The sequence below is a fragment of the Herpailurus yagouaroundi genome, unplaced genomic scaffold, assembly GCF_014898765.1.
Source record: "Herpailurus yagouaroundi ecotype Mexico unplaced genomic scaffold, PumYag 203, whole genome shotgun sequence".
In the NCBI taxonomy this organism is placed as follows: Eukaryota; Metazoa; Chordata; class Mammalia; order Carnivora; family Felidae; genus Herpailurus; species Herpailurus yagouaroundi.
Window position 1 is genome coordinate 17,492,748 of NW_024412434.1, and position 144,179 is coordinate 17,636,926.

At 41.4% G+C, this 144,179-nt stretch overlaps 2 protein-coding genes across 7 annotated transcripts in view; both read right to left on the bottom strand.

Moving 5' to 3' along the window:
- Positions 1 to 23,370: 23,370 nt before the first annotated feature.
- On the bottom strand, positions 23,371 to 109,765 carry SLC39A12 (solute carrier family 39 member 12). 6 transcript variants are annotated; one of them, XR_005783408.1, is made up of 14 exons: positions 109,219 to 109,765; positions 107,743 to 108,089; positions 99,523 to 99,804; positions 95,217 to 95,424; positions 83,145 to 83,317; positions 77,485 to 77,656; positions 72,107 to 72,279; positions 69,055 to 69,207; positions 67,059 to 67,169; positions 63,197 to 63,263; positions 58,994 to 59,152; positions 56,765 to 56,952; positions 50,749 to 50,906; positions 23,889 to 23,960 (listed from the first exon to the last, which is right to left on the bottom strand). XR_005783408.1 is itself a non-coding variant. In XM_040451291.1 (13 exons), the coding sequence occupies exons 2-13, from the start codon at positions 108,001 to 108,003 to the stop codon at positions 23,832 to 23,834; spliced, it is 2,013 nt and encodes a 670-aa protein (XP_040307225.1). In that variant the 5' UTR covers positions 108,004 to 108,089; positions 109,219 to 109,764; the 3' UTR covers positions 23,371 to 23,831. The 6 variants fall into 6 exon arrangements, 5 of the variants coding, with proteins under 5 accessions (XP_040307225.1, XP_040307224.1, XP_040307223.1 ...); XM_040451291.1 differs by lacking the exon at positions 50,749 to 50,906 and having other exon boundaries at positions 23,371 to 23,960; positions 58,994 to 59,089; positions 109,219 to 109,764; XM_040451290.1 differs by lacking the exon at positions 50,749 to 50,906 and having other exon boundaries at positions 23,371 to 23,960; positions 67,059 to 67,166; positions 109,219 to 109,763.
- Positions 109,766 to 137,579: 27,814 nt separating this feature from the next.
- Positions 137,580 to 144,179, bottom strand: part of MRC1 (mannose receptor C-type 1) — a 100,321-nt gene continuing 93,721 nt past the window's right edge. Inside the window, 4 exon segments of the mRNA XM_040451294.1 lie at positions 137,580 to 138,550; positions 139,696 to 139,737; positions 140,917 to 141,081; positions 141,767 to 141,880. Coding sequence (XP_040307228.1) covers positions 138,300 to 138,550; positions 139,696 to 139,737; positions 140,917 to 141,081; positions 141,767 to 141,880 — 572 coding nt within the window. The 3' untranslated portion in view covers positions 137,580 to 138,299.

The following is a 144,179-nucleotide window of genomic DNA, read 5'->3' on the forward strand; positions in this document are numbered from 1 at the left end:
GGGTTTTAAGGGGAAAAATCCAGATCTGGTTCTAAGTAGTGTTTCCATGCAAGAATTCTTTCTTGTCCTTTCTCAAAAAATTTGTATGTGTTTCTATATCCTGGGGAAGATCAGCTGAGAAATTGGGGAAAGGAGAAAATATAATTCTCCAGCAAAAATGAAAGCTTAGCCATCAACATAGAAGGGGAATATTTATGATCTAACCAGCCAGTCTTACTTGTAGCTGTTGCTATACGTGTGTGCTTCTGACTTTACCTGCTGCTAAGAGTGAGTCATTCTGGTCCATAAAATAAATATTAGTAGGTTTATACACATCGTATGCTTTATTTAAGTCCTATAGATGATGTTATAAGAAACAACAACTTTAGAAGCAAATAAATCCTTAAATTGGCAATGTCTACACATGAATTTTATAGTTATGTTCACCTTTTTGGGAGATCCAAATATTACATTATTTGAATACTAGCCAGTGCGGTTTTCTGGCATTTTCCAACATTTGAACATTTGCTGTGGTTTAAAGATACTACTCAACCTAATATTTCTTACTCATCAAACACGAAATTTTAGATACCCATACTAGTGAGTAAAGTGCATAAAGAATGCTGGAAGTATTTTAAGCATAACTTATAGTTTGGGGAAATTCCTGAGAAATCAGATAAATTATTGTATCTCATTCCTGAACCCCCACATTAGTATCTATTAGGAATTTGGATGCCCCAGTTCAAATTCCCACTCTATCACTTTACTAGTGACACAATCTTGGGAAAATTATTATTTTAAGCTTCAGTGTTTTCATCAATCAAAAGGAGATAATAAATAATACCACATAGGTTTGCTGCAAGGATTAAATAAGATTATATATGGGAGGTGCCAGAGACATAATAAGTCTTCAAAAAAGTTCAAAAACAACACGGGGTAGATTTTTGTAAGGTTGGATTTGGCTATGGATACTGAGATGGACAAAAACAACAACAACAAACAAGCAGCTAAAGGTAATGTTGAGGGGCATCTGGGTGGCTCAGTCAGTTAAGTGTCTGACCCTTGGTATTGGCTCAGATCATGATCTTGCGGTGGTGAGAATGAGCCCCGTGTCAGGCTTGGTGCAGAGCTTGCCTAAGATTCTCTCTCTCTCTCTCTCTCTCTCTCTCTCTCTCTCTCTGCCTCTCCCCTGCTCCTTCTCTCTGTCTGTCTGTCTCTCTCCCTCTCTCAAAAAAAAAAAATAGAACTAAAAAAGATTTTAAAGGTGAAGTCGATTCATTGGACATCAGCAAAATTAAAAACTTGCGTGCATCCAAGCATATTATCAAGAAAGTGAGAAGACAACCAACAGAATGGGACAAAATGTTTCCAAAATATGTATCTGGTATATACCTGATCATATTTCCAGAATATATGAAGAGATCCTAAGTCACAACAACAAAGACACAAACTTGACTTCAAAAAGGCAAAGGACTTGAGTAGATACTTCTATGGTGAAGATACCCAAATAACCCATAAGTACACGAAAGGGTGCTGAGCGCCCTTTGTCATTAGGGAAATACAAAGGAAGAGCACAATGAGATACCATTTGGCACCCTCTAAGATGGTAATAAGAATAATAATAACAATAATAATGGAAAATAGTAAGTGTTGGGGAGGATGTGAAGAAATTGAAACCCTCACATTGCTGGTGGGAATGTAAAAGGATACAATTGCTGTGGACAACAGTTTGGTGGCTCTTCAAACAAACGGTAAACACAGAATTGCCAAATAATCCAGCAATTCCGCTCCTACGGGTATACCCGAAACAAGTGAAAGTAGGGACTTGAGCAGACACTTGTGTGATAATATTCATTGCAGCATTATGGACAATTGGTAACAAGTGGAAGCAATCCAAGTGTCCACCAGGGGGTGAGTGGATAAACACAGAACAGTATATGCATACAACAGAATATTATTCAGTCATTAAAAGAAATAGATGAAGGGGATGAACAAGATACAAGAGATTAAGAGTACACTTATCTTTTTAAAAAATATTTAGTTATTTAAATTGTTTTTTAATGTTTGAGAGAGAGACAGGAAGAAAGAAAGAGAGAGAGAGAGAGGGAGAGAATGAGCAGGGTAGGGGCAGAGAGAGAAGGAGACATAGAATCTGAAGCAAGTTCCAGGCTCTGAGCCTTACATGGGGCTTGAACCCATGAATCACAAGGTCATGACCTGAGCCGGAGTCAGATGCCCAACAAACTGAATCACCCAGGGGCTCAAATGTTTATTTATTTTTTGAGAGATGGAGAGAGGGGCAGAGAGAGAGAGAGAGAGAGAGAGAGAGGATCCCAAGCAGGCTCTGCACTGACAGTGCAGAGCCCAATGTGGAGCTCAAACTCACCAATTGTGAGATCATGACCTGAGCCAAAGTCAGAGGCTTAATTGACTGAGCCACCCAGGTGCCTGAGAATACACTTAACTTGATGAACACTGAGTAATGTATAGAATCAGTGAATCCCTAAAACTAATAATACACCGTGTGTTAATTATATTTAAATTAAAAAAAGATACTGAAGTTCTGACACCTGCTACAACATGGATGAATCTTAAAAACATTATGCTGAATGAAATAAGCCAGACATAAAATGACAAATGCTGCATAATTACATGAAATACCTAGAATAGGCCAATTCAAAGGGACGTAAAGTAGACTGGGGTCTACCCAGGCTGTCGCGGGCATGGGGAGTTACTGCTTGATGGCCACAGAGTGGCTGGTGGGGCGGTGGACCAAGTGGGACATGTAAGTGAGGACAGTAGCACATCCTGGGAATGCCATTACGCCTCCGCATTGTACCTCTAAAAATGGTTAAAATGCTAACTTTCTATGAAATTTGTTTTACCCCCCCCCACCCCATTCCCATTCTAATGGGGCTTCCTCATGAGATTGTGCTTGAGGAAAGGTTTCAGTGGCTGGGAGACTGAGAAGCCACTTTCCCACTGGGTGCTGTCTCTGGGGTACTAAAGTGTCCCTTGTCTTCTTAAAGTTTTTTAAGTAGGCTCCACACCCAGCACGGAGCCCAATGTGGGGCTCAAACCCAAGACCCTGAGATCAAGACCTGAGCTGAGATCAAGAGTCAGATGCTCAACTGACCGAGCCACTCAAGCACCCCCTGAGTGTCCCCCATCTTAACAGACATTTTATTCCTTTGCCAGATAGTCTCCTTCATTGTCTGATTTTTCTCATAACTAAAGACCTGTAAAAAGAGAGATGCCTGGATGGCTCGGTTGGTTAAGCGTCCAACTTCAGCTCAGAGCATGATGTCGCGGTTTGTGAGTTTGAGTCCCGCGTCGGGCTCTGTGCTGACAGCTCAGGGCCTGGAGCCTGCTTTGGATTCTTTGTCTCCCTCTCCCTCTGCCCCTCCCCTGCTCACGCTCGCTCTCGCTCTTTCTCTCTCGAAAACAAATAAACATTAAAAAAAAAATTAAACACTGTGTGAGGCAAGAACATGACTCTCAGTCTGACCTGAAGTATGGCAGTTAAGCTCGGTGAAATAAGAAGATGCCAGAAGGTAGAGAGGCTACGACTCTCTTAGTCTCTCCATGTTCACAAATTACTCAGGACACCCTGGTGAGGGGCAGGAGTGGTAGGGAGTGGGGTGGTTTTGAGGTGGGCCTCACCAGGCAAAGACCACAAGCCCCAAACGCAGAGCCAAGCGAGGTGACGTGTGGCCCCCCCGAAAGTTGACTGTCCTATTGGCCTTTCCTGACACCGGACCCACTGCACCAAGAGACCCTGAGCCAGCATATCTGTCACCATAAAACACTACCACGAGGCAAGGCCTACTGCAGAGTTAACCTTATCTGAGAGGCATTATGCGATCAAGGAAGATTTGGCAAGCCTCACGCGCTCTGCTCCGCAGAAAAGGCTGAAGTGCTGATTTTCGCTTCTCCAGCTCATTTCCACTCAGCTAAATGAAGGAACAGCAAACACAGCGTCAGTGCGATGACTGGAAGGACACAAACCAGACACAGGCTTGCTAAGTTAAGTACATTCAAAGAAGAAATATTTATATTTTACATTTTAAATAGTCCCCGAGGGAAGCGCGGTATGGTTTTCATCTCGCTTGTGTTTAAGAACTTATCGTCCTTAAAAAAAGCAAAGCAGGCCCCGCGAGCTACGGATTGAAACGACAGTGATTTTCTTATCGTACAGATCAAAATAACAGGCTTGGAATCCAAAGGAGGCTTTCTGTGGAAATGCATGAAATATGGGCTACGCAGAAGAAAAGGTAAAAATGATTGTATTAACAATAAGCGAACGTTCCGACCGTCACCCCACTGGCTGCCCGGACACAGGCCCCTAGGAGGTAATGTGTCCCAAACTTCTCCTGTATAATTATGTAACACAAATGCACATTTTTAGGAGTGCGTCTTCTGAGATTTGGGGCAAAGAATATAGAGATTTGTGCAAAAGGGGACTTAGGAACATTCTAGAAAAACTCCGGGAAGAGGGCATGTAGATTTCTGATCTGGGTTGCCCTGCGAGATACAGTGTGGATGGAAAAGGTGTGGTCTCTTGAGGGAATGGAGACTTTTCAAGGTCCCTATGTGAGCGGAAAGAGCAAAGGCAACTCAACCAGTTTACGGAAGGTAACCCTCAGTTCGGTCATGGGGTACAAACGTCTCCTCTGTGGGAAATGATAGTACCACTTGCTGTGACACTTCAGTGTGACGAATGAAGGAATTAGCTTGCTAGGCTTTGGGTCCCAGCTTCACCTCTTACTAGCCACGTGACTTGGGCGGAGTCACAGTCTCTGTGAGTCAACATCTCTATCTGATAAATGAGGAAAATAATAGTATTTATCTTCTTAACTTTAATAAACTCTTACAGCACTTGCTCTACGCCAGTTCCTGGGCTAACTGCTTACTTGTATTTACTCCTTGATTCTCATAATGAATTTTAGGTAGTAAAGGTGGTTGTAAGGATTACATGAGATAATACAAGCAATTAGTTATAAAACAGTGCCCAAGATACAGAAAGTGCTTGGCGAATGTCGCTGATGTTAATATCATTATTGCTTTTGAATGAACTCAGTTTAGTCTGCAGCCATTTTCTTATATCTGGGCTGATAAAAAATATTATTAACAAAAGCAACCATATAATGGCAGCTATCATACATGGACCGCTTATTATATTCTAGGGACGATGTTATGTTTCTTCCATATACCATATCAACCTTGCAAGGCAGAAAGTGTTACATCTGCCTCACATGGGAACTAAGGTTCGAAGTGGTTAAGGAATTTGTTCAAGTTACCACCGCAAACAAGTGTCAGAGGCAGGCCTTGGAGCCCATGCTCTTTCAATATGCCAGGCTATGGAAGCCAGAATAAACAAATTTCATTATTACTGAACGGACAACGTGAAGAAGTAAATTCATTTGAAATGTTGAATGATACCCATATGTGGCTATATATGTTCTCTAAACAACAGTGGACTCATGTAAGAATAACTTCCTCCAAGTAGTAGATCCCCTCCCACCCCCCCCACCACAGCGCCCGGTACACATGGGTGCATCACAAATGAAGGTGGTCGTCCCAGGGCCGGCAGGGGTATGGGGGTCAGCTGTTCCCTTTATGTGATATGATGTAGATGTAGAATGATTCCCCCAAACCTCTCACGCTTTCAGTTATAGAGTTACATAAATAGTATCGTTAGTCCTTCTGCAAGGAAAGCTCTGGCTGAAGAAAGAGACAACGAAGGTCCCAGAAAGAAGACCATACCAGAACATACGTTCAAAATAGACAGGCAGCGTGGATGACAGACGATGAGTCAGGAGAGCCGGGCTCTGGGCTCAGCCCTGCAACTCACCAAGTACAGCACCCTGGGCCAGGGTCAGGGTGATGCCCCAATCTCCATTTCCTGGATTCCCAAATCTTCTGATGAGCCAACCGTAGAGTGAGACTTGGGGGTGATGTTGAAATTCAGACACACTGGTCTAATTCTGAGATGCAGTGACCCAGCCATCAACCTGATCAGAGCCTCAAACCCCAGCCCATCTGACTTGGGATTCTTTAATGCTAATTGGAAAGAAAACGTCTGGAATTAGGATTGAGGCTGTGGCACCCCTTCCAACATTGTGTCTGGACCGCTTTCCCTCGTTCTTCCAGCTCCTTTCCCCCCAAAGCCAAGTCAGTTTCTCCAAACCTCTTTCTGTAGCTCTCTTTCCCTTGCTGCCAACACTTTTGTTTCCCCCAAACATACTTCTGATCACACCACATTATACTAGCCTCCTGGTATTTTAAGTTCTACCTTGGTAAAATAACAGATTGAGCTGGAAGCTATCAAAGTTTCCTTGCAGGCCAAGCATTCTCCGATTCCGTACGTGGAGTTGTATATAATCACATTACATGTCTATTTCAGGGAGCTCTGTTTAACTTTTAAGGCTTTGACATCAGATCAACAATAGCCCTGATGTAGGATGTAATTAGACAATCAGACAAATACTATTAAATGAGCTCAAATGTGAGTGTGTCTCCTCTTTAAATAAATCGTCCAGAATGAAATAATCTACTGTTTGCATAGATATTTACTGTTTGCAGACACTCTCAACTGCACTCTCTCATGTGCTTCTTACGTGAACCCTGAAAGATAGGTGTGAACCCCTCACCATACTAAACCGTGATCTTGTCACATGTCTCACCTATCTTTTTCCGTGTTAGTCACGAAGGAAACTCTGAACAGGGGCACACCAACAGTTGAGTTCTGCAGCTAGATGCAGCCTGGGTGGTTGGCAAAAGAATCTCTCAGTGGCTCACTAGCATTACCTTTCCTGAAAACCAAGGTGTCTTTGTCTGTTTGGGCTGCTAAAATAAAAGACTTGCAACTGGGTAGCCCATCAATACCAGAATTTTATTTCTCACAGTTCTGGAAGCTCGGAAATCCTAGATCAAGTTATGAGAGGATTTAGTGTCTGGTGAAGGCCCGCTTCCCGGTCAACAGATAGTTGTCTTCTTACTCTGTACTGCCATGGTGGAGGTGAGGTGAGCTCTCTGGGGTCCTTTTTTAAGGACACTAATTCCATTCCTGAGGACTCCACCCTCATGACCTAATCACCTCCCAAAGGCCACACCTACAAATACCATCCTTGGGGGTTAGAATTTCAACATATGAATTTGGGGGGGGCAGGGGGGACACATTAGTCTATAGCACAAGGCTAACCATTTTATCCATCTAGTGACACTATAAGAATAATAACGAAAAGACTTTCTAAGTAATTTACAAAAACCCAAGGCTAATACTTGTACAACTACAGGTAAGTACTTGGAATATCTTACTTGTGATCCCGTCCAAAAGATTAGGCTGGGGTTTCATTAGACTGGTCTCTTCTACTCAACAGGTTTCCGATATGAAGGGTGATTTATAAATTTTATGCCAGGAGAGAAATTTAAGAGGTGATCCTAATCTCTTGATAATCGAAGCTTCCTCAAAGTCTTGCATTAAAACAATACTGAACACAGAATTATATACCATAAAAAACACACACACAAGAAAAACTCATACGAAGTAATTCTTTGGAGCCTAAAGATTTGCAGATCTACACCAAGGATGAACAGTGGTCACCATAAATAGCTGTTTAAAACAAAGTGAAGCCGTATTTCTAGACACACCTCGGCTAACTTAGGAATCTATAAGGTAACCAGATAATCAGCTCGTGAGAAGCAAATGGAGATGGTTCCTTCCTTTCACTGCCATTTAGGCAAATTAGATCTGTTTCTTATTTGTGAAGACAAAGCAATATGGCATCTCTGTGAGGTTTTCTGTTGTTTTTCAAATAGACTTTGAAAACATTAAAAAAAGAAACAACTTTGAAACATTGGTTGAATTTTCAATTCAGTTGCCAAATCACTTTAATTGATTTATGTGCTTATTCACCAAATAGTTACTAAATGCCTTCTAAGAGCCAAGATCACGGCTCTGTAGATATAAAGATGATCAAAGTGTAGTATCTGTTCTCAAGAAGATCGCTGTCCGGTGGGAAGGAGCACTGTCTAAACAGTGATATATAATATGAGTCATGGGTACCATGATAGAGATTCAATGGAAGGAGAAAAGATGGTGATAGGATCCCACTGGATTTGGGGAGACTTAGGAGGAAGAACAAGGGAAGAACTTCTCAAGGAAGTCATGCCCAAGGCTTGCCAGATAGAGGGAACCACCTTGCAAACACATGGAGGTGAGACACAGCAATAGTACAAGGAAAATACACAAGCAGTCTGATTTGGTTGGAATGTAAAACACAAACAAAGAGGGAATGAAAATGCGATGGGAGAAGTCAAAACAGAACAAATCACACATTTATTAAGTTATTCTGTGTTAAGTAACTTGGACGTTTTCCTGAAGGCAATAGGGAGAAACAAAATATTTCAAATAGGGGAATGACGTCCTCTGATTTGATTTTTAGACGGTTCATTTTAACAAATTTTTAAATGCTAGGTTCTAAGTATAAACATGAGTGAGAGAGAGCGTTTTACCCTGGAAGAACTAAAAGTCTGGCAGAAAACACAGACAAGGAAAGTGTCGACTTCAAAATTTTTGCTGAGGGCTATGACAGTAACTGGATATTTGAAAAGACAGCACGCAGGTAGAGTTGGCAAAGCTAAAAGAGCTCCAGAAATAGATGGGAAAGTGCTTCTCTTCCTTGAGTTGTATGTAGTATGAAGTTTGAGTCTTTGCAACACAAATAGGTTGTCGGCCTCCATTCCCTCCAACAAAATGCCTCTGAACGGCTGTCAGCTCCCAGTCTTGGGTGGGAGGCGCTTAGAGGTCATCTAGCTCCATATCTCCTAATAACAGCCTTGCCCAACTGGGGAATCACCTCATTCCAAAGCAGCTTGTTCCATTGCTGGAGGTAGATGTGTCAAAAAGGGGATTCCTGCAGAGCACATCACTTCTAGTGACGCCTTTTGACTCTTGTCATTCTTGTCTGAGGCAATGTGTGTGATGGGAAAGACCCAAGGCCATGGAATCACAATGGCTCTGCATTTAGGTGCTGTGTCCTCGTTAAGCTACTTGAACTTTCTGCCTCAAGTCCCTCATCTCCAAAATGGTCTCATACGGGACTTAAATGACAAGAGAAGCATTACAGGAAAGGCGGTAAGTGCCTTGTATAAAGAAATTCAATTAAGTCATAGCTATCACCATTATTATTAAAGCATAATTCTCGATATGTCCTCTTTCCTCACTTCATTTTTTTTTTTAAAGAAAGCAAAACTTCCTTCCATGAATGCTCTCCAAATGTTGGTCTCAGTGCTGTACTTGTTACCTGGGTTCATCACACATAATACTATCATAGAATACTATGTCTCTTGGGCACAAAAAAGATTTAGGCAATTTCGGACATCTATTCCCACCTATTCTTGTATTGTGACTGTTGATCCGGGTGACTTAGCATCCAAAAGAGCATCTATATTTTCCAGGTTGGCCTGATAGCCTGGTATTTCCCTCTGCATTTTTTAAAAGGGAAATGCATTTAAAATTCCAAATGAGACCAGTTTTTTAATGCATAATAAACGCATTATGTGACCTTGTACATCTAACATTTTGCAATTGTTTGCTATATTCCCCAAATCGCAAGATAAAGAAACAGCTTCTGGGGCGCCTGGGTGGCGTAGTCGGTTAAGCGTCCGACTTCAGCCAGGTCACAATCTCGCGGTCAGTGGGTTCAAGCCCCGCGTCAGGCTCTGGGCTGATGGCTCAGAGCCTGGAGCCTGTTTCCGATTCTGTGTCTCCCTCTCTCTCTGCCCCTCCCCCGTTCATGCTCTGTCTCTCTCTGTCCCCAAAATAAATGTTGAAAAAAAAAAAAAAGAAACAGCTTCTGGTTCAAGATGGCGATGTAGAAGGATCTGGAACTTATCTCTTCCCATATATAAATCTATAGATACATAAGGAGTAATTTCCTCTGGGGGGGCCCCCCACATGAGCTGAGGTGATATGCGCTTCCATATCAGGTGAAAGAGAAAAAACCCACATCGAGGTGGGATGGAGAGGGTGAGACACAATTTGACCATAAAACCTCACCCCCAGCGTGACAACCCACAATCGAGAGGGAACTCAAAATCCTGAGCTTTTTCCTGAAGAATAAAGCATTTGAAGCCCACATCCCGCATCCCAACTTTAAGACCTCTACCTGAGAGGTGAGCCCCCCAAAACATCTATTTTTGAAAGTCAACACGGTTTGCCCCCCCCCCTTGACCCACCAGGCTACAGTGAGCTAAGAAACAGTTCTTAAATCGCTTACACAGAGCCTCCTCATCCATGCCAGGGCCCAGCGCAGAGTGCTGGATGAAAAGTGCCCAGACTTTTCGTGAAAGAGACCTCTTTGCTTTTTTACAAAAGCACCAGCCTGAGAGACAGGCATCCAATTTAATACACAGCTAGGGGCCTAGTGAAATGCTCTTCAAAGACAGAGGCTGGCAATCACCACCTTAGTATTCTCCCCGTCTCACTCTAGCACCAGTGTCTCCCAGAAAGGAGCTTCTATATTTATCTGGTGCCCTGATTTTTGCAGCTGCTGCCCAGGGCAAACCCCTAGATTGCCTGGCTCTGGTGCCCAGTGAGTCTTATGCTGGTAGGTCCCACAGGACGGTCGCAAACAGAGAAAGACTTCTTAACCAGCTCCAATGCACAGAGCACGGCAGAGAGGTGACAGACTGAGGCAACCGGTCTTGCTGTATAAGTTGTCTTGAATTAGGTTGTCTTTAGAGCTGTGGTCAGAGGGGCAGCCATCTAACTTAACACACATACACACATATAAGGGTTGACAGGAATCTTCTTCAGAGACCTTGGAGGCTGGGTGCCATCTTTGTGTTCTCCCTCTGCTGCGTTCCGGAACACTGGGATATCCCAGAGAGAAGCTTGTGTACAAATCTGGAACTCCAGTTTTTACATCTGGCAGCCCAGCTTTTGTGTCTGCCACCTAGAGGACATAACCTTCAATAGCCTAACTGTGATCGGGGCGCCTGGGTGGCACAGTTGGTTAAGCGTCCAACTTTGGCTCAGGTCACGATCTCCCAGTCTGTGAGTTCGAGCCCCGCATTGGGCTCTGTGCTGACAGCGCAGAGCCTGGAGCCTGCTTCGGATTCTGTCTCCCTCTGTCTCTGCCCTTCCCCTGCTCACACTCTGTCTCTCTCTCTCTCTCTCTCTCTCTCTCTCAAAAATAAATAAACATTAAAAACATTTCTTTAAAAGTAGCCTAACTGTGATGGCCAGTGTGGCTTGTGTTCAAGGTTCAATGGGATGGTGACAAAAAAAAAAAAAGTTCTCATATCGGGGCTCAGTGCTGAGGGAGCAGAAACACCTGCCTTCCGCTCTTCCTTTGAAAGACGTAAACTCGCACATTTAAAAAGTTACTACCTGAGGATCTAGCTTCTAATCAGCCTGAATCTAGGTGTTGATTGACATCCTTCCCTTTGGGACAGTGACAGACGTCGGCACACCCTCAACTGCTAGAAGTCGCTGAAGTGCAAAGAAGGCTCCTTGGACAATCACAAAAGGTTGAGAGACAACCAAGAGCTACAGCAGGACTGAACAACCTATTTCATCTCCTGCACAAGCCCACTCCTTCAAGACTGGGAGAGAGGACTGTTTCATCGAATGCATGGAAACCAACATGGCAAGTCAAGGAAAAATGAAGAAATAGAGGAATATGTTCCAAATGAAAGAATGAAATAAAACCTCAGAAAAAGGCCTTAAGGCAACAGAGATAAGTGATCTACCTGAAAAAGGGTGCAAAATCACGGCCATAAATATGCTCGCTGAGCTCAGGAGAAGAGTAGATGAACAAACTGAGAATTGCAACAAAGGTATAAAAAAATGTACCTGTAAGAAAGTACCAAATAGAAGTCACAGAGCTGAAGAATATAGTATTTGAACTGAAAGATACACTAAAGTTTCAACAGCACATTAGATGAAACAGAAGAAAGGATCAGTGAACTCAAGATACAGGACAACGGAACTAACCCAATCAAAGAATCAAAAAGAAAAAAGAATGAACACAGCTTAACAGACTTATAGGACACCATCAAACAAACCAACACACTAACGTCTGCATTATAGGGGTTCAAGAAGGAGAAGGATAAAATGGACGATTTATTTGAAGAGATAATGGCTGAAAATTTCCCTAAAGTGGGGAGGGACACATAAATACAGATTCAGGAATTTCAGAGAAACCAAAAGAAACCCATGCGAAGACACATTATAATTAAAGTGTCAAATTCAAAGACAAGGAGAAAATCTTCAAAGCAGCAAGGGAAAAATAAGTTTTTGTGTACAAGGGAATCCCTACCATATTATCAGCAGATTTTTCCAGCAGAAATTTTGTAAGTCAGAAGGGAGTGACATGATATATTCAAAGTGCTGAAAGAAAAAAAATTGACAAGAATATTCTATCCGGCAAAATATTTACTCAGAATTGAAGGACAGATAAAGAGTTGTAGACAAATAAAAACTAAAGAAACTTGTCACCACCTGACAGGCCTTATAAAATCTGTTCAAGGGACTTCTTTAAGCTGAAACAAAATGGTGCTAAGTAGTGAAAGGAAAACATGTGAAAGTATAAATTTCTCTGTTAAAGGTAAATATATAGTAAAATTAGAATAATCTAATGTAAAGGTGATGGATTAATCATTTGTAAAGGCATATGAAGGTCAAAGACAAACGTAGTAAAAATGACTAAAACTGCAATAATTTGTTAATGGATGCATGAGATAAAAAGAGGTAAGTTGTGATATCAAAAATAAAATGTGGGGGAGGGGTATCTGAGTGGCTCATCAGTTAAGCGCCAGCTTCGGCTCAGGTCATGATCTCGTGGTTCATGTATTTGAGCCCCTCTTCAGGCTCTGTGCTGACAGCTCAGAGCCTGGAGCCTGTTTCAGATTCTGTGTCTTCCTCTCTCTCCCTCTCTCTTTGCTCCTCCTCCACTCATGCTTGCTCTCTCTCTCTGTCTCTCAAAAATACAATAAATATTTAAAAAATTAAAAAAAAAACAAAAATGTGGGGAGGGGATGTAAAAATGTAGAGGTTTAGATACATACACACTTAAGTTATTAGCAACATAAAATATATTGTTATAAATGTAAGGGTTTCTTTTTTTAATGTAAGCCTCATAGTAATAGAAAGTAAAAACCTATAGTAGATACAAAAAAGAAAAAGAATAAGGAATCCAAGACCCCTACAGAAAATCATCAGGTCTCAAAGAAAGCAAGAGAAGAAAGAAAAAAAGGAATTACAAAACAGCCAGAAAAGAATTAAGAAAATGGAAATAAGTACATACTTACAATATTTATTTATTTATTCATTCATTCATTCATTCATTCATTCAGAGAGTGGGAAGGCCAGACAGACAAGGAGAGAGACAGAGAGAGAATCCCAATGCACAGCGGAACTCATGAACTGTGAGATCGTGACCTAAGGTGAAACCAAGAGTTGGATGCTTAACTGACTGAGCTACTCAGACACCCCAAAAATTATTTTAAATGTAAATGGACTAAATGCTCCAATCAAATGACAGAGGATGGCTGAATGAGCAAAAACAAGAACTCCCATTTATGTTGCCAACAAGAGACTCACTTCAGAAGGAAGGACACACACAGACTGAAAGTGAAGTAATGGAAAAAAGAGATTTTGTGCAGATGGAAACCAAAAGAAAACTGGGATAGCTATACTTAGAACAGATAAAACAGACTTTAAGGACTGTGACAAGAGACAAAGAAGGTCATTTTATAATGAAAAAGGGGTCAGTCCAACAAGAGGACGTAACATTATAAATATTTAGGCACACAACATAGCAGCTCGTAATTATATAAAGTATCAGTAGACCTGAATAGGGAAATATATAGTAACACAATATACAAAGATTGGTGCATTTTTATACACTATAACAAACTATCAGAAAGATAAACTAAGAAAATAATCCATTTACAATTGCATTAAAAAGAATAAAATACTTGGGAATAAATGTAACTAAGGGAGTGAAAGTCCTGTACGCTGAAAACTATAAGACACTGAGGAAAGAAATTGAAGACACAAATAAGTTGAAAGATATTCCATGTTCATGGATTGAAAGAATTAATATTATTAAAATGTCCATGTTACTCAAAGCAATCTACAGGTTTAGTGATTTCCCCATGAAAATTCCCAATGGCACTTTTCACAGAAATAGAGCAAATAATCCTAAAATTTTTATGAAACCACAAAGACCCCAAATAGCCAAAGCCATTATGAGGAAGAGGAACGAAGCTGGAGGCATCATGCTCTTTGATTTCAAACTGTATTATAAAGCTAGAGTAATCAAAACAGTATAGTGCTGGCAGACCTAAACATGAGACAGCAACCATCAAAATCCTAGAGGAGAACACAGGCAACAACCTCTCTTGACCTTGGCCGTAGCAACTTCTTACTAGACACGTCTCAAGAGGCAAGGGAATCAAAAGCAAAAGTGAACTATTGGTATTTCATCAAGATAAAAAGCTTCGGTACAGTGAAAGAAACAATCAACAAAACTAAAATGCAACTTATGAAATGGGAGAAGATATTTGCAAACAACATATCAGATAAAGGGCTAGTATCCAAAATCCATAGGGAACGTATCACACTCAATGCCCAAAAAACAAATAATCCAGTGAAGAAATGGGCAGAAGATATGAACAGGCATTTCTCCAAAGAAGACATATAACTGCCTAATGGACATATGAAAAAATGCTCAACATCACTCATCAGGGAAATAAAAATCAAAACCACACTGAGATATTGTGACACCGCACACCTGTCAGAATGGCTAAAAATAACAACTCAGGAAACAACAGATATTGGAGAGGATGTAGAGACAGGAGAACCCTCTTACATAACTGTTGGTCAAAATGCAAACTGGTGCAGTTACTCTGGAAAACAGTATGGAGGTTCCTCAAAAAGTGAAAAATAGAACTACCCTCTGATCCAGCAATTGCACCACTAGGTTAATTATCCAAAGGATACAAAAATGCTGATTCAAAAGGGCACATGCACCCCAAAGTCTATAGCAGCACTATCAACAATAGCCGAATTATGAAAAGAGCCCAAATAGTCATCAACTGATGAATGGATAAGAAAGATGTGATGTATGTATGTACATGTACACACACACACACACACACACACACACACACACACTGGAATATTACTCAGCCATCAAAAAGAATGAAATCTTTCCATTTGCTACGATGTGGATGGAACTAGAGTGTATTATTTTAAGCAAAATAAATCAGTCAGAGAAAGACAAATACCATATGATTTAACTCATATGTGGAATTTAAGAAACAAAACAGGGGCGCCTGGGTGACTCAGTCGGTTGAGTGTCCGACTTCGCTCAGGTCATGATCTTGCAGTCTGTGAGTTCGAGCCCTGCATCAGGCTCTGTGCTGACAGCTCAGAGCCTGGAGCCTGCTTCAGATTCTGTATCTCCCTCTCTCTCTGCCCCTTCCCCGCTCATGCTCTGTCTCTCTCTCTCAGTCAAAACTAAATAAAACATTAAAAAATTAAAAAAAAAAAAAGAAAACAGATGAACATAGGGGAAGGGAAGGAAAAATAAAATAAGACAAAAACAGAGGGAGGCAAACCCAATAGACTCTTTTCTTTAAAAAATTTTTAAGCTTTATTTATTTTTAACAGAGAGACCGAGTATCAGTGGAGGAGGGGTAGAGAGAGAGAGGGAGACAAAGAATCTGAAGCAGGCTCCAGGCTCTGAGCTGTCAGCACAGAGCCCGATGCGGGGCTCGAACCCACAAACCGTGAAATCATGACCTGAGCTGCAGTCGGTTGCTCAACCGACTGAGCCACCCAGGTGCCCCCACAAGAGACTCTTAAATACAGAGAACAAACTGAAGACTGCCGAAGAGGAAGTGGTGGGGGGGCAGAATGGACTAAATGGGTGATGGGCATTAAGGAGGGCACTTGCGGGGATGGGCACTGGGTGTTATATGTAAGTGATCAATCACTAAATTCTACTCCTGAAATCATTACACTATACGTTAACTAACTTGGATTTAGCTAAAATCTTAGAAGAAAAAGAAGCAGTATAGTCCTGGCATAAAAACAGATACATAGATCAGAAGAACAAAACAGAAGGCCAGAAATACACCCATACATGTATGATTAACTTATGACACAGAAGACAAGAATACACAATGGGGAAAAGAGTCTCTTCAATCAATAACGTTGAGAAGAGTGGATGGCTACATGTAGAAGAATGAAACCAGACCACTGTCTTAATACCATACACAAAAATCAACTTCAAATGGATTAACGACTTGAACTTAAGACCCGAAATCATCAAACCCTTAGAAGAAAACATAGGTGGTAAGCTCCTTGACACCAGTCGTGGTGATACCTTTTAGATTGGACACCCAAAGCACAGGTAAAAATGGCAAAAATGAACAAGCAGGACTATATGAAACTAGAAGCTCTCCACGGCGAAGGAAACCATCGGCAAAACGAAAAAGGAGCCTACCAAATGGGAGAAGACACTTGCAAATTAGATATCTGATTTAACACCCCAAATATATTGAGAATTCATACAACTCAATGGCAAAACAAACGAACAAACAAAACCCCCAAAAAGTTCAATTAAATAGTGGGCAGAAGACCTGAATAGACATTGTTCCAAGTAAGACATCCAAATGGCCAACACGCATCTGAAAAGGCACTCAGGATCATTCACAGTCAAGGAAATACAAATCGAAACTACAACGACCTATCATTTGCGTCACAATGGTGGGTATCAGAAAGACCAAAAAATAACAAGTGTTGGTGAGGATGCGGAGAAAAAAGAAACCTCGGGCACTGTTGGTGGGAATGCAAATTGGTGCAGTCACTACGGAAGAGTATGGAGGGTTAAAAAATTAAACGTAGAACTATTATAATGCAGCAATGCCACTAAACACTAACTCAAAAAGATATCTCCACCCCGATTTTTGTTGTAGCATTATTTATAATAGCCAAGATCTGGAAACTAAGTGTCCATCAGTGGATGAAAGGATAAAGAAAATCTGAGACTTGTACTTTTACATATATATGGTAATATATATACTTCACCACCATTATATATATGTGTGTGTGTGTGTGTGTGTGTGTGTGTGTGTGTGAGAGATGGAATATTATACAGCCATAAATAGGAGGAAATCCTGCCATTTGTGACAACATGGATGGATCTTAAGGACATTAAGCTAAGGGAAATAAGTCAGACGGAAAAACGTAAATACTGTATGATCTCACGGATAACTGGAATCTTGAAAAAAAAAAAAAACCCAAACCAAACACATAGACCCAGAGAACAGATTGGTGGTAGCCAGAAGCAGGGGATGGGGGTGGGAGAAATGCAGGAAGGTAGTCAAAAGATACAAACTTCTGGTTATAAAATAAATAAGTCATGGGACGTAAAGCACAGCGTGGTGACAATAGTCAACAATACTGTGTTGTGTAGGGGTGCCTGGGTGGCTCAGTTAACTGTCCAACTTTGGCCGACTCAGATCATGATCTCACAGTTTGTGAGTTCGAGCCCCACGTTGGGTTCTGGGCTGACAGCTCAGAGCCTGGAGCCTGCTTCGGATTCTGTGTCTCTCTCTCTCTCTCTCTCTCTCTCTCTCTCAAAAATAAATAAAAACATTAAAAAAATTTTAAATACGTGTTGGGTATTTGAAAGTTTTTGAGAATAGATCTTAAAAGTTCTCATCACAAGAACAGAAATGTGTTACTCTGTGTGGTGACACATGTTAACTAGATTTACTGTGGTAAACATTTCACAATACAAACATCGAGACATGATGTTGCATATCTGAAATATAATGTTGTTATATTCCGTTATATACCAATTAAAAAAAAAACTTGCTTAGACTCCAAATCCTCATGAATTTCAACATGACTTGGGTAGTAAAAGCAACCTCAAAGGACTGAGATCTTGATTGGACAGGACCAGGGGTGAATGGAGATATTTGTTAAGATGGCTGGACTAGTCAGAGATCTAAATTAAGTCCTACGTCAACACCTTCACAGGGATGAGAATTCAGGTGATCATTCAGACTCTCCAAACTTCAGTTTCCTCTCTACAGATGCCGTGTGATACAGGGATTAAGATCACAGATTCTGAAGCCAGCCTGCCTTGGCTCTGTAACGTTGGGCAAGTTTAACTGGCCTCTCTGGGCCTCAGTTTCTTCATCTGTAAAAGGGCGCGTGAAAATAGTATTAGGCCTACATTCTCAGGCTCCTTAAGAGAATTAAATGACTCTCATAAAGCACTTGTCATTGCATCTGGCACACCGTAAATGCTATAAAAAATGTTCGCTATTACGACACTACGCCAAGAGCAGAGTTAAGTGTCTGACTGGGCTTCCAGCACCAGCCTTATGCGATGCTGGAGGCTGAGTCTACGGCGCCCTGCATAACTTGTTATTTAAGGGAATTACTGAGACCATGAGACAACCTAACCCAGAAAACACAAGTCCTAGGTACTTGCCAAAATTTGGAGGGAATGGGAATCGGTGGGAGCCCAGGTGGGTTATGGCTGGACGAAGCATCCCTCTCTGTAGGCAGGGGAAGGGCAAGATCTTTTTTTAGAAATTTTTTAAAGTTTAGTTATTTGTTTTGCGAGAGACAGAGATAGTACAAGTGGGGGCGGGACAGCGAGAGAGGGAGGGAGAGAGAAGTGCGGAGCTCAAACTCACAAAACCTTGAGATCATGACCTGAACCTAAACCGAGAGTCAGATGCTCAACTGACTGAGCCAAACCAGCCTCCCTGAGGAAGACCTTTTTGATGTTATGCAGTATGACTAGGGAGGTGGAGGGAGTTAGTTATATAATGAAAGGAAAGCTTCTGAGAAACAAAAGTCTTTGCGAAAAGGGTTAAGGGGTGTGTGCATCGGGGGTGGGGTGTCACGGGGGTTAAGGGGTGTGTAAATCGGGGGTGGGGTGTCACGGAATGTGCAGGGGGAAGGTCCACGCGACAAATATCTGCCACTGAGATTTGGACATGGAGGCAGGGGCAGGGCGGGGTGGCTACAGTCAGTTGAGCAAACACATTTCATAGGTAGGCCCTTCAAAGAAGCAATGGCTGTGGGGTAAGATCACTCTGGGTTTGGGAAAGCCTCGTTAGCTTCTCAAACTCCCTACAATTTCCGTTGGGTTTTGAGAGTTGCCTCCGTAAGTAAAAGTGTGAGCATGTGGGGCTCATCGCGCCACAGCGAGGGGAGCTACGGCACTAGGGGGAGGCGCAGCGCCTGGGTGAGGTAGAGTGCCACCATCCATGGTGACGTCGGGGTCCAGCGCGGGCTGTGTGTGCTGCCAGCCAGAGGGCATCTGGCTGTTTAGACAGGCCAGGCCTCCAGCAGGCAGAGGCTCCGCTTACCCTGATGGGGCTGGACTCTTTTCAGACCTGGTTTCATTCCCTCAGCAGGTGCATGGTAACAGGGGCAATTGGTGGAACTACTTTTTGTCTCCCCAAGTTGAAATCAAGTTGTGACAACAGCCATGGCTTCAGGTTTCTCTCCGTCAGGCTCCATCATTGAACCTCCACAGCCTTAGAAGTGTGAGTGGAGCAGAACGTAATAGGTTTTCATTTATTATGAGAGAGAAAGAGAAAGGGGGAGGGGCGGCGGGGCTCACACTGAGGGCAATCATGATGGTTGAAGGCTTCCCAGGGAGATGGGCAGAGTAGGGTCCACCAGAGGGGACCCCCATCTCTCCGGCTCCGGAAGTGAGTAAAGGTGAAAGGCAGCTTTGAAGGACCGGCGGGGGCTGGCTTGGAGGTGTCACAAGAGGATTACAGAAAAGGCCTTGCTCTCCATTCTCCACCAAGACAAAACATTTCCTTGACCCAAAGCACAGCCCTGGGAGGTAAACCACAGAACCGACGACCAAGGGGGTACCGATGATAAATTCCTCTTTATGGATCCATTTCCATTCTGCAGGCACTGAGCTAAGGGCCTCATGAGCAGTAAGAGTCTTCTAAGGACCTCACCACAACCCTAGGAGTTAGGTTCCCTTTTTAGCCTTATTTTACATGAGAAGAAATAGCTGTTTAACAAGTTGCAAGACTATTAAGTGGCAGCATTGGTCTCTGAACCAAGATTCCAGTTTCAAAAAAGCCTGATTTTTTTAATGATCACACAAAACCCCCCACCTGATTAATCCCGTGTACCCTAGCGATTAGCAGCCAAATGGTAGGACCCTTCCCCTCAGCTCTGAAGGAGAAAGGAAGTGTAAAAATGCAGCGTCCTGACGGGTGCGTCTTTCAGCAAGAGGCACAGTCTCACCTCCAAAGTCTGGGTTCTGGGCAGAGTTGTACTGGCCACAACGCATGAGCACACACGCAGAACCCTCTCGCCCTGAAGCACGCAGTGCTGGAACCATCTCCCCAGGCCCAGCACTTGGCATCACAGCGACATGGTGACGTCTTCCATAAAGATGGCTGTTCACATAAGATTTCTGTGTGATTTGCTCTTTTAGGTTTCTCTTGGACCATTTCTAGCTCAGTGACGACAAAAGAAATCAATCACCAAGTAGAAATACAGCGGAATCCTAAATTTAGGCCTAGTAAACAGAAAGACTCTACGGTTATTGAGAAATCCGGCCTCAGGAAAAACGCCATTTACCCCGAATTTCAGGAACACGTGAATTTAGGTAACTTCACGGGATGACGATGTGCAGCCATCCCAAATTGAGACTCTGCCCATATTTAGAAGGCGAAGAGTTGTCCTAATATTTTTATCATTACCCCTCAGTTTTGAGGAAAACAGAATTGCTGGCAATCCTAAGATTGCTTGTGGCTGGAAGTCCCTCGCAGGCTACAGGTTTGCTCAGTAGATTAGCAAGGAGCCAGCTCAGGGAGCAGAAGGAAGGAGTGCTGAGCCCAGAAAGGTGCCCCTCAGAAGTCATTACCCCCGTATCCTTAGGGTGACATCCTACAGATGACCTCTGATGGCCAGGACTCTGTTTACCATCAGGGCACTAGGTACAGGCTTGCAAAACGTTCACCGAGAACGTCCTTCCAATCACTCCAGCCCCTCTGCACCGTACCCACAAACTCGTCCTAGAGGTCAAATTCAATTCACTCTCCCTGGAACGTTACGCTGTGAGTCGCTCACCCGCCAAATTGTAATTTAGCTAGCCCCAAACGGCGCTAGACTTGAACTTGAAATAATTTACCCAGCAGAACTTTCCCAATTAAATTGGCACAAACTCAGGCTCCATGTCAAAATGAGAACTTGGGTCATAGAGACCAAAACGCAAATGGCGCCAGGTGCTTCTAGCACGCAACCTCCACACCGTGTTGACCACAAAGGTGGTTTTGTTCCGCTACAAACAAGTGTCTTTTTTTTAACAAAAGAAGGGCAAAGCTCTAGGTGTCGCGGCTGCTTACCTTTAAGGCGACTATGAGTACAAGCGCAGGTCTCTGGACTCCTCATCCAGTAACTCCTGTAACTGATCCTCTGCTCCGAGACCAGGAGGCAAAGGGAAAGGAGTTTCAACCTAGAATGCTGGCCTAGTGTGAGGTTTACAGAGTGGTTAATCAACTTAACGGGAATCACACGGTCCTTGGGCAGCCGGGCTGTGTGCCTGCTCTTTCTCGAAGCCAGCTGTGGCTGACTTCTACTGAGCCGGCAGAGCTCCAGGAGTGCCTCAACAAGCAGCATCACGATCACCTGGAAGCCGCTCAAAATCAAAGTCTCAAACCCTACCCAGACTCACAGAATCAGAAACTCTCGGGATGGGGAGGAACAGTCTGTGTTTTAAGAAGTCCCCTGGTTGATCCTGATGAGGCTTTTTGGGGTGACAGTGGGGTTCACGGGGTCCAGAGCCGACGGCCAAAAAAGAATTCTTGAAGTTGTCTTTGGTGCAAAAAGGTGATTTTATTAAAGCACGGGGACTAGGACAGGAAGAGCTGCCCCAGGACCATGAAGAGAGGCTGGTTATATACTATGGAGTGGGGAGACGGGGGAAGTCCAGGGGAAGTTTCCAGCGAGATTTTCATATGCTAAGGAAGACTCAAGGGATACTGGAGGCCTAGCTATTGTCAAGCTAGGGTTGTTTTTCCCTTTAGCAAAGCATTAGCATTAAGACACAGGGAGTTCCTGGAGGAACACCAAGTATTTGTCAATGGGCTGCAGGTTAGAAGGCAATTTAGTTCTATCTGCCATTTCCTTCTGCCTTTGTTCCCCACATCACTATGGAGGGGTGATGGAGGCTTAGATCCTGCAGGACAATGATCTCTATCAGTTAACCATTTGTTTTTTCCCCCTTTCCTTTGTTCTTGGGCAGCCAGGAGTGCCCAAGGAATATCACACATCCCACCTGCTTGGGGGGGTGGGGTGGATGTTTGCGGCCTATCAGCTTGCCTTATGTTCCCTCCTCACTCTTACTGGATGCCACCATTTGTGAACTGCTGTACTTTGTCATGAGGCCCCCTGAAATCAAGCTCTAGAGACAACTGAAGAAGAAACCCGCCTCACTTTGAAGTCAAATAAAGGTGGTAGAAAAAGATCCGAGTTTGGGTGGGACAAGGCAGAATATCTATTTACCGGTAAGAAAGGCAGGAGAGACGGATTGGATTGGTTGCTACGAGTCTTTTTGGCAGTCAAATGGGCCTTTTCCCTTGTCAAGATACATCATTAAAAAAATAAGAAAAATATTAGGCCTCTATTTTCCAAGGAAAATAACTAAAGCTGGGGTTATTTTCTATTTTAATAAATTGGCTAGGTTGTCAGTAACGTTGTTTGCACATTTCATGAACTTACCTACTGGAATCATGTTTAGATTTCCTCCCAAAAATATAAACTATATCACACTGTCAGTAATATTATATCCATAAGCACACTCTGTTAAAACCGTGACAGTTTAGGGGCGCCTGGGTGGCTCAGTCAGTTGAGCGTCCGACTTCGGCTCCGGTCATGATCTCAGGGTTTGTGGGTTCGAGCCCCGCGTCGGGCTCTGTGCTGACAGCTCGGAGCCTGGAGCCTGCTTCGGATTCTGTGTCTGCTTCTCTCTCTGCCCCTCCCCTGCTCATGCTCTGTTTCTCAAAAATAAATAAATGTAAAAAAACAAAAACTGTGACAGTTTATGCATTGATCTACGGCCTGACTTAAGCTTTTGTTATTTAAAACATTTTTTTGAATTTCCCTTTTTGTTTCCAGCTCTCCTTACCTAAAACAGGTTTCATTTAGTGATTAGATAGAATGTTCATGTATTATCCTCTAGGCTTCCTGAGTTTGCTGATGTAACATCACTTATGAGCCAGTGGGCAAGGCTTCTAGAACTATACGATATTGGTTTTGCAAGAGTTGGTTCAGAATCTGACACTCAGAAACAGAAGGTAATACAAATCACCACATTAACACTAGGCTTTATTACATTTGTCTGTCATTTAGTTTCCTTGGGGTTTGTCATCTTATAAGCAGAAAAATATTATTGACATCACAGAAGCTGCAGCCAATTTATCCCAACAGGCCTCTGTCCACTTCAAATACTACAAACAAACGTTCTTTATTAGCAAAACAATATTGTTTGAAAGTTTCCCAGAATTAATTTAGAATTTCCTAATTACTAAAAAAGATACGAGTTCCATCATGGTGCTGGGGACTAAAACCAGAATTGCCATTGAGGGCAACGTGATCTTTGTATCCTAAAACAAAAGTGCCTTATAAAATTAATAACTTAATGACCTAAAAGACACATACTTCGTCTAAGATAACAATAATTAATTTACAATCACTGTATAGAGTACGACAAAAGAAACAAAAGGAGGCCATATAAATTCGTTTTTTGAAGAAGTGTGAGACTCTTAACTTATATTTTAATATTTTGTTCATATATAGCCAACAGTAAGAGAGAAAGCCAACCTAGGGTCAATCCAAAGTTCTGCAGGAGAAACATCAACCAGGGTCGCCGTGTTTGAACATGAGTCATTTCAGGAAGCTAAAAAAAGAATAAAAAACCAGAATAAGATCCAGATATATTCACTGCTGGGAAAAGTTTGGTGGGAAAACATGAGACTGTTATTCAGAACCTAATAACCTTTCAAATTCCCAAAGCAGTTACAAAATGCTTAATACCTACTCCCAACCAAAATTTGAAAATGTAAGATAAATTAAGTCATTTGATTGCGGTTAGAAGAATCCTAGTGTTGCCAGAAGTCTTAAAATGACAGAGTTATCAACTGAAACCAAGTGCAATCCTTCTTATTTTTGTTTACTGTGAAGTAGATAATAGATGAAAAGTATTACTTTTGACTGTTCTGTTAGGTTTATGGAGCCATTAAACTTACTGGTTGTTACAAAGCACATATTTGTTTCCTTTCAAAGAGATCTTCAAGGTCTTTCTGACCTTCAGAACAATAAAGGAATCACGCCCTAAAGCTACACTTTACTCTCCTAGAGGCAAGTGACAAGGGTTTTGTTTGTGAAATGGCTTTAACACCATTGAGAGCAAAATGTTCCTGTGAGCATCTAGGAACAGCACCTCAAGGTAGTATTTTTTCTTTCTTTTTTTTTTTTTCACTTGGCCTTTATTATTTTTTTTAATATGAAACTTATTGTCGAATTGGTTTCCATACAACACCCAGTGCTCATCCCAACAGGTGCCCTCCTCAGTGCCCCTCACCCCCCCTCCCCTCCCTCCCACCCCCCATCAACCCTCAGTTTGTTCTCAGTTTTGAAGGGTCTCTTCTGGTTTCTTTTTTTTTTTAAATTGAAGTACAGTCGACACACAACGTTACATTAGTTTTGAGTGTACCACCTAATGACTTACCACCTCTACACCGTATGCTATGCTGGCCACAAGTGAAGCTGTCATCTGTCACCTTACAACACTCTTACACCGTGGACTATATTCCCTGTGCCGTATCAGTCCTCCCTGTGATGTGTTTTTGTCTCACATTCTTTCAAATCCCTCACCCCGGAAAGGTGAGTGGAGATCTCTCGTATGAAATAGTCCTTTCTATTAGAAAACAGGGTTAGGTCAGCCTGGAGGGGAGACTTAACTCACCCATGCCATTGTTGACATTTTGGGTTGGATAATTCTTTGTTACAGGGGTTGTAGGACACTTAGCAGCATCCCTGACTTCTGCCTGACATATGTCAGCTGTACCTCTGACCCCAGGTGGGACAACCAACAATGTCTCCAGATGTTGTCAAATTTCCCTGAGGAGTAAAAATCACATCTGGTTGAAAACTGGGTTATTTACAGCAAGAAAAAGAGAAAACATATAAAATGTGCAAGGGTTTTAGATTTACGGCAAGAGAAAACAGGTTGATATACTTTTTTTTTTTTTTTTTTTTACCTTGACATATTTTTTTTCAGGCCTGTACAAGAGCATCTGGAATGTTCTATTTGGGTATGCTTGAGATGGATATTTCTCCCTTTTAAAATTAGATAAATGGACAGAATGAAGATTAGGATTATTGTGTCCTGCTATCTTACACCCTAACATGGAGCAGTGGACTAGAAGGCAAAGTAGGATCCAGAAATGCTGTCCTGGGTGGATGACCTTAAAGAAATCATGTGTCCTATTGGTTTATCTCTGCCATGGTTAAACATCAGGTTAATGATACTACTTGAGAGTAATACTATTTGGTTCATTATCTATTATAAACTCAAAATGAAATTTGAAAATCCATAGAATATTCCCAAAGAGCCAACAATTTATGGTAATCTGGAGGGATTAACAAGATACATGCATCAGAGTCACCCCATACATCTGATTCTCAATAGTTTGTAAGCAATTTCCAAGAGGTGACTCCAAGGCCAGACAACATGGGCCACCAGTTCCCTTCCGTCTCAATAATTTATGTATCAGACCATCTTGGTGACACAATTAATTATGCCATCTCTGGTAACATAAAGGCTGAAGCTCTGACCAGCCTTATTTCCAAATACACTAAGGTATTGAGATATTGTGTAGTTCCCTCTCCTCCCTGTTTCTCAAGCAAGGTAATTAATGTTCATTTACAAGATGTGGATGAATTTACAGCTCATCTTATGTCCACTGTGTCCAGCACTACCTGATTGTTCATCTCTGATGAAGTAGAAGTAATTTCTAAAAAGATTTTCTTGGTAAATGCTCATAAAATGTGAATGATTTGCTGAACAATCATGCTCTTTTCAATGACTTGTTGAGAAAACTACTTCAGGCAAGACAGAAAGCACGGTGACGAAAACGGTTCCGGTTCAATAGATAGAACTTGAGATTTATTTTCAAACCACCAGTGTCTTAACCTACAATTGAGAAAGCTCATTTTCTAATTTTCATCTTTGCCTCAAACTTCTAGTCAGGATCTTTCGTTGGAAAGAAGTAGGTCTTGATTAGGTAGATTTAATAGCCAAAAACTTGTAGATACAAAAACACAGAAATTAAATGAGGGTCCTGGGACTTCCCGCAACATCTCAATCAGTTTCTGTCATGACTCAATCCAAAGAAATGCCACAATTTTTAAAAACAATTGTTTGATCTATTGTTTTCCTCACTAGCCTGTTTGTAGACCTGCTGTTTGCTTGTAGTGTGTGACACACGATAGAATTGAATAAATGTGTTTATAAGAGCTTCCAGACTCTGTCAGTGGCCCCATTCCCAGGAAGAAAACCAAGAATCCTTTATTCTGAGTATGCACATGGCATTGTCCACAAGAAAACATCATGAGGATTTTACAGCTCCAGGAGCCACCGTTCACATGAACTCAGTGTCTTCTGGGGAGTTTTGCAACTTAAGATGACATTTTGAAAATCCATAGAATGTTCCCAAAGAATATTCCCCTGTGCGTTCAGAAAGGGGAGTGGGCATGTTATCTCTAACCGATTCATGGGAAGCCAAAGCAAGCTTCCCACCATCCCGACCTTGGTGGACATTTGTAAGGCATGTATATTGATCTCCAAGGGGCCTGGAACACATAGCCCCAAGAGAGTACACGGGGCAAACACGAACAAGACGGAGGGCCAAGGATGGAGTTGTTGGAGTGTACAATCCTTTGTCTACTACAGTAATGAGATGAGCGGGCTTCTTGTCCTAGTTCTGACATCACATTCATGTGACTTTGAGTAAGTCATTATCCTCCTTGAGCCATGGTTTCCTCAGAACCAAAAGGAGTTAATAATTTAGCTCTTGCAGGATTATGAGGAGTAAATGGGGTGCAGGATATAAGAAAGGGCATGATAAAATGGATGTAAATGAAAGTAAGTGCTGCGTGAGACCTGTAGCCAGAGCATCCTGAAAGACTTCAAGGGAACGATGAGCTGCTAGAAGGCACGCCCAAATGGATGGCAAGATATCATAGAGTCGGGGCGCCTGGATGGCTCAGTCAGTTAAGTGTCTGACTTCGGCTCAGGTCATGATCTCACGGTTCACGAGTTCCAGCCCTACGTCAAGATCTGTGTTGACAACTCAGAGCCTGGGGCCTACTTCAGAATTTGTGTCTCCCTCTCTCTGCCCTTCTCTTGCTCTAGCTCTGTCTGTCTGTCTGTCTGTCTCTCTCTCTCAAAAATAAACATTAAAAAAAAAAAAGACTAACCTTATAAGCCTATAGAAATGGACAAACAATGAAAATCGACATTTAAAAACAGTTTAAGGAGGTTCTCATCTTGATATGGATCATCTTGATTTGGATGGTCTATCTGAACTTTGCACGTTCACATGTGAGTGGATTTTGGTAAGAAAATTGAGCTAAGCTTGCTTTTGAGAAAATACTTGGCTCTTTTTTGGATGATTATGGATGAATATATAAATCGTAATATCTCTTGGATATGCACCAAAATACCAGAGAGTCTCACAAAAAGTCTTTCCAAAAGACACAAATGTAAAATGCCAAATCCCAACCATGTCTGATTACAACATCTCACTTTCTTTGAACTTACCCATATTTTTGTTATCATTTCAGTCAGTAAATTTTGAAGGGACATAAAGATATATATGCATTCATTTTTAAGAGTATATATTTTGTTTTTTCTTTTTAAAAAATTCCTGACATGAGTTTTAGTGCTGCCCATTTTCCCCTGGATTCCAAGAGAGAAAAGTCCCTTTTTCCTCTAGGGCAATTAGATTCCCTTATTGAATAATTTTACAGATCCTGATTATATCCTGAGACTAGAGGGGGTGAAATGATGGATAGAGTATGTTAACGATGAAGTAAAAGGTCAGGAAAAAAGAGAAATGTTAGCAAAACGCTTTTGCCCGGAGATAGAGCTAAGAGATATGTTTTTTAGATTGCTGCCAGAAATTTGGAAATCTTGAAGTAGAAAGCAACTTTCTTTTTTACCTCCATGTTTAGCAAATTCCCCAACTCAAATCAGTGGATGCCAAAATATGACAGCCAAGGATTTGTAATGTTCTGGCAAAAAAGAAAAAGAAAATCTTTACCTAAAAGCCTTTTAACATATTTTTTTTTTTTTTTTCAAATTTGAATCAGACACTGGAGACCAATTCCCTAGATGGACCAAGTCTACATGGTGACTGACCTATCTGTAGATAATGGTCCCTATATTTCTATTAACTAACTGAGATGTAGGTATGGTGACCAAACCTCTGATTAGAATTTCTGGACATTTAGAAAGTGATATGAAGCACATGATTGATACTTGAGTCAGTCTCCATAACTGTATTCATAGTCTTAACTTGTTAAAGGGAATGCTCACAGAGAATGTTAGAACACATGAGGAAAGAAAGTGGATAAATTCTAATGGCATGTGCCTTGTAATAATTATATACTAGGGAGGACTCATTGCAAAGGAGGATGATCTATAAAACATTCTCTAGAACTAAGATTTTTTGTCTCTCCTTACACATCTAAGCTGCAGAATCTTGCTGTGCAAAGCCTTCTCTGTCTACTTCTATCTGTATTTTGAAACTGGTTTCTTGTGGGTATTAAAGCTCTATTGCTACATATTTCAACATTTACTTTCAGTATAGATCATAAATGTGTGTACTGAAAAAGAAAGTACAGCATCCAATGCTTCTACAAAACACCGAAAAATCAAAGTCCTTTCATTATTAAAAATTCATAATTTAAATATAAATATTCAACATTCACTTATTTAAAAAAAAATTTTTTTAATGTTTATTCATTTTTGAGAGAGAAAGAGGCAGAGCATGAGCGGGGAAGGGGCAGAGAGAGGGAGACATAGAATCCAAAGCAGGCTCCATCCAGGCTCTGAGCTGTCAGCACAGAGCCCAACGGGGGGCTCAAACTCACAAACCATGAGATCATGATCTGAGGCGAAGTCAGGCATTTAACCAACTGAGCCATTCAGGTGCCCCTCACTTATTTTTTAAAAAGTTTATTTATTTATTTATTTATTTATTTATTTATTTATTTATTTATTTTGAGAGTGAGACTGAGAGTGTGAGAAGGAGAAGGGCAGAGAGAGAGGGAGAAGGAATCCCAAGCAGGCTCTGCAGTGTCACCACAGAGCCCGACATGGGGCTTGAACCCACAAACCATGAGATCATGACCTGAGCTGAAATCAAAAGTCAGATGCTTACCTGACTGAGCCACCCAGGCGCCCCTCAACATTCACTTAATTGAAGATATTTGGTGATGTTTTTTATGAAGGTAAAATTGTAATTTAAATGTTTTTCCTTTCTCAGGAATACGTAGTTTTTGACATTATTAACTTTCAAGAGAAATAATTTGCTTCTCCATTCATGAGGCTCTCTTGATAACTGACTTACACCATCTTCTTTTCAGAAAGACCCTAAAACCCATTCATCATGCACATGGAGTTAGGTATGCATTTGCATTTGCTAAAAGGAGCTGTTCTCGTTCCTAAGAAATATGATGAGAGAGAAAACCTCAGAAATGTATTTTGTAGGCTGTCCTAATAATACTTACTCTCACTAGGGGCACACATTCCATAGGTTGTTCTAATTGTCACATTTTTATTATTTTTATTTTTTTAAGTTTATTTATTTTGACACAGAGAGACAGCAAGTGAGTGTGAATGGGGGAGGGGCAGAGCGAGAGGGAGAGAGAGAGAATCCCAAGCAGGCTCCACGCTGTCTGCACAGAACCCAACATGGGGCTGGATCCCAGGAACTGTGAGATCATGACCTGAGTTGAAATCAAGAGTCAGACACTTAACCAACTGAGCCACCCAGGAGCCCTCATCACATTTTTAAAGAACTTAATGGTGTCTTTGCAGAAGACCCACATCTGAGAACAAGATGGAAGTTTGTTAGTGAAAGTCATGATTTGGCTTTTTTTTTTTTTTTTTTTTTGGTAAAAAAAATGAACAAACTGAAAATCAACAACTCTTCTCAGATATGACAGAGAAGTGAGGTCCAATGACTGACCCAAACGTTGGAAAGAAAGTCAAGTGAATATACAGAATCACAACTTACCTGAGCAGAAACCTACAGGAAGAAACTTTTGTGGGACCCAATAAGCCAAGGTAGGGAAAAAGAAACACACAAACCTGTAATTGACAAATTATTACAGGCTTAGTGTAGACAAGCCTAAGAATTAAAAAATTTAGGGGGACCCTAAGTCTCAGAGGGTCCCCCACACTTTTGTTGATTTTACTGCCAGGAGCTCTACCAAATTCTCACAGTGAATATTGGGGGGGGGGGAGTCCCCCTGTGCTTTTATCAGGAGGAAGATAAAGAAGCCATTTTGAAATCCTTTAGAGATTCTGATCTTAACAAGGATTTCCCTTATGAGAAACTATTTTATCAAAGTCTAACCTGCTGGAGTTTTATCAGAGCTTATCCCACCTAGGGAAGGGAAGTCCTCAAATTTACCCCACTCTAGCCATTTTCTTCCACCTAAAGGGGGAGGAGGCAAGAAGTTCACAGTCTGGAAGCACAGGCTTCCCACAAGACCAAGGCCTAATCAAAGAACTATGGAAGTCTCCCCTTCTCTCCATGCCTTACCACGATATTACTACAGGACTCTTGACCACACAATTCCTTTTACCCAATACAACAGGTCGTGCTTTCAACCGAAATAACATGAATTACTAGAAGGCAAAAAACACAGTTTAAAGAGACTGAACAACCTTCGGAACCAGAGACAGATACAGCAGGAAAGTTGGCATAATCAGGCCAGGAATTAAAAAAACAAACAAACTGTGACTCATACGGTAAGGGCTTTAATGGGAAAAGTAGACGACGGAAATGATAAAAGATAGATAATATAAGCAGAGAGATTCTTCTAAAAAAGAATCAAAAAGAAAAGTTAGAGATGAAAAACACTGCAAGAGAAAAGAACAATGATGGGCTCATTAGTGTACGGGACATAGCTGAGGAAAAACTCTGAGTTTGAAGCTATGACAATAGAAACTTCCAAAATTGAAAAGCAGAGAGAAAAAAGACCCCCAAAACCCAAAACATAATATTGAAACCATGAGAGAAAACGTGTAATATAGGTGTATTGGTAATATCAGAAAAAAAAAAAAGAGACAGAGAGAAAATGAAGCAATATTAGAAGCAATAATGGCTGTGAATTTCCCCCCAAAAAATATCAGGTACCAAATCCCAGCTCCAAAGAAGCTCAGAGAATAGCAAGCGGAGATGTGCCAACAAAACAAAACAAAACCAACCAACCAACATCAAGCAAACAAAAACAAAACACCCTTCACGTAGGCATATCATTTTCAGACTTTAGAAAAACAAAGGTAAGAAAAAAAACCTTAAAAGATGGCAGAGTAAAAAACAAAAACAAAAACAAACAACCAACCCAAACCAAAACCAAAACCCAAACAAAAAATTTATATACAGAGGAGCAAGGACAGAATTATATCTGAATTCTCCTCTGAAACTATGGAAGAAAAAAAAAAGAATGAGAGAAAATGTTTAAAGTGTTGAGAGAGAACATCACCAAGTTAGAATTCTGCACCTCCAAACTTTTCCAAGAGTGAAAGGAGGGAGCGCCTGGGTGGCTCAGTCAGTTAAATATCCAACTCCTCATCTCGGCTCAGGTCATGATTATACAATTCGTGAGTTTTAGCCCCGCGTTGGGCCCTGTGCTGACAGTACGGAGCCTGCTTGGAATTTTCTCTCCCTCTCTCTCTACCCCCACCCCCCTCATGCTCTCTCTCTCTCTCTCAAAATAAATAAACTTAGAAAACAAAAAGAGAGAAAGGAAAATAAGACTTTATCAGACAAACAAAACTTGAGTAAATTTGCTGCCAGTAAAAAATGTTAATTGAAGTTCTTTGGAGATGGGAAAATGATAAAGGTCAGAAACAGGGATCTACACAAGAAAGGAAGAGTATCAGAAAGTGAATAAGTGAAAGAAAAATGAAAACTTTTAGGTTTTAAAGTTCTAATTGATCCAACAGATAATGGTTTCTTCAAAATGATAATAGCAACAATGTATTCCATTCCGTATGCTTGTGTGTGCCTAGGTATGTATGCTTATGTAATATTGAAATAATTGACAGAAATGATGCAACGGATGGGGAGGATGGATTAGGAATATTTTCTTATTACAAGGTACTTTTATTATCCATGGAGCAGTGTTATTTGAAAGAGGAGTTGGATAACTTGTAAATGTATACTGAAAACTCTAGAGTAACCACTTAAAATACTCAAAAAAGAAGTATAATTCATGTGCTAACAAATGAGTCAAGTGGAATTATATAAAATGCTCAATTAAAATCACAAGACAGAAAAGGTGTGGAAGGCAAAAAAAGGTAGCCATAAAGAACAAAAGGCAACAATTAGAAAACAGTAATAAATATAGTAGATTTTAATCCAACTATATCAATATCACTCTAAATGTCAATAGACTAAATACACCAAAAAAAAAAAAAAAGAGGGATTTTCAGAATGGATCAAAACATGAGACCCAACTATATGCTTTCTACAAGAAGTCCATTTTAAATATAAAGGCACATATCAATTAGAAGTAAAGACATGGATGAAGATATATCATGCTAACACTGAGTAAAAGAAAGCAAGACTACCTATGTTAATTTCAAACAGAGCAGACTTCAGAGCAAGAAATGCTATCAAGGATAAAGATGGGCATTAAATAAAAACAAAAGACTCAATACTCCAAAAAGACATAACCATTCCTAATATGTGTGTACCTAACAACAGGGAGTTAAAAAATGTGAGGGGCGTCTGGGTGGCTTGGTCGGTTGAGCATCCGACTCCAGCCCAGGTCATGATCTCACAGCTCATGAGTTCGAGCCCCACATCAGGCTCTGTGCTGACAGCTCAGAGCCTGGAGCCTGCTTCGGATTCTGGGTCTCCCTCTCTCTCTGCCCCTCAACCCACTTGCATTCTGTCTCTGTCTCTCTCAAAAATAAATAAACATTAAAAAAAAGATGTGAGACAAAAATTGATAGAACAGCAAAGAGAAAGAGACTGATCCACTATTATTGTTGGAGACTTTAACATGCTTCTATCAGAAATGGACAGATGCAGCAAAAGTTGATTCTATGAAAACATCAATAAAATCTATAAGCCTCTACCCGGTTAAGAGAAACAGAAGACATAAATTACTGATATCAGAAATGAAAGGGGTATCACTACAAATACCAAGGACAATAAAAGCATAATAAATGGATGTTATGAACAACTCTATACCCACAAATTCGATAATCTAGATGAAACACAAAAATTCTTTTAACAGACAACTGCTAAAACTCATACAAGAAAAAATATACAATCCGAATAGGCCTATATCTATTTTTAATATTGAATCAAAAATCAATAACCTTCCAAAACAAAAGTACCATGCCCAGATGAGTTCACCAGTGAATTCAACCAAACGTTTAAGGAAGAAATTATACCGATTCTCTACAATCTTTTCCAGAAGACAGGGGCAGAGGGAATACTTCCTAACTCATTCTAAAAGGCCAGCAATATCTTAATACCAAAACTAAAGACTATAGAGCAATTGCAAGAAAACTATAGAGCAATATCTCTTATGAACAGATATGAAAACTTCTCAACAAAATATTAGCAAATTGAATCCAACAATATGTAAGAGAACTACACACCACAACCACATGGGATTTATCTAAATACATAAGACTGGTCCAACATTCAACAATTAATACAGTCTATATGACAACATCGACAGTCAAAAGAAGATATTAATAGATGCACAAAAAGCACTGGAAAAATTCCACACTCGTTTATGATAAAAATTCCCAGCAAACTAGGATTATAAAGAAACTTCCTCAAATTCATCATGAACATCTGTAATTAAAAAACAAAACAAAACCCTACAGGTAACATCATGCTTGGTGAGAAACTCGACTTATTGCTAAGATCAGGCACAAGGCAAGGATGTCCCATCCCACTGATGCTTTTTCAACATCAAGTTGAAAGTCTTACTGAATTCAATAAGAGGAGAAAAGGAATTTAAAGGAATATAGAAAAAGATCATTTATGTATAAAATCCAAAAGAATCATCAAAAAGACTCCTAGAACCAATAAGTGCTTATAGCAAAGTTGCAAGATACAGTAATAGACAGTAATATACAAAAGTTGACTAATTTTTTACATATGAGGAATGAACAACTGGAATTTGAATTAAAAACACATTAGCATTTATGTTAGCATCAAAAAATGAAATACTTAGGGATAAATCTAAAAATTATGTACACAATCAGTGTGAGAAAAAGTGTAAAGTTCCAAAAAAGATATCAAGGAAAAAATAAAGAAGCATAGAGACAGTCCATGCCCATGGATAGGAAAAATCAATATTGTCGAGATGTCAGTTCTTCTATAGATTCAACACAGTCCCATCCAAAATCTCAATAAGTTCTCTCATGGCTGTTGACAAACTGATTCCAGGATTTATATGAAGAGGCCAGAGACCGAGAAAGGCCACCATATAATTGAAGGAGAAGAACGAAGTTGGAGAGCTGACACTGTCAGTCTTCAAGACTTAATATAAAATTGCAGTAATCACAACAGTATGGAACTGGTGAAAGGACAGAAAGACAGATTAAAGGAACAGAACAAAGAAGCCAGAAATAGACCTATATAAATATAGCCAACCGGTCTTTGACAAAGGAGCAAAAGTAATAAAATGGAACAAAGACAGTCTTTTAAAAAAAAAAACCTGCAATGAATCTATACACAGACCTTACATCCTCCACGAAAATTAAGTCAAAATGAATCATAGCTCTAAATGGAAAACACAAAAGTGTGAAACTCCTAGAAGATAACAGAGGAGAAAACCTACATGATCTTGGGTACAGTGATGCCTTTTTTAGATAGAATACCAGAGACATGATTCATGAAAGAAATCATTGATAAGCTGAATTTCGTTGAAATTAAATTTTCTTCTTTGCAAAAGACATATCAAGAAAATGAAAAGACAGGCCAGAGATTTGGAAAATTTTTTGGCAGAAGACACATCTGATAAGAGACTGCCATCCAAAACACACAAAGAACTCTTGAAATGCATAAATAGGAAACAACCCAGTTTCAAATAATGGTTAAAAGACCTGGACAGACACCTCCCCCAAAGAAGGTACACAGATGGCAAGCAAGCATATTCAGAGGTGTTTAACATCATATTTCACTCGGAAATGTCAAACGAAAACAGCAACGAGATATCCCTACACAACTATGACCATGGCCAAAATCCAAACATCGATGACACTGAATTCTGACAAGGACCTTGAGCAAGAGGGACTCTCATTTAACGCTGGTGGGAATGCAAAATGGTATAATCACTTTGGAAGACATTTGGAAATCTTTCCTGGAACTAGACATACTCTTATCATATGATCCGGGGATTACATTCCTTGATATTTCCCCAAATATATAGAAAATTTATGTTCACTCAAAACCCTGCACATGGATATTTACAGCAGCTTTGTTTGTAACTGCCCAAACCTGGAAATGACCAAGATGTTCTGCAGTGGGCAAAAGGATAAATGCACTGTGGTATATCCAGATATGACATAGTGCCAAAAAGAAATGAGCTATCGAGCCACGAAAAGACTGGGAGAGACCTTAAAACCGTATCCCTAAGGGAAAGAGGCCAGTTTCAAAAGGTACATACTGAATGATTCCAAATACACTGCATTTTGGAAAAGGCAAAACTACAGAGATTAAAAAATATTCATGGTTTCTAGGGGCTAATGGAAAGGGAAGAGGCAGGACACAGAGGATTTTTAGGGCAGGGGAACTATTCTACACATTACAAGGGTGGGTATGTGTCATTTGTCAAGACCCATAGAGCATACAACACCACATATGCAATAAATGTGAACTCTGGACTTTGGGTGATAATAATGTGTCAACAGAGTTTCTTAATTATAACAAATGTACCTCTGTGGTGCAGGATGTTGAGAGTGGGGAAAAGCATGCACGTGGAAGACAGATGTTATTTGGAAATTCTCTGGACTTTCTACTCAGTTTTGTCATGAACCTCAAACTGCTCTCAAAAATAAAGTTTTTTAACTAAAAAAAAAAAAATCCATTTCCCAGTTACACTAACCTTATTTCAACTGCTTGATAAGACAGCCACACATAAAAAAAAAAAAAAAAAGTCACTAGATAAATTAAAGAAACACTTTGCGGGAAGTATAGGCCCACTGGGAGAAGAATTATGGTTATGGATCATTCTGTATTTCTTCTGCCCACACATTCCTATTGCTCTAAAAATAGGAGAAAAAAGGAGAAGAAGGAAAGGCTAAAGTATATTTTAAGTTACTGGACTGTTTAGTGGCTTAGGTCAAACTAGAGAGTGCCACTTCAAAGTCTTCGGTTTATACTCAGAAGGACCTTTTTTTTCCCTAGTATTTTCCACAATCTTATACCTGTATAACATCTGCATATTATCAAATGCATGAAAAAAATGGACTTTAGAATATTCACTCATCTGGGTATTTACAACAAAGTTAATAAAGCATTCAGTTAATTTTTTCTTTTGATCTTGTGAAGGGTCATTTGATAATTACTCATTGATAACATGTTATCTAGAAAATGATTAAAAAGAGACGTTGGTCACTTTGGAGAATTTTTTAAATTAAATAGATAGGTAAGTAGATTGTTTACTATGGTTCTTTTTTTTTTTTTTAATATGAAATGTATTGGCAAATTGGTTTCCATACAACACCCAGTGCTCATCCCAACAGGTGTCCTCCTCAATGCCCATCACCCACCCTCCCCTCCCTCCCACCCCCATCAACCCTCAGTTTATTTTCAGTTTTTAAGAGTCTCTTATGCTTTGGTTCTCTCCCTCTCCAACTTTATTTTTCCTTTCCCTCCCCCACAGTCTTCTGTTAAGTTTCTCAGGATCCACATAAGAGTGAAAACATATGGCATCTGTCTTTCTCTGCCTGACTTATTTCACTTAGCATAACACTCTCCAGTTCCATCCATGTGGCTACAACAGGCCAGATTTCATTCTTTCTCATTGCCAAGTAGTATTCCATTGTATGTATAAGCCACAACTTCTTTATCCATTTATCAATTGATGGACATTTAGGCTCTTTCCATAATTTGGCCATTGTTGAAAGTGCTGCTGTAAACATTGGGGTACAAGTGCCCCTATGCATCAGTACTCCTGTATCCCTTGGGTAAATTCCTAGCAGTGCTATTGCTAGGTCAGAGGGTAGATCTATTTTTAATTTTTTGAGGAACCTCCACACTGTTTCCCAGAGCAGCTGCACCAGTCTGCATTCCCACCAACAGTACAAGAGGGTTCCCATTTCTCCATATCCTCGCCAGCATCTATAGTCTCCTGATTTGTTCATTTTAGCCACTCTGACTGGCGTGAGGTGGTATCTGAGTGTGGTTTTGATTTGTGTTTCCCTGATGAGGAGCGACGTTGAGCATCTTTTCATGTGTCTGTTGGCCATCCGGATGTCTTCTTTAGAGAAGTGTCTATTCATGTCTTCTGCCCATTTCTTCACTGGATTATGTGTTTTTTTGGGTATGGAGTTTGGTGAGTTCTTTAAAGATTTTTGGATACTAGCCCTTTGTCTTATATGTCATTTGCAAATATCTTTTCCCATTCTGTCGGTTGCCTTTTAGTTTTGTTGATCGTTTCCTTTGGAGTGCAGAAGCTTTTTACCTTGATGAGGTCCCAATAGTTCATTTTTGCTTTTAATTCCCTTGCCTTTGGAGATGTATCAAGTAAGAAATTGCTGCAGCTGAGGTCAGAGAGGTTTTTTCCTGCTTTTTCCTCTAGGGTTTTGATGGTTTCCTGTCTCACATTCAGATCTTTCATCCATTTTGAGTTTATTTTTGTGAATGGTGTAAGAAAGTGGTCTAGTTTCATTCTTCTGCATGTTGCTGTCCAGTTCTCCCAGCACCATTTGTTAAAGAGACTGTCTTTTTTCCATTGGATATTCTTTCCTGCTTTGTCAAAGATTAGTTGGCCATACTTTTGTGGGTCCAAGTCTGGAGTCTCTATTCTATTCCATTGGTCTATGTGTCTGTTTTTGTGCCAATACCATGCTGTCTTGATGATTACAGTTTTGTAGGCTAAAGTCTGGGATTGTGATGCCTCCTGCTTTGGTCTTCTTCCTCAAAATTACTTTGGCTATTTGGGGTCTTTTGTGGTTTCATACAAATTTTAGGATTGCTTGTTCTAACTTTGAAAGGAAGGCTCATGAAATATTGATTGGGATTGCATTGAGTGTGTAGATAGCTTTGGGTAGTATTGACATTTTGACAATATTTATTCTTCCAACCCATAAACATGGAATGTTTTTCCATTTCTTTATATCTTCTTCAATTTCCTTAATAAGCTTTCTATAGTTTTCAGCATACAGATCTTTTACATCTTTGGTTAGGTTTATTCCTAGGTATTTTATGATTCTTGGTGCAATTGTGAATGGGATGTTTCTTTATTTTAGTCTTTCTGTTGCTTCATTATTAGTGTATAAGAATGCAACTGATTTCTGTACATTGATTTTGTATCCTGCGACTTTGCTGAATTCATGTATCATTTCTACCAGAGTATTGGTGGAGTCTATTGGGTTTTTCTTGTATAGTATCGTGTCATCTGCCAAAAGTGAAAGCTTGACTTCATCTTTGCCAATTTTGATGCCTTTGATTTCCTTTTGTTGTCTGATTGCTAGAACTTCCAACACTATGTTAAACAACAGCGGTGAGAGTGGACATCCCTGTCGTGTTCCTGATCTCAGGGGGAAAGCTCTCAGTTTCTCCCCATTGAGGGTGATATTAGCTGAGGGCTTTTCATAAATGGCTTTTGTGACGTTTAAGTATGTTCCTTCTATCCCAACTTTCTCGAGGGTTTTTATTAAGAAAGGATGTTGAATTTTGTCAAATGCTTTTTCTGCATCAATTGACAGGATCATATGGTTCTTATCTTTTCTTTTATTAATCTGATGTATCACATTAATTGATTTGTGAATGTTGAACCAGCCCTGCATCCCAGGAATGAATCCCACTTGATCATGGTGAATAATTCTTTTTATATGCTGTTGAGTTGGATTTGCTAGTATCTTGTTGAAAATTTTTGCATCCATATTCATCAGGGATATTAGCCTATAGTTCTCTTTTTTTGCTGGATCTCTGTCTGGTTTGGAAATCAAAGTAATGCTGGCTTCATAGAATAAGTCTGGAAGTTTTCCTTCCCTTTCTATTTTTTGGAACATCTTAAGAAGGATAGGTGTTATCTCTGCTTTAAATGCTTGGTAGAATTCCCCAGGGAAGCCATCTGATGCTGGACTCTTATTTGTTGGGAGATTTTTGATAACTGGTTCAATTTCTTCGCTGGTTATGGGTCTGTTCAAATTTTCTATTTCTTCCTGTTTGAGTTTTGGAAGTGTGTGGGTGCTTAGGAATTTGTCCATTTCTTCCAGGTTGTCCAGTTTGTTGGCATATAATTTTTCATAGTACTCCCTGATAAGTGCTTGTATCTCTGAGGGATTGGTTGTAATAATTAAATATTCATTCATTATTTTATCTATTTGGGTCATCTCCCTTTTCTTTTTGAGAAGCCTGGCTAGAGGTTTATCAGTTTTGTTTATTTTTTCAAAAAGCCAATTCTTGGTTTCATTGATCTGCTCTACTGTTTTTTTAGATTCTATGTTGTTTATTTCTGCTCTGATCTTTATTATTTCTCTTCTTCTGCTGGGTTTGGGGTGCCTTTGCTGTTCTGCTTCTATTTCCTTTGGGTGTGCTGTTAGATTTTGTAGTTGGGATTTTTCTTGTTTCTTGAGATAGGCATGGATTGCAATGTATTTTCCTCTGAGGACTGCCTTCACTGCATCCCAAAGTGTTTGAATTGTTGTATTTTCATCTTCATTTGTTTCCATATATTTTTAAATTTCTTCTCTAATTGCCTGGCTGACCCATTCATTCTTTAGTAGTGTGTTCTTTAATCTCCATGCTTTTGGAGATCTTCCAGACTTTTTCCTGTGGTTGATTTCAAGTTTCATAGCATTGTGGTCTGAAAGTGTGCATGGTATGATCTCAATTCTTTTATACTTATGAAGGGCTGTTTTGTGACCCAGTATGTGATCTATCTTGGAGAATGTTCCATGTGCACTCGAGAAGAAAGTATATTCTGTTGCTTTGGGATGCAGAGTTCTAAATATATCTGTCAAGTCCATCTGATTTAATGTATCATTCAGGGCCCTTGTTTCTTTATTGATCCTGTATCTAGATGATCTATCCATTGTTGTAGGTGGGGTGTTAAAGTACCCTGCAATTACCACATTCTTATCAATAAGGTTGCTTATGTTTATGCTTATTAATTGTTTCATATATTTGGGGCTCCTGTATTCAGTGCATAGACATTTATGTTGTTAGCTCTTCCTGATGGAAAGACCCTGTAATTGTTATATAATGCCCTTCTTCATCTCTTGTTATAGCCTTTAATTTAAAGTCTAGTTGGTCTGATATAAGTATGGCTACTCCAACTTTCTTTTGACTTCCAGTAGCATGATAGATAGTTCTCCATCCCCTCACTTTCAATCTGAAGGTGTCCTCAGGTCTAAAATGCATCTCTTGTAGACAGCAAATAGATGGGTATTTTTTTTTCTACCCATTCTGATACCCTATGTCTTTTGGTTGGAGCATTTAGTCGATTTACATTCAGTGCTATTATTGAGAGATATGGGTTTAGAGTCATTGTGATGTCTGTAGGTTTCATGCTTGTAGTGATGTCTCTGGTACTTTGTGGTCCTTGCAACATTTTACTCACAGAGTCCCCCTTAGGATCTCTTGTAGGGCTGGTTTAGTGGTGATGAATTCCTTCAGTTTTTATTTGCTTGGGAAAACCTTTATCTCTCCTTCTGTTCTGAATGACAGGCTTGCAGGATAAGGATTCTTGGCTGCATATTTTTTTCTGTTCATCACATTGAAGATTTCCTGCCATTCCTTTCTGGCCTGCCAAGTTTCAGTGGATAGGTCTGCTACTACCCTTACATGTCTACCTTTGTATGTTAGGGCCCATTTATCCCTAGCTGCTTTCAGATTTCTCTCTTTATCCTTGTATTCTGCCAGTTTCACTATGATACGTCTTGCAAAAGATCGATTCAAGTTACGTCTGAAAGGAGTTCTCTATGCCTCTTGGATTTCAATGCCTGTTTCCTTCCCCAGATCAGGGAAGTTCTCAGCTATGATTTGTTCAAGTACACCTTCAGCCCCTTTCTCTCTCTCTTCTTCTGGAATTCCTACGATACCAATAATGTTCTGTTTGATTGCATCACTTAGTTCTCTAATTCTCCCCTCATACTCCTGGAATTTTTTATCTCTCTTTTTCTCAGCTTCCTCTTTTTCCATAATTTTATCTTCTAATTCACGTATTTTCTCCTCTGCCTCTTCAATCTGTGCTATGGCTGCCTCCATTTTATTTTGCACCTCATTAATAGCATTTTTTAATCATCATGACTAATTTTTAGTTCCTTGATCTCTGTAGCAGTAGATTCTCTGCTGTCCTCTATGCTTTTTTCAAGCCCAGCCATTAATTTTATGATTATTATTCTAAATTCTTGTTCAATTATATTGCTTAAATTGGTTTTGATCAATTCATTAGCTGTCGCTACTCCCTGGAGTTTCTTTGAGGAGAATTCTTCTGTTTTGTCATTTTGGGTAGTGCTTGTGGTAACTTCAAACTGCAGGGCACTTCCTCTGTGCTATCCAGAGAAACTTGTGTTGGTGGGCAGGGTTGCAGTCAGACCCGATATCTGCCCCCAGATATCGCTGGGCCCACAGTCAGACTGGTGTGTACCCTATCTTCTCCTCTCCCAGGGTCAGGACTCACTGTGGAGTGGTATGGCCCCTGTCTGGGCTGCTTGCACACTGCCAGGCTTGTGGTGCTGCGTCGATGGGATCTGGCCAAGGGCGTATTAGATGGGGTCAATCCGCAAGGTGCACAGGGTCAGGAGGGGCAGGCTTAGGTAGCTTTTTCGCTCTGAAGCACCAGGAGGGAGGCAGACCCGTCAGAGGGATGCATCCACAGAAGCACAGCGTTGGGCGTTTGCACGGTGCAAGCAAGTTTGGTGACGGGAACTGGTTCCCTTTGGAATTTTGGCTGGGGGGTGGGAGAGGGAGATGGCGCTTGCCAGTGCCTTTGTTCCCCTGCCGAGCTCTGTCCTTCCAGGGCTCAATGACTCTCCCTTCTGGCGTCCTCTCGCCCTCCCCGCTCTCCGAGAGCAGAGATGTTGACTTTTAAAATTCCAGATGTTAAGTCCTGCTGGCTGTCAGAACTCACGCAGTCTGGCCCCTCCGCTTTTGCAAGCCAGACCTCGGGGGGCTCTGCCTTGCCGGGCAGGCTGCCCCTCCACCACCCCGGCTCCCTCCCACTAATCTGTGGAGTGCACACTGCCTCTCCGCCCTTCCTACCCTCTTCCGTGGGCCTCTTGTCTACACTTGGCTCCAGAGAGTCCATTCTGCTAGTCTTCCAGTGGTTTTCTGGGTTATTTAGGCCAATGTGGGTGGAACCTAAGCGATCAGTAGGACAAGATGAGCCCAGTGTCCTCCTACGCCGCCATCTTCCCCTGTACCCTCAGTTTACTATGGTTCTTAATGACACCCGAAAGTTCGGCCAGTGTTTGTAAAACCTAACACTCAGTCTATATGATCCTTTATCCATGAGCTGTCTCCAAGAAAATTTTCTGAAGAAGTCATCCATGAGATCACAACTTGCTGAAAAATTGATAAATTAGAAACACTGTTGGTCTTTATAAACCCAATACATAGGTGGACTAAGTTTTGTCTTTCTTCTCTCATCTGTTGAGTGAACAATATACTTGTTTTAGTAAGTATTCAACCACGGAAACAATCACATGACCTTTTTGGTTTTCTTCTGGACTGGTGACAATATGAAGCCACACATAGGCTGGGTCTTCACAGCAGTGATTTTTTCACGCATTCAATTAACTTTAGATGAACTGAATTGTAAACAACCTATGTTAGTCTTAATATGTAAACAAGACTGTATCTTGCACTCACTGTCACAGACTACATAAATCTACCAGGGAAGTTGGTCTAGTAAATGAAAGATCACACAAGGATCAAATTTGTCATACATTGTTCATTAAGAATTTAAGAAAACATCATCCCTTCTAACTTTAAGGAAATACAGAGATTTCTTTTATTTACTTGTTCTCATGAATGCATGTTTATCTATTCGTATAACTTAAAATTAAAGAAGAAGAGGAAAAAAGTGGATAAAATTGAGTCAGATTTCTGTTTTGAGTGAGTTAAAAAAACAAAAGAAGAGAAATGACCTCATGTGATTAATGATGGAATCCTTTTGACTTGTAAATGTCTTTAACCTAAACAATTGTATTCACTAAAGCATTACATTTTTAAGAAATACTGCTTACAAAACATGTCCTGATAAATAAAAATTTGTTACCCAGTACCAATATCTTTTTTACTTTTGAGATGTTAAAACATATTTAAAATTTAGCAATTGTATGATACAAAATCAACATAAAAATCTGCTGTGTTTCTGTACCCAAATAATGAACACTCTGAAAAGGAAGGATATTAAGAAAACAATTCCAGGAGCGCCTGGGTAGCTCAGTCAGTTACGTTTCTGACTTCAGCTCAGGTCATGATCTCATGGTCCTTGGGTTCAAGCCCTGCGTCGGGCTCCGTGCTGACAGCTCAGAGCCTGGAGCCTACTTTGGATTCTATGTCTCCCTCTCTCTGCCCCTCTCCTGCTTGGGTTCTGTCTCTCATGCTCTCAAAAATACGTAAACATAAAAAAAACTTTTTTAAATAAAACAATTCCACCTGCAATATATCATCAAAAATAATAAAATACTTCGGAATAAACTTCACCAAGAAGACACAAATAAAGGGAAAGATGTCCTATGTTCATGGATTGGAAGACTTAATATTGCTTGGATATCAATACCAGGTAAAGTGATCTACAGATTTAATTCAATTCCTGTCAAAATCTTTATGATTTTTTTATAGAAATAGAAAAATCAATCTTAAAACTCACATAAAATCTCAAGAGACCCTGAATAGTCAAAACAATCCTGAAAAAGAACAAAGTTGGAGGTCTCACACTTTCTGATTTCAAAATTAACTACAAAGCTACAATAATCAAGAGTCTTGTCCTGGCATAAAGACACACTATAGACCAATGGAATACAATAGAGAAACCAGAAATAAATTCTTGCATACATAGGCAATTTTGACAAGAGTGCCAAATCTATTCTTTCAGAACAGTCCTTTCAACATAAGGTATTGGGAAAATTGTGTATCCACATGCAAAAGAATGAAGTTGGACTCTAACCTTATACCCTATACCAAATGAACTCCAAACGGATAAAAGACCTAAATGTAAGACTTAAAACTGTAAAACATTTAGGAGAAAACATAGTGAGAGATCTTCATGACAGTGGATTTGGCAATGATTTCTTGGGTATGTCTTTAAAAGCTCAGAAAAGAAAACAATAGATTAAATTTGTGTTTACCAACATGTAAAACTTTTATGCATCAAAGGACATTAAAACAGAGTGAAAAGGCAATCCACGGAATGGGAGGAAACATCTGTAAGTCATTTATCTGATAAGGGATTGATATACAGAATATATGAAGAACTCCTACAACTCACACTCACACAAAAATCTAAACAGAGTGATCCAAGGACTTTAATATGCATCTCTCCAAAGAAAATATACCAATGTTCAATAAGCACATGAAAAGATGGTGAAGAACATCACTGAACATTCAGGAAATACAAACAAAAACAACAATGAGATACCACTTCACATCCATTAGGATTGTTATTTTCAAAATGACAGGCTATAACAAGTGTTGGTGATGATGCAGAGAAAGAGGGTGGGTAAAATGATGCAGCCACTATGGAAAATAAGTAATTGAAAATAGATACTCTATGATTCCACAACTCTATTTTGGGATATATACATAAAAGAACTGAAAGCAGGGACTTCAAGATATATTTGTATACCCATGTTCACAGCAGCATTATTCACAATAGCCAAAAGGTGAAAGCCACTCAATGTCTACTGATGGATAACTGAATAAGCAAAGTGTTGTACAGACACAAATAGAATGTTATCCAGCATTAAAAAGGAAGGAAATTCTGACACATGCTGACACGGATCAACCTCGAGGACCTTATGCTAAGTAAAATCAAACAGTCACAAAAAGACAAATACTATGTGATTCCACTTATATAAGGTACCTAGGGTAGTCAAATTCAGAGAGACAGAAGGTAAAAAGGTGATTGCCAGAAACTAGGGGTCAGGACAGTGGGGAGTTAGTGCTTCATGAGTATGGACCTTCAGTTTGGGAAGATGAGAAAAGTTCTATAAATGGATAGTGGTGATGGACGCACAAGAATGTGAATATACTTAATGTCATTAAGCTCTACAACTCAAATGGTTAAAAGAGTAAATTTCTTGTTTTGTATCTTTTACCATAATAAACACCACACATGCACAAACACACACACACATACTCCAAGCTCTGTTTTGATTAACTCTAGCTTATTATAATAACACAATAAGCAGCATTTAATTACATCCAAGAACGTAGGTGATAGGAAGAGGGTCATTCACTGCCTGGTAAGGATTCATTATCATCACTTTGCAGTGAGAAACATGTATTATGTTTAGATCTCAAAGTCCTGGAGCATAGATGTTATGGATTGAATGTTTTCTTTCCCTCAAAATTTGTATGTTGAAACCCTATGCCCCAGTGTGATGGTATTAGGAACTGGCACCTTAGATGAGGTCATGGGAACAAAGCCATTTGGGATGAGTGCCCTTATTAGAGTCCTTTTTTTAGAGTCTGAAGTGTGGCTTACTTTGAATTTCTTTGTGATTGTCAGCTATAACATGATGGAGGGAAGTCTAAGTTTCTTTTCCTTAAAGCAACCTGGCTGTTTCCTGGCTATAATTGGTTGGGGAAGATTGCCTATCCACAGAATGAGGTTTTCTCAACTACAAAATCTCAGGAGGGCTTGCTGGAGTTCTCCTTCTACAATGTTCTGGAGAATGAAAATTTTCTCTGGAGTATTTGCAGAAAAATCTCGTATCAATTCGTGCCTTTAACAGTCTCCTAAGACTTGATTCGGTAAAAGTTGGTGTGTGGTTTCAACCTAATCTATCCTTCTGTCTATTATATGTTTTCTCTTTTGTTTTTTTGAATTCATTTTCTTAGTCATTTCTTTGACAGCAATATAAAGGAGGAGGCTAGAAGTATGTTTTATTTTCTGGGCAGAAGACATGAACAGAGATTTTTCTAAAGAAGACATCAAGATGGCCAAGAGACACAGGAAAAGATCCTCAACATCACTGTCATCAGGGAAATGCAAATCAAAACCACAGTGAGGTGTCACCTCACACCTGTCAGAATGGCCAAAATCAAAAACGCAAGAAACAACAAGTGTTGGTGATGGGAAGAAAAAGGAACCTTCATGCACTGTTGGTGGGAATGCAAACTGGTACAGTCACTATGGAAAACAGTATGGAAGTTCCTCAAAAAACTAAAAATAGAATTACCATATGATCCAGTATCCCACTACTGGGTATTTATCCAAAGAACACCCCCGTGTTTATTGCAGCACTATAAACAATAGCCAAATTATGGAAGCAACTCATCGATTGATAGATGAATGGGTAAAGAAGAGGTGGAATATCACTCAGCCACAAAAAATAATGAAATCTTGCCATTTGCAATAACATGGATGGATCCTAGAGAGTATATGCTGATAGAAATAAATCAGAGACCAATACCACAGGATTTTACTTACATGTGGCATTTAAGAAACAAAACAAATGAACACAAAAAAGAGACAACCAAAAAAGCAGACTCTTAAACAGAGAGAGCGAATGATGGTTACCCGGGGGGAGGTGGGTGAGGGGATGGGGGAAATAGGTGGTGGGGATTAAGTGCACTTGTTGTGATGAATACTGGGTGATGTATGGAATTGCTGAATCACCATATTGTACACCTGAAACTAATATAACACTGTATGCTAATTGTACTGGAATTTTAAAAAAATTCCAGGGGGTAAAAGCAATGGCCAGAATATTGTCTTGAAATAAAATTCACAAGTTCTATAGGACAAAAAGCCTATAGCTCCATATTTGATTACGAACAGTAACATCCTCAACACAGATTACTGTGTTGACTCAACGATACCTTAAAATTGGGAGATTTGTTCCCACTGACACAAATCTGCTTTGAATGTAGGTCTTTTTAAATTCGTAGCTCTGTTCACAAACAGAGCTTCACAACAACTTAATACATTAGTTGTAATTTTCCTCTGCAAGCAAGAAAGTAAGGACCACAGTCCTCCATGTATCTGGGATCACCAAAGTGAAGGTACCAGAGAGGAGGTCTGTCTGAAGGTTATTATTATTATTTTTAATTCAGCATTAGATATTTTACTTAAATATTTCAATACAGGTATTATAGGCTTCTAATTTCCCAACCTAATCTTCCCAAGGGAATTTATGAAGCAGTTTGCATTGGAAAGCAAATGAAAATTTCCTCTTGAAAATTGAGCTGTAGAGCAAAGACCTCATCGTTGTCACACATGATTCAGAGAGACAAAGATGTTACCTGCTTCTAACTTGTCTCTAACAATTCACTTCTTCATTTAGTCCTTAGGGGGATGATTCAGTTAGACAAATTCTTAATTATATAGCCCAGGAAAGAGAGTCATTAGCCATCTTTAGTATTTTCCTAAGAAATGGATTACTTTGGAAGATGTGGGTGTGCACAGGTGCATGGTTTGAGAGACTAGCTAGAAGGAAAAAAAAATACAAGGAGCAGAAAAAGGCCAACATTTCTGGTAGTCACATTTTAAAAATTGCAGAGCTCAGCATTTATCAAAATTGGGTTTATTAATCATTTTCTCGGTAGAAAACACCTAAGTGCAGAGTTTGACTGATGTATAAAGGAAGAGAATAAAAGTCTTTCAAAATTGTTGGCAAGAATGATTCATACTTCTTGTTTTGGGGAAGAAATAATTGTGAATGTTAAATTATATTAATTTTGCTGCCTGACGTGGTTTTTAAATGCTTGTCATTTTTCTCCCCCCCAGAGAAAGAGTATTTTAAATGTCAGTTGCATTCACTGATTTCAAGTGCAATATTTGTTGAAAGCTAGTATGTATATCAACGTTATTTTATATGTCTTTCAAACAAAATATCCCCTTTCTATGGATGCATTTTGTTTAAAGGGCATGACACGTAGGTATTCTCAACCTTCAAAGAAACGATAGCTTAATAGTTTTCTTGGAGGGAGCAAGGACTCTTTTATCAGAACCAACTTGGTGATTATCGATTACTGACTGAAGTGCATTGGGCATAACTAGATTTCTCTGAGAAAGCAAGACCCCATCAAAATCAATAAATTGGAGGATAAAGAATAATGAAGAGGAAATAGGATCGGTATCCTAAAAGTGTAGGTTCGTTTTGGTTTAATTTTGTAGTCATGTGATTAAGGAAAGATGAGAAGCCTCGCTAGAAAGGTGGCCGTTTTGTCAGTCAACTTATGTTCTTTTCACCCTTTGTGAAAACTATTATGAAGCTGTTAAATCTACTGAGCTAAAATAAATGTAGAGAAGCCAATGGATGCTCATCGTCTGATGATCTACAATCCTGTTTATTGACTGGGTTTAATACGTAGATTTTATTTTTGTGTGTTTGGGTACATATTATATATATGTATATATATGTGTGTGTGTATGTGTGTGTGTGTGTGTATAGTTAAAAAAATTTTTTTTTAATGTTTATTTTTTTGAGAGAGAGAGAAACAGAGTGTGAGCAGGGGAAGGGCAGAGAGAGAGGGAGACACAGAATCTGAAGCAGGCTCCAGGCTCTGAACTGTCAGCACAGAGCCCAATGCAGGGCCCGAACTCGTGATTTGTGAGATCATGATCTGAGTTGAAGTCGGATGCCTAACCGACTGAGCCACCCAGGTGCCGCACATGTATGTATGTATGCATATGTGTGTGTGTGTGTGTGTGTGTATACACATACATACATACATATACACATATATATACATATGTATATCATATACATATGTATATATCATATACATATGTATGTATGTATGTATATATATATACACATGTATTTAAAGGTTATTTATTTATTTTGAGACAGACAGAGACAGTGTGAATGGGGGAGGGGCGGAGAGAGGGAGAGAGCGAATCCTAAGCAGGCTCTGTGCTCCCAAAACAGGGGCCCAATATGGGGTTCAAACCCATGAAACCATGAGGTCACGACCTGAATGCAAACCAAGTGTCCCATGCTTAATGGATTGAGCCACCCTGGCACCTCTTGGTATATTTTAAAAGCAGAGGATCTTGGGATAGCTGACTGGCTCAGTCGGTAGAGCACGCGACTCTTAATTTGGGGATGGTGAGTTTGATGAGGCCCACACTGGGCATGGAGCCTATTTAAAAATTTTTTCTTTTTCTTTTTTTTTTTTTCAACATTTATTTATTTTTGGGACAGAGAGAGACAGAGCATGAACGGGGGAGGGGCAGAGAGAGAGGGAGACACAGAATCGGAAACAGGCTCCAGGCTCCGAGCCATCAGCCTAGAGCCTGACGCGGGGCTCGAACTCACGGCCTGCAAGATCGTGACCTGGCTGAAGTCGGACGCTTAACCGACTGCACCACCCAGGCGCCCCTAAAAATTTTTCTTTTTTAAAGTAGAGGATCTTAAGTTCAAAGGAGTCTTTGCCCTACCTTTCACATCTGGAAATTTGAAAATGTTCCAGGCAAAATCTGGCAGCCATATTGCTTCAAGGAGACATTCACAGAAGTGGGTAGATTCGCAAAGTGCTCTAAGTGACTGCTCTTCAGTCTTGGTGTTTCCTCCCCCATGGTTATATAAGTGAAATCAAGATTGAAGGAACATGAGTAATAATCTTGAACAGGAAGAGAAATTTGAAAAGAGCAACCCCTCAGGGCGCCTGGGTGCCTCAGTCAGTCAAGCATCTGACTCTTGAATTCGGCTCCGGTCATGATCCCAGGGCCGTGGGATGGAGCCCCATCAGGCTCTGTGCTGAGTGTGTAGCCTGCTTAAGATACTCTCTCTCTCTCTCAAGAAAAATAAAGAGAAAGAAAAAAGAAAAGACAAGAAAAAAAAAAGAGCAGCTGCTCAAACAAACAAGCAAAAAGTGCAGAGGGGAGGGAAAGAGATCCAGAGAACTGTGTAGTTAGGGAGATTTGTAGCCGAGAGGGCTAGAGATAAGGTCTACACTCGACTGGTTGGTCTTGATGCGCACGGAGGGGGCACCTGGGTTTGATTTCATTTTGTTTGGGCATGAACTGGTGAATTCAGGGCTCCCTTCTCTACTACCTACCTCTAGGAGCTACAGCTTGGATGCTATGAACGTATCGGTTCCTGGGCAGTTGTCCAGTTCTGCCAGTTCCAGGGACATCTCTCGTGACATCTGTGGTGATAGCCCCTTGGGGTTTCCATGGGCTTGTTGTTATGGAAACAGTTTTGCAGGATCTAAAACTTTAGGGAAAAAAAATGCTTCAAGGTCTGAAACCGGTTTCATATCCAGAATAAACCTTTCCTTGCCATGGTGCCTTATGTTCTCTAAAATGGGTTAATTTATGATTTAAATAATAAGTCCTATTTATTAAAAGAAAGTCTCTCTTATCCAAACGACTAAAAAAAAAAAAAAAAAAGAATACTTCTGGGCTTGTCTTTTCCTTCTGTTTGAGAAAATCTGTAAACTTTAGAGAAGGTGAATATGAGAAATCCTCTAGACCTTTTAGTTCTGAGTATTTTCTTAGAAGGAACTCTCAGGTCCCAAGCAGAACAAGAGAGTCCTACGTTGCTGCCTCTGTTCTCAAGAACATCTCAACCAAGGTTAGTGGCACAGGGATATATTAGTTTTCTCTGGCTGCTGTTAACAAATTACCACTAATCCAGTGATTTAAAATGATACAAGTTTATTATCTTACAGTTGTATGGGTCAGAAATCTGGCACAGGTCTCATGGGGCTAAAATCAAGGTGTTGGTTCCTTCTGGAGGCTCCAGGGGAGAATCTGTTACCTTGTCTTTTCCAACTTCCAGAGGCAACTGGTATTCCTTGTTCCTTGGCTCCTGGCCCCCCTCCTCCAACTCCACACCCGGCAGCTCCAAATCTTTCTGACCCTCCTTCCGCCATCACCGCTCTCTCTGACTATAGCTGGGGAAGGTTTCCTACTTTTAAGGACTCATGTGATTAAAATGTGACCACCCAGATCATCCAGGATAATCTCCCTGTCTCAAAGTCCTAAACCTTAATCACATCTGCAAAGTCTCTTTTGACATGTAAGATAACATATTCACAGGTACCCTAGAATAGGACAAGTATATCTTAGGGAGGAGGGCATTATATGTATAGAGGACAAATCTCATACAATCTTTGTAGCAACCATGGAAGTACCAAAAAAAACCCCAAAAAAACAAAACAAAAAACAAAACAAACAACAACAACAACACAAATCAGTCGATCTGGTTATAAATACAATTTGGATAAAGTGAATAAATAAGATAAATGGACACTAACCTATTAATCCCAGGGATTGCTGACTACATCAGACATTTCTGTTATGTGACACTTCAAATACTCTGTCAAGACCCCACCACTTACTTTCTATAGCCAGGAGCAGACAAAAGGATGAAAGGAAATATCCTGTGCAAACAGTAAGCAGAAAAGCAGATGTGACTTTATTAACATCGGACAAAGGAGGCTGCAAGACAAAGTTTTATCAGAGGTAAAGAGAGGGAACTTTCAGCCTGATAAAAATATCAATTCCATCAGGAAGACAGGACAAACCTAAATACACATGCATGTGATAACAGAGCTTCAAATGCATAAAGCCAAACTGACAAAACCAAGAAAGAAATAGGCAAACCCACATACCTAAGTCTATATTTTTAATGCCACTCCCTCATAATTAACACAAGTAGAGAAAAACAAATCAGTATGGAATTTGAAAACATGAATAAAACCATCAACCAGCCTGACTTAACCGACATTCACAGAACTCTAATACCCAACAGCTGCCGTACTTGTGTACTTTCCAAATGCATGTGAGGGCATTTACCAGGATAGACCACTGAGCCATGCAACAAACCTCAAAATATTTCAAAGAACTAAAATAATATAGAGTATATCTGACAATGAAGGATTAAGTTAAAATCAGTAACCAAAAGCTACTTTTACAAGTTACAGATACTGAGAAACCAGGCACCATACTTCTATATAACATGTGCCAAATAAGAAAAAAGTTATGTGAGAAATTGAAAGACATTTCAAGGTGTTCAGTATTGAAAACACCACATATGAAAATATATGGGATCCAGCAAAGCAGTGCTTAGAGGAAAATGCTTAGCTTTAAATGCTTAGATCTTCTAATCTAAGAGAAGAAAAGATTTAAAATCAACGATACATCATCCCATCTCACAAAGGAAGAAAATAAACAGAAAATTAATGCAAAGTGAATAGAAGGAAGGAAATCTTAGAGATAGCAGAGAGAAAATCAGGAGGCAATGGCAGACCATCACTGCTGGCTCTTCCATTGGTAGAATTTGTACTAGCGTTATGGCTACACAATGGAGGAACCCAGGCACATAGCCAGAAACTAGGAGTTTCCTGAAGCATCTCTTGATGCTTCCACGCCTGATGACGATGGTGAACAGGCAACCACAGGAAGCATGACCCAACTAGGATAAAGTAGATCCGTCAGTGAAGATCTGGGCTGCCCTACCAGGAAAGAAATCTGGATCAGCCCAAGCGCTGCCTGAAGGTGAGGAGAATCAAGGTTGGGTGCTAGAAGACAGAGAGGGTTGAATATCAAATAATTGCCACAAGACCAATGGGCGGGTGTCTGGGTGGTTCAGCCGGTTTAGCAACAAACTCTTGATTTTGGCTCAGGTCATGATCTCATGGTTCATGAGATTGAGCCCCACGTGGGGCTGTGTGCTGACAGCGCAGAGCCTACCTGGGAGTCTCTCTTTCCCTCTCTCTCCCTGCCTCCCAACCCGCACCCCCCCCCCTGCCCCATCAACTTTCTCTAAAAAAAAAAAAAAAAAAAAAAAAAAAAAAAAAAAAGACCAATAGGGTTTGAAGCTTATTCCACTCTCTTGTATTAAGTCTCTATGGAGTTTTTGGCTGGCCTCCAACCCTGAAGGGACTTCTCATATTCTCTCATCTCTGGTGCTCAGCCACTGCTGCAGAGACCATTTCCAAGGAGGTGTTAGCAAGTTTTGCAGAGAAGCTTTGCTTTAGTCCACACTACATTTCTCTTTCTCCTGCCCTGGGCTTCTCTAGTGTTTTGGCCTGAGACCATCGTGGGAACTTCCCAAGTGCTCAAGCATGCATAGCCTGAAAGGGGTGTGTGTTGGGGGGGGGGGGATATTTGTGGGTCTACCTTTGAACAATGGGGACAGGAGTCCCCACAGAAGGTCCGCGGTGGTGGGTCCCCATAGTGGTGGTCACGTTAACAAAAACACATCAGTCTATTGACTTTTTGTCATTTTCTGCTTCACTCCACCTGCCCTTCATTCCTCTCCTGGGTTCACCTCCTAGGAGGTGAACTGCCATCACACACGCATGCATCTTCAGTCTCTGCTTGGGGCAAACTCAGCCTAGCACACTGATCTTTCTAAAGGAGCATGAATTTCCTCTGGCCGCCCAGGCCCGCATTCATTCTTAAATTTCTTCAGAAACCATTCAATGCCACCAAGATTTAGTGTGCTTGGATGAGGCAATCCCACTTTGGAGAATTTAGGCTGGCAGATTTCCCTAGTGAAGAATTTCTGCTTTGCTGACTTCATTGCTAATGGCCCCATTTTTGCCCCTAGTTCCTTTTCTTCTGGGATTTGAAAGAACACGCCCAATTTCTTTGAAACAAACAAGCAAGGCAAAAATGTAGCTAATCTTTCCACATTAGCCCAACTGAGAAGGTGCCTGGTAAATTTCCAGCGTTTAGTAAATAACCAGTGTATGGAAGGATTCCTGCCCCCTTCCCCCCCACCGCCCTTACCCTTTACTTACTGTCGTTTTTTTTCTTTCCTGTTTTACACAGTCTTGAAAACTTGTTTTCTTCCCTTTAAATGACAAAAGACTATTTTCTCTGGCACAGCCCCAGCTCACAGAAACAGTTAAAGTTGCTGCTATGTGAAAGAGTCCTATTTGTTTAGAAGTTACTCAAAAGGCCGTGAGAGCAGGCGACCTGGATTATAGCAAGTCGCCCCAGGAAACTCCAGAGTATTTTCTTTGCTGTCTTTTTGCCAGGATGCTGGTTTTCCCTTGGCCGATAGTAATTTGCAACAAGGTCAAGATTCATTCTAGTTGGAATCTCATAGGATATCTGCCACATTCTTACAATCGCCTAACCTTGCAAGACCAGGAAGAGAAACCCTAAGGGGAAATGATGTACCCAGCTTAGGGTTCTACGGGACAAATGGCTCTTGATAATGTTCTCAGGTCCATTTTGGGAGATCAGACTCACGAACAAAGAGAAAGCATTAACTAGATAGATAGATTAACTAGATACGTATCCATCAGAGTTGAAGAGAGGTACAGACTTGAAAAAAAAAAAAAAAAGCAAACCGGAATAACTAAATAATACAGCAACTGCCCCCAATTCAGTCATAAAGGGAAAGGAAGTTAGAAGCAGAAAACTGACCATCAGGAGATCCAAGAGTGAATTTCAGGACTGATATACAGGCATTTTACACAAAAAGTAGCTCACAACATTCAATGATGAGTGACAGTGTGCTTTTGAAGTCATCACTCAAGGCTAGCAACCCAGACTTCTTGAACTGGAAGGATCATGAGATTCTGTCATACTGACCACGGCTTGAGGATTGGGGTTCGGAAGAGGTGGGTTGAACTTGCCCCACAAGTCTGTCTTCAACATCAAGATTAGGAAATTCCCTGAGTATCGTAAATTACATGTAAGAACGTTTCTAAACACGGAAGTACCCTTTGGTATTGACCTCATCTCTCTGAATCTCGTAAGAATTAAGAAAAACAACCAAAAAGTCAAACGTATTTAGACTGGGGTTTAAAATGGCTGTGTTCACTTGAAGAGTCCCCTTATCGAATTCTTCAAGATTGTTCGTTTCACTTTTCTGCTCCAGGATACAGGCCATCACATAATTTTACTTCCATTTGGATTGGCTTTGTATTGGTTTTCACTCTTAAGTATTTCTTTTACTCATGTATGTCATTTTTATTTGCATTATTCCAACACATAAGAAAGGATAGGTTCATTTTTTTGTTTTGTTTTGTTTTGTTTTGTTTTTAAGTAGGCTTCATACTCGTTGCAAAGCCCAACGCAGGGCCTGAACTCACAACCCTGAGATCAAGACCTGAGCTGAGATCAAGAGTTGGATGCTCAACTGACTGAGCCACCCAGGTGCCCCAAGAAGGGATAGTATTATCCACCTTAATACATTTAAGTCATAAAAAGTCCAGTAGAGGGTGACCTTAAAAAGTCTGGTTTATTTTGCAGTTTCCAGAAGCAAAACAGGGTGAAATTTCCAGCTGTAATTCCTTTATCAGATTTTTGAGGATGAAAAGTGATGCGTGAGTCACCGTTAGCATTAGCAAGGCCCTCTCGAAGAAATGTATGTTGCAATGTTAGAGACTTAAACTATAACCTTTCTCATTTCACCAGTCTGATAGCCCTTCAGCAATCAAAACTTAAATCATTATTTTTAAAAATTACCATTGGTTGGGCACCTGGGTGGTTCAGGTGGTTGAGCACCTACTCTTGATTTCAGTTCAGGTCATGATCTCAGGGTCATGGGATTGAGCCTCAAGTTGGACTTCAGGCTGGGCATGGAACCTGCTTAAGATTCTCTCCCTCTGTCTCCCCTCTCCCTCACTCATGCGCGCGCTCTCTCTCTCTCTCTCTAAAAAACAAAACAACCCAAACTATACTTGGTTAATTAAACCAAACAGCTCATTAATTAATGACAAATTCGGACGAACTGTTTTCCAATGTATAAACAAAATAGCCGGCTGTTTCACAGAACTTTCCATTTATCAGCTAGAAGGACAGGCCTCATACAGAGATGCAAAGCTAGAGCAGGATGAACTGATGATCACTTTTTGGCAATTTTAAAGGTTTCGTTCATTCCACTTAAATTCACTACAAGGATGTCAATATTTTCTGTATCTCAAATTATGTTTCCTCTGCCTACAATTTACTTTCTTGGATTACACAGACTATTTCCTTAGCCTTTTATATTTTTAAACATATCCTTCTTCCCCTCTCCCCATCTATCCTTCCATTTTATGGCTTTGTCTCTGTTTTACATTTTCAGAGTTTAGACAAACAAAACAGAAAAGCCACAATTCTTACCATTTCCACCAAGGATAAATATAAGAACATCCCCGCAGTAACTGTTAAGATCCAGTTCTGCACACACGGATCAGCTGATACGGAGAGACCAACGTATAGTCCTATGAAGGCAGTTAGCGCGCTTATAAAATTCATAAGGATGGCAATCTTAATGGGAAGTCCAGAGCTTAAGAGCACAGCAAAGTCTCCTGAAATTTAAGGGCACAAGAAAATATAATCATTATTTAACTGAGGATGCCTCTGGTAGAGGAATGTGCTATTAGGTTGTTCCAAATTGCAGCAACTGGGACCGATTTTACAAGTAAAGTTGACTGACCAGTTTAACAAAGCCCTTGCCTATAGTTCTCTGGGATTCGTAGCCTTCTCATTACACTATTAGGAAGTTACATTTCCAGAGCTGTCTTCCTTTTCTGTTCCTGAAGATCGCATATACCAAGAGAACTGTGACATATTTATTCTTCAGTTCCCAATGCCCTGTGACATTTTCAACTTAGATAAATGCAGAATAAAGCACTTGCTGTTCCAGGGTTTTTAAACCGTTTTGCCTGGAAACTTGCCAGGCTAAATCACGTTATGTCGGCTTTTCTTATTTGCTTATGTAAGAACTGCTATGGAGAGAAAACTGCTTAATAGGAGATTTAAAAATCATTGCCAAAGTTGGTTAGGAAAACAAATTTTTCCTTTAGAAAATGTTTTACTGCCTTGATGACTATAGAAACAGGACCTTATTCTCTCCACACCTTTCCTCTCAACGAAGAATCACCTTTAAAAAAAAACTTTTTTTAACGTTTATTTATTATTGAGAGACACAGAGCATGAGCAGGGGAGGGGTCGAGAGATGGAGAGACACAGAATCTGAAACAGGCTCCAGGCTCTGAGCTGTCAGCCCAGAGCCCGACGCGGGGCTCGAACCCACAGACTGTGAGATCATGACCTGAGCCGAAGTCGGACGCTTAACTGACTGAGCCACCCAGGCGCCCCAGAAGAATCACCTTTGAATCTGAGAGCCTCTAGTTCTTAGTCTGAGAGATAGGGAAGAGGCTGAAAATTCAATGAACAGTCTGGGGACTCAGTTTCTTAGTTCCACGGCATAACTGGTCCTATGAACGGGTCTTAAACCGTCGTTGCTGGCCTGCCCCAGACTGTCTGACTCCTCTGTGGTTTTATTATAATAGTGAGTGGGGCGCCTGGGGGGCTCAGTCGGTTAAGCATCTGACTTCAGCTCAGGTCATGATCTCCCGGGTTCACAGGCTCGAGCCCCCTGTTGCCTCTGTGCTGACAACTCAGAACCTCGAGCCTGCTTCAGATTCTGCGTCTCCCTCTCTCTCTGCCCCTCCCTCACTCGCACCCTGTCTCTCTCTCAAAAATAAACCACCACTAAAAAAAGAGCAGTGAAAAGCAGGACCATGCTATATGGCACCCAGACCAGGGACATTTTAGTGGATTCAGGAAGGGCCTTGGATAAACTGCTCTAAGAAGGACCGGTGACAGAATTATGGGCAGTGGACACTGAACACCAGAGGTCCCGGTGGCCCAAGGGGACAATGTAGACCCGGAAATGGGGGCAGCGAGACAGGCAAGAGCCCCCTCGCTAGGGCACATGTGTGCCGGGGTCAGCCTCTGCTCTTTCTGGGCCTGTCTCCGAAACCTCTATTCTGTCTCTTCTCGCTTCCTGGGAGGCAGAATTTGAATTACGGGGCTATTAAGATTATCCAGAAAAAGAGCCTCATGTGCCTCTGCCACCATACGCCTGTCATTTCAATTTTATGCTTGGCCTTAGACATTTTATATAAATCAAGTTGATGAAACCACGGTTTGGCCTTAATTTAAATGTTATTTTATCTCATTGGCCTGTTTGCTGACATAATGGGTAAAGTTCCCCTCGTAATGTTTTTCCCACATTTAATACGCAGATTTCAAAGCCTTTGCCAAGGCCTTTAACGGCGAGGTTTCTCTGAGTGACTTTCTCCCATATAGAACTCTCCAGAATCCAAAAAGAGTGACTTATGACCCTGGGAAACATCATAAAGAGTCTAGCTGAATTTTCTCCCAAGGTACAGCATTTTTTTTTTTTCGAGTTGTGCTATTCTTACCGTTTAAATAGATTGTGAACAGAAAGTATTCATCTTTCAATGGTGCGCTGGAAAAAGACACCTCGAGGCCATAGCTAGAAATAACACTACGGCGTTCTCAACAAGCAGGAAACAGTGCCCCTACTATGTGACTTACCCATTTCATGTGGAATTTCATGACACAAGATGGCGAGTGTTGTGGTGGCTCCCGACTCAGATGATGATGAGAAGGCAGCTCCTATCACGAGGCCATCTGCAAAATTATGCAGGCTGTCCCCAACCAGTATCATGATTGCTAACAAGCTAATGGTTTTGCCTAAAGGACCAAACAAAGGTGTGAGAAAGCATTCACAGGGCACTAGATATTTCATGGAACCCTTCACACACGACCACCTTTCCCTTCCATCCTGTCGTTCTTAGTACGTGTGCTGTCGAAGCGAGCACAACTCTTGACATTCTTAGACTGCCTCAAATTAAGCGGCCCCACTTTCTTTCCGCGTTCCAAATAAGTCAGGACTGGAGATGCCAATCTGGTAAGGGACACATTTGGCTGCGTGGCCATTGTTTTTCTAACAGATCTGACTAGTCATGAGATAAATTAGGCCCTGGCATTCACTATTCTCTCACCTTGTTCAGCTAACCCCAAAGAAAAATAAAAATAAAAATGTTGCTATAACCTTCCCAAATCCCACCAATGACCTTTCCATGTGCGTCTTCTGCAAAGCACTTTAAAATAATTTAAGACCCTCCTTGCAGAATGTCATTAAAATGGAGGCTGTTTTCCAAAACTATCTCCTCTGGGTCAGACTGTTCCTGGCGCCTATCTGCTGGAGCACACTTTTGCCATATTCTGCTCCTTGCTCCCCTTTCTGGTTGGCGCTCACGACCGTCCCAAGTTCTCTGGTTCACTTTCCAGCTCTGTGACCATGACAGAACCACTATCGACTCGGCTGGCCCCCAAATTAGCTTTGGAACAATTAGCTAATGTTCTTGTCTTTCTGGAAAGTAACTTTCAGTACTCGACCAGCTGGACATTGAACAAAATAAAGAGAAGCTGCTTTCATGGGATTGTGTTACATAATACACATTATCTGATTAGTAGAGAGTCAATGAAATAATTAATGAAATATTTTGGATCATAATTGGGTTCAAGTTTCTAATGGACAGAATTCTTTTTTTCAAAAACCTAAAATTGCATATTAGTACAGTCCTGTCATGAAATGGAACAGCTAATAAATTCAAAAAATACTGGGGGAATAATACTTATTCTGACGGTAAGCCATGTAGGCATACCTTTTGAGAAGAAGGGCCATTCAAATCAATTTCCATGGTCTAAAATTTCACTAATTACTCAGTGGCTCTCCACTGCATGCCTGGAGTAAGAAGTAGGTGTTGCTGCCGTTAGAACCAAACACGATATTCTAACAATTGTACCCTCAGTAAACAGAAAGAGGTTATCTCCTGGTTTCTGTTATGTGGTCTTAGACTACGGGGGCACCGTAGTATACTATGGTTTTCTATTTTGGTTGGGGAATACAGCTTGGCTCACTCATTCCACATCCCACACCGTAAGATAAGTAACTTCAGTCAAGTAATCGGCAGATGTAGTCCAGACTATTGGGCAGGAAACGGACTGTGGACTGCTGTGCAAAGATGTCTCGCGCATTTCACTTGCAAAAATCCTGCTTTATCTATGGCTATCACTGTTAGACTAACTTGTATCCTTCTTGTGGTTGACTAATTCATTCTATTCTCTGTTAAAAATGAGGAGATTTCAGGCAACTGTCATGAAAACAGAATAAATGTCAAATTATTGAATTCAGGGAGTTCTTATTGGCATGGCCTAGAAGCTCTCAACATTTAATAATCCTACCAGGTTGTGTTGCTGTTCCTGCCAATTTTCAGAAATAAAGCTCTTCTTTGTGAAAATAAAATAATTCAAAGCAATACATTTGGCAACATCACAGCATGCAAATAAATTGTGATTTCCAAGTGCTTATATGTAGCTTTGATATGAGTGGCATATACTCAAATGGAAATTTTTTTACTCAGTTTATAACTCTGCTAAGAAACAGTGTGGCCTATTTTTGTTGTCTATTATTTTATTTTCTCTGATTATGGGTTTCTAAATGTCAGATCATGGACATGTAATAAACCACAAGGCAAACAGACGTATTTGCATGTAAGCCCCAAGGAACACAATGGTACACATTGTTTAAGGCAACTTAAATATTATTCAGAGGGAGATAAGACAAGCCTTCACTGGTAATCTAATGTACTTATTACAGAATTATCAATAATATTTTATCTTGGCTTATGTAGCTGGCAGTCCTATTCATTTCTACATTTCTAACTTATCAGAGGTTTTCCGTGGTGAGACGTGGGCCGGACCTTGTATCATGTTGCTTTTTGTTTATTTAAATCAGACTGTGGGTAGGATTTTCACATCCTGTCTTTTGAAACACAAGCTGAGTCCCACCAATGAGGTAATGTGAAACAAGTAATCAAATATTTGAAGCTAATTCAATATGTCCCTGGCAAAAGGGCAGTGGAGTAATCAAATTTGGATTTGTTCACTGTTCATTCTGAAAGCCAAGCCTGATATCTGAAGTGAAAAGAAAGATATGAGGCCTCCAAAATACTCGAATCGGACCATCATTACTCCTTCATCTAGCATATGTCACCCCACTCCTAAGTTGCCTGGGCGTTTCCTTCTTTCCTCTTCCTTTCCTTCCAAAACAATAAATGAGGGGCACCTCGGTTAAGCACCCGACTTTGGCTTGGGTCACGATCTCACAGTTCGTGACTTGGAGCCCCCCGTCTGGCTCCGTGCTGACAGTTCGGAGCCTGGAGCCTGCAGCCTGCTTCCGATTCTGTGTCTCCCTCTGTCTCTGCCTCTGCTTGTGCTCTCTCTCCCTCTCAAAAATAAACATAAGAAAATTTTAAAAAATAATAAATGAAGAAATGTCTATTGCATCCCTACTAGTTGCCTGGCATTCTAAAATCTCTCCTGGAACTAAAGATTTAGAAGGAAAAAGATTAGTAGCAATGTTCTGAAAGCAGAATTGGCCAGACCACATGATTACGTATTTTGAATCAAATAAATAAATTACCGAGGTTAATATATGTAACACGTTTAAAATAGTGATCGTCGCAATTGTGTTTGTTGTTTTAGTATTTATATCCCCAACCACATTGCAAACCAGGGATAAAGACCAGTCTTATTTTATTCTCCAGTGTGTGCACAGTGCCTGAAACATGGTACATGTTCAAACATTTCTTGAATGAATGAAAGAGCCTGAGAAAAGACATTGAGGCATGCATGCATGAATGGCCATATAGAAACCGTCGGCCCGTGGGCATTCCTTAGTTCCTCAGTACCGAAGCTTCCTAGTTATGTAATCCTGGGCAGGAACTTACCCTCTCTAACAATTGGTTTCTCCATTTGTTTAACTAGGCTAATAATTGTTCTTACTTCATTAAGTTGTATGAGTATTAAATAAAATAATCCATGATCCATTGAGCACTATGCCTGGCATATAATGTTAGCTATTTTTATTAGTAACTAATCTATTAGGGTAGAATGGGAGTAACTAATCATGACTGTGTAATATAAAAATATTGAGAAGTCTGTGCCACAAACGGGTAATATCAGTGAGAAAAGTGGGGCAAAGATTTGGAAACAACTGGCAAAAGCCAGAAGAGACCAAAAAAATTTGGAAAAGTATTCAGAAACATAAATAAAAAGGAAGAAAGCTGTATACAAAATGGGTACATTAAATTCAGAAATAAAGAAACCACAGAAAAAAACCAGTTGGTTACAAATGTTATGAACAAGCCGTCTCAATGACAACATCACACATGAGACAGACATTTGCGCTCAGTTTCAGTAGACTGTGATAGAAATTTCCAGGCTTCATAGAGAAGTGAAAGGCTCAATTATCATGTAAGCATGGATTTTTTTAATTGACATTTAATTGACACACAACACTACATTAATTTCAGTGCACAACATTGTGATTCCACAAGTCTATACCTTATTAGTACTATGCTCATGATTTTAAAGGAGCCTTGATATAACTACATATGAATCTACACTAACTGAAATTCTCAGAAGATCAGTTTCAAACCATCATCTGAAACCATCGCTTTTAAAGTATAAAGTTGACGTTAATGTGCAGTGTGCGTGAAAGACGGATAGGAATGAGTATTAAACATATTCTTGTAGAGGCTGTAATAATGCAAAACAAACCCAATGAGAAACCTACGTGATTTCGGCACATCGTTCCCAAACAGACATAACCCTTCTTCTACAACACTTTCTTCATTTTAAGTTTAGCTCTTTAACATTGGTACTCACATTTTCTGTTGGAGGCTGTCATACTGCCTACAGGAATTTCAGCTGCCTGTGAATCTTCTGGGCCTTTCTATTTTAAATGAAAAAATAAGTGATGAAAGATTAGCCATGACCACCATTTCATTGTAGAATTGAAATATCTGGACAGTTATGCTAGTTTTTAAACATTTTAATACTCCAGAGTAGAGCAGAACTTTTAAATTTCACAGGCAAGCATAGAACGTAAAGCAGGAGGTCTGTGAACAAACTTCTGGCACTGTGTGCCTTGGGGCGAAGATAGCACTTTATGTAGATCAGAATCTTCCATACAGAGCTAGAGGCTGTTGGGACAGTCTGTAATCCAGGCTCTTAAATTATGTAAACCTTCATGAAATCCAAAAGCCGTAGAAAGAGTTCTTGATTCTTGACGTAATTTGACAATTGTCCTGTGTGGTGGACTGTGGATGTAGGATTCATTTCCTGATGTCTAAGGACATCGTGTATTGTGGCTAGAGAACAAAGCCATGCAGACCCAACGCCTCACATTACTTGTGATGGAATATTCTGTTTTGGGGGCTTTGCCAGCAAGTAAAAGAATCAGAAAGCAAGTCAACAGGGGTGCCTGGGTGGCTCAGTCGGTTAAGTGTCCGACTTCAGCTCAGGTCATTATCTCATGGTCCGTGGGGTCAAGCCCTGCAGCAGGCTCTGTGCTCAGACCCGGGAGCCTGCTTCAGGTTCTGTGTCTCCCTCTCTCTGTCCTTCCCCCACTTGCACTCTGTTTCTCCCTCTCTTAAAAATAAATAAACGTTAAAAAAAGAAAGCAAATCAACAGACTTTACAAAAGACAAATACAATAAATTAAACTGTTTCTATCCTTTCATATGACAGGTCAGATTCTGAAATTGACTTCTGTGAGTTAATATGATGTGATTTCATTTCAGAGACTGACTCATGGATCAATTTCAGGAAACGTCATCTCCCGTCCCTGTGCCTCAGATTCTCATTCTGTTATGTGAAAAGACTTTTCACAGGTAGTCCTTGCTTTTCTTAAGTTCACGTCACGCCATGTCGCTTTTAGCAAAAACCTACATTAGTACCTGTTTTCACTAACTGAAAGAAATCCAAAGAGGATTTTTGCTTTTTATGAAAAAAAGCCAAAAGCACAAAATAGCACTCAGCATTCGTTTTGCAGCAAGCCTAAAGTGGTGCCATGTGCCCCAACACTGAGTGGCTCCCATAAGCTAGTTCCCAGCATTTCAGCATCAAGCCATCAGAGCTTGGCTCTGTATCTGGGAGCACCTGGGGGGTTTTTTGTTTTGTTTTGTTTTGTTTTTTTGTTTTTAAAGCAGGGTCCACACCCAGTGTGGAGCGCAACACAGGGTTTGAACTCACAACCCTGAGATCAAGACCTGAGCTGAGATCAAGAGTGGGATACTTAACCAGTGGAACCACCCAGGTGCCCCTGTGCTTTATTTTGATTTATTTCGTGCAACTCTTAGCAAAATGTGCCCACAAGGTATCAAAATGTCCTAAGAGAGGTTATTTTGGGGGATTGGGAATACTCACAAATTTTTCCACGTAAATGAATGGTAATTGCTTCTTCACTTTATACCATTTTGGCTTACAAAAGGTTTCATAGACATGCTCTATGTTTGGATAGTGAGGGAAAACTATCCTATTGAACATGTCCTTTTAAAAACTTTTAAAAGCATATTTACCGGGGCGCCTGGCTGGCTCAGTTGGAAAAGCTTGTGACCGTTGATCTCAAGGTTATATGTTCAAGCCCCACGTTGATTGTAGAAATTACTTAAATAAATAAATAGACTTAAAAAAACTAAAAGCATATTCACATCATTCTATCACCCAAAGTTGTGAAAATTTTGAGCCATATTTCATGTGAAGCCTAAGCATCTTTTTTAAAAATGTAAAACAGAGAAAGTAAACGCATATCTCACATAGTGGAACAGTAGCCACTACTCAAAAGATATGATGGGCAATTTTTGGATAAGGGGCTGAGAAGTAAGGTAGGACCTGAAGGATATAGGATAAAAGTGAACAAGAAAACAATGTGATTTTTTTTTACACTATATCAAAGGCCTGGTTACCATAGAAAGGTTCTATAGATCTAGTAAAAGGCAGAAGTGCAAACATTTATGCTAAGGTTTTCCCTCCAAAACCATATACTGTGTAAAGGGATTTAGAGGCAAGCATCCAAGACTCCTTGACGGGTGAGAATTATGAGTTTCCCTCCTTCCTGAAAAACCAGGAACTTGAACCAAACAATCCTAAAAGTTCATATTATTTCTATCACTTAAAGTTGATCTTGCAGCTAAAACAACCAGAGGAATAGTGAGTATAGTATTAGTGAGCCGGCATATTCAAATAGTTCAAAACTCACAAGGTTAGTTAGCATCGGACATTTACTTATATGGGTCTTGGGATTCTGAACCCTTCATTGAAACGGAATAAAATCGGCATTAAATTGATTTTAAAACTAACCTCAGCCTGAAATTATCTTCTTCCAAGCCATATGTGAAGCATCTAAGCCATAAACATAATAAAGGCTTTGAAAGTCACTTTTTTAAAGGGATGGTTTTGTTCCTAATTGAGTTAGCTCTAGATCTGTGATCTACCAGCAGACTTCTATTTGCTGTGGCAATGTCCCAGGCACAGCTTACTTATTTCCACTCGGTCAGGAATCTATCCTTGAACTGTAAACCCTTCCCCCAATGGCCATGGTTAGAGGAGACAAGTGTTCTGTTACATGTCACTTTCAGATTCTTCCTGTCCCTTTGCTTGCTACTTTAACGTTTATTTATTTTTGGGACAGAGAGAGACAGAGCATGAACGGGGGAGGAGCAGAGAGAGAGGGAGACACAGAATCGGAAACAGGCTCCAGGCTCTGAGCCATCAGCCCAGAGCCTGATGCGGGGCTCGAACTCACGGACCGCAAGATCGTGACCTGGCTGAAGTCGGACGCTTAACCGACTGCGCCACCCAGGCGCCCCTGCTTGCTACTTTAAAAATTAGAGTAGGAGCATTGTTTTCAACCTGATGGGAGGCTGTGTTTTGCAAATTTGTGTGGAATATTTGTCCTGGAAAACTCAGTGTAACAGAAGCCACTTATGAGACATCTTATGGGGCAGAATCAATTATCTTCTGCAGTACAAAATGATCACCCCACTCCTAGAGTAGCAGGATTCTCGAACAGAGTCATGACACTGAGGTTTTTCTTTCTAGGAAGCAACTTTATTCCTGCTGGCACTGCTCAGTTGGGTTCATACCTGAAGAACTGAGCCCTGAATGTCGTATGGCATAGCTTTTTATATATTTCCTATTTATTTGTCTCCCATATATGGTAACACACAGAAACATGTGGTCTGATTAAGTGGTCTCATGTTACAAGGTCATGAGGGATGTTGTCACGTACGCTCATAGCTGGTTACCTTGAGGTTTCTTTCTTTTTTTTTTTCTTTTCTTTCCTTAGGGAGGGGACCCTACCACACTAGCTGCACTAATTCCTTGCTCACAATTTATTTGGCCCCATCTGGTCATGGCTAAGTATTCCTCAGAATGGAAAACCTGGAGGTCAAAGGGTTTATGAAACCCTGTAAACAAAATGATCAAGATGTATTTTATGCAATCTAATCATATATGCTTCAACGTGGTGCAGATACCAAGGATTTGAATCCGTGGGGAAAAAAGCTTTTTATTCTTTAAAACAGCTTTCAGGTGCTTGGCAAAGCTTCCCAAACTACTTATCATGGTTCAAAACAGGCAAATCACAAACAGATATTCATCTATCCTACTGATTTTCATCTGTTCATTAAGGAACAAAGGAAGGAAGGTAATCAGATCAGTAGAATACCTCAGATCGGTAACCTACCAATGGGATAGTGGAAGCAGATTTGCCTCTGCCTGACTGGTCACTTAATTCGGAGTTGAGTGCAAGATGGTGGGAATGTTCCACATGCCCATTAACCAATGACATGCCCTGCTGGATGAGGATGGTTTAAAATTAGTGCTGAAGCGAGAAGAACACAGGTGCAGCCTTTGTGAATTCCACGGTTCTATTTAACATTTTGCTTATTGGCCAAAGTGGCGGGCTCATTGTGGCAAATGCTAAAATGTCTCACCTTGGAGAAGCACAGGCCTGTTCTGAAACATTGTGCATACTCTGAATGCCCTAAGAATGAAACTTTAAATACGTCTAGTTGTGATTTTAAGAGACTTGAATAGTGGTTGTTTTGATATTGTCTTTTGTATTTACTGAAAACGTATATTTACTATGAAATTAAATTTGGAATTCTTTCTGCTGGAGATACCAAAAGGATGATAATTGAAACTATATTACACCCCATAACAATGAAATTAATATCTTCAGAAACGTATTCATCAATTAAAGCACTTATACCTTCTAAAATATTCACATTCCCTTTATTTTACTCAATGTAAGGAGTCTTGAAAGATGTTCTCAAACCTTATTGTAAGTTCTCTGACAAGTCCAAGGACAGTCTGAATAAACTTTACATTTTTGGATGCCCAGAATTTATTTCACTCACTTCCACCCTGGCTAAACTTCTAATTGTCACATACAAGTTGACAGGTTGGCCTTGTAATTTAGTTTTCCCAGGCTAAGAACGCCAATCTATTGTGTACAAAGGGGATCTGATATTTACTTTTGTGCTTCTTGAGATGAGAACCCCTCTTGAGGAGGTTAAGTTGTTGAACATGCAGGGTGGGGACTGTGGTCAAAGATGGTTTGACCATCAATTACTATAGCCTCCTAGCGTGAGCTCCAGGACAAAGAAAAACTTTGCTTCATTAAAAAAGAACATTTCTACAGCGTTTTATTTACTGTGAAAAGTTTCCAATACACAGAAAAGCTGAAAAGAAGTGTAAGGTGATCACTCAGATATTCATTCCCAAGATCCACCATTACCATTTACTAAAGCCATTTTACCACCTGTCTATCCATCTATCATCCCTCTGTCCATCCATAAAACCATCTTAATTTTTGACACACAGACTTTGAGCCTCAAATAAATTTAGGAATCATAATAAACAAGTGCTGATATTTTACATGACTGCTAATGTTTTCCCTGAGCACAGACATTATGAATTACATGCACAAGTAGAAAGCCAGCAGATACGTAGAAAAACCATAGCAGACCGCAGAGCCCCAGGACTTTGTAAGGAAAATTTACTTTATTTTAGTCTCCCACAGTTGTTTGCAAGCATTTACCTTTTTAACCATCCCACCAGACAGTTAATCTATTGTCTTATAGGATAACGTGTAAGAGCAACACAAATCCATGAAAAAAAATCATACTGCATTTTATATTTCATCACAGACACAGAAATTGATCAAACAAATACAGGTACAATGCAAGCAATTATTCAAGCCACACACACACACACACAAAAAAGATCTGCTACAAACCCCATTTCTGAGCTCCTTGTTCTTATAATTTTCAGTGGTTTTAAGATAGAAAATGATGGGTAATTTTGTGAATTTGCAAAGTTTTTGTCTCCATGTTTATTTGTTTCGGGTTATGAAAGACATCCAAAACACTCATTAGTACGTAGGCCTTTCAGCCCCTTCATTCCCAGACATGAAATGGTCTCCTGTTTCTAAACTAGCCATGAAGGTCAAAGAGCAGGTTTTAACAAGTACCTTAACGGGCCAGCAACAGATGTTTAAAAAATTAAGAACCATACTTAGAGGGAAGCTGCCAGTCATCGTGACTGGAAACCAGAGCCCCATCCCTCACATAGAGAGCATCACGAAGACGTCAGTCACTTTTGAACAAGTACTTTTGAAATAAGGGAGGAATATTATGAAGCCCTAAAGCAAAAGATAAAGAAAATTTGAAATATACCTTGGTATTTGGTGATACAAGAAGAATAAAACATTTTTCGATCAAGAAAAATCCATGGATGCCTCCAATTAGTCCTAACAGTTTCCAAATATGACCTTTGCTCTCATGGACATGTCCAAACTCTGAGCCTTCCTGCTTGTGTAAACCAAGAACCTTTAAAAAAAACAAAAGCAAACACAAAAAGGAGACACAAAGAAATGACTTACGATGGCTTAAATGTTAATTAATAGGCCCGGTATTAAATATATTCACCTTTCATTCTGGGGAACCCCGTGACAACCGCTGGAATCATTGAAAGCCACGTTTGCTTTCAGTTGTACGAATACTTCCACTAGATGATTTAATCAGGGTCAAATAAAATGTGCACAAGGGAAAAGAAAGGAGAACTTTAACCCTAAATTTTGAGATATTCTCAGTCCCTGTCTTTTCCTAGGAGTTCAATCCATACCTATTTGCCCAGCAAGTCTTTAATAACAGATGACTGTATTTTATATCCAGAAGAAATATAAAGATACATTTCATCCAGGGTTTACTCTCTCCACACCCCATTGCAATTAAAGAAAACTTTTAGGGGCGCCTGGGTGGCTCAGTCGGTTAAGCGACCGACTTCGGCTCAGGTCACGATCTCGCGGGTTCGTGAGTTCGAGCCCCGTGTCAGGTTCTGTGCTGACAGCTCAGAGCCTGGAGCCTGTTTCAGATTCTGTGTCTCCCTCTCTCTCTGACCCTCCCCCATTCATGCTCTGTCTCTCTCTGTCTCAAAAATAAATAAACCATTTAAAAAATTTTTTTAAAAAGAAAACTTTTATTAAATATTCTGATAAGTGAGAAATCCGCCTGAACGATATCTTCCACTGAGTGTATACCCAGCAGTACTGTCCGCTTGGAGAAACAAAAGGATACATGAAATGCATTAGGAATTTTCCTCTAGTTGACTCATCCCATTGGTTGACCTCATGATTTCTTGTGAGCTAATAAATCATTATGTATCATATTCCCTCCCCAGGAGAAGGCAGTTTGGCAAACAGCTCAGTGGTTTCTACATTTAGGATGTTAGTGACCATCAAATTTAAAAAAACAAAAAAGGAAAAAGATTCTATGCATACATATTGTATGTGCATGTGTTCATACGTCCACGCGTAGATTTAAGTGTGTATGTGCATGTGCACATAATGTACTCACATGTGTGAGTAAATGTGTGTATCTAAGTGTACACGATGAGTTTATGAACCTAACTAAAATCCAATATACAGTAGTCAACTTTTCCTTTTGGTAAAGGCATTAGGAAGGATACCTATCTAATATTCGCAATTACCATTATTTCACAAAACAGGGGACATGGTAAGGTCACAAACCAAAACAGAAACAGACCCCACAATCTCAGAATCGAATGTAGACCTTTAAGTTGAATAAATTTTGCTACTCAAAAAAAAAAAAAAGAAAAAAGAAATCCTGACAGTGGTATTTTTCTCATTTCCGTGTGGCCTTCTGAACCCTGGCCATGGATCTCGTTCAGGAACCACTGATTTTTCTAGCTTTCCACCACACTGGTACCACATTGTTCTTCCTTTCCCCAGTAACGTTTGTCCGCATCTCTTCCCTCAAGTAAAACACTTGCCTTCCAATTGTCGTGAAACCTGGCTAATCTTTTAAGCTCCTCTCCGGAACGTGTCTCTGCAGAACCCGCTGACGGCCCCCCAAACCCCAAGCCCATGCCCTGCTGCTGGGAGATGTGAGCCCCCCCCCCCATTGGGGGAGGCGCGGGAAGCCTTAAGACCCTCTAGCTGTTTTGCAGTGAACAGCCCTGAAACCGCTAAAGGGACCTAGAAAAAGGCCTCGGCCGCTTCCTCAAGCCAATAAGCCCTGAAATATTTCCAGAAAATTAGATTACGAGGGAAATTAAAACAAATAATGGTTTGTTTCATTTTCCAATGCTCACTTTGTGATTTTTCAAAACATCTAATAATCACTGAGCCTTTAAGCAACAAGAGTGACCCTGTAGGAAATTGCCAGAGGCTTGTGGAAATTTTTAACATCTCCGGCTTTGCAAGAAGAGGGCTCATTTGCCCATCATTGTCCAGTCTCAAGAGATTTCAGAGGGAAGAAATAACCTCATCTGGAGACCCTTCTGTCTGAACTCTTGCATGTCAGGTTCCGTACCTTTCATTTTTGACAAATAAAGAGCCTCAGAAAACTTCAGCAAAGAGCCAGCTTCCTGAGGCTTACATTTTTCTTAAGGAAAATCTAGATGTTATTAGGCCAAAACAAAAATTCATTTCGATGGTTCAGATGAGGAGAGCTTAATGATGGTGTAATGGCAGAGGTGTAGGCAGAAAGGCAGGTACAAGGGGTAATGAGACACCCAGAAGTGAGTAACCCCAGAAAACCATTTCTACTCTTAGGGCAGAAAGGGCAAAGGTTGGAAATAATGTTTCTGCAGCTCAGTGGGAAGAGGAGTCAGGGAGAAGGGCTCCCACAGGAGGAGCTGTAATATTGTAGGAAATCAGCTGCTTCTAGAGCAGGTGCAGAGCCAGGAGAGAGTGAGGAAGAGATATCTCTGCTACTCTCTCCTCCTACCCTGGCTTTTCTGTTGTGCCTTCCATTGGCTCAACCCAGACAACAACGCAGCCTGCAAGGGAGCTGCAGAGGCACAACCGTCTGGGGTGGAAAAACACAGCAGAGAGGGCAGAGACGGGATCTGATGAGAGTTGGGGGCAACTGGAGAAAACTCAACGCAACATCCGGCAACCCATTCATTTTTATTGGCAGATAATTAGTGAAAACTTCCTGAAGTTTTCTTCATAGGAATCTGCATCTGATCACCTTTTTTTTTTTTTGGTTTATTTAAAAAATAAGAATAACCCGTGGTAAACCTAAGGCTTGGCTATCTCTTTTCCTCTGTAAGTGCTTCGGGGAAATAACACTTATTTCCAAAGATAACACTGGCCACTGCATTGATTCATCCAAGTCCCTTTGAAATTTTGCATCAACACCTCCAGTGACTAAATGGAAATGGAAATGAGAAACACAGCATTGCAAACAGGAAAAGAGTTACCTGAGGGATAAGGTGGAGCAGAGCATCCCCGGAAAGCGTCCCGACGGCCAGACCCACAAACAGCTGTAAAATAAGCCTGTAGTTCTCCTCACAGTTGTGGAACAGAATCAGCGTTGTCCCAAGCATGGAGCCTAGTGTGAGCAGGGCCACGGCCACTGTGCTGTAGCCATATTCTAAGCCAAATGGAGATTGCAAAGCAGTCAGTGCTCCTCATTTGCTAGGAGTGCCCTGGCCAGTGAAAATGCCAGAAGAATCCATCTTATGATACAGGCGGTCGGGATACGGAATTGTTTTATGAGTGTTATAGCGTGTAAAAGGTCTTAAATTTTCTTTCTTTTTTTTTTTTTTTTTTAATGTTCATTTATTTTGAGAGTGAGCTCTGAGAGAGAGCCGGGCAGGGACAGAGAGATGGGGGAGAGAGAAAATCCCAAGCAGCCTCCTCCACTGTCCGCACAAAGCCCGATGCGGGGCTCAGTGTCACAAATGGTGAAATCACAACATGGGCCCAAATCAAGAGTCGGATGCGTCACCGACTGAGCCATCCAGGCACCCCTAAAAGGTCTTGATTTTTAAGGAAAAGAATGAAAAGACTTTCACCGTTAACCTTTTTGCTTTGAAGTTACCCTGACTACGTCCTACTAAAATCACTACAGCAAACAAGGACCTAGCTCATCTCCCACCCCCAAAGAAATTATTAATTTCCCCCACTTTAAACTACAACATATGCTGCCATAGACTGGTGATGATTTCCTTTTAATCCCATCTAAATCTTTTGACGCCAAGGAAGCAGAGTGGCAGAGGGAGCATGCAGTTTGGGGCCACCGGAGACCTACATTTCTGTACAAGGTGAGTACCTTCTTCCAAAAATTTTCAAAATTATTTGTAATGTCGAAAGTGTTTATTACTCTCCATGCCTAAAATGAGTGATCATATCGGTAAAAACCGATCGATGAATGTGTGATGGTTGATAACATAAATTTGGACAGCCTAGGTTTTAAATTATTGCAATAATCTTCTAGAACCCCTAAGTTGATCTCATGTTGGCAGGTTTCTGAATTTTCAAAAAATGTTCAGGGGGTGCAATTTTTAAGATTATTCAAACAAGAGCAAATATGTGTGAGGGAAGAAGAGATAAGGAAGAAAAGAAAAGATTAAGAGAAAGGAAAAAAGTGGCTTTCAGTGTCATGCAGAGTTGATCCTTGAAAAATGCAAGAGTTAAGCTACAGAGGGGCGCTTGGGTGGCTCAGTCGGTTAGGTGTCCGACTTCTGTTCAAGTCATGATCTCACGGTCCGTGAGTTCGAGCCCCGCATTGGGCTCTGTGCTGACGGCTCGGAGCCTGGAGCCTGCTTCGGATTCTGTGTCTCCCTCTGTCTCTGCACCTCCCCTGCTCATGCTCTGTCCCTCTCTGTCTCAAAAATAAGTAAACATTATCAAAAAATTTTTAAAAGCTACAGAAAAGAAAATTTTACTAAGAAAATCATAAAAATAGTGTGCCTGCGGGGCACCTGGGTGGCGCAGTCGGTTAAGCGTCCGACTTCAGCCAGGTCACGATCTCGCAGTCCGTGAGTTCGCGCCCCGCGTCGGGCTCTGGGCTGATGGCTCAGAGCCTGGAGCCTGTTTCCGATTCTGTGTCTCCCTCTCTCTCTGCCCCTCGCCCGTTCATGCTCTGTCTCTCTCTGTCCCAAAAATAAAAATAAATGTTGAAAAAAAAAATTAAAAAAAAAAAAAATAGTGTGCCTGAGTGGCTCAGTTGGTTGAGCTTCCCAACTCTTCATTTGGGCTCAGGTCATGATCCCAGGGTCATGAGATTGAGCCCCCCATGCTGGGCTCCACACTGAGCATGTAGTCTGCTTGAGATTCTTTCTCTCTCTCTTCCTCTGCCCCTCTCCCTGCCTTACTCTCTCTCTCTCTCTCTAAAAGAAAAAAGACAAAGAAAGAAAGAGAGAAAAAGAAAATCATGAGAGAAAATACATTTACAATAGTCTATTATACATAAAAAAGCTGCATATAAGTGGACCCCTGCCATTCAAACCCATGATGTTCAAGAGTCAACTGTATAAATAAATGATTTGGGGATAAAGAGTTTTTCAGGCCACCATTTTCCTTTGGTTGCAGATACTCAGAGCAAATACTCGTCCTTCCACTTCTTACTAACTTACTAACTACTAACAAGCCATGGCAAACTGGTCTGTAAACAACGAAGGAAGTTAATTACAAAATTAAACTAACCTTACTGACTACAGATAAATTAAATCAAACAATTCAATTATCACACTACTTGAGGCCTATTGTAGATTTTAAGAAACGATCATCTTAAAATTTGTTATAACAGAAAGCATTCTATTCTTACCATTCTGGTTCTCTTCCGGAAGGTTCGCCCTCTACACTAATTTGTGTCAATGATAAAAGCTGGTAACATGATAATAGACTTGTGATTTTAAGAGCACTTTTATTGAATTCTATGTTCTAAATTAGACAGGAGTCTAATATTAAAATAGAGTTGGTAGTGTACTCAAAAGAAGCAAAACTTGCAATTTTTAAATTTTTCCATTCTTATCACTACCCCTTCACTTCTAGGGAACCTCTCCATAAAACAGTTGTTGTTCAAAGGATAGAGAGGACTCTATAGTTAACAATGGTTAAATTTCATTTCAATTTCAGTTTGTTACCACAATTAAACATTTTAAAAAATATGGGTACATGGATGGCTTATCAGGTAGGCATCCGACTCTTGAGTTTTGACTCAGGTCATGATTTCAGTTTGTGGGGATCCAGCTCTGTGTCAGGCTCTGTGCTGACAGCACGGAGCCTGCTTGGGATTCTCTGTCTCCCTGTCTCCCTGTCTCTCTGCCCCTTCCTCTCTCTCTCTCTCTCTCGCCCCCCTCTAGATAAATAAGTAAACTTAAAAAAATTAAAAAATAATAAAAATCGTTTGGAATGGTCATATACCTACCTAGAGGTTTCACTTTGTTCTGTCATAATAAAAATACCTATGTTATAAAAACATCCCTGGAGATATTTAACCAAGGTTCATATCATACTCTTTGACAAATAGACTGTATGGGGGAGTGTCATTCTTCTCATCAAATACATAAATTAAAGACAGCTGAAGTTTAACATGAGCACCTGGATGTCTAATAAGTTTCAAAGTTGCCACATTTTTATGAAAGCTACAAAAGGTCAGAAAATGTTGAGAATTCACAAGGATAAATTCGGGTGTGGCATTTCCCAGGCAAAAGACAGTTTCCAGTCCTTTGATTCTTCTTCTACTCCTCTCCCCTTTGTCCTGAGGGCAACTACAGCTGGTATTGGAGGGGAATGGACACTTCCTTTTTAAACAAAAATTTTTTTTATATTTTATTTACTTTTGATAGAGAGAGAGAGAGAGAGAGAGAGAGACAGAGCACAAGTGGGGGAGGGGCAGAAAGAGAAGGAGACACAGAATCCAAAGCAGGCTCCAGGCTGCCGACGCAGGGCTCGAACTCACAAATTGCGAGATCATGACCTGAGCCGAAGTCGGACGCTCAACCGACCGAGCCACCCAGGAGCCCCTGGAATGGACACTTCCTAACTCTAGGGCTTAGAAACGTTCAGGTCCTCTGTGTATCAGATTTCACCTGCTCTCGTGTGGCAAAGATAGACTGAAAACCATACAATCTGACGTTTGTGGCAATAGGACTCTGCTAATTACCCCAGGTCCTCATATAGGTGTCATGACGTCTTGACTGGAGTCAGAAAACTTACAGTTTCTATTTAAATGTTTCGCATCATTATAATAGAACTTGACCTAATAATTAAACACCTAGCCATTCTTAAGCAGCTGCTTTGAACACGTCTGAAACCTGATTTATACGTGGTCATAACACTGTTTCCTGGAAACTCAACCCAACCTGGAACTTTGGGGTCAGGTCCCAGCACACCAAACACTACTCTTAGTAACGTCTCCTATGCCTCCTTCCTACCTTTTCTGATATTTAAGCCTTTCCCTTAAGTCACATAATGCAACACTTTAAATCGAGCACAGTAATGTTTGCCTAGGTTCCATAGTGAGTGCGATTTCTCTGAATTTTTCTCAGGAAGACTAGTCCCTAGAAGGATCTAGGTGTTCATGAGAAAGAAAAACAATTCGCAGATCTGCAGTTCAGAAAGCTATTTTGTAGCGGTCTGTTTGAAGCAGACACCATGGGAGGTGGTGGGAATGTAAATGTAAACTTGCTCCTGGTGCCCGAGCTTCCTGTCCCTCTTACCCATTTCAGAACCATCACTGCTCACCAGGTGCTGAATTATGTAGTTGCTCACTTTTAATGAGAGCTCAGTTTTAATGAAATTCTTTTCCTTTCAGCGAATGTGGTAGATATTTAGGTCTGGCAAGGTTTCTGTTCACATGAACTCTTCAAATGAGCCACTGAATGCGGCACAATTCCCTGTGAGTTAGGAGTGAGCAGCTGGACAATTCATCCCGGATGGGCATCATGAGGCTATCGCAAAGAGAAAGCAAAATGCTCTGAAAAAAGCTTACACAAGGCCCTGGGATCACTGGTAATATTTGGAATGGTGCCTGCGTTCACGGTCACATTTTTGCGGTCCATCACGAATGTTCTCAGGCCACTATTTCCTTTTCTTTTAAATACACAGTGCTTTAAATTCCACAACACAGTTTCGTACCCGTTATCCCATTTGAAACTTACAGCTACCCCAAGAAGGCATAGAGCTCACCTACTGCAGTAGTGCTACAGTGAGTAGCACTGGGCAGGAAAAAAAAGACAGGCTCAGGGAAATAAAGAGATGGCTTAAGATCACAAGAGTGGGCTGGGGATAGAAGGTATGGCTCAACTTTGCATTTGTGACCCCATCGTTAAGGTTCTTGCTCTCATATCATGCCCCTTCTCAACTATGAACTAAGTTGGTCTATGACTCAGTCATATACATGGGACAAAAATCAATTTATATAACGTACATACAAACTATAAAATATTCAGTGAAGGGTACTGTAGCATAGTGGCTGACAACAAATGACTCTGGGGCCAGCTTGCCCGGGTTTGAATCCCAACTCTATCACTTACCTGCTGTGAGCCCTTGGGAAGGTCACTTAACCTCTATGTGCCTGTTTCTCTATCTGTAAAAGGGGGGCATTGATAGTATCTAGTTCATAGCGTGCTTGTGAGGATTAAATGAGGTGAGACATGTAAAATGCTTTGAACAGCGTGTGGTATATAGTAAGTATCCACCTATTCACTGGTATTAGTGTGTACATTATATGCACCAACTTTCTGTTCACTGTTACTATTACGTACATTATGTGCACCAACTTTCCATCAACTGTTACTATTATGTACGTTATAGGCACCAACTTTCTCAGGGAAGAACCACAACTTACTCTCCAGAGTGGTTGGTGGGAGCTTTGTGTGTTGGTCCTCGGGCAGCTGGCAAGAACAGCTGAGCAATTGCTGGACGATTCCCGGACTCATTTGTTGAAAGTCTTCCTTCGAAATGGGTGAAAGGCTATTCTGTAGAAATATCTCCACCAGCTGCCCGGCAGAGAAGCAAGTCTGTTTGGGGGAAAACGTCATTGTTACTAATCTCAGCAAACAAACTTACCACCATCAGTTGCCATTCCCAAGGAGTCAGAACTAAACAGAATGGCTAAAAAGGACACATGAAGCCATGACTTCATTTTTCTTCCCTGCAATCTTTGTGCATATATAATTTCCAAGGATTATTTTTCATCTCTGATCAAAGCCAGCTGTATCTCACTTTTATTTTGAGTGTTATCTAGTAAGAGTTTTGCACACTTTTTTCCTTCCTGAAAACATGCAACCGTGTTTTACAATGTGTGGCATGGTTTGTTAGCCAGCAGGCTAAGGAAGCCTCGATGCTTTTGTTGTTTTTTAGTGGGGATGGCTTTGTAGCAACAAAACCAAGACTTCAAATGATAAACAGGTGCTCTGCGGTTATAAGATCATTGTCTTTAATATTCTCTGATTTAGTAAGCCTGTGTAGGCAACATGTATTTTCAAAAGCAATCAAAGTAAATATTTTAAAAAGTGAATGCTGTGTCAACCAGCTCGTGTGTAAACACAAAATGATAAGGCTACCTTTGTAAGGGACGTCCCTTCTCCACAAAAACAACCGAAATCATTACGATTGCCTACTGCTGCTCCTCTATCTTTAAAGCCTTTCTACGTTGTATAGGCATATTTATAAGAGATCAGAATCATAGATAGAGAACAAATGCAAGACGTCTCTAAAAGCTGCCACAAGGAATTGGTGCATCTTAGAAGTGTTAAGGGCTGATTTTGTGTGTCAGAAGTTACACTGAAAGGTTTCAATGTGTATATAATTCCACCAGCACAAATGGATGACCCTTGTGCAGAATCTTTGGGGTCTGAAGTCAGACCCTCGTGCAATATCTTTGTGAGCTCCAGTCACAATCAATAAGGTATTTTAAGAAACTCATTGACTTGCGAGGCTTTCCTGATTTGCCACGCTTTAGAACGTAGGGATTTTTAAGAAGGCACATTGCTAATCAGGAAATAATGATGACATATTTGCTGGGTTTTCCCACATACAATTTTTGGGGGGAGAAGATCCCGTGAATAAAAAATGTCCTATCTTGATCAAGAAATGTTTGGTGGCAGGGATGAGAAGCCACTTGAACCAGCAAGAACCAAGAGGAGATCGTATTGAAAGGACACTAAGGATCTCCAAGATTGAGAAGATAGCCACACCTCAAAAGGAACTCAATCTGAAGCTAGAAAATCAGAACCTAGAGTTGTTTTTTCTCTCTCTCTCTCTCTTCGGGACCAAGTATTTTCTCCTTTCTCTTTCCCTCTGCATATATTTATTTCCTTTTACAGTCCGGTGTTTTCTCTTTCAGTAAACACATGGCCATATAAGCCCCAACTCTGAAGCGACCTCTCAGCCCACAAACCCAAGATTGAGTTGAGTCTGCAAGTCCTGACAGAGACCTGATTGCTACAGCAAAGCCATAGATGAACTCCCTTGGGTCAGACAACCCTCTGGTTCAATCAGTCTTGCCTCGAGATAAGAGGTGGGATCATTCCATTCGGACATGGCTGCCAGCCTCAGGCCTGGGGCTGAGGCAGGCATTTCTCAGAAAAAGGCTGGGCAAAACTCCAAAAGGCTTCTACTACAAAAAGCAGCAACAGAAAACTAAACTTGGGATTTTTTTTTCCTCCTTTTGTCAAAATAATTTATGCCAAAGACAGTATTTTCTGTTGCACCATTTGTTACTAATGGGATACAATGACTTCATCATTAAAGCTACTGACAACAGAAAAGGGAAACGAATACCAAACTTTTGATGACGAATCCTTTGTAATAAACATTCCCATTAAAAAGTGCTCGACTACTAAGTAAAGCAGGGGAGAGAGGAAATGAACAGAATGCCATGTGTCTTTCCCCAGTTCATTGCCAAGAAATTGAATAGTTCTGGTCTTAGACTACCTTCTCCTAGAGTACGGATATTCTATTCTAAGCTTCTGTGCCCTTGATCTTTATTTGCTGTTCCTGTACTATTCAGGTCCTTTGTTGGTTTTAAATTTCTTTTTGAAATCACTAACATAAATGGCCTTAAAGGTGATTCATTATATTCTATAAAATTTTAAACCCCAATATTTTTAAATAGTTTTTTTTTTTTTTAAGTTTATTTTTGAGAGAGAAAGAGACTGAGTGAGAGCAGCTCTCTCTGGAGGGGCAGAGAAAGAGGGAGACACAGAATCCGAAGCAGGCTCCAGGCTCCGAGCTGTCAGCACAGAGCCCGACGCAGGGCTCAAACTCACAGACTGTGAGATCATGACCTGAGCTGAAGTCAGCTGCTTAACCAATTGAGTCACCTAGGTGCCCCGAACCCAAAATATTTTTAATAAAGAATAATACAGAATGAAAATTTAGATTATCCCGCCAATAACTTTTAAACTATCTTTATTTCCTGGGGCACCTGGGTGGCTCAGTCAGTTAAGCATCTGACTTCAGCTCAGGTCATGATCCCACGGTTTGTGGGTTTGAGCCCCGCATCGGGCTCTGTGCTGACAGCTCGGAGCCTGGAGGCTGCTTCTGATTCTGTGTCTCCCTCTCACTGACCCTCCCCCATTCATGCTCTGTCTCTCTCTGTCTCAAAAATAAATAAATGTAAAAACAAAATTTTTTTAACTAGCTTTATTCCCTTACATAAAATTTCAGTATATGTGTATCCTTGTGTTAATGTCATCAGACTTCTATGGTAACTTTACAAACATATTCTAAAGCAGTGGTTCCTGAACTTTAGTTTTGAGAATTGCTTGGATGGCTTCCTAACAGGCAGAGTGCTGGGCTCTACTTCTCAGAGTTTCTGATTCAAAGATGATGGGGTGGGACCTGAGAATTTGCATTTCCAAGAAGTTCCCAGACAATGCTGACACTGCTGGTCGAGGGACAAAACTTTGAGAACCACTGGTCTAAATAACATACACGGGTTCTTCAGATCTAGTCTATCTTAGTGTCCTATCAAGAGTCACAAGGAAAGTGACATGTTGGGACAGAGAAGAACCATTGAAAAGGTTGATTTTGTTTACTTGGCATTGGTAGCACAGCAAATGACTATTACGGTTCTTAGAAGTCACATGCTTGGGGCGTCTGGGTGGCTCAGTCAGTTGAGCGTCCAACTTCCGCTCAGGTCATGATCTCGCGGTCCGTGAGTTCGAGCCCCGTGTTGGGCTCTGTGCTGACGGCTCAGAGTCTGAAGCCTGCTTCGGATTCTGTGTCTCTCCCTGTCTCTCTGCCCCTCCCCTGCTCGCACTCTTTTTCTCTCTCAAAAATAAATAAAAAGGGGCGCCTGGGTGGCGCAGTCGGTTAAGCGTCCGACTTCAGCCAGGTCACGATCTCGCGGTCCGGGAGTTCGAGCCCCGCGTCGGGCTCTGGGCTGATGGCTCAGAGCCTGGAGCCTGTTTCCAATTCTGTGTCTCCCTCTCTCTCTGCCCCTCCCCCGTTCATGCTCTGTCTCTGTCCCAAAAATAAATAAATGTTGAAAAAAAATTAAAAAAAAATAAATAAATAAAATAAATAAATAAATAAAAACATTTTTAAAAAACTTTTTTTTGAAGCCACGTGCCTTAAGTAGGTAGTTCCTAAATTTTAGGAAACCATCTGCATTCGTTATGAAGATAAGGTCTCCATTAGGCAAATTTGCCCCCTTCCCCAGAGCCAGTCCTGAAGAAGCATCTAAAAAGACTTCACAAACGAAGACCAACACAGGCTTCAGCTCTCTTCACCTCGGGTTGAATACAATAAGCATGAGTTTGAAAGAATCAGCTTTAATAAATGTCTTATATATACCGCACAAGTAACAAAAATTCACTTTTAAAAATATCTAATATTCTAATTAATAATCTGGTTTTGTCTTTAAAAACAAACCTAGTGAACAAACAACAATAAAAAAGAAACAGACTCTTCGGTATGGAGAACTAACTAGTCGTTGCCAGAGTGGGGGATGGGGAGGGTTGAAGGGGTTGGGCAAAACAGGTGAAGGGTATTAAGAGATACAAACTTCCAGGGGTAGGGACAGAATCTAGGGTACTGTGCAATCATGTATTCATAACTCACAGGAAAAACGTTCCGAATTGTTAGCAATCTGTAGGGGATTTTGCTCTTTTAAGGTACAAATTGTACCTTGCTCATCTGAGATACAAATAACAAAACTAGTTTTATTTAAGTCAACACTTCCCCAAGCAATAGCACAGTTGTTAAGAGCACCGAATATGTTATCAACCTCTGTCTATATCCTCAGTTTCTGTAAACATTAAGCGATTACTTATTAGCTCCATGCCTCAATTTCCTCATCTGTAGTATGGAAAAATATCTATAGTATGGAATAATAGACCCCAATCTCATATAGTTGTTATAATAATTAAATGAGGCAATGCAGGTGAAATAGCGTTATGTCTAACACATCATACGTACTCAATAAGCATAAGCCACGCTCGTGGAACATCAGTTTCTCAGGATTTTAAATGGTTAGGGCAGGGAAGGATTCTAGAGTCAAAATTTGAGAATTGCTGGATTCAATAAGATCAAAGAAGTTTATTTGCTGAGAGACCTCCCAGATACCCTAATATGCCACAGTGTAATATGTATTTCTAGTATTTCCCACACCAATGTAATCATAGGACCCATTTCAAGAAATACCAAGACAGACAAGTGAATGTACTTTGGGGCATAACTTTAGGAAATATGGGTATAAATATGTTCATAGGTTCATACATCACCTTTTCTCAAAAACCTTCTCAGTGCTACCTACTATACAAATATTTCTCTGTTGCTCACAGCCCGAAGTAATCTCTTCAAAACCTTATCTAAGTTTAAAGCATTCATTCATCATTGTAAGTATATATGCAATGTCTGTGTCCTATTCCTACACTGTAGGTTCCAAAGGAGTTGTGCCTATTTTTTTAATGTTTATTTATTTTAGAGAGAGAGAGAGAGAGAGAGACAGAGAGAGACAGAGCATGAGCGGGGGAGGGGCAGAGAGAGGGAGACACAGAATCCGAAGCAGGCTCCAGGCTCTGAGCTGTCAGCACAGAGCCCAATGTGGGGCTCGAACTCACAGACTGCAAGATCATGACCTGAGCTGAAGTCAGATGCTCAGCTGACTGAATCACCTAGGTGCCCCGCGTTGTGCCTATATTTTTCAACACTGTATACCCAATGACCGTGATGGTGACTGGCAGGTAATAAATGTTCAGTATGTTTGTTGAGTTAATTATTCATGCATTCGATATAGATACAAGAGAGGAAGTATATCTGTATATCTATCTATATCTATCTACATCTATTGTCTTATTCTCCTACATGTCTTGGCCTCACATGTATGTCAGCAGAGACCCATTTGTAGAAGAAAACAACCCATGACCACTCCGTACAAATACAATATTTTCACATTGAAGGAAATACACATCATCCCTTAAGTTTTTCACAACTCTTACAGAACTTTCACCACTTTGACAGTAGCAATTGGTGGTGTAAGAAGAAGAATAACGATACCTTATCCCAGGAAACTGAACTGTCTTCTGACTCTTGGTCCATGGATACAGATAGATTAGGGTATCTCCAGTCATAGATTGTTAGGTTGTTTTGTTTCCTTTCAAGGCGATGGATTTTATCTTTTCGGATACAGGTACTTTTGGTCCAGAGAGTGTTGAGGAGTTGGTCTAGTTCTAGAAATTTCATACAAAATCTGGTGTCATATAGAATAAAGACAGGTCAATCTCAGGATAAGTACAATTTCTTATGGCCACAGCATAGATAGTTTGCTAAATAAATGTGGTCCTAATGAAAAGTCAAGACGTGACTCTGAAAAGTAATAAAAGAACACTTATACTTCACATGAATGTTAATCCCCTCACAAGATCTTGACTAAGCTTTGGGGCTGAATCAGTCTTATAAAGATGTTCCCACCACTTTTAACTCCTAGGGATGATACGGTGGGCAATTCCTCCAAAGAAACGCCTTCTCGTGAGCCAACTCTTTCTTTTTCTAGATGTTCCTCATAAAAATGCACACAAAGGATAGAACTGGCCTAATCCATAGGAAATTCATTTCCTTGAGGTATTACATACATCCTCCGTAGGTAAACTATGATATGTTTAAGTCAATCAAATTATTTTCCTTTTAAGGGTTTGTTTATGCAGAAACAAGAAAGGAAATGAAAGAGATCTGAGATTATAGAGACAACTGACTTTGTCTTCTAATACTATTGTAGTATGGTTTTCAGTTTATAGATTACAGTTTAGCTTCCCTTGGTACAGCTCGAGGCTCTTAAAAACTGACTAGTACAGGGGCACCTGGGTGGCTCCGTTGGTTAAGGGTCCAACTCTTGATTTTGGCTCAGGTCATGATCTCAAAATTCAGGAGATTCAGTGCCCCACGTCAGGCTGTGCACTGACAGCATGGAGCCTGCTTGGAATTCTCTCTCTCCCTCTCCCCCTCTGCCCCTCCCCACCTTTCAAAAATAAATCCATAAATAAAAATTTTAAAAAATTAATTGGTATGCAGAAAAATTAAGTATAGTGGTGAATTTCTTTGGATTTATCCATCGGCTTGCTTGGGAATACAACGTCCCTGGTATTTTCCTGAATGTCATCATCGAGGACAAGAAAAATTACAAACTAGAGTTACTACAATATCTTATCTTAAATGACTGGCTTTCAGCGAAAAGAAAATTATAAGACTTGCAAAAAAAATGGGAACGTGTGACCCAGAATCAGGGAGGAAAGCCATCAATAAATATGTCTTTGAGTATTCCCAGATGTTGGATTAAGCAGAAAAAGACTTCAAAGCAGCTATTATAAGTGTGCTGAAGGAACTAAGGGAAATCATATTTAAAGAATTAAAGTGTGACAATAATAAGTCAGCAAATAGAAGAAATAAGAAAATCAAAATTATATAAAGGTCCAAATGGAAATTCTGGTGTTGAATATAGTGAGTGAAATGAAAAGGTCACAAAAGGAGCTCAGCAGCATATGTGAAATGGTAAAAGGAAAAGTTACCGGAGATGAAGAAAGAACACCAGAAATAATCCAGTCTGACAGTTCATGCGCTCACACTGATAGCATGCAGCCTGCTTGGGATTCTGTTCCTTCCTCTCTGTCTGCCCTCCCACTCTGCCACTTGTGTGCTCTCTCTCAAAGTAAATAAATAAACTTAAAAAAAAAAAGAATTTATTCTTACTTTTCTTTACAAACCTCAATAAAATGAAATTGTGACGAGGGGAAGTTTTCCGTAACAGAATTATTACACTAATAAATGAAGAAGAAGAGTCAATTAGAAGAACACCATTTCACAAGCTGCAAATAATCAATATAGACAAGTATCATCAATACCTTATGACTTCTCAAAAAGAGAAAACTAGATGTTATGTACCTCCTGGCAGAAGGTACTAACTCTAAGACAGCATCCTCCAAGTAAACAAACCACCTAATCAAATCTCTACAACATCCAATATACATGAAACACAGTGCATAGAAATGCATATTGGATGACTAGAAATGCAATCGGCAAAACCCAGATGTGATAAACAGTCCCCTTTTTTCTAACAAAAAAACCGTAGCAAAATAGAGAAGGTGGAGTCGGGGAGAGGCATGACATCTATAAAGCGAAATTGAAGAGATATACCAACAATCTGCATTTTATGAACATTATTTAGATCCTGGTGTGATAAAAAATAAAACATCTTTTTTTAACAATCAGGGAAATGTAAACATTAATGGGCTTTTTTTGTGATATTAAGGAATCAATATTAATTTTTTAGTTGTGATATTGGTAATAAGGTGCTTTTAAAAACGCTTGTCTAGGGGCGCCTGGGTGGCGCAGTCGGTTAAGCGTCCGACTTCAGCCAGGTCACGATCTCGCGGTCTGTGAGTTCGAGCCCCGCGTCAGGCTCTGGGCTGATGGCTCAGAGCCTGGAGCCTGTTTCCGATTCTGTGTCTCCCTCTCTCTCTGCCCCTCCCCTGTTCATGCTCTGTCTCTCTCTGTCCCAAAAATAAATAAACGTTGAAAAAAAAATAAAAATAAATAAAAATAAATAAAAATAAAAACGCTTGTCTATTAGAGATTCACACAGAAATATTTAAAAATCATTTGCTTCAAAATAATCAAGTGATAGGAAAGGGTGGAGGCAAATATAAAATAAGATTATCCAGTTGCTGGTAAGTGTTGAGGCTAGATACTGTGTACATGGGGGTTGACTATATTACTGTTTATATTTTTGTTTATTACATTTTTATTAGATATCTACTTTTAATATTCAGAATTTATATAACGACAACAGCAACAACAACAACAAAAAACACTTAAAACTGACTTCTGGGGAAGATGGCAGAGTAGGAGGACCTTAAGTTCACCTCGTCCCATTGATACAACTAGGTAACAATCAGTGTAAAAAACCCAGAAAACGACCTGAAGACTGGAAGAACAAATTCACCACAGCTAAATGTAGGGAAGAGGCAGCTTTGAAGAGGGTAAGAAGGGTGGAGACGTGGTGAGGAGTGACAAAGACTGCAGGAGAGTCTGGGGGAGGGTGGACCCACAATCCCAGAAAGGGGAGAGAAGTAGATTCTCACACCAAGGAGCCCACTCAGGAAAGACAAATCTCCATAACATTTGGCTTTGAAAACTAAACGGATGAAATTTCACAAGGTCTTACAATGAATGAGGCTTAAAATCTGGAAATTTAAAAATCAGTGGGGTTGGCTCTGAGAGAACTGGGAGGGTGAGAGGAAACTGACTCCCAGTCCTTAAAGAAACATTACAACAGACAGACCTGCTGTGATACAAGGTAGAAACAGCAGTTTGAAAAATACCAGGAGCATACGGGAGAGAGATGTGTTTACTAATCTAAGAGCTCCAGCTAGAAGGGCAGGGATCAATGGGACATTTTTCCAGGAACAAAGATGATGGTGGGTGCCATTTTCCTTCCCTGTTCCCCCAGCCCAGACACACAGACATAGGTGGGGCCCACTGCAGCACCTACACTCACTGCATAACTTACAAAGAGCATGCCCTGCCCCTTCTTCCCCTGCAGACACATTCACTCCAGCCAGGCCTCTGCTTCACGTCCCCTCTTGCAGCAGACCCAGGCAAACCTTGCTAATACCATTCCTCTGACCCCACACACTTCTGAGGATCTGCCCCCTCCAATACATTCTTGGGTTAGCTAATCCAAAGTGGTACCACAAGCCTGGCAGTGTGCAAGCATCCCAAATAGGAGCCAGTATCACACCAAACTGACTCCTGCCCCAGGGAGAGGGAAAGAACCACACACAACCATCAGGGTAGAGGCTTAGCAGTGGGACAGACAGCTGGTCTTACTATAGGTCCCACCCACCAATGAAGGCTTCTTAGGGTACAATACAGGGAAAGTGTCCTGCACTAACCCCACACAATAGGCAAAGAGAGCCATTGCAGATTACTGGACTGAAGGAAAAATTGTTTCAGCCAAAATAGCAGGATGTATGCAAGAGACATAGAAGATTCTCCTGATGCACCAGGTTCTGCTGAACAGGAGACACTGAACTGCAGGGCACTACAGGACTTCTTCTTCATAAGGGCACTACTATCAAGAGCAGGAGACATAGCTGACTTTCCTAACACAAAGAAACAGACCCAGAGAGTTAGACAACCTGAAGAGACAGAGGAATATGTCCCAAATGAAAGAACAGGACAAAATCACAGCAAGCAACCTAAACAAAATGGGGATAAGAAACATGCCTGCTAGATAATTTAAATCAGTGGTTATAAGGATACTCACAGGACTTGAAAAAAAGACTGAAGGACATCAATGAAACCCTTAACAAAGAGACAGAAAAAGAACCAATCAGAGTTGAAGAATGCAATAAGTAAAATAAAAAATACACCAGATGGAGTAAATAGTAGACTAGAGGAAACAGAAGAATGGGCCACCAACCAGGAATACAGAATAATAGAAGGAAATCAAGCTGAACAGCTGAGAGGAAAAAAAAAATTCAAAATGAAAATAGACTTAGGGAACTCAGCAATATTCACATTATAAGGAACCCAGAAGGAAAGGAGAAAGAAAAGGGGTAGAAAATTTATTTGAAGAAATAATAGCTGAAAACTTCCCAAATCTGGGATAGGAAACAGAAATCCAGATCCAAGGGCACATAGAGCCCCCCAAAGTCAACCCAAGAAGGTCCACAACAAGACACATAGTAATTAAAATGGCAAAAAAGAAGCAGTAAAGAAAGAATTTTAAAAGCACCATGAGAAAAGAAAATACTTACATACAAAGGAAACCCCATAAGGCTATCAGCTGATTTTTCAGGAGGAACTTTGCAGGCCATAATGGAATGGCACTATATATTCAAAGTGCTGAAAGAAAAAAACTTGGAACCAAGAGTACTCTATCCAATAAGGTTAGCATTCAGAATAGAAGGAGAAATAAAGAGGTCCCCAGACAAACAAAAGTTAAGGGAACTTATGACCACTAAACCAGCCCTACAAGAAATGTTAAAGTGGATTCTGTGTGGCAAGGAAAGACTGTAAGTTAGAGTAAGAAAAGTAGGAACCATGAAAGCAACAAAAATAAGAATATCTATAAAAATCACTTAAAGGACCCACAAAATAAAATGATGTAAAGTATGACACCATGTATCTAAAACATGGAGGTGGGGAGAGGTTTAAAGAATGGGTTAAGCTGTGAGTGACTATCAATTTAATATACAAAATGAATGGAAACCACAAATCAAAAACTAGTCATAGATACACAAAGAATAAAGAGAAAGGAACCCAAGTATATCGCTAAAGAAAGCCAACTAATCATGAGAGAAGAGAACAAGGGAGGAAGAGAGAACTACAAAAACAATCATAAGACAAGTAACAAAATTGCAATAAATACTTACCTATCAATAATTACTTTGAATGTAAATGGATTAAATGCTCCAATCAAAGACAAGATGACAGAATGAATAAAAAAGCAAGACCCATCTATATGCTGCCTATAAGAGACCAATTTCAGGCCTAAAGACACATGCAGATTGAAAATGAAGGAATGGAGAAGTATTTATTATGCAAATGGATTTGAAAACCAGGGTAACAATACTTATATTGGATAAAATGACTTTAAAACAAAAGATTGAAATAAGAGACAAAGAAGGACACTGTATAATCATTAATGGTGTGGGGCTCCTGGGTGGCTCAGTCAACTGAGCAGCTGACTGGCTCAGTTCATGATCTCATGGTTTGTGGGTTGGAAACCCACGTTGGGCTTTGCGTTGACAGTGCAGAGCCTATGTCAGAGTCTCTGTCTCCCTCTCTCTCTCTGCCTCTCCCCTACTCATTGTGCATATGTTCTCTCTCTCTCAAAAATAAAAACATTACAAAAAAATGTTTTGATGGGGGCAATCCAACAAGATGATATAACAATTGTAAATATTTATGCACCCAACATGGAAGCACCCAAATACATAAAAGAGTTAATACAAACAAAAAGGAAGTAATAAATAGTAATACAAAAATAGTAAGGGACTTTAATACCCCACTTACATCAATGGACAGATAATCCAAACAGAAAATCAACAAGGAAACAGGGGCTTTGAATGACACATTGAACCAAATGGATCTATATATTCAGATATTCTATCCTAAACAGCAGAATACATATTGTTTTTAAGTGCACATGGAAGATTCTCTGGAATAGATCACACATTAGGCCAAAAACCAAGTCTGAACAAATTCAAAAAGATTGAAGTCACACCATGCATCTTTACTGAACACAATGCTATGAAACTAGAAATCAACCACAAGACAAAATCTGAACATAAATATTTGGAGGTTAAATAATGTACTATTAAACAATAAATAGGTCAACCAAAAAATCAAAGAGGAAATTAAAAGATAAATGGAGACAAATGAAAATGAAAACAGAACGGCCCAAAATCTTTGGGATGCAGGAAAAGCTGCTCTAAGAGGGAAATTTACAGCAACACAGGCCTACATCAAAAGCATGAAAAATCTCAAATTAACAAGCAAACCTTACACCTAAAGGAGATAGAAAAAGGAGAACAAACAAAACCCCAAGCCAGTAAAAGAAAGGAAATAATAAATATTAGAGCAGAAATAAACAATATAGAAACAAACAAACAAACAAACAAAAAACAAGATCAATGAAACCAGGAGCTGGTTCTTTGAAAAGATCAACAAAATTGATAAAACCTTCAGCCAGAGAGAGGACCCAAATTTTAAAAATCAGAAATGAAAGAGAAGAAATAAAAATGGCAAAGAAATATAAAGGATTATAAAAGAAAACTGTGAAAAATCATACGCCAACCAATTGAACAACCAAGAAGAAATGGATAGATTCCTAGAAACATGTGACCTAACAAAACAGAATCAGGAAGAAACAGAAAATTTGAACAGACTATTAGTACTGAAATTGAATCAGTAATCTAAAACACTCCCAACAAACAAAACTCCAGGACCAGAGAGCTTCATAAGGTGAAATATACTAAACATTTAAAGAAGAATTATATCTATTCTTTTCAAGCTATTCCAGAAAAAAGAAGAGGAAGGAAACCTTCCAAATTCATTCTATGAGGCCAGCATTACCTGTACCAAAACAAGATAAAGACACCACAAAAAAGAGAGCCACAGGCCAATATCTCTGATGAACATAGGTGCAAATATCCTCAACAAAATATTAGCACACTGAAACCAACAATACATTAAAAAAAGTCATTTACCACGATCAAGTAGGATTTGTTCCTAGGATGCAAGGGTGGTTCAATATTTGCAAATTAATCAGTGTGATACATCACATCAACAAAAGAAAAAATAAAAAAACATACGATCTTTTCAATAGTTGCAGCAAAAGAATTTGACAAAATACAACATCCATTCATAATAAAAACCTTCAAGAAAGTAGATTTTGAGGGAATATGCTTCAACATAATAAAGTCCATATAAGAAAAACCCACAGCCAATATCATCCTCAATGGAGAGAAAAACTGAGCTTTTCTTCTCAGGTCAGTTACAAGACAAGGATGTCCACTGTCACCACTTTTATTCAACATAGTACTGGAAGTCCTGGCCATAGCTATCAGATAAGAAAAAGAAATAGAAGACACACAAATTGGTAAGGAAGAGATAATACTACACATAGAAAACCCTAAAGATTTTACCAAAAACCTACTAGAACTAATACATGAATTCAATAAGATTGCAGCATACAAAATCAATGAACATGAATCTGTTACTTTTCTTTTTTTTTTTTTTAAGTTTATTTGGGGGAGAGTGAGAGTGTGTGTGTGTGTGTGTGTGTGTGTGTGTGTGAGAGAGAGAGAGAGAGAGAGAGAGAGAGAGAGAGAGACCAGGGGAAGGGTTGAGAGAGAGGCAGAGAGAGAATCCCAAGCAGGCTCTGTGCTGACAGCACAGATGTGGGGCTCGAACACAGAACTGTGAGATCATGACCTGAGTTGAAATCAAGAGTTGGATGCTTAACTGACTGAGCTACCTAGGTGTCCCTACTGAATTTCTATTCACTAATAATAAATAAGCAGAAAGAGAAATTAAGAAAACAGTCCCATTTACAATTACACAAAAATAATAAAATATCTAGGAATAGACTTAACCAAGGAAGTGAAAGACCTATACTCTGAAAATAATAAAACATTGGTGAAAGAAATTGAAGACACAAATAAATGGAAAAACATTCCATGCTCATGAATTAGAGAATAAATATTGTTAAAATGTCTATAATACCCAAAGCAATCTACAGAGGTAATGCAATCCCTATCAAAATACCAACAGCATTTTTCACAGATCTAGAACAACCAATCCTAAAATGTGTATGGAACCACAAAATGCCCCAAATAGCCAAAGCAATCTTGAAAACAAAAAACAAAACAGGAGGTATCATAATTCTGGACTTCAAGTTATACTACAAAGCTGTAGTAATCAAAACAGTATGGTACTGGCACAACAATAGACACACAGACCAATGGAACAGAATACAAAGCCCAGAAATGAACCCATGATTATATGGTCAATTAATCTTTGACATACGACAAAGAATATACAATGGGGAAAAGACAGTCTCTTCAACAAATGGTGTTGGGGAAACTGGACAGCAACATGCAGAAGAAAGAAACTGGACTACTTTCTTACACCATACATAAAGATAAATTCAAAATGGATGAAAGACCTAAATGTGAAATGGGATACCATCAAAATCCTAGAGGAGAACCCAGGCAGCAATCTCTTTGACCTTGGCCAGAGCAACTTCTTACTAGACACATCGCCAGAGGCAAGGGAAACAAAAACCAACATGAACTATGAACCTCATCAAGATAAAAAGCTTCTGCACAGCTGAAAAAAACAATCAAGAAAACTAAAACACACCCTACAGAATTAGAGAAGATATTTGTGAGTGAGATATCGGATAAAGGGTTAGTATCCAAAATCTATAAAGTACTTATCAAACTCAACACCCCCAAAACAAACAATCTGATTAAGAAATGGACAGAAGACATGAATAGACATTTTTCCAAAGAAGACATTCAGATGGCTAAGAGACACATGAAAAGATGCTCAACATCACTCATCATCAGGGAAATACAAATCAAAACCATGATAAGATACCACCCTACACCTGTCAGAATGGCTAAAATCAACAACACAAGAAACAACAGATATTGTCAAGGTTGTGGAGAAAGGGGAAATCCCTTCCAATGTTCACGGGAATGAAAACTGGTGCAGCCTCTGTGGAAAACGGTATGGAGGATCCTCAAAAAGTTAAAATTAGAATTATTCCATGACAAGTAACTGCACTACTGGGTATTATTTACCCACAGGATACAAAAATACTGATTTGGAGGGGCACATGCACCCCAGTGTTTACAGCAGCCTTATCAACAATAGCCAGATTATGGAGAGAACCCAAATGCCCATTGACTAATGAATGGATAAAGAAGATGGGGTGTATATACACAATGGAACATTACTCAGCGATCAGAAAGAATGAAATCTTGCCATCTGCAATGATGTGAAATCTTGCCATTTGTAAGAGTATATTATGCTAAGCAAAATGAGTCAGAGAAAGACAAATGCCATACGATTTCACTTATATGTGGAATTTAAGAAACAAAACAGATGAACATAGGGAAGGAGAAAAAAAAAACAGAGAGGGAAGCAAACCATAAGAGACTCTTAATTACAGAGAACAAACTGAGGGTTGATGGAGGGAAGTTGGGTAGGGGGTGGGCTATTAAGGAGGGCATTTGTGTTGAGCACTGGGTGTTATATGTAAATGATAAATCACTAAATTCTACTCCTGAAACCAATATCACACTATATGTTAACTGACTAGAATCTGAATGAAAATTTGAAAGAAAAAAAAATCCAGATGGCCAACAGACACATGAAAAGATGCTCCACATCACTCCCATCAGGAAAATGCAAATCAAAACCACAATGAGACATCACCTCACACCTTTCAGAATTACTAAAATCCAAAACACAAGAAATAACAAATGTTGGCAAGGACGTGGAGAAAAAGGAACCCTCGTGTACCATCGGGAAGAATGCAGACTGGTGCAGCCACTGCAGGAAACAGTATGTAGTGTCCTCAGAAAATTAAAAATAGAACTACCATATGAAGCAGCAATCGCACTACTAGGCATTTTCCCAAAGAATGCACAAATACCAATTCAGAAGGTTCTATACACCCCATGTTTATGCAGCATTCTTTACAATAGCCAAACTACGGAAGCAGCCCAAGTGTCCACCAACAGATGAATGGGTAAAGAAGATGTTGTATATATACAACGGAATATTCTTCGGCCGCACAAAACGCAACCTTGTCATTTGTAAGAACGTGGATGGAGCTAGAGAGTATAATGCTAAGCCAAATGAGTCAGAGAAAGACAAATACTGTATGATTTCACTCACACGTGGAATTTAAGAAACAACACAAACAAAGGAAAAAAGCAAAGACAGAGAGACAAACCAAAAAACAGACTCTTAACTGTAGAGAACAAACACATGGTTACGGGGGGGGGGGGGGCCGGGGGAGATGAGGGAATAGGTGAAAGGGATATAGAATACATTTATCTTGATGAGCGATAAGTTATGTATACTATTGAATCTTTATATGGTACATCTGAAACTAATATAACACTGTATGTTAACTCTACTAGTTTTAAATGAAAACAACACTTAAAATGAGCATACTGTCTTCCATGATACCATCAATATCAGCAGAGCCCTAGCTCGGGGCAGCTGTGAGAGAAAATGTCTCATGGCTTCTGAAACAAACACCTAATTGTGCTGACACGAAATGGCACTTGGAAACGGAATTGTGACTTCTCAGATGCAAAAGTGACTGGTTTTTGCCCCAAGAGGCGATACTGTAGATCCCTCGTGAGCAGTTACTTGGGCATTTTAATGAAGGTCCACAATGATCCATATCTACCCAGCTTGCCTCTAACTATATTCTGTATTGCAGTCTGATCACCTCCCATTTCTTGGGGGCGATAGAGCCTTCAAGTGGCCTACATCTTGACATTATTTGGAAAGTGGAATCACGGCTCTCCTCCAGTTGCAACGGGAATCGCACCGCTAAAATTTCCCAACCCGTTTCCCATCTCAAAATTGTTCTCGGCATAACATGCCTTTCCCTGGCTTGTTTCCTGTGTATGGCAGCCAGGTAACATGATTTAATTACATTTCAACTTTTCACAGAAAAAGAAAATAAACTGCAGAAAAGCGCATCTGTCCTTCATATGGTTGTGCTAACAGGTCCAGGGAAAGTTCAACACTGAATGTATGTCCCCAGACCCCAATCCCTTCTTTCAGAGTTGGGAGGTTTACCCAGATCATGGGCGTTGTTGGTCCCTTGGTAAATTCACATCTCCCTTTTTCTTGTGACTTCCCAAGAGGAAGGGTGTTGGCAGCAGCAACAGCTATTATGCGACATTCCGAGAGCCCTTGATGTGCAAAACAGGGCCTCCTGGTACAGATTTTTTAGACGTCATTTCATTTTTAATGCCTTGTCGACTACAAAGAAATGTGCAAAACAAACATTCTGGCTCCATCCCTGGCATCCCATTTCTTCTCGGAGTTCCAAAAAGCTGGCAGTCACTAATATAACCAGGATGGAGAGCTCACACGACTTTTATTTAAAATTAAATAATAGATCTTTATGGCTACAAGCAAACACCACCAAGGCTCTTGCACCATTGGGCTTTCCATGTCTTCATTCTAGGCAATAGTTTGTGACCCCTCGCCCAGGACTACGTACCAAACAGACAAGCGTTCCTCAGCACTTACGGCAGGTCATAAAAATCTCTCCCTGGCTCTACGTCCATAATATCCTCATCATGGCTGAAACGGACCGAGTCCCAATTGTTGCCTCATCGCCACAAAGATACGATAGCATGTTTGCCTTAAAAGGGCCACCTGAGCTGTCTTACCACAGGCTATGATAAAATAGTGTTTAGAACATACCTGAATAAATTTAGTCATCAAAAAGCGTCACTCTTTTTGGCACAATTTGTTTAGTAGGCATGACTTGGTAGTTACATTCATGAAAAGCATCCTTACCTGACAGGTGGAGAGTATTTGTACTATTCAAAAAACTGAAAATATATTCCGTAAAATAGTCTGGAGACGGCAAGGTTCTTTGCCCCAGACAAACACCTTGGAGGGACAAAGTGATGATCGTCGCTGCCAACCGAGGGAGTGTGTTTTCATCAGCGCCATTCCCGCTCAGTATTCCAGACTTTTTCTGCAGCATTTTGGTGTCCATACACTGAAATCAGATGCATAGTAAAAAGAAAAAGCTTGCACCTCGAAAGCCATTTTGATTAAAATATCTCTAGGATTTCCCCAAAAGACAAAGAAGAGTTTTTCACCTTAAAGAGGTCTGAGCTGTTTGTAGGAACACAACTATCAACATTCTCTAGTCTCAGATAGAATTCTGTCTGGAAAATGCTTGTTTCTTTTATCTGCCCGGACACTGTATTTTCTAACGCCCACCCTAGTGGTCCTCGGTTACCTAACCTTTCTCACTATTCCCTCAGAGACGTGTCTTCTCCAAAGAGATTTCTCGCTCTTCTTGTTCACAGGCTTCCAGGTGGTGACTTGTTTTTCTCCAGCTTCAAGTCCAGCCCACAGTGTAAGGACTTTCAAATCTCTACTCCCGACCTTGACTTCACACTGGCCCTGCGGCCTCGTGTCATCACAGAACACTTCCTTTTTAACGCCTGCCTTTAGTCTCAGGCTCAATGCGTGCTAAGTGATGGCCAAAGCTGGCACAGTCTCTGTGTTCTTTGAACTCCCATAGGACATGGGATCTTTTCCATGTGTACACTGAGTGGTCTTCAATTAAATTATGAGCATCTGAAAGGCTAGACTCTAGCCTTACGTGCCCCTAGTACGCCCATTCATAAAAATCTCTCCCTTGGCTTTACATCCATAATATCATCATCATGGCTGCAACGGACCTAGTCCCTATTTTTGCCTCGTCGCCACACCAACATTTACTGAGTACCTACTGTGTGCCAGACGCCATGCTAGGTCCATGACACCATGTTCTCTTTTCATTGTCCCAGAGCTCTGTGCACAGGATACCCTTTTCCCAGACCACCTGGCCAGTGACAGGTAGAGTCCCAATGTGCACTCAGATCTGACTCCATAGCCTATGCTCTTAAACACCCTTCCTTTTGTGTAGAGAAATAAACGGAAATCCAAGCTGCTGATGGGCCTTTCCTATCATCAAAGTGAGTTCCGTAGCATCGTGCTTGGGACAGACAGATTAGGTTTTTTTTTTTTTTATTTTTTATAAATTTTTTTTTTTTAACGTTTATTTATTTTTTGGGGACAGAGAGAGACAGAGCATGAACGGGGGAGGGGCAGAGAGAGAGGGAGACACAGAATCAGAAACAGGCTCCAGGCTCCGAGCCATCAGCCCAGAGCCCGACGCGGGGCTCGAACTCACGGACCGCGAGATCGTGACCTGGCTGAAGTCGGACGCTTTAGACAGATTAGGTTTTAAAATTATCTCTGCTGTTTGTAACTGAGCAAACTTGGGCCAAATGATTAACTTTGCTCACTCTCATATTCTTATCAGTAAAAAGGGACAATGCTGCCTACCACAAAGGTTATTAAGATTAGTTCATGTGTGTAAAATACTTAATATGGCAGCTGGTGCACGGAACACGGTCAGCGAATCTTAGCTACTATTCTTGTTGGTCCCAGTGTCCATCGGTGTACCTGATAGACAGGAGGCTGGAGAAGGTAGCAAGAGCCATCACGAAAACTTTTCCCTAAAGGCTCCAGAGGAGCCACTAATGCTATAAACAAAAGAACAATACAATATGGTATGTTCTAGAAATAGCACTCTGGTGGCAAAGTAGTGAAGACATTGCCAGGGATAGAAACTAAGGGCTGAATGTCTAGTTCGGGAGTTATTTATTAGTCCAAGATACTTCTCGACCTAAGAGGGTAGCACCAGAGATGGAAAGAAATGGACGTATTTGAGGCACATTACAAAGGACTTGTAGGAAAATGTGAAGGAGTCCAAAGAGTTAAAAATGGCTCAGGTGTCTGGGTTTGTCAACTGTATAATGGTGATACCAACCCATTATTCCTCCACGTAAGAGTCAGGGCTAGCAGAGAAGTCTGTAGAGACCCCTGCTTATCTCCCATGGAAACAGCAAACAGTGGGGGGGAAAAACAGGGAGAGGTGGGAGCAAGAGACTGAGCCAAGAAGATAAAATAGTAGTTGGATAAAAGGGAATGAAGGAATAGAGGGATGTTTATACTCTGGGCCATCAGGGAGGGTGGCTACGTTAGCGTACTACGGGGTAAAGCTGTTTCTTGGTGAGCTGGTTAAGGCCCCCCTGGAGTGGCTGTTAGTGGCTTCACCTGCAGAGGCTGAGTCCTGTGCAGACCAAGACCTGGAGCTGCTGGTAATGGCGGGCCTGGTCTGCCAGCACCGACTGCGGCCTCACGCTCTCTAGTCGGAGAGAGCGGCATCCTCCGGTGAGATGCCCACAGGCCTCCTGTACAAGTCTGGACCGAGTGACTAAGGATTCCTAAGGGAATTCCAGCCCAAGCGAACAAAGGACCCTTCCCAGGAACTGGAGACAGTGCTCTCCTCCAGAAGATAACCGTCCGAGGCCCAGCAACGGTTACGAGCTCTTAATTCTTCTTGACTGAAGAGGCGGAAAAAGTACGTCTACACATAATCTTGAATTATTTTATTCTGTTCTCGGAATGTTGGCTCTCACATACGCTTGGAGGCCCAGGTATTTGCGGCCTGTGTTGGATAACCAGAAATCTGCGTCGAATATATACACACCATCTGCTTCGAAGTGGCTGACCTGAACCGATCTTGTATCATATGGATGTTGCACTGAAGAAACTGTATGTGGGCGTACTTCCTTATTGAAGCAGAAACCGAATTCTAGAAAGGAACCCGTTTTCTCAGTTGGAAGTGGACACAAAAATATGGCCTTATTTGGAGAGTCATGAGACGAGAGTTACCAAAATGATGCCCACAAAGACCTCGGGAAACAGTCTTTCCATCTGTGTGCCAATCGCAAGAGAAATTAAACGTTTTTACAGTAAGTTGGAGGATATGTCGGCTGGTCGTTGAGCCACAGCATGAATGCACAGACACCTTTGGGCTCCTGGAAGCCAGAATTGAGGCCAAAAACCAAATACGTCCATATACATCAGTACGGACTGAATGACTGCGTTCCCCCAAATTTCAAATGTTGAAATCCTGCCACTTACTGTGATAGTGTTAGGAGGCGGGGCCTTTGGGAGGTGATTGGGTCATGAGGGTGAAGTCCTCAGGAATGGGATTAGTGCCCTTAGGAGAGAGACCTCAGAGAGCCCCCCTGCCCCTTCTGCCATCTGAGGATGCAGTGAGGAGATAGTCTCTGAGGAATCAGGATGGGGGCTTTCACCAGATATCAAATCTGCCCAGTACTTTGATCACAGACTTCCAGCCTCCGGAACCATGAGAAATAAATTTCTGTTGTGTAGAAGCCACTCAGTCTGTGGTATTTTTGTTACAGCAGCTCAAAGACACACGTCAATGAAAAATTCAAGAGAGAAAAATAAAACAGGTTTCATGGCACTCTTCAAAATGCACTGGTGACTGTTCAATCAATTCTTTAAGAAAATGTGGCTTTAAAATTTTTCCTACGACCAGAGCGCTTTATCTGCTCAAACTCCCCACCGCAAGGCAGAAAGCATAAAGGTAACTGAAAGGCCAGCTCTTGCTGGAACAGGAACGAAGGCTGGAAGGGACCAGGTGCCTGGTTCCTCACAGTGGGAGCCACGAGGAAAGCAAAGCACTTCGAGAGACCCCTGAACATGTGTGGCACAAATCAAAAGCTACAGAAGAGCTATTGTCTGTGCCGACTGTCACGAATAATGCTTTTTGCAAGCTGCTTCTTCGGTGAAGCAACGAATGATAAATTCACCTCTCTCACACCGGTTCTGTCTTCTTTTTCCCTGGCCGGAAGGCGGGGCAAAGAGCATCGCGTCCTCCCCACCGTGGGTCAGTTCTTGGAGATCGATCGGAAGCCATGAATCACTCACTTTCACGTTCAGGAAAAGAGTTGTCCTGTCACCTGGCTTTCCTGCCCACCCAACCACCCACCTGCCTTCTGGCTAGAACTCCTTTTACAATCATTAGTCATCGCCCTTCCCCCTTTTATACTCAGAATTTCAGATGATGTCACTTAACATCCCATCACTAAAACCCACAAATACCTCTCTTAGACGTCCTTGACTGTCATGGGGATAAACAAGTGACAGAAAACAGGGCTCCAAGTCTGTCTCTTAGCAGCACAGCCAGGTGCCCTTCTTACCTGACCTGTGCCCTTCTTACCTGACTTCCAGAGGTGTCAAAGTATTGCCTGGTGAACGCCAAGATATCTTCCGTCTCATTCTGTGAAAGGAAATAGGAGTCTTCATCCTGCCTGAGGCTGAGGAGGCTGTGCAGGTAAAATTTATACTCTTTATTACTCATGTTGAGCTTAGAAGAACAGATCTCTTCCTGATGAATAATGTAAAAGAGGAGAAGAACAGACACTCTCTGGACCACTTCTTCTCTGAGCTGATCCTCAAAATCTCCTCCAGCTATTAGCAATAGGGCATCTGGTTCAAAGCACTGTGCCAAAAACAAAACATAAAACAACAAAAGTAGAAACAAAGTTTAGCAAAGAGTCCTAGAACGCTAACGACCACCAGATCTCCAGTGCTCATTATTGTACGAATAGGGGGGGGAATACAGGTAGGTCTAACAGCCAGCTTCAAATAAGGTAGTCGTGGCTAGACTTCTACACATTGATGTTGCCCTCCCGGGGAGCCCTTACTCCCTGAGAGTAATCTCTCTCTCTCCAGATGTCCATCTGCTGCCTTGAGTAAAACCCATTGGCTCTTTGGCATTTAAGGTAATGACCCCATTGCCTTTAGATTGAAATCTAAGCTCCATACAATTTTCTCTTTGGTCTGGCTCTTGCCTGCCTACCTCTCTTGTCTTACCTTAGCCTTTCTCCACATCGCTCACTAACCTTCTGCCCCTGTGATTTTCCATCAGTTCCACCAAGCTCTTTCCACCATCTCTCGGGTCTCCTTCCCCCTCAATTCTCCGATCTCAGCTTAAAGAGATACCCCGTTGAGGATCCACACCCTACCCAAAGTAGAAAGCCCCGACTCCCCCATCCCATGTTCTCCAGCACAGCACTGTTCGATGGAAACACAACCCTCGCCACAGAGGCAAGTCACACATCACTTTAAATTTTCTAGTGACCACATTTGAAAAAGCAAAATTAATTTTAATAATACATTTAGTAATGTTCTTACTGAAACCTAGATATGCAAGATATGATCACTTCAACTTGTAATCACAATTTTAAGAAGTTATTTGTGAGCCATTTGACATTCTTTTCGTCATGCCAAGTCTTCAAACTCTGGTGCGTACTTTACACTTACCAGCACGTGTCGATTCAGATGAGCCACGTTATCAAGTGGCCCATGGTCACACGTGGCTGGTGGCAGCTCTAACATATATCACGTTTATTTTCTCCATAGCACTAGTGTTCTAAACTTGCTTTCTCCCCATGTTTATTTTCGCTCGTCCTTCGAGAACGAGTGGTCCATTAAGGCCAGGTTCTGTCCATGCACAGTTCTATCCTCAGCATCCGGCACAATGCCTGGCACTTACAAGGCGTGGAATGGAACGAACGAACACCACCTGCCTCGCCTTTATCCTACCTAAGAGAACGGCTAAAAAATATTTCCATGACGCTTTACTTGCTTCACACCCACAGCAAGACGTCTGGCTCATCTAATCTGGGAAGTCTGCATGGCAGAAGGTGTTTTGGGTAACGTAACGGGACGATGAGAAAAAGATACAGACAGGGCTATGGAAGGGAAGCCCTCCCCACAAGACAGGAGCTGCCTTACTTCAGAGACAGTGGGGAGCTCCTGACAACTCTCCCAGGATCCCAGAGGCACAGCCACAGAATGAAGGCATGGAGGGATGCCTGTCCTGAGCCCCAGAAGGACTCTTCCCAATGTGGGACAATGTACCATGGTATCTTTTCATCTATTCTCTGAGGTGGAAATTTCAGGCGTCCTAATTCCATGTATGCCGTGTGTCCCACCAGATAACATCTGGGACATACCGTCTGAGTCAGGAAGAAACATGGCATCTGTCTCCAAAGCAAAGCATTAATCACATTCTTCACCAGCCATACAGGTTCTGTCCTCTCCCCAACTCAACTGCGATGGGGTAAGAGTTCGGCAAAAAGAGAGACATTGGCTTCCTATCAAGTCACTCAATGTGACTATTAAGCTCCACCACTGAAACCACCCCAGCACATTTCTGTTTCTTGAGTAGCAGATGAGAAAAGTCCATGGGTTGGTAGCTATTGGCGGGGCTGACACCAAGACTCAAGGAGGTTAGTCAACTGAAACATAGTGTCATCAAGCCTCTCTTTGTAACATACCGCCTCCTGAAACCGAACTATTGATAGCATTAGCTAGCCTTTACTGGAAGCCAGGTGCCCAGGATTGTGCTAAACACCTTATGTGTTTGGGCATTCCTCAATCTAATCGCTTCTGGAAAAAGTCAGATAATGAGGTTTTTGATGGTAAGAACATGATTCCAAAATTTTAAATAGAAAACAAAATGGCCCCAGCCTATGTGATAAGTCACCAACTATTTCTGCAATGATGTAAAGAATTAGAGTACCAATTCCTCAATTATTTGGTGCCTCGTGAATTAAACAGTGGGTACATTTGTGTGCACAGGATCCAGTATGAGGTATGTCCTCCTTCTACAAGGAAGGTATACCTATAGTATATGTGAAAACCAAGTCTACAAAAGGGTAGATAATGTACCTAAAATCACAAAGCTAATAGTGGTTGCCCAATCTTAATTCCCACTATGCCAATGATTCACTTTATTTGCTTATCTCTTTGTTTTGGGCCATGAACAATTTGAGTTGTAGACCCACCTATGTACTGAAAGTACAACCCCTTCAACCAGTAATTTTCTCTCCCTCCTGTTTGATAGAAAAAGAGGTCAATGGGGAGGCCAAGTAATTGGTAAGGCTCTAATATAAATCAATGAGAGAACATAGTACCACTTGAAGATTGAATGAGTTCCTGTTGACAGACTTTCAAATGCCATTTAGGCTGTTTGATGAGGTTGATGAGGCAAAAGGGTATCAGTGACACGAGAAATGGGACCTCCGTGAAGCCACCAGACCAGATACATGTGGCCGGAGCTTGGTTGATAGCACACAGCAGAGTATATGGCTACACTTCACCCATCTGATGTGCCTCACACTCCTGTCCATTTGTGGTTCCTCTTCAATGTACCTTTCTAGGATTGGAATAGGAGGGATGTGGCCTGGGGCAGCAGAGGAGAGGGTAAGATCTGAAATCAAACCAATGTTCGCTCCAGAAGTGGTTTCTAAAAAGCATATAACATGGAAGGTCAATTGCTTTTGACTGAAAATGTTTTAAATACCTGTGGAGCATCTCATTTTGTCTGACTAGAGATTTCAGTCATCTTGAATGAACAGAGGTTGCCCAAACTTTAAGTTTCTGAGACCTGCTGGAATAAAGCTCAATTGCGAATCAAATGACCATGAATTGGAAACCTTCTGCCCTTTTATGATATTTGATTCTTCTTTTAAACGTGTATTTATTTTTGAGAGCACACAAGTGGGGGAGGAGCAGAGAGAGAAGGGGATAGAGGACCTGAAGCGGGCTCCGTGCTAACAGCAGCGAGCCTGATGTGGGGCTTGAACTCACAAACCATGAGATCATGACCTGAGCCGAAGTCGGTTGCTCAACCGCCTGAGTCACTAAGGTGCCCCCGAGATATCTGATTCTTAAAGAAGTTACCTTTGTACGGAAGACAGTGGCTTGAGGAAAGAACACTAGGGAACACCAGAAAATCGAACAGACATTGACATGACAAAAAGCACCATGGGGGTTGATGGTGGACTGGACTTTCCGGTTCATCATCACAAGATTTGTTTCAGTTGTTAGAGCTGTTAGCAGTGGCTGGGTTGTTTTGGGGGGAGGACGTTTAGTCCAATTTTGCAAATACTTACACCTCATAGGCATCAAGACCCATCCAAAGCACTGACCCTGGTGAAGTGATTCTTTGTTAAAGAAGAATGGACTCATTCAGGAATAATCCGTCGATTTTCCTTTTAATCTTGTCATGTGGGGGCCTAAGTTTTTTGGGGAGAAAAGCACAGATTCTGGATTCCAATAGCCAAATCAGATCACCTCCCCCAGCTGCTGCATTCAGCTTTGTTCATTGCTTATGCGAGGAGAGAGTCTCGGTAACAAAAAGCAACAGGAAATCTTTCTTCTATGTTAATAGGAGTTGTCAGACTTGATAAACTTTAAAATTTTTAGATCCAAAGATGCTTACAGTTGATTTGGGGTTCTGGATAAGCCCACTGGCTTTTACAAGGTCTTCTGGGGGAGAGGGTTGTCTTAGAATTGATCATAAAAAGGAAATTATATTTCTTCCTTTTCCTGCCAAAGAGTTGGAGGGGTGTTTGCTGATGGCAGGCACTGGCTTTTTGTGGACCCATGACCAGATTTTGTGGCATTTCTTTTTTTTTTAATTTTTTTTATTTTTTTTCAACGTTTATTTATTTTTGGGACAGAGAGAGACAGAGCATGAATGGGGGAGAGGCAGAGAGAGAGGGAGACACAGAATCGGAAACAGGCTCCAGGCTCTGAGCCATCAGCCTAGAGCCTGACGCGGGGCTCGAACCCACAGACTGTGAGATCGTGACCTGGCTGAAGTCGGACGCTTAACCGACTGCGCCACCCAGGCGCCCCAGATTTTGTGGCATTTCTGACTGACAGAGAGATAAGTCTTACTGAGAAGGGTTAAGAAACCTGTTAGATCAACAAGTTAAGATAAAGCTCGATGCTGTCCACTCTTCAACGCACGGCAGGTTAAGACAAACGTGGGAGGAAGGTTGAATTAAATGCAGGACCTTAAAGCAGTGGTTCTCTACCTTGAATGTGTCTGAGAATCTCCTGGAGGTCTTGAATAAACACCCCAAGCCCTGAACAGCTGGGGGAGGGGTGGGGGGGAGGGGACAGGAGGGGGTGCTGAGGAGGATCCTAGTTCCCAGAAGCGCTGCGTTGGACATGTCCATAACATACAGGAAATGTGAGGGCACGGAGAGAGCTGGCGCTCTCGTGACCCAGCTAGCTCACATACGGCCCTGCGGTCCTCACAGAGAGCTCCCCGAGGAGAGGACCGGCACTTTGGTCTTACAGATGAGAAAGCGGAGGTTCAGCATGACCTAACAGCGGGAAAGTGTCAGAACAAGGATTTGGGCCCAGGGCTGGCTGACTCCAGATACCAGGTTCTTATCCCTTCACCGCTTCTGGAACTCATGTAGGGTTATGGCTCTCATCATTACTGAAGTGGAATTTGTTCTCCTAGAGTTACTTAATCCCTCATTAAATTCATTAAAACTGCAGTCTAAACCTGCTCATTGAAAAAAAGAAACCAGGCCACGATCAGGCAAGACTGTCCATTTTCAAAGGCTGAAGTTTGAATGGATTTAAGTGCACAGTGCTTTCAGATAGTTCAGATTGATTTACACACACACACACACACACACACACACACACCCATTCAGTTTTTACCTAAGCCTGAAATAAAATTGGAAACTTTTCGTCTCCCCCCCACAAATTTAAGACACTCACTTCCCTCTTTTTTTCAGACATTTAGGGATGTGAACTCATCCCCTTGCCCTCTTTTTACCACAGAATTTCTAATCTAAACCCTGCCTCTAACTGGACGAAGTTCCTAAAAAGACACAAAAGATCCAACAACAAGGCTTGTGCCAGAATGCAGATGCTTGTGCAAACAATAGGACACTGTTTCTCCCCGGCTTTTTATGAATGACATGGAGAGACTTCATGGAATCCTTGCCTATGGGTGATTCAGGTGAATTGTAGCCCTCTGAGCAAGTAAAGCTGAAATTTGCATTTATTATTTTTTTTTAAGGTTTATTATTTATTTTGAAAGGGGGGCCAGAGAGAGAGAGGAGAGAGAGTATCCCAAGCAGGCTCAGCACTGCCAGCACAGAGCCCGAGGCGGGGCTCAAACGCGTGAACCGTGAGATCATGACCTGAACTGAAATCAAGAGTCAGACACTTAACTGACTGAGCCACCCAGGCCACCCCATGACTTTTTTTTTTTTTTTTTTAACCTCAGTCCTTTACACAAAGAAATAGCAGCAGCAAGAGGGCAAAGCTATTAAAGACTGTGTTTCACTTCATAGGAATAAAAATAGCTGAAACGGAAGCGAAATTGGCCAAAGTCTCGATAATGTCACAGAAAACAAAAAGTGCAAAACAGTGTCTCCCTCTGAAAAACAAAACAAAACAAAACATAGAACAATTTTGCATGTTTACATTCCCCCTAGCTTGACTAATATTCAAACAGCCTTAATAAGGCACTTTATGTCATTAGAGGAGAACATTTCCCCACAGCACATTCTCAGAGGACATTAATAAGACATGACTCCTACTTATTTCCATGGGGAAGTCTTATGTTGCTATATATATAAATTAATGTCATCACAGATGAGTTGCCTATTATAACACATGTTTGCTCTGGGGACCCTTGGGAACTTCACTAATTATTGAATTATTCACTGTTTGCACAGAGCAGAGACAAATTCTATTAGCAGACCCTTCTGTCATGAAAGAAAGAAAAACCAAAAAAACAAAAAAATAAAAAAACACAAAACACAAAACACAAAAACACTTGGCCAGGAAATGTTTTCCCTAAAACTAAGCACGATTGAGAAAGTCTGCCAAAATTTTTTTGCTGGAGGCAGTTACTAGATTTATTTATTTATTTATTTATTCATTCATTCATTCATTCATGTCTTCATTTATTTATTTGTAGGTTCATTCTGGAAAAAAAAAAAATCTCACCAGTCAGGAAACGGATGGTGAAGAGTGTTTTTGTCTATTTTTGGGTATAATTAAGACATGGGCTCCTACCTCTGGTGAGGCTCCTGTCAATTCCCCTACCCTGACAGAGACATTCTGATTCTACCTTAAATGCTGAATTTACATTAATATGGATGTTACATTCATGTGACCTGCAGCAAATTTTTTTTTTAAATTCCATCCCAGGCAAGTCAATTCAACCTCATCTATGGAGGAAGAAGTCTCCACATAGTATTTGGTGAGAGCTGCCCAGACAATGCTGAGGTGCAGCCAGGGCGTAAGAGTCGCCTGGCAAACCGGGGGTAGGCTGTGGGCCCAGGCCGTAGGAGCCGCAGACCTCATTTTAGCCCGGATACCTCATTTTTAAGAGGGTGATTACCCAATTCATTAACTGCCCACCATGCAAAATACTAGAAAACACCAATCAACAATCAGGCTAAAGTACTTAAAAATTTGACATTAAGGGTGCTTGGGTGGCACAGTTGGTTGAGCATCTGACTCTTGACTATGGCTCGGGTCATAACCCTACAGTGGTGGGATCGAGTCCCCAGACAGACTCAGTGTGGAGCGTGGAGCCTGCTTGGCATTCTCTCCCCCGCCCCCATCTCCCTACGCCCCTCCCCTGCTCATACATATGCATGCTTTCTCTCTTAAAATAAATCAGTAAACTTAAAAAATTCAACATTAGACAAATATAATAGTACTATCATCATGCCATCAAAAACGAATCGTATCTAACCAGTGACGCACAAGTTCACGGCAACCACAAAAGAAAAGGGCGGGGGGAGATTAGTGAATCAGAAAGAAGAAAGAACTGAAAGTTCATGCTTGTGGGGCACCTGGGTGGCTCTGTCGGTCAAGTGTCCAACTCTTGATTTTGGCTCAGGTCATGATCCCAGGGTTGTGGGATCAAGCCCCACACTGGGCTCCGCACTAAGCATGGAGCCTGCTTAAGATTCTTCCTTGCTCTCTTTCCCTCTCTCTCTCTCTCTCTCTCTCTCCCCTCCGCGGGCGCCGCCCCCCCCCCCGGGGGGGGGGCACGCGCGGACTCTTTCTCTCTCTTAGAAAGTTCACACTTACAGGGGCGCTTGGGTGGCTCAGTCGGTTGAGCGGCCGACTTCGGCTCAGGTCACGATCTCGCGGTCCGTGAGTTCGAGCCCCGCGTTGGGCTCTGTGCTGACAGCTCAGAGCCTGGAGCCTGTTTCAGACTCTGTGTCTCCCTCTCTCTGACCCTCCCCCGTTCATGCACTGTCTCTCTCTGTCTCAAAAATAAATAAACGTTAAAAAAATTAAAAAAAAAAGTTCACACTTATAACTAAATACCTCGGAACATGCACAAGGGTCGTAGAAAGGCTTCTACAAACATTACCATTTTACTACAACAAGATTCTCCCTGTTTTCAAGTACTATTTGTAGAACGCTAAATGACTTTCCGTATCCTAAATATGGGAGACATGACATCACAAGGCACAGCCCACTTGGGTACTGCATTTGAGTTTGCCTTACTGAAGCAAACGGCTAGAGAAGCCACTGCTCTTTCTTGAACGTTCCCTGGTACCTGATCCCATTCTGTCACACTAACCAGATGGCAATCTCCTTGCATTCCGTTTGTCCTCCGTGGGCAGCCAGTTTTCTCCATCAGTGTTTTGAGGAGGCTTCCAGAATGGTTCAGGGGTGGGGGATCGCCAGCAGAGAGAGCTCGTAGCACTTCCGTCAGGTGGCCTGGACTCCAAGTGCTGCCGCTGTCCTGGGTTGAGGGTCTTTCTGTCTCAGTAGAGGGAACAAGGCTGAGGAGAAGGAACAATGGCACCCAAAATACCGGAAGCTTTGTCCAGAAGCACATTTCCACTCTTCCTTTACCTCAAGTCGGTGTCTAAGGGAGTTGGGTGGCTTGCCGTTCACGGTGTAAACTTGTAATGGGAGGAATTTCTGTGGTAAAGGGGGGAAATAAAGGCCTTAATTACCGTGGCTGCAACGTGTTTGAAAGGATTCATTAATTGGGTGGCTAAGCTGATTTGCAAGGGCAAGCTGTTTCTGAACAGTAGGGGGTCTGTAGGTCATTTATAACTGCGAACAGCAGGAAACTATCATGGCTGGAGACTTTTGAACTGTAGAACATCCAAGAAGTTTGTCACACTGCCTCCTTCTAAAATAAAAAAGAATAAAAAAGTCAGGAAGGGTAAGTTTCTCTGTTTATCTTGCACGGGGTACAAGTCATAGGAACCAGACAGGAAATACCCTCATTTTATCCCATCCTAATGTAGAACTCTGTGAGGTGTGGTTCTCATCACTCGAGTAAACAAATAAAAATAAAGAGAAAATCAATTTCTTTTTATTCTTACTATTTTTTAAGTTTTTTAAATGTTTACTTTTGAGAGACAGAGAGAGACAGAGTGTGAACTAGGAAGGGGCAGAGAGAGAGAGAGAGAGAGAGAGACAGAATCCGAAGCAGGCTCCAGGCTCTGAGCTGTCAGCACAGAGCCCGACCGGGGTTTGAACCCACGAACCGTAAGATCATGACCTGAGCCGAAGGCGGATGCTTCACCGACTGAGCCACCCAGGTGTGCCTGAGAAAATAAATTTCAACAAAGGACGTACATCATGCTGAGTGAGAAGGTTTTAGATAAGAAGGGTACTATGGAAGAAAACTGTCACGTCCAGAAAACACTGGTCATTTTCCAGTTTTTAATTTATTAAAAGTACAAGCTAGCAGAAAAACAAGAGTGTTTCAAGACCGCAAGAGCCACAATAAATCCACAGACTCAGTGGTCACTAAAATCATAAAGGACAATGTTAGAGCCAATCAACTTTCTGAAAAAAAAAAAAAAATTTTTTTTTTAATCTCTTCAATCTGTTGCTTAAGGAACACAAATTGTTAACAGCATCTCATGTCAGATCTTGGCCCAGAAATGACCTAATAATGACTGTGGGGTAGTAACAAAGATACTGGGATTACTTCCACGATTTAAAAAAAAAAGAGAGAGGGAGTTTAAGATTCTTATGTTAGCATTAAAAAACGACAGAAGATGCTACAAACGTTTCTAAACGCAGTGCTTACCGTTAGAAGAAAGATAAATGGCTATTTCTCTGGAGCTCTGTGGCCTTCTAAATCTCGGAGACTATTTTGTGATTACAAAGTCCTCTGGTTTTAAAATTCCTTGACTGTGCATTGGAAGCAGGAGAGGATTATTTCAACCCAGAGACGTTTTCCGTTGCTGTGGAGAAAACTGCTCCGGGGATACCAATGAAGGCGGGTAAGAGTGAGAACTTTCTGTCTGGCAGATTTTCAGGAAAATCAAATAAAAGTTGGCTAATGAACCTAACGTTTTAGATCAATATTTACCAGTTCTCTTAGAAGTCTAAGAAAAACCTAGAATTTCTTACTGTCACGTGCCTTTGAAGAGCCAGATCTAGGTGAAAGGATTCCACCTTGCAGGACGGAAAGGCTTTAGTGTTAGATCGAGATTTCTTTTTTCTTTTCAGTTGCTTCTCTGTTTTATCAACCCTCAAACCAAAGATTTATTGAAAAAGTAAGCTCTTTAAAGCCTTAATTTTATCAGGTGCAGAGGTTTAAAAGGTTGAAGGCATTCGAAAATCTGTAAAAAGCTGTCTTTAAACAGGAGGAAAAGTCTTTATTGGAGGCATAAAGTTCTTACCCGGGAAGTAAGTGGATGGGAGTGGGGAACTTTAATTAGCGTGTATATTCTGACCCCAGAGCCTGTGATACAAGCGCCCTGTGAAACAGGCTCTCAGCAAATTCTTACGAAGGAGTGACTGAGAGAACAAAGTGGCAAATTGTATAGGAGGTAAGAAGTTACAACCCACGATTTCAAAACGCACAGAGTGCATGTAAATAGTACATGAAAAACAAAGAGGATGAAGGGAAGGGATGGAGTTCCGAGTTCGGGCCCTGGGGTAGGAGTGGGGAGGGGAGGGGGCTTCTGGAAGGAGGCGGAGGAAATGAAAAGAGAAAGCAGTTGGGAGCATTAGCTCCTCCGTCACTAACTGGGTATGAAAACTGGCAGCAGCAGGGTGAGGCCATCCTAAGCGAACGCTGCTAATACTCACAGAAACGTGGAAGGCAAATGCTCCCAGAAATGCGCGGCTTCTCTTTAGTTGCACATCACGGAGCCCTTGGATTTGCCTAAACTGCCAAGGGCAGAGACCCGGCCTGTTTCTCCTGAGCTCTCTGGTGAGATGAGCTGCAGTTAGTGTCCAGAATCATCAGGCCAGCAGAGGCGAGAGGAGCTGGTCAGGACGCGCCCCCAGTTGTGACCCCAGTCGGGGCAGAGAAGGGCCTGGGCTCAGGACAGAGGGACGTGGCCAGAGCCCCCTCCATCTCCACAGGGGAGACCATCTCAGCCCCGGGGGTCTCGGGGGTCGTCTGGGAGGTGACTACAGCAAAGTAGTCCAAAACCTACTGAGCACAGTATCACGTCCTCCCATCACGTGCTTTCAGTCCCTCGGCTTGACCTTGTTTCCGGAATTAAGCCCTGGCTTCCCGGCCCCGCCCCAAACCAGCAGGTGCCGCATCTGTCTTCCCTGCCCAGGTCTCGCTGCATAAACTGCCGGGTTGCAGCGGAACCGGATCCTGATTCGCTCTAACCTCTGGTGCCAGGACAGTGCCCCCCTTCTCAGACTTGGGGAGCTTTTTCCCGATTCCCCCATGCCGGTGTCCACCCCAGAAGTCCTATTTCCCAGCCTCGGCTTCCCTGTGGCTAAGGGATTCGCTCCCGATAGGACCCCAGCACGTGACCTCCTGCAGGAATCCTCCGCTGCTCCCACCGCCTGCAGCCACCCCACCCACAGCCGCTCGACACCCCACGAGGTCGACTGCCTCCCCCTGTCACGTGCCCGAGCCTGCGCTGTTTGCCCCCAAGGCTGGCTGTGCCCCCACAGTCAGCCACCAACCACGTCCCTGTCCCTGTCCCCGTTGAGATGACGTTCAGGTGGGTCGGGGGGAAGCCCTGGATGTGGCCCCAAGTCCAGCCAAACCGCGGAGGGCCGGCAGGCGGATCGGAAGAAAGTGGGAATAATAAAGGGTAAGGAGACACTTGGCGGAACACGGCTGGTGTCACCTTCTCCTGACTCCGGGTCGCAGCCGTCCGCTTCCCCCACAAGCCTGAAACCAACGTTTCTCAAACATGGTTGTATCTGCAATCGAAGCCAACGTCGAGGGGTAGTACGTTTCAGATGTTAGCTAAACAAATGCATAAAGAAGGAGCTAATTTCCTCCTGACTGGTAGTTACAAGGCATTTAGCCCCCTTGGGACCACTCACGTCTGCTGCAGTATGTCTTGATGTACAGATACTTTGTGCCATCACAGGAAGATGCAGTGGCCTGGAAGTGGGAGGGAAGACAGGGGCTGACCAGTCCTTCCTTCAGCGTGGATTCTGTGCCTTTTGGTATATCCTACCTTTCAACTTCTTCAGGTCTTATAACGTATTGACATGGGTTCCCTGCCTTGACCTAGAAAGAATTTAAAGGGGCCCACCAGGAAACATAAAATACAACACATAGCAATTTAAGAGACTAAAACGAGGAGAAAGCCATCTTGTGGGTATAGTTCTGGCATGCCCAGTACAGTTTTGCAGGTTGTGCACTGTACAACTTTAGGGATCATCATTCACTTCCGTAGTCATCACAGATTTATATATCCATTTCAACAATTTCCCAGCAAATTTCCTCAGGAAAGGAGGCTTTGAGCTGGTGACAGGGTTTTGTGCGTGCCTCTTCAGCATTCAGCCTTGGGGGGGCCTTTCTCAGGCAGTAATAGGAGGTCCTACAACTCTGAGCTACCTCTGGGCCCAGTTTCTCCCCAGGTGCTCCTTTACGTGGTCTTCTTTCCTCTTTTTCCAGGACACTAACCTCTCTAAATAATAATGTTTGTTATCACTTTTTGAGTGTCTTTTATGCCTAGGCACGGTGCTAAGCAACTTCATGTGTATTTTCTCATGTGATATCGATGGAAGCTAATGAACTCATTGTACATCTCAGAAATACTCAGTGTCACACAGACGGTAGGTGCCGCAAGAAATCCAGGCCCGTCCGCATTGAAACTGGTGTTTACACCATGGAGCAACCTTGGGTTGTGACGAGGTCCCTTGATTCTACTTATAAGTGCAAGCTTCTCTTACAGCACAGCATGGGTGGGGGGGGGGGCGGGGGGGATACACAGAGGAATCAGAGGAGAGCCCATCATCAAGGAAATGATCTGCTACATTCTGATTTTCGAATTCTTCCCCAAACCTTTCAGCCCAGAAATTCTCAGAGGAAAAAAAAAAAGTAAGCAAAAAATAGAACTTTGAAACCAACAGAATCTCAGGTTCTACTTTTCAATACTACCTAACAGGGCAACCTAGCAGGCGTGTGAGACAAATGCTACCTGTTCACGAAACGATGTCTCAGAGGAAAAGCAGGATATTCCACTGAGAAGACAGCCCCTACAGGGTAGGGACTACCTTACACAACTTCTGAGTCTGCGACACGGAAGTAACAATTAGAAAATGTCAATTTGTTTTGACTTTAGACCTTTCGGCCATCTTCGATTTGGAAGCCGATAGTAAAAAGGATTCTTAAAAGAAACACACATTTCACGTGCAGCTTTCAAGCAACACTCTTCTTCTCCTTACGAAAGCCGTATATACTCACTAATTAAAAAACCATAGGGGCGCCTGGGTGGCTCAGTTAAGCGTCTGACTTCGGCTCAGGTCATGATCTCACAGATCACGAGTTCCAGCCCCGCATCGGGCTCTGTGCTGAGAGCTCAGAGCCTGGAGCCTGCTTCGGATTCTTTGTCTTCCCCTGCCCTCTCTCTCTGCCCCTCTCCCACTTGGGCTCTGTCTCTGTCCCTCAAAAAATGAATGAACGTTAAAAAAATTTTTTTTTAATTTTTAAATTTTTTTTTTCCAACGTTTATTTATTTTTGGGACAGAGAGAGACAGAGCATGAACGGGGGAGGGGCAGAGAGAGGGAGACACAGAATCGGAAACAGGCTCCAGGCTCTGAGCCATCAGCCCAGAGCCTGACGCGGGGCTCGAACTCACAGACCGCGAGATCGTGACCTGGCTGAAGTCGGACGCTTAACCGACTGCGCCACCCAGGCGCCCCTTTTTTTTAATTTTTAAAAATAAAAAATAAAAGAAACTGTAGAAAACACCTAAGAGTATAAAAAAAAAGTGGCCTCTGTATTATGTGTATCCTTTTTAGTTTATGTCTTTTAGTTTATCTCTGTTGGTTATTTTAACAGAATTTGAATTATGTTATATGCGTGATTTTGAAGCTCATCGTTGTTATTCATCTCAGGTCTGTCTGGCCGTAAATGGATCCATTTTATAAGTCATTTCAAAAATTCACCTTCCCATTGGGCTTTGATGAATCCTCATTTATAGCTTGCTTTCCATGTCATTGGTGTCTTTCCATGATTCTCTCTGTGGGAACAAAGCTTTGAGGGGCAGAGTTTGCTGGGCTCCCAGCCTCTATCCGTCCGCCTCACTTTTCCAGGCTCCCGAGAAGTGAGGCACGTGACATAGCTGAAGTCCGCTGGGGACAGCAAGGGAGCGTCCGGAAGGCAGAAACGACACTGCATGTGGCCCCAGGGACTGAAGGAGCCGGAGGCCAAGGGCTGGAGCCAGAAGGATGAAGAAGGAGCCTGAACAGGAAAGCGATCAGCCGAGTCACGAGTCACGGTGGGAGCCCCGGTGCCCTGTCCCTGCAGCTTGGATTGAGTGAAACCGCTAAGCCCCTACATCGGGACGTCTGTGAGGTCCCTTTTGCCAAGTCTTCCGTTCGTCTGTGCCAGATGCAAACACGGGTGCCCCTGGAGACAACAATGATCCGCGTTGTCATCTTTTTCTGCTTTGTGAAGTGACTTTTTCAGACATGGAAAAAGCTAACAGAAGCGGAGAGCGGGTTTGAGGAGGTCCAGTGACCACTTCATTTCACAACTCCTTTTCTGACTCACTCTGGGTGAATCACTGTGTCAGTAGGTGTATTAGTCATCTACTTCTGCATAACAGATTGACACAGATTTAGACCATAAACAGGACACATTTGTTACCTCACCATTTCTGTGGGGCAGGAGCCCCGACATGGCTGACGTGCGGTCTCTGTTTTCAAGCCTCGTCAGGCCGCAACCCAGGCGTCGGGCAGGGCTGGGGTTTCTCTTGAAGGCTTGCCCGGGAAGGATGGCCTGTCAGACGCGTGTGACTGTTGGCAATCTTACGAATTCTAATCGAAGAGGGACATTTCCTATTTCACTGGTCAGAAGGGAATCACATATCCCACCCACGGGGGGGCAGGGGAGACGGGTACCATAAGGAGGTGAACACCGAGAAGTGGGGGTCATCGTGGGGCATGAGTTGTCGAAGGGAAGGGCACAGGCAGCTATGTAAGTAATTATGGCCACTTAACGTTCCGAAAGGCTGTATTTTTCATCCATGTTCTTTGCTGGGGAAGTGGAGACACTGGAACTTCTTACAACATCTTTCTCGATCTTCTGGCCACACCCCAACTTTACTTGTTTCCAAGCCCTCCCAGGGTTAGCCACAAATATTACGCAGGATATAGTCAACATTTAATATTTACTCAGAATCTTGAGCGCCAGTCTAAAACACGGAATTTTTCCCTTTTTAATTTCTTATTTGCTTGTTCCTAAAACGAAGCTCTAATCCTTTGTAAGTTGAGACGAAAGGGTATTAAGGTACACAACCGTCGAATATATTTTTTACTCCACAAACCCAAACCGTTGCGGTTTCTAGAATATTTTTAGAAAAATAGCAGAATCCTTATTTAACATTTTATCCTGCTTTTTTTTAAGTTTTGTTTTGTTTTGTTTTAGTTTATTTACTTGAGAGAAAGCATAAGAGAGAGCAGGGGAGGGGCAGAGACAGAATCCCAAGCATAGAGCCTGACATGGGGCTCAGTCTCACAAACTGTGAGATCATGACCTGAGTGGAGATCAAGAGTCATCTGGGGGCGCCTGGGTGGCTCAGTCGGCTGAGTGTCCGACTTCGGCTCAGGTCATGATCTCCCGGTCCGTGAGTTCGAGCCCCGCATCGGGCTCTGTGCTGACAGCTCAGAGCCCGGAGCCTGCTTCGGATTCTGTGTCTCCCTCTCTCTCTGCCCCACCCACTCGCATTCTGTCTCCACCTCTCTCAAAAATAAACAAACATTAAAAAATTAAAAAGAGTCATCTGACTGAGCCACCCAGGGGCCCCTTTATCCCTCTCTCAAGATTAAGATGTTGGTGTTAAAGGATAGATATCAGAATTATGTGATGTGCTGAAATTTCTGTCTGTTGAATATCCTTCAAGTTAAAGACAAGTTTAAAAAGTTTTGAACTCAAATATTGCCAGAAAGGATGGCTCAACATTTATGTTGATTTAACTAATGGCATTCACAAGAATTCTACAAAATAAATTGTTCAGTGCTTCTTACTTGGTGGATTTCCTTCTCGGTATGGAAAGAGAGCTTTCCGATATTTATCCCATTACTAGGCACATTGTATAACAAGAAAAGCTAGTTTTATTTTATTTTATTTTTTTTAATGTTTTTTTTATTTATTTTTGGGACAGAGAGAGACAGAGCATGAACGGGGGAGGGGCAGAGAGAGAGGGAGACACAGAATCGGAAACAGGCTCCAGGCTCTGAGCCATCAGCCCAGAGCCCGACGCGGGGCTCGAACTCACGGACCGCGAGATCGTGACCTGGCTGAAGTCGGACGCTTAACCGACTAAGCCACCCAGGCGCCCCCAGAAAAGCTAGTTTTAAACATTTGTGTACAATGTTACATAGATCATAACTATGTCATATGTCTATGGTGAGAATATTACTATAAATTAAGTATTAATAGTTCCCCACTGGTGGTAGGAATATATAGGTGATTTTTCCTTCTTTTTTCTAGATTTTCCACATTTTTATAGTAAATATGTGTAATTTTGCACAGGAGGGAAAAAATAGCCATTTTAAAAAGAGGATTGGAATAAATCAATAATTTTCCTTTTCTAAATCATGTATTTGTTTCAGCGTCAAAGCTCTCTTGTAAAAAATTTTTGGGGGGCGCCCGGGTGGCTCAATCAGTTGAATGTCTGACTCTCGATTCCGGGCCAGGTCATGATCTCACGTTCGTGAGATCGAGCCCCACGTCAAGCTCTGCAGTGACAGCACAGAGCCTGCTTGGGATTCTCTCCCTCCCTCTCTTTCTGCTGCCCCCCTCCCAAAATAAATCAATAAACTTTTAAAACTTTTCATTTAAAGGAGGGCATCCTAATACATAAATGCAAGAAGAGTAATGATTGTGTTTTGGTAGGATAGTATTTTTTAAATTATTATTATTAAGTAAAACTCTACTCCTCTAACATGGGGCTCAAACTCACAACCCCAAGATCAAGAGTCTCATGCTCTACTGACTGAGCCAGCCAGGCACCCCCTTGTTTGGGAAAGTACTTTTTATTGTTTGTGGAACTCCACAACAGCTGAGGGCTCTTTGCAATACTTTGAAACCTGCAAGCCAGGATGATTTCTAGAGTTAAAGCAGGCTGTGATGGTAACAGGAATCAGAGAGACATGGGGAGGAGGGGGGAGAATATTGGCCCCAGGTAGGATATTTTATGGATGCTTTGAGCCTTCTCCTAATTTTTTAAGATGGGGGTATCACCTCCTTTTATCGCATTTTGGTACCGGGCACAGCTAGGAGCTCAGTAAATGGACTGTCATCAGTCTGCAATTATTATGCAAGCTCTACAGTACAATTCCGTGAAAAGTTCCCCTCCGGTCCCTCTGTCTTCGGCTCCTTTTCCAGGACACTTTCCTTCACTTCTCTTGCCCTGAGCTTCTCTAGGTTCTAGTATTCAAGCTATTTTCTCAGGGCCATCAGCGCCCTTTCTCCCCTCTACTGCCAAATCTATAATTTGTTTGGTTTGATTTTCCCTAAGACCCAGCTCAGATAACACGTTCTTTTACATTTTTTTTTAATGTTTATTTATTTTTGAGAGAGAGAGAGAGAGAGAGAGAGAGAGACAGAGCGTGAGTGGGGGAGGGGCAGAGAGAGAGGGAGACACAGAATCCGAAGCAGGCCCCAGGCGCTGAGCTGTCAGCACAGAGCCCGACGCGGGGCTCGAACTCAAAAACCGTGAGATCGTGACCTGAGCGGAAGCTGGACGCTTAACTGACTGAGCCACCCAGGCGCCCCAACTAACACGTTCTTTTAAATAAAGGCCCCACGATTCCCATGCGGTAGTAGTTTCGGCATCCTCTTTGCTTTGTGAGACTTTGTTTTTGTCCTACTGGTCCCAGGATGTGGTGCTATATACGTCTGTCTTATCTCACCCATTACTGGGCCCGGGTCTTCATCATTTTTGTAGCCCTAGCATCAGGAACTGCATGCAATATGTAGCAAGCACCCGGGAATGGAAAATGGCCACCATCAGTGAGCTCTGACGTAGCCAGCAGCCACTTACCTGTGTTGGTTAGACCGAAGACAGCTACCATTTGAAAACAAGGAGGAGGGGAATCACCATTTTGGGAACCTATTGCTAAATGTACAATCATACGATGATCATGCATGAACCAAACTCCTATGTGAGAGAGAGGGCAGGCTCTGCGAATGGAAGATATCGGGAAGATACGCCAATATCGGGAAGATACCAACTTCAAAAAAAACTTTTTTTTTTTAACGTTTATCTATTTTTTGAGAGACAGAGCACAAGTGGGGGAGGGGCAGAGAGCAAGGGAGTCACAGATTCCGAAGCAGGCTCCAGGCTCTGAGCTGTCAGCCCAGGCCCCACACGGGGCTCGAACTCACCAACCGTGAGATCATGACGCGAACCAAACTCGGATGCCCAACCGACTGGGCCCCCCCCCCCAAGCGCCCCAATACCAGCTTTTAAAGTGTTCATGAGTTCTGACGATGGGAAGGGGCAGAGAGAGGGAGACAGAATCCCAAGCCGACTCTGCACCATCAGTATGGAGCCAGATGCGGGGCTCAAACTCACAAACCAGAAGATCAGGCCTGGGCCAAAATCAAGAGTCGGACGCTTAACCGACTGAGCCACCGAGGTGCCCCTAGGGAATTCCTTTTTAATTAAATTTTGGAGAATTGAAAGGAAAATAAAAGAGATCCTCTCAACTAGGGGTTTGTAAAGACTGGGAGCTAAGAAACGGGGCAGGCTCACCCTAAGCAGTGGGCTCCCACCTTGCTTTTTTGCCTCCCTAACTGCTCCCCACACACTCTTTCCCGACCACCCAACCCTCCAATTAGCAATTTCTCTGAGCTTTGACTCATTCCATCCTTTTCAACTTTCTCAAGTCTCCTCTGACCTCAATACGTACCTTCACGTCTTCCTGTAAGTTTCTTCCATTGTGCTTCCTTCAATAACAATTAAAAGGTCTGTGTGAAATCATTTGTTTACTGATTTCTTTCCCTGGGTGCCTGGATGGCCTGCCTGGGATTCTCCGTTTCTCTCTGCCCCTCCCCCAGCCTGTGTGCTGCGCGCGCACACACGCGCACACACACACGCCTTCTCTCTCTCAAAATAAATATTGGGGCGCCTGGGTGGCGCAGTCGGTTAAGCGTCCGACTTCAGCCAGGTCACGATCTCGGGTCCGTGAGTTCGAGCCCCGCATCAGGCTCTGGGCTGATGGCTCAGAGCCTGGAGCCTGTTTCCGATTCTGTGTCTCCCTCTCTCTCTGCTCCTCCCCCATTCATGCTCTGTCTCTCTCTGTCCCAAAAATAAATAAACGTTGAAAAAAAAAATTAAAAAAAAATAATAATAAATAAATAAATACACTTAAAGAAAAAATTCAGTCTTTCCTACAGGCCTCCAAGGTCCACAGGAGGAAGGACTGTGTCTTCCTGTCACTTCTGTATCTATCCCCGTTTCCACACGGTGCCTTGCATATAGTGGATGCTGAATGAATACCTGATGAACGAATAAATGAATACTTGAATGAATGGCCCAGAGGAGGAGAGGTTGATTAGAACTGTGTGATCCCTGTGTGGATAAAAGAGAATGGGTGCGATCAGGACACACTTGCTGCTGGGAAAAAGGGAGGACAGCTTAATAGAAAGTAGCTCAACCACTGAAAAAGAAATAGTCACAGTCAAGATGATAAGGTGCTAAACGGAGAAAATGATATCACGGGGAGCCAGGCTCTGATCTCTTATTCTACTTAGCATCCTCCTCTTCTAAAGATGGAAAGATTAAAAAAAAAAAAAAGCCCAAAACAAAAAACCTCCAGCTAATACATGGGCCTCACTTGCCAAACTGAGCACCTTTGTGCAAATAGTTGCTACGTTCCAGGATTCCTACTGTGAAAGGTACATTGCAAACACCTAGATCAGACTTTCCTTGAACTGGAGGGCACTTCTATATTACAAGGAGAACCCTTGTTGGGTCCCATAACTGCTGGTAAAGAGCCCTGGATTCAGGAAAGTTGAAGCCTCAGCTGGACCTGGTATCATTCACATAGTCCATGATGTGAATGGTGCCCCCCAGGGGTGTGCAGTGCAATGGCCCTATTCACTACATTTTGGAACTGCCGATTTAATTAATTTCCCAGAGAAACAGGACCAATAGGAGATATATAGATAAAGTTTAGACAGATAGATGATAGATAGATAGACACATACGTAATAGAAAGATAGGCAGACATTGACTGATTGATTCACTGGTTATAAGGACTTGGATTATATGATTATGGAAGCTGAGAAGTCCCAATACATCTAGTCCAAAGGCGTTAGAACCAGGGGACCTGGTGGTATGAGTTCCAGTGCAAGTCCAAAGGCAGGAGAAGACTGATGTCCCAGCTGAGAGATTCTCAAGTAGAGAGAGTGAATTCCTCCTTCACTTTTTTCTATTCAGACCCTCAGCTGACTAGACGAGGCCCACCCACATTTAGAAGGGCCATCTGTTTTACTCTGCCCACTGATTCGAATGCTAATTTCATCCAGAAACACCCCTCACCGACACTTCCAAAAACAATGTGGAACCAATTACCTGGGCAACCCATGGCCCTGTCAAGCTGACACATAATATGAACTATCCTGTCAATATAATATTATTGAAACCCAATTTCCTGTCAAAGTAGAACTTCTGGAAACTCAGCTTCTCTCTGAAACTATATAGCATGTTCCATCTGAATTTCTTTAGATTTTAGAGTTGAAGAGAGTGTGAAAAGATTAAGGCTAAGCTAGGGGAATACTGGAGGTGAGGGTGCTTTGGCAGGCGAGAATTCTACCACTGAACCACCAATGCTGCTGTGAAGGTGAGGGTGCTTTGGGATAGCATCAGAAATCACAGATGGGGTGCCTTCATGTAGACCTAAAACTGGTTCTCATCACCCAGTTTCTAAGATAATATTGTTCTTATTTTTCAAACGTCATTTGAAAAGAACAACGGACTCTGGCAAACTTCGCTGAGAATATCTTGTCCTCATTGATATACATGCATTCCCCAAACTGAAGTTCGATCCAATCTACTCATGGTGGTCAGGAATGAGTCAGAAGAGAATCTAATGAGCAGCCCTGGGAGTTAAGAAAAAGGTTTCAGGCAGGTGTACATTTAAATTCCAGGCTCGGTCATTCATAAGATTCGTGAGCTTGGTCAGTTTACTGGATATCTCTGAACTCCGAAGTCCTAATCTCTGAAATACAGACGATGATATAGTACCTATTTTGTGTGAGGATTAAATGAGAGAGAAAGCACATGTAAAGCACAGCACCTGGCACTGAAAATGTCAGGTGAATATTACTGTTATTATTATAAAAGCCCGGATTTTGTTAGAATCCTTCCTTCTCACTCAACTTCCCATAGATCGTCCGTGACTGCCCGATCCTGGATTGATTTCCAGCTGCTCTCCATCAATACCTTTTGTCAGGCTATCAATATGTAACAAGACTTCTGGTTAAACATCGTGTATGTTCATCTCTGAGCTGTCCTCCAATGTAACTGTGATAATGTAATGCAATTATATTGACCATCCTAATGACAATAGAGGATTTTTTAATAAAAGAAGCACAACCCTTCAAATAAGGAGAAGAGAAGGGAAGAAAGTGTAAAAAAAAAAAAAAAGAAAAGAAAAGAAAAACCTTGGAAAGATAAAATTGATGAATGGATATTCGTGTGTGTGTGTGTGTGTGTGTGTGTGTATACTATTAAAAGTTTCTTGTATATTCTTCCAGAGAAATGCTGTGCATATATGTGTGTGTATGCGTATGTATACACATTTGTGCGTGTATTTATAGCTTATCTCTAGAAGAGTATACAAGAAACCTCCAACAGTACTTGCCAGCGGCTGAGGGATGGGGGTTGGAGCATGGGGGGTGTGGGGGTTCCCCATCCTCTTGAATCTTTTAATTTGTGCACCCTATATATGCATTATCTATTCATTCATGATGGTGACGATAAATGTAACAAATACAGTGAAATACCTCATTTGTTGTTCTCAGTGCTGATATTTGCAATTCAGCTTGAAATCCTGAAGATCACACCCCACCCCGATGCCCCAGGGAATAGTCATCCTGGAGAAGGAGGAGTGGGTAGTGCTGGGAAACAAGCGGTTCTTGCGCCCCCGGCACTATGATCCCCTGCTCTGGGTCGCTGTCTCTGGAAATACTTCATGCTTTGCTGCTGGCGACTTGGAGTCATATTGACTCTCCCTTTGGTTTGAACCAGAATGCTACCTCATGGCCAGTTCCATTCCACCCTAATCTAGTCCACTTTTCATGACCTCTGCTCCCTCTTGCCCAGGGAGGGAGTTCAGACAGATAAAAGTCCTTGTTGTCCCTACTTCCTTTCCTTTTTCATTTCTTTCAAAGTCAGCTTACTGACGCAAGAGCCAGACTGCCCAAGCTTCATTTTCACCTCAGCCACTTGCTAGCTGTGCGACCTTCCACGACTTTCCTAAACTTTCTTTCTTTTTTTGTTTTTATTTATTTTTTTTTTTAATTTTTTTTTTCAACATTTTATTTTTGCGACAGAGAGAGACAGAGCATGAACGGGGGAGGGGCAGAGAGAGAGGGAGACACAGAATCGGAAACAGGCTCCAGGCTCCGAGCCATCAGCCCAGAGCCCGACGCGGGGCTCGAACTCCCGGACCGCGAGATCGTGACCTGGCTGAAGTCGGACGCTTAACCGACTGCGCCACCCAGGCGCCCCTCTTTTTTTGTTTTTAATATAATTTATTGTCAAATTGGCTAACATGCAGAGTGTACCCTGTGCTCTCGGTTTGGGGGTAGTTTTGGTGGTTCATCGCTTCCATACAACACCCAGTGCTCATCCCAACGGGTGTCCTCCTCAATGCCCATCACCCATTTTCCCCTCTCACCCACCCCCCACCAACCCTCAATTTGTTCTCTGTACTTAAGAGTCTCTTACAGTTTGCCTCCCTCCCTCTCTGTTTGTAACTATTTTTTCCCCTTTCCTTCCCTCATCGTCTTCTGTTAAGTTTCTCAAGTTCCGCGTATGAGCGAAAACATATATCTGTCTTTTTCCTAAACTTTCTATCAGTTTTCTGTGATGTAAGGATAAAAATAGAAAACTTGTCTTCATAGAGCTGTTGTGAGAATTTACCCAAATTAAATTAAATAACAATACAATCAATGACTTGTCCATGTCATATTGGAAGTCTCAATGAGCGTTAGGCGTTACATGTATATTTACATAGTATCATACTCAGATATTTATTGAGCATGCCTACATCACTGTATGCTGCTTATATAGTGATGAATGGAGCATGATCACTACCCACCATCACAGCTTGTCAGAGAAAAGCAAGCAGTCCAACAGAATGCAGCGGGAACGTCTATGAGAAAGGTATATACACTGTCTTCTATGGGAATCCCTTACCCCACGCTAGGCCATGAAAGGCAAGTTGACTTGAGCACTATAGTAAAATAGAGAAGTCCGTGTGAAACCAAGTGAAGCAGGGAGGTTAGAAATATCCTTGAACAAAATGATTATCACTGAGCACAAATTGCCATCCAGCTTCAGCTCTCAAGGATGCCTCTGGTGACATATAAATAAGACCTTCAAGGTGATGCCATAAGGAGTCATGACTTATTCTGGCTCGTTAGCAGCAGACGGAAGCCTTCAAGCATTTCCTTGGTCTAAGGGAGTAGAAAGTTGCTTAATAGGTTAGCGTTTTAGTTTTGCAACATGGAAGAGTTTTGGTTATACAACAATGTGAATATACTTACTACTGAACTATACCCATAAAAATGGTTACAGTAGTACATTTTATGGTATGTGTTCTCTACCAAATTCTTAAAAATGAATGGAAGCATGGATTTAAAGCAATTCAACTGGGTAGAGGTGAAGGTACCCACTAATGTCTTCATATCTTCCTGCTGGCATCTATCCACTGCCCTAACTCAATGTTTGCCCAGCAAGGAAACTCCTCCCACCTGCAAAGTGCTCTTTCGATACACAAAAGAAAGAGAGGGGAAAACGTTGAAGAGACTGCACACTGGAGGAACCTGGATGCTTTATAAATATACTTTTATCTAGGCCCCATCCCTAGAGATCTGATTGAATTGGATTAGGGAAGGGGCAGGACATTGATGCTTTTATTTTATTTTATTTTTTAATTTTTTTTTCAACGTTTTTATTTATTTTTGGGACAGAGAGAGACAGAGCATAAACGGGGGAGGGGCAGAGAGAGAGGGAGACACAGAATCGGAAACAGGCTCCAGGCTCCGAGCCATCAGCCCAGAGCCTGACGCGGGGCTCGAACTCACAGACCGCGAGATCGTGACCTGGCTGAAGTCGGACGCTTAACCGACTGCGCCACCCAGGCGCCCCGACATTGATGCTTTTAAAAGCACCCTCCCCCCCCCCCCCAAGTGATTTTCACAGTGACTCTAGAAAACTCTTTTTCTTTCACTTGGGCTTTGGATTCCATAAAAGTGGATCCCAGGGAGGCTGTATTTGGTTGAGTATAGGTGACTCCCTGCTGACTCTTACACTTTCGTTCTCTCCTAGGTCCATTCATGTACTCAACTATACTGAAATCTTTCCCTCCGGTAACTTGTGCCTGATCTCTCTTCTCCTTCACCAGTCTTCTTGAAACTGCTCTTACCAAGGTCACAAATGACTCTTAAAGCTAAATCCAGCAGACAGCCTTCCACCCTTGTCTCGGTTGACAAGTGGCAGCATTTGGTAGAGCCTATGCTCTACCTTCTTCTTCAAGTGTGCCCTTTGATTGGCTTTCAGAATATTCTAGCAGAGTCCTCCCTCTCCTACTACTTCTTTTGAGTTTCCTTGTAGGTTTGCATTCTGCTCCCCAATGTTGATATTAACATGCCCCTGGATTCTGCCTGATGCCCTCTTTTATTATTTTAGTATTTAAATTCTTCCATTGATTCAATGGTGTTAACAAACGTTATTGGGCACCATCATGAGGCAAGGACTACTGAAGGTCCCAGAAATTCATCAATGAATCAAACTAGATATTGGTTCCTGCTTTCATTACACTGGGGTAGAAATAAAAGGGAAATATTAAAGAATTAGGAGTGTTTTGGAAACAAGCAGGAGGCTGGGTTGAAGAACAACAGGATGGGAGCCTAGCTTAATGAAAATGACTCGAAGGATCTAATGGGTCTAGCTCTTGAAGCTGGGAAGAAAACACTTTCCAAGTGGAGGGATTAGCAAAGTCCCTGAGGGAAGAGAGTTCTACTTTCTGACATGCTGAGAAAGGATTAGTAGGCTGGTGTGTGGGTGGTGAGCCTGTGGCAAGCCAGCGACAGATCATATGGGTCCTATCGGTCATGGTAAGAAGGTTGAGTAGTCTTCTAAATGAAATTAAAAGCTATTGAAAGGTATTGACTTGTGGAGTGACATATGACCCACATTTTAATAAAGTCACTTGCTACACATTGGAGGACAAATGGAGGACAACAGAAGCAGAAATATGGAGATCAGGTAGCAGGCTACTTTTGTATTTCAGGCAAGAGATAATGGTGGTTGGACTGGGGAGCAGCCATAGAAAGAGGGAGACATGGATGAGTCCAAGAGCTTATCTGGGGAGAATTGAATAGACATGGTGACAGATACAGAGCGTGAGTGAAAGAGACGAAGTAAGAATGGCTCCAAATTGTCTAGACTGAACGACCGGATAGCTCATGTTGCCATTCACAAAATGGAGCACAGAGTAGTAACAGCATAGGGAGAAAGGCTGTGTTCTATTTGGTTAAATCCGAGGTATGTGTGAAATATTCAAGTAGACCAGTCAAGTAGACATGTTAAAAGTCCCAAGCGCAAGTTAAGGCTAAAGATACAAATTTGAGATTTATTAGTGTGAACATGGTATTTATTCATTCTCATGCTTACTTCTTTTTCCAGGATCTTATTTTTCTTTTCATTAAATGACTATTTACAAAAACAAAATCAATTACTCACCATACATTTCACAGAAGTCCTAACTAGAATGGGTTATAAATATAACACTATATCAAAAGGGAGGATCCACACTATATCAAAAGTCAAGATCCACAAGAATTCTCTCTTTAGAGCTGATCAAGTTGAACAATGACCTAATAAATTAAGTCCAGGATCAACTTGGGATCACTTACACCTATGTTGACAGAGTTACTACCTTTTCCTGGCCTATAACATGATCTTTTTTTTATTTCAAAAAGAGGGGAAGTTTTTTTTATTATTATTATTAAATTTTTTTAATGTTCATTTATTTTTGAGAGAGAGACAGAGTGTGAGCAGGGCAAGGGCAGAGAGAGGGAGACACAGAATCTGAAGCAGACTCCAGGCTGGGAGCTGTCAACACAGAGCCTGACGCGGGGCTCGAACTCACAGACCACGAGATCATGACCTGAACCGAAGTCAGACGCTTAACGGACAGAGCCACCCAGGCACCCCAAAGAGGAATAAGTTTTTAGTAATAAGTTAATTTCAAAACAAATGTACTAAGCATCTGGCATTTCTCTCATATTGCATCAAAATAATGTACAAAATAATACCTTATTTGGACTTAACAGAACAATGAAGAAGGAGAAATGTCCCCCAGATTTCCAAGCACACTTAATACAGAAGTAGTTCTTTGTGTAAATGTCCTTCCAATAATTCCTTCTTAATCTGTCTAAAGTCCATTAATTAAGTACTTTTCTGGCTACTTGTAGCCTTTAAAGGTAAATATGGTAAGAGAAGTTAAAAGGGTCACAAAGGTAGGATCTGCTTACCATTTGGAAGCTTTGTGACAATAAGCAAATATTGCCCAGTGGATCTGGGCTATCTTGAGTTTGTTGTTGGTATCTTTCGTATTTTTACAATCTGTCAAGACAGTACTGACTGTGGCCTCAACTCTAGATTTTTCTGTCATCGGTAATCAGTATATCTCAACCTCCTTCCTTCAAAATTGTAAAGTTCATAACGTGCATGCGACTTGGGGTGTGGCCTTCAGCTGCATGGTCAGCATGGATGGTGCCTTCATTTCTGACTCAGCTCTTCATGCCCTGATGCGATCACTGATGCCAGAGACATGAATCCTTAGGGGTGATGGTGTTGATCATCCCTGTGGCGGTGGTTTTGGCCTCAAAACATAGCTTTGGCTCTTGAGTTCATAGTTTACACAGTCGTCACTTTTCTCTTTGGCTTTTTACAGCATTTCACTACTGGATGCGTTACTATCAGATACAATGGAAACTGAAATACCATTAAGTGAAGAGAACAAAGTGAGACCTAAAAAAAAACACCCCAAAAAACCCTCAGCACGATCACGGATGTTGACGGCTACCCAGGGTATCCCTAGAGGTCCTTGAAGCACTACGTTGCCTTAATCTTTTTGAGTGCCTTAGGGTTGGTGGTGGCGACTAAAGCAGCTTAGGTTGGCCGATCGCAAGAACTCTTGGAGGAAGAGTGAGTGTGTTCTTTCCACCAAGAACATAGTCTCATTCTCCTTAGGCATTTTTTAAAACATCTGTTCCTTTTTTTGTGTGTGTCTAGGTCCATGTGATATGTATTGGTAGAGCTATCCTCTTAGCTAAATCGTTTCTTACGAGAGAGAGAGAGAGAGAGAGAGAGAGAGAGAGTATTTTGTAAGCGTTTCTTTGATATCCTGAGGCTTGGCAACTGTGGAATATGTTCGGTTGAAGACAGTCCAAAAGGACATAGCGGCTTGGATACTCGAAAGGTCAACTTCAGGAGGGGTTACCTGATGCCACCCTGGCCTCCCCAGACCTGTTCTCCTGCCTCCTCTCGACCCTCGTAGAAACCCCTGAGTGCTGAGATGTTGCTGTGTGTCGGGAAGGCGTTCTGACTTTTAAACAAGAACAGGGAGGAAGCGAAACAAGCATGATGACTGCACACATCTTGAGGGGGAGCTCGGAGGAAAGCTGTGGCTTCCGAAGTTCCAGTTGGCTGAGGCTCTTCAGAGATGATGCCAGATTCTCTGTTGCTCGGCAGGGGAGTCTCTGTCAGCTGCTCAGGCAGAGCCCCCAACTGGATCTGCTTCCTTCTTTATGCCCTGCAAGCTTGGCCTAGGGGGTCCTCCCGGGGTGAGGAGTGGCCCCGTGGATGGTGGAGGCGGGAGTCCCGCCACTTCTGTGGGACACACGCCGCACGTGCTGGAGCCAGACGGTTGTTTCTGGCAGGGCTGCGGTCCAGCTGGGAAGGCGGCCCACAGCAGAGTCACGGCCCCCGTGGGGTCCACAGGGTATGGAAACTTGACTCTTTTGACGAAAGCAATTCTTGCACAACCCGTGTCTAGTCACAGCCTACTGATATGCGGGAGCAAAGGCCCAGAGAGAAGTCTGGACGCTCCAAGGAAAAAAATCAAGACTTCTTATGGAGACCCAAGATCAACAACACGGAACGCAGAGGGACTGTAGAGATTTTGCTCATCTCTTAATCCAGTATTTCCTGAAAGGAGTCAAATCTTGCCTGATGAACAAACTGCCATTTTCAGAGAAGTGGATGCCTGGAGACTATCAACCCTCACATCCTTCCTTCTTCTCTGTTAGAAACTCCAAGTCTCCTCCTCTATCCCCATAGCTCAAGAGCCAGGACCTCTGGGTTTTGGAATTAACCCCTAGGGTGGCACATAGCAATCGGCCGAACACACTTCAGGACTATCTGGAATTCATCCGATTACATGCCATTGTGTCCAGCATGACAGGAACTTAACCGGTTTCCCTATCACCTTCTTAGCCAAGAGTTTGTCTGATTTCCAGAAAATTGAGGGGAAAGAAGAGACAGAACGGTCTTTGAAATATTTCTTGCAATTTTTATCAAAGAAACTGATGAGGTTTCTTTTCCCTTTTAGTTCTCAAGGAGCTAAAGGTGAATTACAGAGCAATGATGGTCATAGCATCTGAAGATTTTTATTTACTTCCTTTTCTAACGTGAGCAAGCCCTGCCCATGACAACTGACCTTTCCATGAGCTGGGAGTCTCTATAGGGATACTTTTCAGTTATCACCCATAGCAAAGGTAAATGGTTCTTTTCACAAAGATCTAGGGTTCCGTCTCAGACCCCACAGTAGCTTTTCCCTTCCTTGAGCTTAGACCATAAGACTGGATAAGAGAGACAAATCATCAACTCATACATATTCATTAATGGTGATTGTGAAGGGGATGTAGGAATTGTAAAAGGGGATGCATTGGGGGCATGTCTTAGACCATTCGGGCTGCTCTAAGTTCTGGAGGCTGGGAAGTCCAAGATCAAGTTGGCAGAAGAGTCAGTGTTTGGTGAGAACCTGTTTCCTGGTTCACAGACAGTCGTCTGCTTTCTATGTCCTCCCATGATGGAAGGGCCAGGGAGCCCTCTGGGGTCTCTAATTCCATTCACAAGAGCTCCACCTTCATCACCTAATCACCTCCCCGAGGCCCCCCCTCACAATACCATCATATTGGGAATTTGGTCTCAACATACGAATTTGGGGAGATGGGACGCAGACATTCAGCAGAGAGCAGAGAGTATGAGGGAGTTTATGAAAGGTAGTGCAGAAAGGTTTTAGCATCTAGAGTTCCCAGTTAATTAGCAGAGAGAATAGAAAAAAATAGAGAGCTTTGGTGACCTCTCATGCTGTCGGGCTAGCCTGCTTCTACCTCCCGGATTATGTGAGATTTCTAACAGCTTTGAGGAAATGCCATGTCAATGCAAAATGATTCTGAAATAGAATGCTCCTCAAAATTGTAGCACGAGGGCATCAGAGTCCCTTGGGATTCTTGCTGAAATGCAGATGCCAGGACTCCGACGGAGCTCTATTTAATCAGAATCATAAGCATGGGCCCAAAGGAATCTGTATTTTGAATCAACCCTCTAGGGGGGTTCTTAGGCCCATCAACGTTTGAGAACCCCCTGCCAAAACCCCACATCGGGAGCCAGCCCAGAGAGTCTTGAACTTTCTTGCCCTTAAAGAAGAAAAAGTTAAGTCTCCAGAAAAGGGAGCGTGAGAGCTTTGTGGCATTCTCTAAAACTCCTAGAGAATTGCCTGTATATGCGCTGTAATCAGACCCATGAGGAGAAAGCTGTGATAGGAAAGGTGTTTTCACTCAACCCACAGAGCGAGTTGAATGAGATCAATAACCGTTGCCAAAATCTAATCGTGCGGAGCCGCCATGAATAACGTTAATGTTTAAAAGCCCCCACAGAACAGCCAGGATCTCCAGCCAACTCAGGGGGCCTTTCCAATGTCAATGCCACCTTTTGATTAAAGCAACTGCCTGTCAGGGGGCCTTTCCAAATCCAAAACGTTATTTATAGAATGCTAAAGAAGTTCCAATACCAAAATATGTGTTGCACCAGTTTGCACAAAATCACCAGTGGAAGGAATCTCCTAAAACATTTTTATGATAATGTCTATTCAGGCTTGACCAAAAACAATGTTTTAAGGAAATTTTCTTATTTGACACTTGGACACAACATAAATCCTCTAAGAAAAACCAGAAGTATGAAAGGGCAAATGACAATATTACTATTTTTGGTGATATCTTCTTTTTGGTTAAAAAAAAAAATTATATTAAGGGCAGCCATTCTCCATCAGGAAATTCACCCACCGCCCTCTGCTAATTTTGAGAAATGTGTGTTCATGCTCTCAAGAATTTTGACCTACTAGGGAATCCTGAGGAATAATGAACAGCTTCAGGGGTGCCTGGGTGGCTCTGTTAAGCGCCCGACGTCAGCTCAGGTCATTATCTCACAGTTCGTGAGTTTGAGCCCCGCATCGGGCTCTGTGCTGACAGCTTAGAGCCTGGAGCCTGCTTCGGATTCTGGGTCTCCCTCTCTCTCTGCTCCTCCCCCATTCATGCTCTGTTTCTCTCTCCTTCAAAAATAAATAAAAACATTAAAAAAAATTAAAGAATAACTAACAGCTTCAAATGTGAACTATTTAACACAATCGCTTCATTTATCCAGTTCATGAAGTCAGCTGGAGAGTTTTTGTTTGCCAAGGCCTTGTCAAGCTGCCAAAGCCTGAACACCACGCCCAGATGCTCATCTCATGGGTCTGAGATGAGGCCCAGCTGATTACAATGTTCAGCCAGGGTCGAGACATCCATTTACAGCCAGCGAAGTAGGTTTTCCCTAAGACACCAGCGGAAAATAAATGCTCGCTAATATAGGTGACTTACATTCCTCACAATTCAAGCGTTTCTAAACTAAGACAGGATTTTCCACCTCCAGTCTTGTTATGGAAACAAGCCAACTGTTCCAGGCCTCCCCGAGTTATCTGATCTAAGTCTCCACGAGTCTGTAAGCCTAATTCTTCCCGAGTCTACGACAGTAACTCTGAGTAAGAGGGAGTGTCATTTCTGAGGACCTCCTTAAGTTAGGCCACGTTACCTAAGCAGCTTTGATTATGTGTGTTTAGGCAACGAATGAGTAAGACGTGTTGTCCCCTTGGTTAGGTCACCTGGGCCAAGCCTGACACATCAAGGTGCTGTGAATGCACATGAAGGAAGGCGAGGACCAACCAGAAGACTGCCTGCTGTGAGTATTTGAGGGCGTGATCCCTAAATTCTAGTTCCTTCTCACATTCATCCCGCTTTACTCCATATCTGCGACCAGTGGTTTCTCATCTCAGTGGTTTTGCTCAAGTTTTCCTCTGTCTGTGATCTGTTCCGACCTTCCCCCCTCCCTGCTGAGATACTTTTTTCTCATCTTTTTGGTTTTTTTTGAGAGAGAGAGGAAGAGGGCATCCACAGGTGCTTACCCAGGGGAGGGGCAAAGGGAGAGAGAGAGAGTCTTAAGTAGGCTCCACACCCAGTGTGCAGCCCAACCCAGGGCTCCATCTGACGACCCCGAGATCATGACTTGAGCTGAAATCAAGAGCTGGATGCTTAACCAAACTGAGCCACCCATGTGTCCCTGCTTTTTTTTCTCGTCTCACCAGATTGCGTTCAGGTCTCCAGTCCAGTGACACCTCTCTCAGAAACTACTCCTGACGTTCAGAATGGGTTGTCTAGTGAGGTTTTCAAATGAAGCCTAAGTTTGGGGGCCCTCACTTGCATGGTTCCCTGCCACGCCAGTGGACCAGGCCCTAGCAGCATTTTCACACTGAGGTTGTGTTTCTAAAATAAGATGGGTAGAAGTAAGATATTCTAACCCTAATTATTTCAGACTCTCCACTTCAACTACCCTTCCAATGACCTCTTCTCTTGTGTCCAGTAGTGTGGGAGTGACCATGGGCATTTGGGGGAATCAGGGTAAAGGGACCTTGAGTTTGGGACACATTTGGTTGGTTTAATGGAATAATATATTTATGTGGTTGTCAGTATAGAAATGGTATATCAGTCAGGGTTCAGCCAAAGAAAGACAGCCAGTAGGAAACATTAAGATGAGAGATAATGGACAGATGGATGGATGGATGGATGGATAGATAGATAGTAGATAGGGAAACATCCACAGAGACAGAAGAATTGGCTCATGTAACTGCTGCGGACTGGCTAAGCAAGTGTGAAGGCCACAGGGCAGGCCATCAGTAAGGGAAGGACAGGAGCAAGCTGGAACCCCATGGGCCAAAGCTGTTTTCTAAAAGCAGGAGTTTGCACCCACCTCCTACCCCGGGGAAAGCCTAAGTCCAATTTTGAGACCATTTAACTGATTAAGTCAGGCCGGCACAACTGCAAGTCACCCGATTAGGGACTTTAACGACTTCTGCAAAATCCCTTCACAGAGCAGCTAGATCCATGTTTGATTAACTGAGTACTGTAACCAGTGAGGCCGCCGCGTCAAACAGCCGCCTCACAAACGGCTTCTAGGAACGTACCTACCAAGTCACCCTGCCTTGCCTGGAAGGTTGGAAACCAGAACTCATTCAGCAGCGTGAGCATAGCCTGGTGTACCCAGGACCCAATTAAGTGGATTTAGAGAAGAAACAATGTTTGAAATATTTGAAACCAGAAACCAGTCTGCAGAAATTCCTGCAATTACTACAGGGCAAAAAATGGAAGTAGAATTTCATTTCTCATCAAAGCTAGATCAAAACTAAAACAATGCAGCATGTACAATATGAAAGACAGCACTATGCGGCTTTCCTTTTTTCTCTTCTTTTGTCGGGAATGTGGTACACAGCTCTATCCATATACTATGTTACCTGTGACTTGGAAACACACTTTTGGAATATTCTCAAAGCAATTGAGAAATTCTTCCATAGGTACTGGCAGACTGCACATTTGCATGTATAGAAAATATACCTTATCTTGTCGTTTTAAAATTTGTTAAAGGATTAGAATAGAATGAAAGTCAAACGAATGGAAACGTGAAACAAAGCAAAGAATCAACCAATAGAAAATGGAAATCGAGAAGTTTGAAAATTTCAAAATAAAACCAGTAGAAATTATTCTGACATCAGGATGGAAATATGAGCAAGAACATTTTCTGATTATTCCCAAAGCAATAATTTATTAACAGGAAGAGACTAATGTCAAGTTGAAGTAGTGAAGAGACTCTTAGGTTATATGGTAATTTAGTTAATGAAGAGAATGAAGAGAACTGAATCATATGAGCATATTAGAAAAAGATTTAAATTTTTAGCTGATTTGACACAAAATACCAACCTCCCCAAACCTTCATAATATGCCATTATAAAAAATGTCAACAAACTGATTAGTGATTATCATCAGATTCAAAGGTATTTACGACTACTTGTTGTGCACACACACACACACACACACACGCACACAAAATAAATGCCCTGAAGTATTAGTGCTTGAATATAAATGAAATTCCAGAGGTTTTCCCATATTCGACTATAACCCTGAAGTTTATACTATATTATCAACAAGTTATATAAAGAAACCTCTTAAAACTATCAAAGAATTCTTTTAAATTCTGATCTATCATGCTGAAGACTTATCTTCTATTATCTTTCTATTCCTTATATAAAAAATATCACAGGGGCGCCTGGGTGGCGCAGTCGGTTAAGCGTCCGACTTCAGCCAGGTCACGATCTCGCGGTCCGTGAGTTCGAGCCCCGCGTCGGGCTCTGGGCTGATGGCTCGGAGCCTGGAGCCTGTTTCCGATTCTGTGTCTCCCTCTCTCTCTGCCCCTCCCCCATTCATGCTCTGTCTCTCTCTGTCCCCAAAATAAATAAACGTTGAAAAAAAAAATTAAAAAAAAAAATATATCACAAAACCATTGCCATATAAAGGGGTGTGATGGTTAATTTCATGTGTCCATTTGGCTGGGCCATGGTGCCCTGCTCAAGCATCACTCTGGATGTTCCTATGAAGGAGTTTTGAATGAGATTAACATTGAAATCAGTGGACTTTAAGTAAAGCAGATTACCCTCCCTAGTGTGGGTGAGGCTTGTCTAATCAGTTGAAGGCCTTAATGGAACACAGACTGACCCTCCTTCAATGAGGGGAATTCTGCTAGCAGACTGCCTTTGGACTCACACTGCAACTCTTCCCTGGGTCTTCAGCCTGCTGGCCTATCCAGTACATTTTGGACTTACCAGGCCTCCACAATTGCATGAGCCATTTCCTTAAATTTTCTCCATTTAGATAGATGATAGTTAAGTAGAGAGATAGGTGATAGATGGATAGATAGATAGATAGACAGACAGACAGGAATATCCTATTGGCTCTGTTTCTCCGGAAAACCCTGAAAAATACAATGGACAATAAAAAAAAATGTTATAGGCTAAAATAAGTCCCACTACCCCCACCAAATTCAAATGTTGAAGCCTTAACCCCTTAGACCTCAAAATATGACTGTATTTGGAGATAGGATCTTTAAGGAGGGTATGAAGTTAAAAATAAGGTCTTTATTGGGGCGCCTGGGTGGCCCAGTCAGTTAAGCATCCAACTTCAGCTCAGGTCTAGATCCTGTGGTTGGTGGGTTCAAGCCCGGCTTCGGGCTCTGCTGAACAACTCAGAGCCTGGAGCCTGCTTCGGATTCTGTGTCTCCCTCTCCCTCTGACCCTCCCTCGCTCACACTCTGTCTCTCTCTCTCAAATAAACATTAAAAACAATTTTTTTTAAATAAGGTATTTAAGGTGTGACCTAGTCCAATCTAGCTGGTATCTTTATAAGAAGAGGTAGGACACACATAGAAACAGCAGGGACTCCTGCACGTAGAGGGCCAGCCATCTGCAAGCCAGAGAGAGAGGCATCAGAGAAAACCACCCCACCAGGACTGTGAACTACTACTTCCTGCATCCAGAAATGTAAGCTGTAAGAACTCTGAAAGAAAACAAACTTCCACTGTTTAAGCTACCAGTCTGTAGTACTTTCTCGGGGTAGATCCTAGAAAACAAACACAAAATAGATCAGCAGTTAATTATTAAAACTAAAGTACAATCATCCAGAATTTATGATGTTCATTGTACGTGCCGACTTTTAAAAATTTGTAATTTCTCATGACTTCTTTTCTCATTTTGAATGATTTTTCACTTTTGTACTACTTTTTTGTATTATTTTTCTTCAAAAGTGCCCCTCCCCACCCAAGGTAACTCCTCAGGCCCACGAAACCTGGCTGTCACACTGCTGAAACCACGTCTGCGTCCATCACTGTTCCATTAGTATCTTCGGTGTATTTCAAATTGTCATTATGTGAGGGATTGGATGTGCTACCTAACCTTGAAGTCATCATTTCACAATATGTACATATATCAAGTTATTATGATGTACATCTTAAACTTACACAATGTTATATGTCAACTATACCTCAATAAAGCTGAAAAAGTATCTTAGGCGTATTTCTACTAGCGCATTCCCACATCGCTGTAAAATGATGTGTCTACACCTCCGTTTGTGAACAGGCACTGGTCCTGCCCCAGATCTGAATCTCCAGGAGTTAGCTCAATGCCTAGCACATGTAATAGATGCTCCAGAAATATCTGCCAGGTGAACGGGCAGATATTCAGACAGATGCACTAGCGAATACGGAAAAGTGAATTAAAAGTCTCCTGGTGTCTACAAGTCTCAGCTTTAGTTTTAGAGTTCAAGTTATAGACTATTCACATGGTATGAGCTCAACTGGGGAAAAAACAATATCCTTTAGGATCTTCCACCTGCTGGATGCTGATGCAAACCTGAAACAAGGGCAAAGCCATCGAGGAGAACACTTAACCATTTACCGCCAGATAGAATTTCTGGTTAAGACGCACAGCTCAACTATAATAATCAAAACCAAAACTGCATACAACTACTCTTCTCCCCCCTATATTTCTCTCCCCCACCCCCAAAATACCCTTGACAGTTTAGTATTGTGTTTGGATACATGCGTAGATACAAATGACCTAGCAATTTATGTTTGAGGGGATAATGTGAGTGGGACGTATAAGGCTCAGCACTCTGCCAACTATGGAATGTTTCTTGCAAAGGTAAGACATTTAAGTCTGAGATACATGTTTGAAGCCCAAAATGTTTTCTGTGAAGATGCAGCTCTCAGTTATAATGAAAAGGACTTGTGTCAACAATTTTTAAATCATGCCACTTAGGTACTCCTCCTTATTCAACATTTCTAATGCTCTCTTGTATCTTGAGAGATACAAATATGTGTATTAGGAAAGGGATATATATAAAGAGAGAATATGTAGTATATATATTAGGAATATATTAGTATATATATTAGAAATATATACAGCATTTCTATATATAGCATTATATATAGAAAATATATATTATATGTTAGGGGAATACATATAGCATTCCTAATATATATACTAATATATACACACACTAACATATATAGCTTATATATGTACATATATATATATGTACTAACATATATAGCTTATATATGTACTATATATATATATATATATATATATATTTGGAAAGGCATTTCTGTAGTACAGTTCACTACACACAGGTGTGACACTACAGCCATCATCTCCATTAGAACTTCTTCAAACTGAATATGGTTCATTCTCACAAGAAAGGAAAAGCAATTTGTTTTCTCGTGTTTCAGGGATGAAAGGGAATTGTTTGTACTCAGCAACCTTTTCCACAATTGCCTCCCTCTCACTTCCTATTTCTTTCCACCTGTTACTCATCTGAGTTGGAGTATTAGAAAGTCCATCCTGTCCCTACCCAGTGTTCTGCTTCTTAATCTTTTTTGAACTACAGACTTACCTGAAAATCTATTTTCTTCCCAGAAAAAAAAAAAGAAGGCACAAACACAAATTGGTACAACGTTTTGCATGCAATTTTTTGGACGTTCATAGACCCCTTAATGGCATCCAAGGAGTCCCATCCAGAGACCCCAGGTAAGGAGCTCCCGCCCGTTGAGCAGTCCCTTGAGAAAGGCAAGGATGGGCTGATAGTGTAGTCCCTGCATGAGATGCAAAACCTCCAGGTATTACACCATGTATGTGAAGCTTTATTTAGGAAAAATTTTTCTTTTTCTTTTCTTTTCTTTTTTCTTTTTTTAGAAAGAGAGAGAGAGAGAGAGAGAGAGAGAGAGAGAGTGTGGGCCGGGTGTGTGTGTGTGTGTGTGAGCCAGGAAGGGGGAGAGGGGGGGGGGGGAGGGAGAGTGAGAGAGAGATTGAGAATCCCAAGGAGGCTCCATACTCAGCATGGAGCCTGACATGGGGCTCGATCCAATGACCCTGGGATCATGACAGGAGCTGCAATCAAAAGTTGGATGCTCAACCAGCTGAGCCACCCAGGTGACCCTAAGGTAAAATTTTTAAAAGCAAAAAGGAATTATTAAAGTGACAAAAAGATATTTAGAGATCTGATTCTCAGTAACAGTGCCTTTGGTTGTGGACTTCTGAGTGGCATCAATGCTATAGATGAAGATCTGGGGAAATTATGTAAGTCACCATGAGAAAAAATTCATTTTGTACATAATGCTTTAGCAACACGTCTTTTCCAAACAGATGGAGGGTCTAGTTTAAAGAATTTATCTAGTAATAAATTGTTTATTTTCAGAGGAAAGACCAGTATAAAGAAAATAGATAAATAAGTCACACTTAAAAGAAAATTTACATTTACCAAGATCACCAAAACACAAATATATTATAAATAGACCTTGTCTTTGATGTTTATTTCACATTATCTAAGTACACCCAGTTATGCAAATTTACATTTTTATTTCACATCTTTGCATTCCTGATATACATATAACAGGACAAAGAACACATTTGCAATATTCAGCCTTGAAAACCCTGCTAGGGGAAAACAGGTTCTCAGCTGCCTCATTCTTTCTGCACATGTACAAATGCAATTCTAAATAACTGATGTAAAAGTCAGGATTGGTAAGAGGAAAATGTGACTAAATTTTTATGCTACCTGAAACAACAAAGAACAAGTTACGTGTACTTGATTTTCAAAATGGTTTTCTAATTACCGAATTATAATTCAATAGGTAACATTTCTTTGGGAGCACCTTAAACTATTTTAGGAAGCTTAGGTGTTTGGGGTTCTTCTAATCACTCTGTCACAGGCAGTCGACACTACCAACACACAAGTGAGGCTTAAATGTGTTGGTATTATGGTGTTGTGTGTTCACCTAACATATTTTTAGAAGTGGTCATCAATATCATTACCTCTCTTTCACGAAGATACCTTGCCAGACTAGAAAATGAGCGATTATTTCTTCAATTAGGCAAAGGAAAAGGACAGGCCAGTGCAATACAGTACTAATTGTAAAGGAGACAATCACATTGAATTAAAGAACCTTAACATTTTAGTATAATGTTATGAAATTCAAATATATCAAAATCACATTATGAGACTAGATGCCTGCATGTTCGTTCTGTTCGATGTTGCCCACAAGATCTTTTGTATCGCTAGTTCCTGGACTCAACCTACTGTTAAAATAGAGAGTGTTTTCAAATGTGTTCTCTTGAGGTAAGTGCACACGTCTCTTCTTGTAAAAGAAATATGCAGCGAGGCCAGCACCTGTTACGATCAGGAGGACCACAATGACCACGACTCCTGCCATGTTGGAAGCTGGTTTGGAAGGGTCCATCTTCCTGGGGTCAGCTGGAAATAAGCAAACTCATTAGGATAAAGATGGAGGGAGGCCAAAGGTAGAATGCTATGAAGAACAATACAACTTTCTTTTTGGAAAAACTAAACGAAGAATATGTATTCTTTCATTTCAAATGTTCTTTGACGTTTGTCAGAGAGAAATGCAGGACATGAACACAGGAGTCCAGGTAACATGAAGGATTATTTTAAACGTTAATATTAGTATTCGGTTGCAAGGATATTTCATCTCTTAGTTAATCAATGTTTTAAAATATTTATCGCTGTTTGAAAATAACTGAATGCTGATGACAAATACATCATACGAAGATACATAGACTAGCAATAATAATGATGATTTTTAAAAAGCAAGAAAAGGGGCACCTGGGTGGCTCAGCCGGTTGAGCATCCGACTTCGGCTCAGGTCATGACCTCACGGTTTGTGAGTTCAAGCCCCGCATCAGGCTCTGTGCTGACTGCTCAGAGCCTGGAGCCTGCTTCGGATTCTGTGTCTCCCTCTCTCTCTGCCCCTCCCCTGCTCATGCTCTGTCTGTCTCTCTCTCTCAAAAATAAATAAACATTAAAAAAAATTAATAAACATTTAAAAAGCAAGAAAAAATAGGGAAAAGAGAAAATCAGAATAGTGGAAATTTGAAATCATGAGTATAATTAAACAAATAGCACCCATAAGGTTAATAAGGAGGTGGCAGGCAAACCCTAAATCTCACTTTGAGTTTTTTTTTTAGCTGCTAACACAATAAGCGAAATAAATCAGTTGTCTATAAAATTGTAAAGAACCTTAACGTTCAGGTTGTCTATAAACTTAAAATTTAAAAGGTTGCTTTAAAAAAAAATGAAAAAAAAACCCACAAAGATTAGAGAGAAATTTCCCCCGTGGGTTCCAAAAGGTAGCTCTGCAACACAGCAGAGCTTCAGTAATATCTATGGTAAAAACTCCGACCTGACTCCAAGGCCTGCTTTTCTAGAGCATCATTTGAGGAAGGCTGATGACATAATGACAAAGGTTAATGTACCCCCAAGCAATTCTACTGCGAGTACAGGGGGGGTGTGGGAAGGGATTATCATGGTTGTTAAAACAAGCAAACTGTATTGATACATTACTAATACAGATCTTAAAATTTCATAATGAATGGTCTTACCTTTTGTGGTAATTAATGCATGAGTAGGTTCAGCATCAACAACTGTTTGTGAAATAAGAAATCAATTAAATACTTATAAAAACCCATAATAATTGCATGTAGATAATGAGTATTATTTGGCTCACAGATACATGGAGTCCCCCATATTTTGTTCATGGTGATATGATATGATGCGATATGATAGGATACGATATAGATGTATCGCATAGATACATGTATGTATAGATAGGATACAATATATATACAATATATGATATAGGATAGATGATAGAGGCTACAAGACTTATGCGTATGAATGTATGTATGTATGTATGTATGTATGTATGTATCTATCTATCTATATACATACTATACCGGCATCCTACAGTTGTAGGGAGAGTTTGAATTCAATGGAAATCCTGAAAATACGATCCAGTGAGTTGCATTTGAGCCACTGATACTGATGCTCAAAATCTATCCAATCTATCCAATAATCATGTATTCTTGGCTAGATCTTTTGAAATTGGCCCACTGAAGCCTAAGGTACCACAGCGTGTTGGAATGAAAAGTAAACTAAGATTTCAACACTGCACCAAAGAGTGTGGTGTCTCAGAACAGAGTTTTAACAGACTGAGGAACTACCTACTTCCAAAATAACAAGATCTATTGGGGAGAGAGTGTTAATTTACCTAATTCATTTATTTAAATAGATTCCCTAATTAATTTTATCTCTTCGGAAGGATGTTATATAAAGTGGACTGGCGTGAAAATATTAAAGTTTAGGTAGTACCACGTCGTGGGCATTTCACACTATTAATTCCCCCAAACTGTGTCTTCACAGGGTCTGCCACTTAATCTCAGAAGGAGATTTCATTGGTCTTCCACGATTTATTCTATAACCAATTCTGAGAACTCTCTGGAACTTTGACCCTATCCCCTTGGTGGGGTTGACTTTGTCAACTGGCTCTCCAAACCGCTTACAACTTGACAGTCCCTATGTGTGGGTATCCCATTAGAAATGCACTGATATACCAACATCATTATGTCAGCTGAGCAGGCAACTCTCTGCTCACTCAGAGCTGCGGATAGCTGAGCACCAGGGCAGAGTGGGTTTTTCACTTACACTGGGGTAGGGCTTGCAAGGGATGTAAAATCACATTATAATCCCACATATGACATCTTGATATTTAAAAGAAATGATGGCCTGTGAACATATGGGCCACAAGGAACATTCTTACTTACTTTTTGGTCTTTTACAAATATACCCCTTGTAGGAAGAACAGTGAATATTATTCCAAAATCCAGAAGCTGCGGATAAAGCTACACAATCATTTCGTTCACCAGAAGGATCTCCTGTGTTCCAGTTGACAAAGGAAACTGGATTGTTGTTTATCCACATCCACATTCCTGGTTGTCAAATTAAGTCAATGAAAACAGAAGTTAAAAATCACCTTTGGGTTTGTTTTTTGTTTTTTGTTTTTTTTTTTTTCAAATAGGCTTCAATGCAGGCAGTGCAACCCGGGGCTTGAACTCACAACCCTGAGATCAAGACCTGAGCTGAGATCAAAAGTCAGATGCTTAACCGACTGGGTCACTTACGCAGCTCCCCAAATCACCCATCTTAAAATAAATTCTACCTATTCGTGCAAAATTTCTACACATATTATTTTAAACTATAATTAATAGTTGTTTACAACCAGACTTTTAGTTTGCAAGATTATAATGACCAATTATTATAGGGAAAAAAACCTGAAAAGAATATGTCTCTTATACAGCTTTCGTTGAACAAATTAGTACAAATACGTATACTTATCCTCCCCTAATTTTTTTCTGAAGATAGAAAATACTTTTTAAAGTTTCTTAAATTAACTTAGCTACAGAAAACACTCTTTTAATTGGCAGCTTCCAAGATAGCATACATAATACGTGAGTCATTTAAAATTTCAGTTCTTATCGTAAGTGAAAATATGAGTTTGAATTTTCAAATTCTTCACCAATTAATCATTATTTAAGGCAAGACTTTCTGGAGCTGAAAACTTGTTTTGCAAACACCACTGTGAAATATCTGTGATTATCATGCCGCAAAAATTACCTTCGACATTTCTGAACAATCCTATCCAAAAATTGGTTTTGCTTTGAAGTGGCTCAACTCGATATGACAGAAAACTTGACTCAGCAGCACTTTCAATGGAAACCAAAGAAGAGCCTGCAATGTAGAAACACACACACACAATGATGGAACTATAGTTAAGCAGCTAAAAATATTTTTGTAATGACAGTATTGATCTTAGAAGTAATATGGGGCGCCTGGGTGGCGTAGTCGGTTAAGCGTCCGACTTCAGCCAGGTCACGATCTCGCGGTCCGCGAGTTCGAGCCCCGCGTCGGGCTCTGGGCTGATGGCTCTGAGCCTGGAGCCTGTTTCCGATTCTGTGTCTCCCTCTCTCTCTGCCCCTCCCCCGTTCATGCTCTGTCTCTCTCTGTCCCAAAAATAAATAAAAAACGTTGAAAAAAAAATTAAAAAAAAAAAAAAGAAGTAATAAAAATCACCCCGACTTCTCCACTTAAGGGACAGAATTTCAAAGAACGGACATTTGACTTCTAAGAATTTCAGTTTCCATTCTGCAAATATGATGGTTTAAGCATCATGTGCGTTACAAACACCGAATGAGTTGCTGAAGGACATGAGAAGATGAGTAATACAATGCGTCTTTTCTTTTTGAAAACTCTGCTTTAATGTTTCAGGGGCACATCAAGCTCAACGTGTGCAAAACAAAACTCATAAAATCCTTTCCTAGAAATCTTATTCCTCCTTAACTGTTTCTATGTTGGTACGTAGCGTCATCATCTTCCCATTTGCTCGAGCCTGAACCTGAGAATCACTCTTGGCTTCCACCCTTTCCAACACCAATGCCTAATCTTATTGATTTTACTCTTTGTCAGTCACGTCTGTCTGCTGTTAGTCCATAACTGGAGGCCTGTATCTCTCTCTCTCTCTCTCTCTCTCTCCCCCTCCTTCGCCCATTTTGCCCAACCTTCTACCTCCCTCCCCTCTGGCAGCCATCAGTTTGTTCTCTGTATTTATAATTCTGATTCTGCTATTTGTTTACTTATTCTTTTTTTTTAATCCCATTTCTGCATAGGATAATATGGTATTTATCTTTCTTTAAATTATTTCACTTGGCAAAATGCCCTCTAGGTCCATCCATGTTGTCTCAAAAAAAGCACAATCTCATCCTTCTTATGGCTGTGAAATATTCCACTGTGTGTGTGTGTGTGTGTGTGTATGTGTGTGTGTGTGTGTGTACCACATTCTCCTTATCCACTCATCTACTGGACACTTCCACATCTTATTATAAATAATGCTGCAAACAACATAAGGGTGCATATATCTTTTTGAGGTAGTGTTTTTGTTTTCCCTGGGTAAATACCCAATAGTGGAATTATTGGCTGATATGGCACTTCTATTTTTAATTTTTTAAGGAATTTCCATACTGTTTTCCATAGTGGCTATAGCTATTTGCATTCCCACCAACAGCACGTGCGGGTTCCTTTTCCTCTACCTCTTTGCCAACACTTGTTATTTCTTTTCTTTTTGATTTTGGTCATTCTGACAGGTTTTGGCCATTCGCCATGTCATTATGGTTTTGATTTTTATTTCCACAATGATGAGTGACGTTGAGCATCTTTTCATGTGTTGCTGGCCATCTGCATGTCTTCTTTGGAAAAGATGTCTATTCAGGTTTTCATAGAGTGTGTCTCAACAAGGTTATGGTTCAGGAGACATTATAGACAGATAGATGCATTAGAAGAGAAAATAAGGGGGCGCCTGGGTGGCGCAGTCGGTTAAGCGTCCGACTTCAGCCAGGTCACGATCTCGCGCTCCGTGAGTTCGAGCCCCGCGTCGGGCTCTGGGCTGATGGCTCGGAGCCTGGAGCCTGTTTCCGATTCTGTGTCTCCCTCTCTCTCTGCCCCTCCCCCGTTCATGCTCTGTCTCTCTCTGTCCCAAAAATAAATAAACGTTGAAAAAAAAAATTTTTAAAAAAAAAAAAAGAAGAGAAAATAAGTACGATATGTAACTGACATGTCAAACCGAAGGTTTGTTTTAGGTGAAACAACTAAAGGGGAACATGGAAAAATAGAATTCAATCTGTAAGAAGCATAGGATTTCAAGTAGAAAGAATAGAAAATCATTCCAAGAGAAGGAATAAGAGAAAAGACAGGGAGGGAAGCATAGTGCTTACTCAGGAACATGGCGCACAGGTACATGGACTCTCCCATGTTTGGTTTGTGGTGAGACGAGTTAGACAAAGGACAGACGGATAGATAGATTTATCTACTGGGAGGAGCCTAGAGTGCTAATAGATGGCTCCGTTTGGCCGGACTAATCTGACCAACAGGTGAAAAAAAGACTTGGGTTGGGCCTCACTGCAGATGGCAAGAGATTGGTATTTAGGGTGGTGTGGTGATAAAGAACACTTGGGTTTTTTTTCAGGCAGCAGAATGA

Excerpts from the sequence above, each read along its gene's own strand:
- SLC39A12 (XM_040451289.1), bottom strand. The coding sequence starts at position 108,003 with ATGTGCTTCTGGACAAAGCTTCCGGTATTTTGGGTGCCATTGTTCCTT. Across the intron at positions 69,208-72,106 it reads TGCTCCACCTTATCCCTCAG|GTTCTTGGTTTACACAAGCA; the intron begins GTAACTCTTTTC and ends TTTTTTTTAAAG. Across the intron at positions 67,170-69,054 it reads TTGTATCACCAAATACCAAG|CAGGGCATGTCATTGGTTAA; the intron begins GTATATTTCAAA and ends ATCCTCATCCAG.